Genomic DNA, 106,695 nt, shown 5'->3' on the forward strand with positions numbered 1-106,695 from the left:
AATAGCATGGTGCAAAGATTGTTTTTTCCCATCTCAGTTCCTGTAATTAAAATAAGGCTTGTTCTCAGGCTGAGGCACTGAGTCTTTGGCTGTATGTACTCACAGCAAAGTCAGAGGGAATGAACAGGATTTAGGGGTGGTTCAAAAGGGCCTTTCAGTTTGTGTGCAAGTTTACTTGAAGGGATGTGTGTGAAATTTCTTCTTCTCTTCATCTTTTCCCCCTTGTCTCCAGAGTTTAAAATGGAAGCTGGATGGGCAACCTGAGTTCAAACAGGGTGCTGTTTGGAGAGGCTGACTAACTAGGTGCTGGCAAAAAAAATAGCTTAAATTGTGAACGCTAACAGGTGGCATATAATTGGCTGTATTTGTATGTGTGAGTGAATGTCTGAACTCCTGAATGCTAAAGCAGAAGCCTGCCACTTGCTAGCTGCAACCTGTATGGGCTGGTTGTTAATTTGGCAACATGTAGACTAAGTCCTGAACCCTTTAAATAATGAAGGGCCATGAGACAAACACATGGATGAGGAGGTTGCTCACCCCTTGTGCTTCTGCACACAGACTTTTTAAAGCAAGAAAACTGGGGGCTTGGTGTTCCAGAAAGAGGCATTGCTGCCAAAAAGAAGGGTTTTTGGTTGGGGGGGGGGGGGGAGAAGTGATCTGGGAAAGAAGAAAGTGAAGATCTCAGCTGGAGAAAAGATCCTAGAAGTGGGGGAAGAGCCTGGAGATGGGTGAGCTGCATGGAGACAGGCACTGGGGGTGCCCAGGGACCTTGGCTGGTGAAGCCAGAGACTGGTAACTGCAGCAGCGGTGCTTCAGGGTCTGACACGAATTTATGCCCAGCTTTCCTGGACCAGCAGTGATCTCCCCACTGGGAAGAGAAGGCAAGACCTTGTGAACAAATTTGCCAGCCCAGCACATAAATATTGCTGACTGGGTAAGGTTTAACATGGTAAAGAAGTTCCATCTCCTGGTCCTCAATGTTCCTGAAGCCTTTTTGGTGGGAAACTGGAGCCTGGGGCTTCTCCTTTTAGTTTGCTCGCAAGTTACAACAAGAGTTATTAGTAATACTGCCATGGGCTTATTAATAAGCAGTTTGATGTCCCAGAGGAAGACAAAACCAAAAACATTTGACACATACAGGTGAGAGAACTGAATAATTTTACTTACTGTCACTGGTGGAAAAGAGTCTGGGTTTTTCAATTTTTTTAAAATTTTTTATTTTTTAGAAAAGGAAAAAACCCTCTGCATGGTAGAGTGTATAGTATATAATCTCAAAACATAACAAGTGATCTGGAATGGATTATTTTCCAAACTATTTAAAGTTGAACCTAAAATCATTTGTAAATCAACACTCATTACCATGTAAGACAAAGGCAAACAATCAACGCTTTTTTTTTTGTTTGTTTGGTACAGATTTCCTTGATCACTTCAGCCTGAATTTTCCCAGGGTTGGGGAGAAAAGGGGGCAAATACTGCCTGTTGTCCGAACCTTAATTGTACTGACCAAGCTTTGTGCTTTGACATTTAGCATCATATGGCTTTATATATATTCCTAAGTGAACAGTGCAACATCATCACCATCGTGTTTATTCCACATTCAAACTGTAACTGAACATGACTCCAAAACCCTTTCCCGCCCCCAAAACAACAACAACAAAAAGCAGAAAGTCTCCAGCAATCAGATTTCATCCCAGAAATCTGTGTAAACTGTAGATGAGGGTTGGGTAGCAGCACAGAAGACAAAGATGTGACAGCACGATTCAACAGCATCTCTAAAGACTACTGTAGGGCTGTCATTCTTTAGTCTGTATCTTGCAATCACAATTTGCTTTTTCCCTGCAATACTAATAAAGCAACATTAAAAAATCAGACTCAAAAGCAAAATGTAGAAGCCTTTACGGAAAAGTAAAGCTTCCATTTAGCTCTATGTATGTGGTCACTATTAGGAACAGAACTCTGTAATTAGAAGCAAATTTTGAAAGTATATACATGATTTTGGTGAAAAAGGATGCAGCTGAAGATGGAGGGCCTCCTGTCGCACCTGCAAAATGTTTTGGTTTGGAGGCCAAGCTGCTATGCTGCCGTTTGGGGCTGAGCAAACAGGCCCGAGAGGAGCTGTACACATTAAGCGCTCTGCAGGCTCTCAGCTTTTCCATTTCTCGGCTGCTTCTGGGCCCCTGGCCCCTCTCTGCTGCCAGATGTGTGATGCGTCCAATGCAGCGGTGGGGGGACTTTTCTCTTTGCCCCTTCTTCCCCCAGTCCTGGTGGAATGTATCTAATTAATAATTAGCTAAGTAGGAATAATAACTGTAAGCTAGCATAGTGAACCTCCCCCTTAAAATGGAGGGAGAGCAATAGCATCAAACAAACTCCCATTTGTCCTGACATGTTTTATGTAACCTTTCCAGCACCTATAGAGCAATCATACGCAGGCATTTTTCATACTAGAATTTAAAGGCGTCAAAGCTGGTAAAGAAACTGGATGTTTCCTGGCCTAACTGAAGGAAATAATAAAACCGATTAAAATAAAAGTGAATGAAAGAAAGTAAGTGTTAGTGTGTTCGCATCCTCTGCTATGTCCCACTTCTCTACCTTCTGCTCACAAGCCCTTTCCATGCTCTGAGCAAGCACTCCCAAACCGAGAGGTGTAAGGCTGCAGCTGAAACCTCATGGCTGAGATTTTTTTATTTTTATTTTTTAATACCATGAATGTAAGTGTTTGACTTTAGTGGATCTGTGTGGGGCATGTTCAGGGCAAGGCTTGTTCAGTGAATCAGCATAGGAGAAGACTGGACAGGGGTGTAAGCTCACAGAATAAAAACAATTTAATAGTGTCCTCAAGCACAGCACTAGCATAGGGTATACAGCATCAGAGAGTTTGGATGAAAGTCTCCAGCCTTTTGGGGTGTCCAGTCAGAACCATGGAAGCTGCAGGAAGTTTACTGTAGAACTCCAGTATTGAAATGTCTAAAGGAACTGGACCTTTAACTTAAATGGTCACTGATTTTAAGTTTTGCACAGTCAATTCTAGTTTAAAAACAAAACAAAATAACAATAGCTGATGTCCCTGCTGTTGGAGCCTTAAGACACCTGTTATACTGCTGAGCCCTACTCTTTTTTTTTTTAAATAAAACACTGTTTTAAGATACAGCACAATAAATGTGCTTATTACGCACTCTAACATAGAGCACAGAAATACAACACTACAGAGTGCAAGTCTAACCATCTCCACAGTGGGAAAAGTGCGAAGGTTAAAAATATGCATGTGGCTTAACACAAGACGTTTTTAAAAAACATGACATGGAAATCTTGTACTAATGCTTTCATCTTTATCACAAACGTGAGTGAAAACTTATGGTCAGTTGCTGATTCTTCTCTTGTAGTAGTAGTGTAACCCTTTCAAAGGTAAAATGTTGGAAAGATCAGAGAATAAAAAAAAAAAGTGTCCAAAAATGTTCCCATTTACCACTTTTCCAGTAGTTATGTTTTTCAAGAAGTAAACATGTAAGGTCACCTTGATCTTCACCATCAGTAAGTAAGTGATATACTCTGAAACTGCGAAGCCAGCCACCCGGCCCGAGATCAGTTCAGCGTCACACACGCGTGCACACACACACACACACACACATACGCACACAAACACCCGACAGGAAAAAGTGCACTTTCAATTGCTGATACAAAAATAGATTGGCACATTCTTTTTGACACAGTGAAGATATCCTCTTTAAAAGCTTTTTCACAACGTTAAGAAGTCCTTGTGTAAGTTGCAGCAGGTCGGTAGAAAAAACACTAGGAGAATGCACTCACGTGGGCTCTTGGGGTTTGTGTGATGGAGAGAGAGGTGGTAATGGAGGCTGCCCTTTACATTTTTGTATGTCTGATTCAGGTAACTGACTTTTACATGCGTAGTCCCCACAAGTAGGGTCAGTTGCCACCCAGTTTCAGCAAACGTTAACCATTAACCAACATCTCAGACTTCACCTGCTTTGAGAAAAATAACAATATGTAAATCTGTCAAAGCTGAGAGTCTTAAGTCAACACAGTGTTTCCTATATGTTGCTGGAAAAACTGTTTTGGGGAGAGAGCGAGAGCGAGCGAGTTAAGTGTTACAAGTCTGCTTTTGCATTTCCAGTAGTAACTGCAGCTCCCCAGAGCTAAGTGGAAACAGTCTGGAGCCCCTTCCCGGAAGGGCAGCCAGTGCTAGGAGTTCTGGAGCAAGCGTCTGTAGTGCGGCATCACCTCGTGCTCCGGCAGGTGGAGCGCAAACTCCAAGGCCACCAGCACCGGGAATTCGAAGGCGATCAGCTCACGCCTGTTCAGTCGGAACTTCTCTTCCAGTTTCTGTAACAACAGCCATGTAAAAAAGCCTCCGTGAATGACTTTCTAGTATATTCTTGCAGAGGACGTTATTCAAGACATTTAAAAGTGCACGCTGCTCTCACTAAAAATCTCTGCCTGGCTGAATTTGCATGGCTCCAGTTTTAGAAAATTAGGGTTATGGCTTTCTCCTCCTATCTCTGACTGAGACAGTGCTGGCATACTCTGCTGCTTATTCAGAACTGATGATCTTTCCTTACTACCACTTTACTCAGCAAGACGCTTCTTTTTAACTGACCTGAATGTGCAAAGTGGCAGCTTATGACTGCATAATGTTATGATGCTTAATATTCCCCCTTCCCTTTACTGGTCAGTAGCTGATAAACTACTGGGATGAATCAGATGATAGACTGATTTCTTATTGGAAAGGCAGTTTACAAAGTTCAGCTGGACCTGCCATTTCTGATATTTTACTCATTCCATTTCTAGTAGATATATCTTTTAATGATCATAGCGATTATCAATGCAGGAAGAGGAAATATCTAGCTTCATGCATACTCAAAATCACTTGTATAGTGGAATACATGCATCTTGCAAGTGCCCACAAAATTCATGCTCCATCTGTAATCATGAATTTTCTTTTCAGCATTAGAACGTGTTAGATCCTCCTATTGGGGAAATTAGTCCCACTACAATTAGATCTATTTGATCTTATTGATACCTCAGAGGCAAAAGGTGTCATCTGCTACAATCCTAAGAACAATAAGTAAAAGAAGCTCTGCTATCCCCAAAGGAAAAGAGATGGGTTTCATAGTTGGCTTTCTGCTGTAATGTACTAAACCTCCCATCTGTTCTGCTGTTTTCACTGGTTTTGGATACTAGAAGGCAGCCAGCTCTATGGGGATTTCTTCCCCCCCTTGTCTTCTTACGGCCTCCCTGGCTTGCTGCTTCTCTCCCCACTAGATCTAATGAAAAGCTCAGGATGTCTTAAGGATGGACCAATATTTCAGGGTAGCAAGAGAGGCCAGATCTTCAACTCCCACTCTTTTTTTTTTCTGGTTATCTGGAGGCCATTCTAACAAACTGACTGTCAACCATTTCTGTGACTGTGGCATAAGGGTATGAATCCGCTTCTGCTCCCCAACCAAGCTGTCGTGGCTCTTGAACTAAGAGTTTGGTTGTAGCCAAGCACCCAGCTGCCTGTCCAGTTTTCTGTAGAGATATATCAGATTGACATTTTAGTGCTTGCAACTGGACTAGGGAATTACATTCCCTTCCCTCTGTGAACCCTTTAACATGGTGAGGGTAGAAGACCAAACACCTTACTCCACAGAAAGCAAGTCAGGGTGAAGTGTTCTCATGGAAGCAATGTCCTATGCCCAAAAGCTTAGCTTGAGGAGTGAAATCCAAACCTGGTAGCCTATTACACTCCATCCCAAATTAATATCTGCATTTACCTTCAAAGGAGAGTCCTTAATGGTTCTTGAAAATATAATTAAAGGAAAATGAATGCCCTGAAGGTTAACTTTTGACTTGTATCAGGTAAGACAGTATCTGACACCATGCTGTTCAATCTCATCAAACAAGCTTCTCACTCCTCTGCAGAGATATTGGTCACTAATACTTCTACATAAATGTATAATAAAGGAAGGTAGTTAGCTGGCTGAACAGCTGGAAACCTAGAGGAGAGCCAAGACCACTGATAAGCAGGCTTGTGTGAGCCACACGCTGGCACGTCATGTGGAAGAAACACTGGAAGCCTAGGTATACGTACATCTATAAGATGCTTGACTTCATGTTTTCTGAGGTCACTGCCAATTTTGGCCGCTAAGAGAACACAGGCTCCAGCACAAAGCTTTCTGTTTTGCTTGTTTAGTTTGCCCTTGAGCGCGAGCTTCTCGAAGTACACAAAGGCCATGGCCACGGTGGGCTCTTCAAAACCGCATTCTTCTTGAGCAAGCTTGCGCATTTCTCTTTTCAAGCTGCGTAAAGAGACCAGACAAGTATGCTGTGAGTTGCATTTTAAAGCATTTCTTGTTTCATCACTAGAGTCGTTCTTTCAGAGATTTCTGCTTAGTCAAATGGAGGGGTAAAGAAAGATGTAATTTACTGGGCAAATGTCCTTATACTCCATTTTGGGAATTACATTTTGACCTCACCCTCATCCCCAATAAATAGCTGTAACAAACTAGAGAAGCAACTAAAAAGCTTTGACATGTTCAATAAAAATACTTCTTCAGAAGTCTTAAGCTACATACAATTTATTTAGTAATAACAACTTCATTGCTTGTGATCTATATGCAGCTTTACTGTTGGTTATGTTTGGTCAAATTCAAATTAACAGTCCCTCAATGTACTGCAGAATTCTCTAGTTACCAAACATGGATCAGTATCCTTCTGGACACCTCTGTCTGAGGAGTCAAATGAAGTCATCATTACTTCAGCAAAGTGGTATGTCTAGCCTGCTACAATGGAAACAGCAATGAAATATTACAACCTCACTGTGGAGGTGACCACTTGTCTTGCTTCTGGCCATGTTCTCTGGACAAGGCAAAAAAATCCACCATTTCTCTTTCTTCATCTCTTTTTAAGCTAAGTACCATGAGCTATGAGACTTTTTTTGTGTTTTTTTTTTCTAAGTCTTACAGCATAGTCCATACCCAGTTTGCATCCTCACCCCTTCAGATATGTTTTACACCTGACTAGTACATGGTTGAACACATTCCCCTATTTTGTTTACTCAGGCCACTAATCAGAGCAATCATCTGACTTATTCAGCACCTCCACAGATGACTGTTCTCGGAAAATTGATCCATACTCCGCTTCTCTTCACATACAACAACTGCACTGAAATGTGAGGTAGCTGCATCATTCTGCAGCCGTATCAGGCTTTGCAATGTACCTTCGTATTTTACTGAGGGTTAACTTGATGTGAGGGAACTTCTCCTTAAAGGTCTCATTCATGTCCTTCTTGAGATCTGATGGCTTCACATAGTCAATGACTGTGGTCTGTAACAGATCAGCCAAGAGAAAATGATTCTTGCAGTTTGTAACCAACACGACCACTCAATACCATGCTCCCCGCTGCTGAAAAGTAAGGAATACCAAAAACGTGTTGGTCCTAACATTTTCAGTTAGGGGAAAGTTAAGTCTGAATTAGAGTAAGTTTCCTTGTGACGGCTCTGTCAGAACAAGTGACCTGAAATCTGTAAAAAACATTCAACGCAAGCCCCAAACAACATGTGCCTTATGAGGAGCCTTCCAAATACGAATGAGTTTAAGCTAAGTGTGGGTGGATAAAACCTAGCTGACGATTCTTGTTAAACCAAAACAAGTCACTACAGTAATTGATTTGATGACCAGATTTTGGGTGTTTTTCTCTAGGCGCTTCTGAAACATATTGCCAGTTTCTTTCAAACTGATTAAGGGAACCTCTGGTACAAATTCTTGAGTACTAATATCATACGTTTGTAATAAAATAGGCACTGAGCCTAAATGGCAGGTATTTCAATATAATGCAAGATATGAATGCTGTCATAAGTTACATAAGTGGCTAGAAATATCGAGTTAGGACCACATTCTGTGTGTATCTATCTATCTTATTTTGAGATTCCTACTCCTTTCTGTCACAACTTGAAAAAATTTCCCAAAGTATAAGACAGTTCTCCTGACCAATATTGCAATACTAGCACTAGCACCTGTGTGTGTGTGCATGCGCGCGCGCGTGTGTAGCACTATTCTTATTCCTTCAGCCTTCATTCAGGAAGCACTTTGCCAAAATCCTGTCACCACTCAGCTGGTAAAACCTATCAGCCGAACAACAAATAAACCCTCATTCTGGGAATGTGCCAATTCTCCTCCTGCGGCTGTTTTGCCGCTTGGAAAGAAGCAGAAAAGACCCCTGACTTCTGCAGCCTGGAGACAACCTGGTCCCCAGGCACCCAGGTCCTGGCCAGCTTCAAGTGGGGATGGGGGGAGAGCAGGCTGAAGTGTGGTGGGCATCCACCTCCCCGTACTATAGGCACATCCCCTGGTGCCAAATCCTACCAAGCAGCCGGTGGGTGTCTACCATATGGATTATATATCCTGCACTCTCCTTCCAGTAAAACAACGTTTTCCTTTCTAATTTCTGTTTATGATTAACTTGCATTATGGTAAAGGGTTGTTACTCTAAAGAACAAGAGCTGGAAAGAGATGTGCAAAACACTTGTGACATGTTATGCCTTTTCAGGAGATTGAGCCTCGCTGTGTTATATCCTCATGGGAATCTAAAACCGCCCAAAGGACTGAGTGCATACTCTTGCAGTTTTGGGATAATTAAGATAGTATACGGAAGGGTTTGGGGAGGAGAGAATGGAATGGCTTTGGACAACTGTTGTCAACCAGTCACGCTCTTGGCTGGATCAGAAATGAGCAAGGAGGGGAGCAAAACACAATGAATTTTTCCTGCACTTTGTTTAGAAGCTGTGATACTGAAGCAAGGGATAATTACAGGAATTTAAAAGAAAGCAGAGTATGCCTCCCCCCCTAATAGCGCACAGCAGTATTTGAGGTAAATGGATGCTGTAACGAAGAAAAAAAGCAGCTTCTTGCTGCAGGGCATGGTTTTGGTCATATGCACATTTTAAATGCGGGCTATTCGGCTATCTGCCGTGCAACGCGAGAACCATCATCTGTGCAGACAAGCTGCTCCTGCCGCGTCCTGGCAGGTAGCTCGCACGGCACGTCCAGCCCCACAGTCGCCTGCCATTGTCTCAAGTAAGACGGATGAACGCTTGCAGACTCCCGCCAACACAGCTCCACGCAGAGCACCAGGCCAAGTTTTACTCAGGAAAGGGGACAACTTACTAAGGAAACTCTGCCTTATTGAGGAAAAGCTGCCAGACCAGCTGGCAGATCCCTGCAATTCGCTATAAGAAATCATCAAAAAGGAGAAACCCACACCAACCCTCTCTGGCCATCCCTGCTGCCCTGTACGTGTATGTACGAGTTAGAGCACAGCTCCAGGCTGACACTGCACTGCCATTAATACTGTAAATCCACATACTGTCTTGACTTTGAGGCGGGCAACTTGCTACCGTGCCCGAACCAAAGGAAGAGAGGGAAAGGAAGAGAGGAGAAATCTTGCCCCACCCAGAGCAGGAGGAAAAGGCTTCAACTGAGTGCGTGGGTCTGTCTGTTTTTAATTTTGTTAAAGCTGGGAGGAAGTGAGTATTTGACTCTACCTACGCCGAAGACTTAGCCTGAGAGTTCAGACCTCTCAGAAGGGCACCTGCTCATTGCAGGCATCTTCACAGCCTGCCACTAGGCCAGCGTAGGAACAACTTAAAGACAACACAACACTCACTTACAGCTGTGGCTCTTTAAAGCAGAGACTTATTTGCTCATGAGCTTCATCTCATCTGACAGGGTTTGGCCCTCAAAAGCCCACTAACAAAAATCTTAATTATTCCTCTGATTTCTTCCCCTGGGTCTTTGCTGCTTGCCTGCTTCATGGCCTTTTTCCATAGGATCACCAACAAGTTGGGTGCCTCCAACACATACATGGATATGCTACTACATGTTATTAAAAGGGTTCCTCTTAGTACTGCTATAAGAGGACTACTGGAAAAGCCACATAGCATAATTTAAACCAGTGCTACCTGCTACTACACAAACATCAGCCCGCGCTGCGCTCACTTACAGAGTCACGAGACACTGAGCGCGTAAAGGTCACCTGCTGTTAAGTCTGAACATGAGTTTATTTACTACCAGTATTTTCCCAATGTCTTGGGCAATCCTAGAAAGAGTGAGCTTGGTGCTACTCCACAGAGCTACACGGTACCTTATTCCAGGCTTCGCTGCACACTTAATTGCCTGTTGTTTGCTCTCCATTACCGCAGAGCTCCTCAGCTTTATCCTAATTATCTCCCTCCAAGCGATCACGAGTTTTGCTGGCAGACTGGCGTTCGGCTCTTTGCGAGGCAACCCTTCCTCCTCGCGCAGGGCAGAGGGCAAGCGGGGACGAGCCTAGCGTCCGCGAGGTAAAACGCCTCGCCGCAGAAAGGGCCGGGTAGGGCCGGCGGCGGCGGCGGAGCGGGGCCAGCCCGTCCTCCGGAGCCAGCCGAAGGGCGGCGCTGAGTTACGCCGGTCCGAGTCGCTCCCGAGCAGGGCTATTTTTAACTGCGGAGATTTGTTGATTTTGCCCTGTTGATAAGAATCTCCCCCCTCAACCGCTGCTTCCTGCTAGTCAACCGTCTTTGCCATATAAATCACGATAACGAAATTCAGATGAAAGCTAGTGTGTGCTGGTTTTGATTCATGTAACAGGATAACAACAGCGTGCTTGAACACCCTGGCTCCCAGGCAGCTGTCTCATCTTGTCAGTGCCATGCCGGATTACCCAACTAACTGCCCTTATTCTCCACAAAAGGAATTGTGCAACTCCTTTTTTTTTTCCCCGTCCTGACTTTTCTGGTAGCTGCTGCAGCACCCTGGCTTGCCTCTACGTGGTGGGACGTCGTTTGCCTCGCCTGCGCTTGCAGCAACAACTGCGCCTGTGCTGCTGCCTGTGGAGAGGCAGATGGTGGAAAAAAAAGAGAAAAAAAGAAACAGGATCAACTCAGTTACCTCTTCTAGCTGTTTCAGACAAGGCTACCAGCACCTCGCTTGCTCTAACACTGGGACTAAAGCAGGAAACATAGGAGCCTACATAGAAAAGCAGGGTCCAAGGGTCCCCGTCCATCTGTCTGTCCATCCGTCCAGCCTCCTGCCACGCTTCCCTGGCACGGGGCAGCGCAGGAGCCTCCGCACCCTGCGTGTGGCTCAGTGCAGAGCACGCACCCGCTGCTTCCCATGAGGAAGAAAAGCAGACAGACCAGAGGAAAACTTTTGCACGCCTGAGAAACCCGCAAGGGCCAGGCGGGACCTCACTGCCGACATGGGAGCACCATGACCTAATCTAAACCTTCACCGCTGTCTCGCTGCTCAGCATCTGCTTCTCTTTTCCCTTCTCTGTTTTAGACCATTTCTTACTGCTCTTGAGCTGCCTGTGAGTCATAAATGAAGCTGCCGTGTGGAGGAGAAGACACCACTGTAAGCAGCAGGGATTTTTTTTCTGCCTAGAATAATTCTGGTAGCATCTGTATCAGAGCGCTGCTCAGCACTGATGCTCCAGATTTTATAAAGAGTTTGCAAATATTTCCCTAAAAGGAGCATGGCATGTTTCTATGCCAAACACGCATTACTTTATCATATATAATGCTGTTCTCCAACAGGCCGGCATTCTGCACCTCCGGAGCAGCCGGACCCACAAGGAAGGTGCTGGGAACTACCGGCCGACAGCTCTAACGCACCAATCTCCAATGTTTGTGACTGCTGTCATCCAGAAGGGTCTGTCTTGTTTCTCACAGCTTATTTGCACAGAGCACATTTCACTTTAGTATTCAGAAATACTCCTTGGGGAGCTCTGTGCGTGTTCTCTGTATACAAAGCTGTATATATATATATTTTAGTTTGGCGATGGAAGCTGCAAGACAAATGAACGCCTTGATATATGGTAACGGACAGACGCTGGGACGGCGTGATGCATGCTGGGGCTGAAGTCTGTACTCTGCACACTTTTTGCAGGGCTGGCAGTTTTGAACTTGGAGGTTAGCTTGTGTGTTATTCATAAGCATTTTCAAGCAGCTGCTTTCTCATAGGAAAGCTGTATATATAGTTTCATAAGTGGGGGAGGAGGGAGGATGCCTGAAATGACTGGAAAGACTGGCAAGATGAAATATTGTTGAAAATAAATCCTGCTTTGGCATGCTACCAGTAAAAGAGGATCTAGCCTTGGATGCCTCTATCTCCCTCCTAAGAAGGATGAATAAAATCAGAATAAAATAAGTGAATAAAATCAAAGTTCTGCAATAGGGTCTCTTTGGGTGTCATTACTCCATACCGAACAGACAGAAGATTCGTGTGTTTAACAGAAGCACAACGGTAAGTCATTAACTGTGTAAGAGATGAAAAGAGGTCCATGGAGTCTCCACTGGTCTGTGCAACACTGCCTGCCTGCACTAATGTGACGGCCTGTGCAGCTGGAAACTGTCAGCAGCCTAACGCATATGCTTATGTCTGAGGATGCTTATGTACGGGAAATTCTCTTAGGGCAGAGGCTTAAAGTAATAAAGCAAAATGGGAGTGAATCCCTCTTTAAAATAAAAAAAAAAAAGGGAAAAGGAAAAGGAAGACTAAAAGATGATGTTTCCATTGTTTAAAAATTATTAACATCCAAGGACCAGAAAGTGAAATATTTAGAATTTCACAAGCAAAAGAGTCTCAAAACTGCTTCTCTGAATTAAAGTACATGGAAGGATACCAGTTTACTTTCTAGAGTTAACACGCTGAAATCCTTCTCAGTTAATGCATATGAGTCACTGTTACAAAATAGGTTTATTGGCGTCTCAGCCAGATATGGCATCAAACGCACACCGCTGTGATCCTCTGCTCTCTGCGACTCTTGGCCTCGAGGTCAGCAGCAGATAAAGGAGCAGCCTGGGGACACTTCATTTACCGCTGGAGAAGCCGCGCTAGGAAGGCAGTGACGGCATCGGACAGTGTCCGCTGCAGCGGCGGCCTCCCGACCTCGACGCACCTTGTGAAAGGCCGTAAGGCGGAGCGAGAGACCAAAGGCACTGTATCATCATGCAGGGTTTTGTTAGACTGGGCAGCAAGCACTTCCGATTTTCAAACCGCCCTGCAATACCAGTATTTACTAATGCGGCCGGCTGTGCTAACACTGGCGCTGCACTTGGCAAATGCGGCCCACTCTAAGGACACTGCAGACTTTTGCAACATGCTTTTTTGCAAGTGGTGTGTAGATGTCAGGTTTTTTTGACATAATTAAATGAATACACTGAAATTATCATTAAGTACCAAAGCCAATTTTCAAGTGCATCTCTTGGGCACGGCTAGATGGATAGTGCAGGGATGTTATTACAGAAGAGGCCCTCAGATCCAAGATGCTACTGAACTGGGCTTTTCCCCCTTCTTCTGCCAGTTTTGGCAGTACGTACGAGCCAGCTGAACATGCTCCTGTATTTTTATGTTACCGACAGAACCAGAACCGTGTGGGTCACTCACCCCAGTGTGTGCTGCAGAGTGAGTTTTCTCCTTCTGTACAGAACGGATTTGTTGCTGTTCACACGAGCGCAAGCAGACCCGCGAGACACCGAAGAGTTTGCACATACACAAGTTGACATGAGAGTCTTGCAAAGAAGCTACTGTTCTGTCTGATATATAGTGGGAGTTCCTATTCTAGAGAGATTTCAGAATCTGCAAGAACTCCTATTTTAGCGCTATCAGCCAGGAAGACATCTGTTAAGCATGACATGATGTTTCCCTCCCCTCCCTCCAGCACAAATTCTTCTACCTCTTATTGTTTATATTGTGGCAGAGATTGTAGACTCTCCTACAAAGACAACATAAAGTGAAATAATTTCTCTGGGATAGACCAGAATTTAAATATGACTAATACAATTAACAAATGCTGGAGGGTTTGTGTTGGAAAATTATTTGAGTTGCCTTTTCAGAATCGTTCCCTCTCAGGCTGTTTGTATCACTTTTAGAAATGCTACAGGGAAGTATCCTTTTTACAGCTAGAAACTTCACCACAGAAAGAGGACAAACTGAAAGCAATTCTCTTTCCCCACAGCCATCTTCGGGGAGGAAGCTCAGCAATTCCTCACAAACACCTGAGGACTTGCAGTAAAAAACTTCTGCAAGTCCGGACTAATTCAGCTATGTAAAACTATAAGAACATAAAGCCAATGCAAGCAATAATAAACTTGGCTCCACAAGAAGGGAGGAAGCTGCATGTCACACAGGTTGGAGTGCAAACTGCACGTATTTCAGAGTAAAAACAAAGAAAGACCAGAAATGTTGTGCGTCTTACACCTTGAGATAAAGCCTGCAGTATTTACTGATGCAAAATTCAGCCGGACCTCAGCAGAGTTTTACTTTAGCCCAAGTGAGGCTCCCTGGGGTGACGTTGGTGCATTTATCTCTATCCCCCAGGCAGCAGGGCCACGCGGGCTCGCTGCAGCTGCAGATCGCGCCTCATGCATGTCCAGCACGGTGTGTGCAAATTCTTGTCCCCATTAATTGCTCTCTGCATCCATAAGGAGTGGGGAAAAGAAAAGAAAAAAAAAATCTACGCGCTTGTAGCTGCCAAGCGCTAATGCGAAATGCTGGCCAAGTAACGAAACTTTAATTACAAACTGCAGCTCTCCACTCACAACAAAATGTTCAGTGCTGACATCAGAGCCACTCTCAGCTGCTCCAGCACTGGCAAGAAGTAGTAATTAAAGCTATATTCCGCTCAGGACCACAGATTGGTCTCAGTCTGCATCCGGTAGGTCTACAAGTCTGCGGTCATTTTGCAGAGGTCTGTTAATACGAAGATGGCTGTGTGCACTCGGGAAAAAAAACCCACAGGTTTCTCGCTGACCTCGGACTGCAATTTGCCTTAATTGCAGCATATGCCCATTTTTGTCTTTCAGAAAGAAAATGGCTTGAAATTGCAGCCTACTACACTGCTGTTCACACTGATGTGAACTGCTGGGGGGGGGGGGGGACACCAGTTGAGTCAGGAAAGGATAAAATTGATGCAAGTAAAGTCTCCTGTGTAGCCAATGTGGCCTGCTATTAACCAGCTCAGTGCTTAAACTTGCCTTACTTGCGGCCCAAGTCTCAAAGTCCTATTTAAACCCGTGAGCTCGCTCCGGGGGCACTACAACACTGCTTTTTTCCCTTCTCTCATCTAAAGGGAGCATTGGTGCCTAGTGAAATTTCTCAGCAAGGAGGTGAAGGACAAATACCCATTCTTTAGTTTCTTGTAAAGCTGCGTAACTCCTATGTTGCACCATAGCTAGACTGCTTCACCCAGGGGCAGGCCAAATCCTTGAACCCTGCAACAAGAGAGCTCTTGGCACACACCAGTTATTCCCATCAATAAAAGAAACACTGCACTTAATTTCCGTGAGCCCTTTCTGAGATTAGTGCCTTCAGAGAGAGAGAACAGAGCGCTGCAGACCCTAAGGCAGTGCTGAAGTATGACGGCTGGAAGTCAAACCCAGGCAAAAAAACAAAATGCGAAATAAGGCATTTTTCCAGACACAACAGCAGTTGACCTAGAGAAAATGAAAAAGCGGGAAGACCTCTCTCAGTGCTTTTCTGCAAGATGTATCCTAGACAAACAATGACATTGATTTTAGTAATTACTCTTGAAGTCTGTTTGCCCCCTTAAAAATACCTGGTCATATCTCTACCACAGTGGAAACCCCCAGCCAGCTCCTTACCGCAATGAAAGTCCAAACATGGACCTCACAGTCCTGTAGTTAACTGAAGCTAGCCAAAGCAGGCAAAAGATGGGCATCAACCACCTGCTCCCAGGAGGAGATCTCCCCTGCAGAAAGCTGTCCTGGCTGCCTTATTTTGGCTCGCCCCACTGCGTCCACCTCAATGCCAACTTGCAAAGGGATCAAAGACTTCAGGTGATCTTAGAGGACTCAGATTTGCAGTCTGAGGAAGGCTGGGAACACAACAACAACCGCTAAAACTATGTTTGCTTTGAAGGCCAGTTAAGTTTAACAGCTCTTTTTTTTGTTTGAAGGAAGACAGTTCCATGTCCATAGCAATAACCGTATCAAGAGCTAACAAATATTCTCCCCACCAGATGTATCTGCCATAAAGGGCAGGCACTTTGTCGGTTGCCAGCCAAAAATAACTTGCCAATCCTAAAAGTAAAACTGGCTGAAAGTAAACAGAAGGGATTCTCAATTTGTCACTTGAACATTTAACTCCCATGTAGCCTCAGAGCTCAGTGAAGCCTTTTTGTGCAACACACACATTCATCCTGCTGGCAGGAATTTTGTGACTCCACATGAAGCACATAAAATATATTCTTTTGAAGAAGGAGCACTTGAGAATACTGTTATCAAATAAAGACCAGGGTGGGGGGCAGAAGAGAACCTACAAGGACTATCTTTACGTGCATCAGTAGTTCCTTAACTAGCATCTTCATGGCCTGTTCCAACTTAAAAGAAGCCAGGAATAACATTTTGGACCATTTATTTTATCAGTATTTCAAATCCTATCCTATTTGTATATAGATAAAAGTACTGAGTCATCACTTTGAAAAAAGAATTAGCTTTTCCCCAACTACCTTACCACTACTTCGGATATATAATTCAGATAGATGTGTGCTAACATGCTTACGATTGTACTACATCTTGCAATATTTCTGCCAGAAAAGTATGCTGAATTCTAAAGACTTGGTGCAACTAAAAAAAGGCTACAGACTCCTCACCACACAAAATATTGAGTCAGAGCTCAGATAAAGGCACAGTCCTGAGTCTGTACTGTACAGTTATGAGCATTGGATATGGTGAAAAATATATAGGCTTTGCCAGTAATTGCTGCAATTAAAGGAAGGACTGTCCCATGGCAAAATAAATATCTGGGAAACAAAGACTCTACCACACACTGAAGTTCTGTTCTGATGAATGAATGATAAGCATCAAAACACAATGCAGTTTCAGGACTTTAGAAAAACCCTAATGGGTATCCTCCCATGTTGCAAGAGATGCCAATTAGAGGAAGGAAAAATTTTCCTCTGAATGAAAGAGAATGAATGCATTGTTTGAACAAGCCTTTCATCTAAAACATTTATGAAATGAAGCAGTAATAAAAGCATTTACTTTTATAATACCTCCATGAGTTTGTTTTTACATGTCCCAGTAAGTAACTGTCATTTAGAACAAAGCATTCCAACAGCTGTTATTAGTAGATTAAAAAAAGTAATAATCTTCTTAAAATAGGGCCAAATGCAACTCAACATTCTAAACATTGTTAGCAAAATTAATCTATGGTAACCTAGGTTTGCATATCACTTACCATATATGAAGGGAATATTAAAACCCGCTTATGTTTGCCACATGGCCATTGGGGATCATCTAGAAGATTTGGGTCATATTCAACATAGTCTCCCAGGTCACTACCTATAAAATAATTGTATATATAAGAAAGGAATTAATTGCATCAAGAAATCTCTAGACTTAACATAATGGCAAAAAAGTTCACAGATAGTGCACAAAATGATCTTCATGCAGGATTTTTGAAAAAGTCTAAAGATTTTGAATATCCCAACTCTTACTCTTTCAATAATAATATAATTTGCAAAGATATAGAGAACCCACAGCTTGTGAATTATCTGGTAACTGTGAACTTGGGGCTTAGAGAACTGCAAAACTGTACGCCTAGAAAACTGCAAAATTATCTGTAACTCCATAATCAAGCCACAGGCTATAAGTCTGCCAAATTAATGTGATTCCATATACCCTGCCATGTCCAGATGAGAGGAAAGTGAGTGGGAAAATATTTCTGCCTTTTAAGCCCAGCAACAAGTTTTCATCTGTTTATGCAAATGTTTTCACTTTTTTCAATTAACATGCCAAGATATCCTAAGCATATAGGGCTTTGGCTAATGTTTTGTGCCCAGTTCTGTAAACACAGCTCTTCCCACTCTGATAAAGGTCACAAGTATGATTTACACTTTTAGCTTATGACTGCCATGTTGCCACTGTACATTTTCCACAGCAAACCAAGGCAACGATGAGCCATAGGTCGGAGGAAGAAACGACGCCAGTTACACAAGGAGGCACGCCGACCATCACCGGGGGCTGGCAAGATGACAACGCACCAGCAGTCTTGTTTCCTTAACTTTCCACGAGCCCTAAGCCAACTTGGCTAAACAAGCACAGGACAAAAGTGCCAAAGGCACTGCAAGATTTGCATGATGTACGACATCAGCTAGAGACTACATTCTGCTTAATCTAAGCAAAAGAGGGGTTAAAACGTGGCGTAGCTCCACCAAAAATCCTTCCCAATAATTGCCTATCACGAGGGTATGCAAGGATATTAAAACAAGCTGCTTAATAAGCTACCTGCATCAATGCTCCCTTGGGTGCTGTTAGCTCTTGCCAAAGAAAGGCTACGATGGCTTGCATTGCGAAACTGGGAGAAGGACGAGGTGGAGTCTATCGTGTTCCTCCGCGCTCCCAGAGCATTCGTTGGAAATAAGAACTGCGTGTAAGAAACAGTCTAAAAAGAAATTCAAAACGGACAGACAGTTATTCTCAGCCCAGCTCAGCCACAACAGGATTCATTCGGTGCATCCCAATTTGAAGCAAGGGAAGCCACATTAGTGAAGGATTTTTTTGATTTGATATTTAGGAACAGATGAACACCAGTCTCCTACATTTGCTGCAGTGTAGTCAGCTCATCCATGCATGAAAGCTTTTGCAAATGCATTCATATCTTAAACAAAATAAAACAGCAAACACACACACAAACTCTGATATACTGGATTTACAAAATCCTACTTAAGGAGCACAGTTAAAATATACCGATTTGGTCATTTTTTTTCATTGGGCCTTCTCTGTAGCAGATTTCAGCTGCTTCATTATTGAAACAGCGCTCTCCTATATATGTCACTCAGCACAGATCAGCCAAAGGCAAATCAGCTTCAACACTACTTGAACTTGAGCACTTTCTCTGGTATTTTTCTCCATTAGGACTTGACAAAGTCTTTTTGGTGTCATATGCGAGATACTAGTCTACAGCAAGGGTTGCTGGAGACCATCTGCTACTTACCAACGTGGACTATGTTTGAATGAATAACTTGTGACAAAAATATTTTTAAAGGATGTACCAATTTTCTACTTGCATACTTGGACAAAAGTAGACTATGCCTTGCTTCTTATAGGTTTATCTTCCAAAAATACCATAATACTGAAGAAAAAAATTAGTCTCAGACCCTAGACTGATTTATGAGCAGGTCAGAACAGGTATCAAATAAAAGATGTGAGCTTTAACTTATATATAAGTGGGCAGATTGTCCTCAGGAATTTACAGCCTGTGCTCTGGCCTGTCACTTGGTTAGGTGAGCATGCAATGTGTAGCAGCATTGACCCAGGACCTTAAATAAATGACAGGAGACTGGATGAACAAACTGTAAAAAATGAATCAGGGTTTCAGCCAAAAGGTTTTCATTTATGAATAAAATTGTCTCTTTTCTATATATTTGCTTAAAACGAATCACTTTGCCTGAAGATTCATAATTACGTTTTCCATTCAAATGAATACACTCACAGATTTTGAAATACTCATCAGGTTTGTACTAGCATGTTCCTGCTCTTTTGGACAAATACACTGTTAAGTAAAATTTATTTTATTAAATAAAATTGAAAGCAAACAAAATTACAGCTTATAACTATTACCAGAAATTATTTTCAAGCTGCTGTCAATATGCTCTGCAGTGATATGCCAGAGCCAGGGGAATACTGTGTGATTCAGTAATGCTTTACAGACTCAGATGTTGTTAGAGGCGGATTTCTTCAAGGAAAGAGAGTGGTTTGCATTGACAGCTTGGACAGTCCTCTTGCATTTCTGCTAATTTTATTTGCAGTTTTTACATATTGTGCTTTAACTATTGTGTTGCACTACCCATTGTAATTGATTTTCAGATTTCTATCTGTCATCAGTTACATCATGTTTTTTCGTTATTACATAAAATCTGCAGACAAGGAACTGAAGCATTCCCACCTTCCCATCCGCTCCCAGCTCCACACCTTCAAGACCAATTATTTCTTTCAGACACACTCCTGCAGAATGGCATTGACGTCCACCGTCCAACTTCACATCCCTGGAGAACAAAAACCAGAGGTCAGTACCTTTTTCTTATGAGAAGCAGAAACACCTCTTAATACACACACCTTAATTACCTTCCACCACACAAAGCTGAAATAAGGTAACAGCAATAATTCAAACATATCAATGCAAAGTACCGACCAGACAACTTTTCCTACAGGCAGCGCTGTGCTGTTTAAAATACTTCATAGCTGTAAGTTATACAAAAATCCCACTTTCTGCCAGGTTGCACCCCATCTTCAACTCATGGTGCAAAAATCAGTTCCTAATAATTGGGTGCATCGAACAGAATTTAGAAGTAGGAGGGAATTGGGAATCATATAGACTTCAGGTGAGACCCAGTGACCTAGCTTAAACACCTTAAATCCATCTATCTGATAAACCTACCCTTCTACAGTAAATGTCTAGGTTTCCCTACATTGCTGGTACTGAAAAATAGCTGCCTTGGAAAGCCATTGGCGGGCATTCCTGCTCGTCTAAGCACAGAAGGGTGTTTAAAGATGAGAGAAGAGGCTCCCCTCCTTGAGGCCATCAAGAGGAATCCAGCTTTCCTTCCATCACCTCCGGATGGAAACTTGGGTATTTATTTTTGGAGGACTGATCCATCTGGCATTTTACACTTAAAGTTAAATGACATGCCTAAGAGAATCAAGCTGTAGCCCATGCTTTAGCCTCATAATCGAGATGACAGTGAAGATAAAAAAGACTATAAATGAATTTGAGCTCCACAAATGATGACTCTGTACAGCTCCAGAAAATTTATCTTGTGATATTTTGCTGGCTGATTTCCACTTAGGTCCAAGAGTGTGCTTAAACTCTGTGCCTGCAATTTAAATTAAGCATATACTTAGTCATCTCTAGTTGAACAAGGTTTTGTTTAGCCTCATTCCAGTATCGTTTCTAGGTGTGTGTGATCCAACTGATTTCAATGGGAACAACAGCTTCAATTTGCTCAGATTACTGAAGTTAAAAAGGTGCTCAAGTGCTTCACTGGATCACGGCCTGCAAGGTTTTAGCTAAAGTCCACTGTCGTCACATGAGAGATGCTGACACTAAACCCTACGCAGAGAAGTCCTGCAGACTCTTCCCTTGATTACTGGACTGGGCTGTTCTGCATTTTCTCTTTGCATATTCTATTTCCCTTTCTTCAGTTTGCAACTTGTCATTCATTTTATTTCTCTGAAAAATGGAAATAAAGGAGTTCCCAAGAAATCACATATCTTATGTCTAAAAAAAAAAATCCAACACATCTATCTGCTGGAAAACATATTCCTGTGACAAAGGAAAACACTGTATCAATTATTTAATCCAAACAAAGCCCTCTTAATTTCTCGACTGGGATTCACTTAGCACAGCGTCACATTATCGTTCTGTTTCCTGATACCATATTACTGAGAAGTTGGAAAAATAATCATGTAAAAACAACCATCTACGAGAAGCATCAGGTTAGCCTCTTCGTTCCTGTGCAGAACATGCTTAAAGTAACTATTTCTCATAGAGAAAAATGCTAAATAATAATCATTTCAGTAGGCCTTAACTAAGAAACAAAACATACAACTTGAAAAAGCGCCCAACCCCCCAAATCAAAACAAAAATCTGAATTATCTTAAATAATATCAGAACAGTTCAGTTTCCTTTGCCTCAAAATCCTACAGACACAGACTAAGAAATAATGTCATTATGCCTACGAAAACAAGTCGGGGAGAAGACTCTCCCTGCAGTTAATAGTCAAGGAGAAAGAACTTGGTTAACACCTCAAAGGCAAAGCTGGCACCCCACAAGGAGTCAGCACGGCAGCTTTTCAGAAAACACTGGCTCTGGGGACTTAAAAGAAATGAGCTCTTTGGGAGCAGAGCCCAGGGTCATCTGGCAAGGGCAAGCCTGCACTGGAAGGAGTCCTCGACATGAGCTAAGATCGATGAAGAACAGTGCCTCCAGTTTTCCTCTCTTCCTGATGTTTCTGAAAGAAGCCCCCACCTTCAGGGCCCTGAAACGCCGCTGCAGTTTTTCCCCCTCAGCCTAAGGGTTTTGCAAGGGCTGCTTACTCTTCCCCTCCTTTGCACAGGTCCTGTATTTGTAGGTAGTCCATGATTGCTCGGGTTGTAAAACAGAGTAATGAAGTATTACTGTGTGGAAAGAAACTTGTTGCCCTCAAAGCCGAGAGAATTTAACTCACTTCCCTGAGAAAAACCAATACAAAACAGTCTGCTGTTTCTCATCTGTGCATAAATGAGAAAGATCATGCTAGTTTACACAGAACCTCCTCTCACCACTAAAAGATCTTGGCAAACATATAACATGCAATTCCTAAGCTACTTCACTTCATTGTTTTCGTGTTGCCTATTACTAAGATCAACAGCAAGCCAAGTTTTTGCAAGGCAAACCTTGATTTTTTTCCCCCCTCCTATTACAGACAAGTTCATGAATTTTGCCTCAGCAAATCTGTTTTGGGGTATCTGCTGACCGAGCCAGCTAAATAAAATAATAATAATAATAACCCCTTTTTGGAATGTAAACTAAGTCAGGTTATAGTTGCTCTTGCGGGGAACTGTCATTAATGGCAAACTAAAAAAGAGCATAGCACGGGTGTTTGGGGAGCTCCTCCACCTGGGAGAGCAAGGCCAGGGGCTGCAATCCTGCTGCTGCGGGAACCCCAAAACAGCCGCTTCCTCATGCAGCTCTGGAGACCCCAAAGGGCTTCTTAGCCAACTAGGCAGGAGTGGGGATATGCCTCCGCTTTGCTATCTGCAAAATGGGTAAGTCGTGCCCGGGAAACAGTTGGGATGGTTGTTGGGGTACAGCAAGTGCAGAAAGGGCTGGCTACGCCAGGGCGCAAACCACCGCCGCCAAGTTCTCCAACACTCAACCACGGTCAATGGGCCCCACGGAGGAGGGACCATACAGAGGATAGGCACTTCAAAAAAAATCGAACTCTATGTTTAAGTTATTCAGATTATCCATAGCACCGAGGAGCCACGTAAACCAATATCCAGTAGTAAAAGGTGTTTAAAAACACAGAATAGAAAAGATAGTCCTTGCCAAAGAGACCTTTAAGCAAAGAAAACTTACTTCTTTTCCTCACTTTTTATTTTCCTGGGCTTTATATTCCAAAAGCATTTTTTTTAAAAACAAAATTTTCAAGGGATTTGAGCAGACACCAAAAAGTTAAAATAAATCATGGGAACTTAATTTTGCAACCTTCACTGTATTTGAGCAGGGAAAGCTTAAGGAAACGACAAGATCAGGATGACATTTCCTTAGGAGACAAAAAAACAGATCCCATTTTCCTACGGAGTTCAGGGAGTTGCCTTGGTTTACATGCATGTCAAACTCTTAAATACTGTATTCTATTTGCGCATCTCATTTCCAAAAAGCGTGTTGCTGAGAGGTGTTATAAACCACGCTCAAAACTAAGCATATCATTTTGGTTATCTGAGACTGAAGAAAACAAAAAAGAAGAAAGTTTCTCCTGCTAATACATTTTAGAGTTTTTCTGGAACAGTACTGCATAACTTGAGAATGCAAATTTATTGTTGAATGATGACAATTTTTCCCGAATTTTACCTTTACCTAGAGTATTGAATAAACAAGAATAAAAACAGGAAATCTCACCCTGTGCATTTTATTAGTCAAGCATGGATTAACAGACTATAAATTGGATATTATCAGCTTTGGAAGTGTAACATTTCTTTAATGAATCAAACGTATGCTTTGACGTGATATATAAAGCCCCATGCAAGATTCCTGCCGGGCACTTGCTCTTTAAATGACAGCAACAGTTGAACACTTTAACTTGTGAATAATTTAGGAGTCAATTAAATATTAAATGGATTTCTAGATACATAAAAAGCCCTTCTACTTTTTGCAAAAGTAATCTGATAATTGTTATTTAGAGATGTGATCTTTTGTGTCTGTATTTTACACTTAGTGATTCCTAACTATTAAGATTTACTCCAAAAGCAAAGGCAGTTCATGAGACATCAAGACAAAATTCTGTTCTTATTCTTCGCTGTAAATAATTTCTACTCACTGTCTCTGTTTACATGGACGAGGGAAATGACAGCTTTGGAAGGGATGTGCTGCCAGCCAGTCCAACAGCGTTTCTCCCACTGGCAACGCTGATTAAAACTGCCTGCTTTAGTTGATCTTTGTTTTCAGATCCTAATTGCCATTAGGATTGCTAGAACAACAACTCTATCTGCAATTTACAGGGAAAGGAGGTGGAGAAACTGGTGGAAAGACTCCTCTAATGGGCCAGTATCCTTTTCTTTTCTCTCTGTTCAGGTGTCAACATGTCAGCTCTTGTCTTGATGTTTTGCTCAACATGGAGAAAAAGCTCAAAATTTAAACCTATTGCCTTTTGGGAATTCATGAACCTCACAAAAAAATGAGCAATGGTGGCTTTATAAAATTCACACATGAGATTATTTAGTTTGAAATGCCCTGTTGTATGGGAACAACCCAGATTTATCTATCTTTCTGTAAAGTGAATATGCACTTGTTAATGTTTCTTGTTCTGTTTGGGAGAGAAGAGGGTACTGGGTAGAAGCAAGGAATGTGGGCAATGGTAAAGAAAAGCAGGGACATTTCAGTCTCCCTGTTATATGCTAAAAATAGATAGTTATTCTTCCCAAAGTCTATGGAATGATAAATGCTCAGGAAATGTGCCTGAGATTGATGACTTCATCAGAAGTGCCTCTCACATAGAAATCTGTTGGGGAAGAAGAAGAGCGAGGAACTTGGTAACAAGTCTGACGGACATAACAGTATCCTGCTTTGCTGTGTGCTTACTTCTACTATCCAAAGGGCAATTTTGATGCTCTCATTTCTCCTTTAAATGTTTCCCCTGTTTTCTACATTCACTGTAATGCCTGTTACCTGACCTGCCAAACCAACTGACGGCGTGTGGGACAAACTCACCTAATTGTTTCTTTATGCCTCATTTTGCACAACACTGAAGATGAACGAAGATTGCTTCCGAATGCAGAAATGGCAGCCTATGCCAGTGCCTGGCCTACGGATTCACTGAGCATTGCAGCTACGTGTTATCTGGGATGATAGCACTGAAAATGTCGTCTTCTCGGCATCACTGAACTCACTGGTGCTCCCACCAAGCACTTCAATGAATAAAGTTTATTTCAATGCTGATTTAGCTGTAAAAACTGGAAGAAACTCATTTGCAGTATTTCGGAGAAGAACACAAATTCTTTTTATCTAACTACTTAATGCTTTGCTTCAGAAGAATGATCGATTTCCCATGCTTCAATCCATTCAATTACTTGCATTATTTACTTCAACTAATGGCAAGTTTAGTCAGATAAATTTCTATATCCATGTCAGAGAGCAATACTCAGCAGCTACACTTACTGCTGGCAAGTTTCTAACCTCTTAATGAATTCAGTGCCATGAGGAATAAAACATAAGGTGAGCTGGCCAGTTTTATAAGAACATGCACTATTTGATGCTCTGGATTTTCCTATACTTTCGCACACCGCCTCCAGCCCCAGTGACACTCATCCACTTCTGCTCCAATGACTGACAGTTGAATCTGAAACTAGCCGCGTTCCAGTGTCAAATCTGTGTGACAGCATCAGCTCTGCTCTTTCCTCTCGTCTTTTAGATTAATCTCCTTTACAGAAACTTGGAAGCCCTTAACAGTTTCATAGAACATCACAAAATAATATAAAATCATAATAGTTATGATTTCAATCTGTGAATGAGAATAAATGCTTAATATTTGTTATTAATAAAAAACAAACCTAGAAAAACCCCTTTTCAAAAACATGCTTTTCAATTAAGAAGCATAATAATGTCTGCCAAAGAAAAAAATTAACACAACAGAACTATACAACCAACCAACTTCCCTACCTTTTTTCCTGGGGGTAAAGACAACACGATAACCTTTTCCTCCCTTTTAACACTGCTAAAAATGGCAGATCTACATTATCATCTCCTTTTTAGGAAACTTTTAGGCACTTTAAAATACTAATGGAAACTAGTTTATTCTCGGTTTTATACATGCATATGCAGGACCTCTGTGCAGGCTACTGTGTCCTGCGGGCCACTTGGGGCTACTTAACCAGTGCCCGCAGTTAGGCTTGCCAGCGCTGTACCGTCTCCTTGGAAGCTCAAGGAAAAATGGTGCCTAAAACAACTGAATTCCCATGCCAAGTGCATATAGGCAGTGCAGAATAGGCCAGAAGCCTCTTATGACCTATTATCGAGGAAATACAGCTCGGCTTTATTAGGTTACACTTGAAAATGGCTAATATCCCCTATGCTTGTCTGATCCCCAACTCCTGTTTCCAAGGGCTTAAATCCAATCCACCTCAAGTCAATCTCCAACTAAATAATTCCTTTAAATCCTGTTTCACCCATCCAAAAGTGGCTGGGCTTGAGTAGGCTGCCCCAACACAGATCCCTTTTGAGGGCCTAGTGGAGGGCCACGTGCACGCGCGCGTGGTGAGTGGGTGCGTGGTGGGGTGGCTCTGTGCCAGAGACCCGGGGCGTTTCCCACTGCTCTGGAAGAGAAACAGTTCCAAGGTTCAGCTCCATTTACTGCCAGCTTTGCCCCCCACAACCCGCCGTGGGGCAAAGGAGGTGTGTGCCACAGCGACTCAGGAGAGATGCAAGGTGCACCTCTGATAACAGTAATCACCGTCCTTGCTCTGCCAATCCGCAGAACTAGACAGGAATTACTCCTCATCTGCTGCTAGGAAGAATAAAGCGGATGCTGAACCAGAAATCCAGTTCCAATACCCGTTACAAAGTAGCTCTTCTAGCCCTTGGAAGACTACATTTAAATAATAAAGAGGAACTCAAAAGAATAGTATTAGCATAATATTATGTGTGATGCTTATAATTTGTAAGTATTATGAAAGAATACTGCAGAGTCAACATGCATGTATAGCATATTATCAGTGAATGGTGAGAAAGGAGTGGAGAAACAATTTTTATAAAGCACAAGCATCTCTTCACCATGGTAAAAAAGGCGAAGTAGTCATGGCTGCATTTCCCATTGCATGTGTTACATTTGTAAATGTTACTGCAAAATCTCTGTCTTGTAACAGTACGAGCGTTTTACAGGTAAGATTTTGTTTAGCGGAAAAATCTAGACCATGAATACCTTGTAGCCACTAAGAACATTTCTAGTAAATTAAAAGAAGAGTTAACAGGTGCTCAACTGATTCTGCAGTACCCATGACAGTCCTTGAATTGCCTGAGCACTAAACTGTGCATCACACAATGACTTTATATTTAAACCAAACCAAAGCCATAGATCCCAAGCAGTTTGCCAATATGATCGATGTAGCTGGATCCTGTAGGTGCTATAGGTGACCTTGCAGTACAATCTTCCTTACATTGCTGGACACCTCTGCTCTTACAGCCACTCTGGTGGTCTAGACATGGGGGGAAAAGGAAGTTCTGGTCCTGCCCATCACCCTACTCTTGGCCACAGAGACAGGGGAAGCTGCGCCTGCCGTCACGCCATGAGCAAAGATGTAGGCAATCTTAACGTACCCAGTCCTAGAGAGCAGAAATTTTGGCTCAGATCCACAGAAGTGCCTTCCTTGCAGTGATTTCAGCCAGAGATAATGCATCTCAAAACTTTCGTGAATCTAAATTTTAATTCTCCCCTTCTCCCTTGCACAAAAGTGTTATAAGCTAAAACATTAGCTTTCCATCAGACATAAAGTCAGGGCAAAATTGTGAGGACAAAAAATTGTAGTGATTATTTCTGTTCATGACTTTTTTTCTCCCCAGGATATTACTGTTTGGTTTAACTTTTCACTTCTCTTCAGCAAAACAGAGAGAACTAGAGAAAATAATTTCCCTGGTGCATGGTATCCTTCTTAGCCCCAGCATGTACAACCAGGTGGGCCTTCTGAAACAGTAGGTAACAAAGACTATCATTTATCACTGGCAACTTTGGCACTGCTCTGGAGTACGTTTCCCTTCAAAATCCTTCTATGTGCCACTCTGGTGAGCCTGTAGCTGCCCAACTGCAAGCAGCAAGGGAGGGGGATACGGGAAAGACAGGCCAAGGGACACCTCAGATTTCATTCTCTCGTACTTCAACGGCTCTCCTCTCTGCAGCCCCCAGATACACATTTGCATGGGTACAACCACGTAATAACACAGTTTGGGGAGGATTCTTGCTATTATGGCTTGAACTCGGCACAGGAGCTGGGTAGGAAAGGGCCACAGCCTTGAGCATGGGTCTTGAACACAGTTAGTAAGTGGGCGATGCTGCCCCATCAACCCCGGCCAAGCAGGCAGAGCTTCGCTGCGCTTGCACGAACGGCTTTTCAGGCAGGTTTTAGAAATGGATCTGCTAGCACAGTTTAGCTGCCAGCACTGATACAGTAGAGCTCTTCTGTGCCGTCTACAATGTAATGGGGACTGGCAGCCACCCCAAAACACAGCTGTGCTTGGAGGTTTCCTCGCGGGCCTCAGAGTCTGTGAGTCTGAGCAGAGGTGGGGAAGCAGCAGCAGCTCTGCTGCGTGCTTGTCACACCGAGTATTTCTCCTCTGCGTGCACAAACAGCCCCCCTCCTCTGCTTTGATTGTGGACATAGACAAAGTTCCCTGGACGATTTGTTTCTTTTCCTAAAATGTTCAGAAATGTTAACAGAACGTAAACTGGCCAGGACATCCTCCCCACGGACAGATGAATTAGAAACCCAGGGATTAACAGAGAGCAAAGCTAAAGGATGCTGCCATTACAGACTTTCAAAAGTGTCTCTGCCCCCTCCTGCTGCACATCCAAAATGTGTAATGAAGTAAGCAAACGCTGTGCAGCCTGAACAGAGTGACTACAGTTTGTGCTATACTGCCTCAACTGTTCTTTGCACCAGCTGTTCCTGGAAGGAGATGCCATTTAACTGTTTCTCTCTTCCTCTGATGCTCTAGAAGACAGACAGAGGGCATTTTTTTAAATCTTGGCTTTTTAACAAAGGGAACTGGGCTGCATTGCTGTGCACTGGCATTTTCTACCTTCTCATCCCATGCCCTTCTTGCGATGCAAGCACAGTACAAGACATTACATGTTGAAATAATATTTAGGTTTGCAGCTGGGCTCATTACTGCTGTAATTTAGAAGATATAACCAGCCATCAGCCTTTCCAAATACATTCAATTTTCAATAAAGTGGCAATTTCCTGAGGGCAGTGACCATAAATGAATGACAATGCACCAAAGAAGAAAGAACAAAGCTGACAGTCTGTCAAGAATTTGCCTCGTGTCCTCCCCATTTAGTTAAGGGAAAAATTCTACTGTAGGAGCCAGGAGAGCAAGTCAACTTTCCCACGAGATATCTCCTTCCTTTGTACATTGAAAATAATCTCTCTTTGCTTTGAATTACTGATGCATGAGCAGCTTGTGGCAAATAATTCTCCAGAATTAAATAAATGGCTGAAAACAGTGAGCCAAATTCATCCTTTACGTGCTGGATCAGTTTGTCTTGAGATGATTCATGGGTCTTACTCAAACCCACCCCATTCTACCAGCTGAACATTTCCCCTAAATTTTGCAAACACAGCTGCCTCCAGACTCTGTTTTGCTGCCTTTCCCTGCAGGCGCTCAGCCAACACCAACCAAAGGCAACTCACAGCTCCTTGGCAAGTGGGCAAGCTCGTGGGCAGCCAAGGTGGCCACCGACTCCCCTGCCCCAGTGGCCCTGGGCTGCGGCGGCACTGCCCTGCCTTCTCTTGACTTACACCTCTGAAATTGTCTGCAGCAAGTCGGGCCCCGAGACGACGCTTCCTAGCTGAATGTCTTTCACTTCTGTGGTCCCACTGTGACAGCAAAAAGCTTTCCCAGTCTTTGGAAAACTGCTTCAGTGCAAATAAAGCCCTCTGCCAGAGGTCCAGCGCCTCAGCGCTTTGAGTGACACAAGTCAGCACAGCTCCATGAAAGGTGCTTACACCAACTAAGACTGCGCATGGCATTATTTCCAAAGTAACCGGTCAGCATTGAAAACTGTTTTCAGTAACTCAATGATCTGAGCGATTGCTAAAAGTACAATAATAGTTATATAAATACCTATAAATAAAGTACAATAAAAAGGTATGATGTTTAGATTCAATCATTTCTCTATAGTAGTGAAAAACAGATACAGTAGCACTATCAGTGTGGGAGATCAGAAAGCTAAGACTGTTTATAAAATAAAAGTTACACGGTCTAGAATACTTGCTTCGTCAACAATGAGTGAAGTCAGAAGGAACAATAAAAACAGCGCATTTTTCAAGAACATTGATGGGGGAGGTTCTCCTATTTAATAACCAAAGATACGAGAACACAAATAAATAAATTGGGAACTCAAAACTGTAGTTTTAACCTGGTAATGTCCCACAAAGCAAATATTTCTAAGTGCATTTATCTTTTCTCAGAGCAGATATTTAAAAGCATTAGCCTCTGTCATACCGTTGCCCATACTCAGTTCTATGTGCATACCCAGAATGACTATGTAGTAGGTGTATAAATATACATACCCGACTTGGGTACAGTCTCGATATGGCAGCACTGAAAATATGCTACAGAAGGATCTTCTGCTGCTGATAAGGACTATTCTAAAATATAAAAGAAAATAAGAAAATCAAGGACTAAAATTTAAAAATCCCACCACAATATGCAAAGCAACAGATGTTATCATTGAGGAATTTATAATCAACAGCTTCTACGATTGACAGTTTCTCTCTCCTCTTTTTAACATGTGATCATTTCCATCTCAAAAATAAGGTACTGTGCAACTGAATCTTTACAGAAATGCTGAAGGCTGTGCCTTACATTACACAGCTAACAAATCGTGGAGTCCCATCCCCTGTATGGGCTTGCTAAGAATATATTGAATACATTTTTACTCGTAATCCAGACTGAATGTTTTTCTAAAAGTGCTAGTGAAAGAGAATCCATCAGGAGAGCCAAGAGGTTGTTCTGACAGCTGACCACTATGCCTAAAACAAAAAAAAAAAACAGCTGCAACCCAGCTGATCCACCCCAACAACCAGCTGCGATACACACCACAGCTGTGTGGCTGACACTGAGTCTGCATTTATTGGACTCCAAATGCCAGCTACTGATCATGACCTTTCTCTGCTAAACCAAAAGACACCCTTGATTTTCAGCTTTCTGTTCCTGAAGTAGATGGATTCCTGGATCAAGTCAAAGTTTGCTATTATCATAAGCTTTCAGATCCTTTCACTGTTTTCCTGGTCCTTCCTTGAGTTTTCTCCAATTTTTCCCATCATCCTTCATGGCCTATGGGCATTATCACTGGACTCAGCAGTTGCACAGATGGCAGATATAAACATCATGTAAGCTTTGGTCTCACCTTTAGGGTCAGTGTGTAGCCCTGACAGCACAGAGCTTATCTCAGAACCCAGGCTACTCCTACAGCAAATGTCCTGTGTTTTTCAACCAGTCTCCGAATCTCAGCGTCATCTGCAAAGTCACTGTGTGGCATTTAATCAAGTACCTTAGAGCAGCCTATCCATTTTACATCCACACGATTACCTTTGGCCACCAAGCTCTGACATATCATTAAACAACATCAAAACTACCTTGAGGTAAAGACTCACTTTCCATAAACCTGCGTGAACTGCCATTAGCAGTTTTTAATTTTTTTATTAAAGTTTTGGGAGAAGCAGATGGGCAAGATGCCAAGAGAAACTTGATCGAGATGCACGGATATATAATACCGATAAATAATTTTTTATTTATAAATACAGCCTCTTTCCTCACTAGCTTCAGGACACTGACAGTTGTGTAATTGTACAATGAAAAGCCCCTTCTTCTACCTAAAACTGGCCAACAGGCTGTACCCCATCATATTCCCCTAAGACATGATGATGGCAGTCTGTGCACTTCTAACCTGACTAGCATTAGAATTTACTTATGCTGATACTAAAAAGCTCCACTTATGGTCCAGAATACTAGTACTATTGCTTGGTTGTTTTTCCACAGTTATTCCATTTCCTTGGTCTGCTCTCCAACACTGATTCTTCTGATGTTGTTTGCCACAGATCAGCATGGGGCCAGGATTTCACCCCAATTTTTTGTCCTTTGTCCTACACTGGTCAAAGTTGGATGACAAACCCTAGCAAGCTATTTTATTCCGCACTGTCTGAAAAATCACCAGATACACCTCTAAGTCTTGTGCCCATTATGCTGTTTTTAAAGCACTGTTTCCTTATGGGACCAACTTAGTCATAATTCTTGGAAATCAAATAAAAGGTTCGTGTCACCAAGAAAGTTGTTGCATGTAACTACCAGCTATTTGGAAAAATGCAGAATGATCAATTTTCCTTCTCCTGGATTGTTGTACTACAGCAATTCTATTTTCTTCTTTAAAAGCATATTTAAAAGCAAAGTGCCATTCACCCTGTAATAAAGGAAGGCTTCTAATAATAAACAAATACACAGCATTAGAAAGTTTTCCTACAGCAGAAACAGTAGGATCCCACCATTTGTTTGAATGTTGTAACACCCGTTACCTATGGTAAGCATCTCATAAGCTATAAGATGCTGTCATGGTGCAGTAGTAAGTTATAAAGTAGTATGGAATCATTTTTCATATTTGGGCAAGGCAGTCAACAAGCAAGAAAACCTGGCATAGGACTAATTTTGTGCTTGCCATTGCTTATTGCTGAATGGTTATTACTCACAACAGCTTTCTTGTTCACTGAAAGCCTTGTTTGCTAATGTATGAAACTTGGCACAGATTTTCAGGCTGACATCAGAAAGCATCTTTGAATTCGGAAAACCACAGTTCCCACCAGGCATATTCCCCCCATTCCCTCTAGCTACTTCTGGAAATACAGCTTTTCCACCAATGCCCTCCTCCTCCCTCAAAAAAACCCCTCTTAATATTTATAAAAACAAACTGGTGCCTTCCACATCCACAAACAGGGGCAACACTGGGAATCTGCCATGGAAAAGTTGCTGTATCAGAAGGACTCAGATCAGCAGGGAAATAAAAAGCATCAGCTTTGAATCCTTTTCATTAAGACCCAAGCACTGTCTCTGTGTTTCCATAAACTGTGGGACCCTCAGTAAATAAAGATCTTCCAAACAGAGTGGGAAAGGAGTGTCCTACCTCTCCTTGCCTCTCTGGCTAGGACACCATAAAATCTCCATTAGCAGAGTATTTGCAGGTTGGCACAAAACAGATTTAGGAGCTGGGCTGGAACAGACGCAGGGAAGGCAGCCTGGAAGCGTGAGAAAAGCTGTGAAATCACAGAGCGGCGACATCTCACAGCTCCCCGGAAAGCTCGTCTCAGTGGCCACTTCTCAAGGAGGCAGCACCGACACCTCCAGGACCAGTATAAAAAGCAGCCAAAGACAGGCAGACCTTTTATGAGGCCAATGACATCTTCAATCTCATTCATCTGATCCAAAAAAAGAAATGACCAACTTCAGACCCCAAAGAAAAGAGAAGACCAGAGCTGGTCCATGGTGATTGGTCAGAAGCTGAGCACAGAAGTATAAACAGCATTTTGTTTAGAAGTTCAAGGATATGAGTGGAAAATGAAAAATTTGCAGGCTGATAGTGGTCTGTTGGTCCAGAAAGTCCAGAAATTTGTTTTAACTATGCTTTGGGAAGGAAGGTGTGGTGGAAGCTGGCTGTTGTTTCTGAGAGAAAAACACTTTACTGGATTTCAACTCTTCAACAAAGAGCATCTAAGATACTGCACTGCTCTGAATCAGCTATCTCAACAGAAGTAGTCCAAGTTGAAGTGGGTTTACATGCCCTCATTGCCATTGTGCCATCTAGACATGTTTAAAATCACTGCATAAAAAGGTTGCATTCTCTCATTCTCACATTTTACCAAAAAGTTGTATTAATTACTATGGTTCGCAGCAACCATTACTTTGCAAGAAAGCTCTGACAATGTGCAACTGTCTGAGAGCATAAAAGCTAATCTTCCAATTTCTTTAATGAAATGTATGCTTTAAAACTACAGAAACTTGCTGAACACAAGGCTCTCAACAAAATCAGTATCTCCTGACTAAGAGAACTAATATCTGTTTTCTTTAGCACTTGCCCTGGTTTTATTGTGTAGCACCAAAGGACTGCAACCATGCAATGTAACATACACTATCCACACTCCATACACTCTGAATATTGTAACCCCTTTTCTCATACCCGATTCATTAAATTTGACTACCAGGGCTTTGCTCCTCACATGCAAAGAACAAACACATGAACCATGTACGCCATCTCGGTAGAAGACATCCTGTTGGAGTCTCCCAAGTTGAAAGTGGCTAGGAGAAATCAAGAACAGTGAGGACACTGCAAATATCCAGCCTCTGTGCATGCATGTGTGTATGCCTATCCCCAAGATTAAAAGGGCAGCAAATAGCTCAGGGGTCTGCTTTTACAACACGCCCTTCTGCAGCCTATGGGTTCTGTCTGGTTTTGGCCAAAGAGTGAGTAGTAGAACTACATACTAATAAGAACTTGGAGAAGCAATAGCATGGGGGTGGGAGAGGACTACTGTTTTACTGTTTTTATACCTGCTATATGGGACAATTCTGGAAATGATCTTGTCACATTCTCACTCTGAATTGTTTGTCCAGCTGGCTCGTCTTGCTATTTTGGTGGCCCTTTCCCCTAGACAGGAAATCTGCTTCATAGTTTATGAAAGACACCACCAATAAACTTGCTGAGTAAAGGGGCTAGGTTTCACTGGGTGAAACCACACACCGGTGGCTACATTTGCTGATTTGTCTGTTAGGGTTGGCATCATTTTGTCTTTTAACGGGCAAATTACTTAGCCCTGTTTTACAAGACTGCTTTGATAACACAGTCCAGGAAACCTAATCTTCCCTAATAAGCTACATCCCACAAATCCAAAGAAACTGGTTTAACCAGTGCACAAAACTATCAACAGGAAGCTTACAAGGAATCACTGATACACTGTGGTCTGCAGAAGTGGTTTCTCCCAGTGCTGAGCTATTCCTAGCCAAATTATTATTTTGACCGCGGCTTATCCTACGTTTCCGCTGCTTGGGCTGAGATCCCCAATGTGGGAAAGGTGCCCGGGAAGATTTTTCTATCCACTGCAATACCTGTGCTCCCCTGCATTACAGGGAACTGGGGAGGGCACGAGCAGTGAAGGCATCAAAGCACTCAAAAATTCTGCTGATTTTAGGTTGAATACCTAAAACAGCTTCACCTGAATTTCCAGAGGCCCTTTTCATCTAGAATGGCCATTAACTGCAAAGGTGTTCAGACCCCTTGGAAAACCAGGGTATGTACTTCAGTTACTTACTGCTAGATTTAGCTGGCCTTAAGGGGACACAAAGTGTTGACTTTACATTTTATTTTTAGCTAACATCTCTGCGACTCTTTGTTGATACGATGAAAAGCATTTCAAAAACAATGCATCTTATTCTTATTGTATCTGTGTTCTAGATAAATGGATCTTTATTATGATTATGGAAACAACCTGCAAAACTGTGCGTGCTGATAAAGATAAGAAGCCAGTTGAATAATAGAAACTTACTCACTGCTTTCTTAACAAGAAAAATATTCTGTTTTCTTATCAAACATAATTACTGATATATAAACCCAGATAAAATGCTGTGTGTATTTTACAGACACATTTTTGCAACAGATGGAGAAAAAAAGTCTTATTTTGTAGACTGTTTATGAACCATTTATTCATTTTTATAGGTAATATTTTAATCACATTTATGCATATATTTTAATGTGTATCTCAGAAATTAGCAGTTCTTTGTGGAATTTGCATAATACTTTATGAATATTTTCCAGTGTAAGAAATTCCCAGAGCATATGTATATTTGTTATGCGCAAAACAGACTAAAATTAGGGGGCTGCTTTTTAGAGTTTGATTCCACAAAAATTTGTTAAGAAAATAATCAGCCATTAGTCAGACAACAGTTAAGTCAATGGTTTCGCATGCATCTGTCTGCAACAAAAGTGGTGTCTAAAAAGCTACCACCTCTCAGAGCCACATTCTGAAATATTTATGTTGATTAGTACTGTTCACTACATTTAATTGTAGATGTGAGAATAACCATGGGGAAAACTTTACTCTAGCCAAGTGCCACCTGCCAGAATTCAATTCATAAAAACTGTTGTTTAGTACTATATTAGAATTTCTACTGAAATGATTTCACATTTGTTGAAGGCCACAGGACTACGTGCACACATCGCTGCACGGGTGTGTATGCGGTTCTGGTCCACTGCAGCTGAATGAACAGATGTGTGCAAGGGTTAGCTCTCAGTGCACAGTTTGGTCTGTTTGCTCTCCTGATGATCAGGTTTGGAAGGATCAGAGTAAAATCACAAAGCACATGGAGAGACCATCTTGGAAAAAACACAGAGGGTAGGTGTCGTCTTTCTTGGCAGGGAAAAGCTGGTTTCACTCCCGAGCTGGGTGGCACTGGAATAAAGACCCCATCTTGTTGATGGGGACACCAGGAAAGACCATGCCTTCGCGGCGCGGAAAGTCCCCGCTGTCTGCTGCTACACAGGTCCACCGGCGCCTATGGCTGCAGCCTGGGTAGCGCCCGTCCTAGCTGGGCGCTGTGTGTGAAAGGTGCGGCTGCGGCCACGCATCTCCTGCGTCCCGGAGAGCCCTCTGCCTGCACCCACCCCGAACGCATGGATCACACTCACCACCTTCACATAGCCATTCCCAGCCGTGCGTATACCAACGAGCTCCTCACACGCCCTGAGATTGTGCAGCCAGAACCTGGCGTATTTGTAATTTCTCTTGAAAGACTTGGTATAATCTTCATGCTTTTCCCTGCAGCTGTTGACTCAAATAACTTGCCTGGTAAACCTCCTCCTCTGGACAGCCCTGGCAAACCAGTTCACTTTACGCTTCCCCTTACACCCACTAACAGGTGCTGAAGTATCATTTGGCTGTTGCTGAACTTGTTCCAGGCAGGTTCAGCCATGCGCCCCCTCTTACACTTACCATCTGGCACTGTCCTCAAAGAAACGCAAGCAGATCATGCCTAGCCTACCCTGACGGCACCACTGATTTTCCTTTTACACAGTTATTTGTGTTACGGAGACACAGACCTTAAAGACCTATCGGAGAGCAATTCCATTGATTAATAATTTATTGAGCAAGGAGTGCGCATTACAGCCTCCATTCTCCGAGACTCTTTTAATGGCTGTTATTGACTGGGTATTAGGTCATTTGCAACGGGTCACTTTGTTGTTTCATACGGATATTGAACCTTCCCTTTCTCCCCTGCCCCACGAACCGCCTTCGGAGCAGCAGCCTATGCATGCACAGTACCTGCCATTTCTGGTATCGTGTTGCCGCATGTTCTTGATAAAATGAACCTTCTTAAAGTTCTTTGGTCTGGGTGATCCTGAGAGAGTTCGACATCTGAAAAATAAATCAGTTGGGGGGGGGGGGGGAGAGAAGAGTACTCAGTTCCCTGCTGTACAGCAGAGAAGTCTACACAAAGGCAGGAAGGAAAGACCAGACAAATGATTCAAGTCACCCTGTTTTAGGAATCAGCAACAACAATGAAGACAGTAAGTCTGGAAAGGCAACAGCTCAAATAAAAAAAAATTAATAAGAGAAAGCACCACCACCCTCCCTTCATGCCAAAAAAAAAAAAAAATGTTGAAAAATCTCGGCAAAATAAAACTTCCTGTAATCTGCTGTGATAGCTTAGATTTAGCTTTCAGAGGAAAAAAATGAAATGAAACCTGGTAAATCTTCATGCGATTCTGCCTTGCCACACGAACACACACACTTTTGTGACCTCCTCAGCTTTTGCTAAGGGAGTTATTGAGGAAAGTTCTTGTTTTAATTTTAGAAACACTAAAATCTCTCATTTACAAGGGTGATCCCTATTTGCTTTTAGCTCTAAATATCAGTTTTCATGTTCCTGACAGCATATAAAACAACTGAAAATAAATTACCCCGGGAAAAATATCTCTTCAAAACATTAATCCTTAAATCTATTTTACATCTGAACACGCTTTTTAAAACTGCAACTAGAGAAAGATATTGCCCCAGGAAGGAGCGACGAGACAAACACACACCCGCATCCTGCCTGGCACTTTTTATCCAACCAAAACCGTGCCATGCTGTGAAAGCTTTCTCCGTTTCACCTCATCGCTGCTTTTTGCTCCACTGCCTCCCGGAGCACAGGCACCAAGGTAGCTCCTGAGCTTGGTGGGCAGCCGGGGATTTCAGCACGGCTTTTTGGAGAGAGGAGTTAGCAGCCACGGCTATCTTGGTCTCCACTAGCTACCAGAGCTGAGGGCAAACTGCTGCCATGTGCTATGTTTTTGAGAAATCATTCCCCTTTGCAAACTGGGGGAGGAAGCTGGAAGGGGTGGAGGAGGACGGGGTTGGCAGCATTTCCCTCACCCCTGTCTGGAGAAGAAAATGTTGCCCCACCTCCACACTATGAAGACCCCACTCCTGAAATCACCCCTTCACTTTGCTGCCTTCTTCCTGTCAGCAAAACCCTTGCGATTCCCTCACTCTATGGTTGCAATTACTCGTTTCCTTCTTCAGGTGAAAATACCACCATGAGAGTGATACTACCAACAACTCCCTGAATTAGCAAGTAAAATTACTGCCTCACTAACCATACTTTGTTTATATCTTTTGCCAACTCTATGTGTTTGAATCATTTGTGAGAACGCTTCATAACACGCTGGTACGCGTTCAGCAGTAGGCTCTGTACGAATAATCAAGCCTTGGTAATAGGCCAGTTGGTAGAGCCTCTGCTATTACGTCTGTGCTTCCAGGTGGGGAGAGACAGCCAAACTGTGTGCAGATAAACAAGGCTATAGGCTAAATACCAATATAAACCAGCTGAATTACAGGTCCCAAGAAAAAGGGACATTGAAAATGAAGCCGCCGCCTGGCTGAACAGCTGAGCTGGAAGCGTACCACACGCGGATCAGTCCATTTTGGAGCTGTTAAACAGTTGCTCCGTTTTCCCTCGCTCCAGAGGATGCCTAGGGACTAATTCCTGCAGTCCCCAGAGAAGCTGTTGCCTCTTGGATGTAGGAGCAAAACTGTGATAAAGCTGCTGCTATAACATGGATGGGAGCAGATTTATTACTGAGGTAGTCATCAAAACCCAACCAGCAACACACAGAGACAGTAATGCTGGTTACTGAAATAAGTTTGTATATACTGAGAGAAGCAAACACTATAAAAATCCATAGAAAAGGGGAAAGTGCTAGCCTTAAAAAGCTTACTTTACTAAATATATTTTTAAATATATTCTGTTCAGGACTAATCATTCCTGTTAGTGACAACTAAACTTTCTTCTCTATTCATCAAATTTAAATAGTCCCTTTTTATTTAATAATCTAAAGCCAGATAATGTCTAATTCACGTCATCTACCATCTTGCAGGGTGTGTGAGGTTTCAATACCTTTACCCACTATGAAGAACATCTAACATACATATTCAGCTGCTTTTCAACATGGGCAAGGATAGCAAGTCTGTCCATGCATGTGCCCTACAGACAAGTAACCAGACAGAGTAAATAAAATTACCTCCGCAGTGGGGCATTTTCTTCAATGTCCTCCAGGGTCTCCAGAGAAGATCGCTGGGAGATCAGCCGACGCCTGCAGAGAAAACAAAACACAAAACAGCACTGTTGGTTAGAGCGTTTAAGAATGTAGTCAGAGCTGTTATTTAGTAAAGCTCACAAACTGCAGAGATAACTGATCTGAGCCGTACGTTCGGGTATTAATCAAGGTTTGGGGGTTTTTTTGGTGTTGCTTATCTTAAAAATTCAATTTGATTCCAACCAGAAACAAACTATTTCATTAAAGCTTCTATATCAAAACAGAAATTGAAATTTTCCACTCTCAGCTGTTCCTCCTCCTTAGTTTTCTCCATTTTCAAATTTTCCTTTCTTTAAAGGGGTTTAACACCCACCTAACACCAGTTCCTCCTTTGCAGTGTCACAGCTTGCAATACTGTAATTACAGCTCTACAACAAATAATGAGGACAGATGCATCCAGACCGACTTTGCCATTCACGCTGTTCCAGGGGATGCTTTGTGTTATAACTATTTCTCTTTGCTCCCTGCCCACAGCTTTTACCAAAAAATGCCACTCGTTCCTCAGTAATGCCTGTTCTGTTACTACCTCATCCCCCTTGTGAGGGGTGACTAAATAGAGGGAAAAAGATCACAGAGCACCTAGTACTGGGTACAAAACAGCAGTATAAAAAGGCACTCTATCACTCTGAGCAGCACAGATTAGCTTGCTCATGTTTTAAATCAATTTTCTTCGTTTGCGTCAGATCCCTCCCCACTCTGTGCTGAAATAAAGTTGTAAAGGAAGTTTCATCCTTTCTTTCCAAGCCTTCTCACTGTTGTAGTGGGCAGGGAAGAAGCTCTGGCACAGGGTTGCCTTTAACTGTAAGTGCCGCTGCACAGCCTCCAAACACCCGAAAAGCAGCACAGAACTAAGAGCTGCACTCAGGCTTCCAAAAAACTCTGGGGTGGGGAAACACAAACCATCAGACAGACCCCCCTCCCAGTGATTTTATATCCAGTGATAAAGGTCCTCATATACACCTGCATTTTTCTCCAATTACCTTAATATTCTTCCCACCAAGCTGCCTGACTCCCTCGATCTGCATATAAAGAGTTTCCAGAATCAGAAAATGTTATGAGCACCCCCGTGCCTGGGAGGGCGTGGATTAATTTATTCCTGGGCTGTAGTTTCACAATAAATTGTTTTCACTGATGATGCCGGTGTAAGCAGTTTCTAATCCCTCCTGCAATTTGGTAGCCCCTCCAGTTGCACTGCTGCAACTGTTCCTGGAGCCATGCTAGAAATCAGATTACTGAAAAGTTTTCTATTCAAAACAACCCTGAGGTTCGGTGATTCAGTTTACTACTAGTTCAGACACCAGACTTGTATCGCTAACCCCCAGACAACACATTTCAAGAAAGTTTGAATGCGTATGTGGGTTTTCAAGTACTGAGAAAATCATAAAAAATATCCTCAAACAATTTATAGAACAACTAAGTGTGAAGCATAATCCTCCTAGGAAAATATGTAAACCTAAATCCCCTCAGGCTTCGTCTAAATTAGAATTTTAGATCTGGTACAAGATAGCATGCACTTTCAAAATGCTGCTAAAGATGAGGAAATCTGCATTTTAGGATGTGCTCAACTTGCTCACATAGACAAAGAAGATGACACTAGACATCTGTCTCCTGTGCCCACGGGTGCTCCCTTGGCTCCACCCATAGTCAGTGGGCAGAGACATTTTTCTAGGGAGAAATTCAAAGCAAGAGAAGTTCCCTTCCATTTTCAATTCCATTAGTCCATAAACAAAGGTGGGAGGCTTCAACTACCAGCACCGCTTGATGTGGCAAACGACAACTGTTGCTTTTTAATAGCTCTTTATATGTTATTAGCTTAATAGCGCACTTAGACAATGATACCCTCCCATCTTGTGGTGATACACTGCAAAAAGCATACTAAAACTTTGCATGCTCATTAGTCAAAGAGAGATTAACGACACTACAATCTTACTACCTTAATCCTATTAAATGTATCAAACTAATAACGTAATATTTCACCTAGATTGCAGGCTAGAAGCCTTAAGGCGCTGTACAACACCAGGTGCATATTCCAACCACCATCATAACTCTCCTCCAAGTCTTCCCTCAGCCAAAGTTACACATCACCCTCAACTTCATTGCTGATGGTTGGGTGGAGATGGGTTTGAAGATTGTATATCTTAGGTTTGCATCTGTGACTAAAGCAGATGCATTCATTGGTTGGCAGAAATACGTATGGTCACTTTTCATCAACTCTAGGGCAGCTTTACACACTGGTCATCTGGCTGTCCGCTGACCGTCCAAATCCCTTTGGCACCCCTTGCTGTTCTTAACTGTGCTGTTACACCCAGCACAGTGAATGCACGCTGCCTCCTGTGTTTTGGCTGCAAACCGGGAACGCGACACAAGCTGGATAGGAATCACTGCCACCACTTTGGGCACGAAAGAACTCGCACCGACGTTCACCGGTAGTGTTTTTGTAGTATTTGGGGGGATCTAAATATGGCAAGTAAGTTCCCAGAGGTTCTGAAAGAAGTGGGGAAAGCTGCTGTGCTCATCCAAGCTTGGAAGAGGGGCACTGATAGCTGAATGCAAACTGAACTCTGGACAAATCCATCGAGGAAGGAAGAAAGGAACAAAGAAAAGATGAAGTCCCCAAAACTGGAGTATGGGTCCCACCAAAGCCTAAAAATGATCTAAACTGGGGCTGCCCCAGCCCACCTTCTTCCCTGTGCTGGCCTTGGGACTACTGAGAGTAGGCATATCCGGTACTGCAGTCAACCCAGCTGAAAACTGCCCCATCCTTCACCTCACCAGAATCATTAGTTTTAATCAGCTCGGCTCCCCGCAGGCTCCCAGGAGCGCCGGTGAGGCAGGCTTGCAGCAGCTCTGCTTCAATGAGTTTATGCTGCCCAGGAACTGCACCCTCTTTTCACTGAAGAGCCTCAGCCACAATGAAGTATGTGCAATTATTCCATTTTATCTTAAATCTTTATTTTGAGGCCTAATTAAGATGACCTAAATACCAATATGTATAAGCCTTCCACAGCTGGATATTATAGCACAAATGCCAACCAGTGAACTTACCTACTGTGAGCTAACTCACATCCTGTGCCACATGCACATGAAAAGAAAAAAAACTACTTTTGAAAAAGTAAAGCTTTTGAAAGGGTCAGGGAATACAAGCAAAGCCAGTTTTTCATTGTCTCTATTAAAAATTAATCACTTCAACTTGTGCTTAATATTTAAATCAATTTATCATATTCCTCTCTGTAGGCAAGCGGTCAAGGCTTGTCCATACAACTTTTAAAGGCGTTATTCTTCAAAAACTTATTAACTTATTTTACCAGCTCATATACATAGACTTCAACTGAAATAACCAAAACTGTTTTATACCACAGATCACCACCATTCTGATGCAAAGCTGTGTTGATACCTGTTTTATAGTAAGTGTCTTGCTTCAAAAATAAGTAGGAGAAAATCCTTCTAGTGTTAGATAAGAGTATCTATAAACAGACCCAAACAAAATAGCATTATATGACTCATACAAGATTCATGCTTCTGGGATAAGTCCATAGGCACATGAGTCTTGAATATATGAACATTTTAAAAACTTGTATAGGGTATATCTTAGCTAGTTAACACACACTAAAATACAACTGGCTTTTATACTAAAATTAAAGATGTTTTAGTAAAAACGTTTTCTCCTAGTCCAGGCAAAGCCTCAAAAAAATTGTTCCTCTAGTTTATCTACCTCATCCTAGGTAAACCCAACTCACCCCTCTCTCCCCTCACTTCCATGCATATACAAGAGAACATTTTTAGCTCCTAAAGACGGTGACCTCCTAGTTCTAAGGACCAGCCCTTGTAGCACGCTGTTGATCACAGCCTCATGCAACTTATTGACTTTTCTATTTTAAAATCATGTAAATCACTTTTCCTTAGAGATCTATCTAAAATAAACTTTTCTGTTTCTTCCCTGTTCACTGTGCACTTTTTACATGAGCCTAGAAACAACTAATATCCTAAGATCAAATTCCAAACCAAATCCAAAGAAAGAGACCAGAGGTATTTAGTGCACTGGTATTTTAAAATGTTGCTTTCTAAGACATTCATGATCCTGTCTGCATACTGGATTTATCAATGACCAGATGTCTGAATTTCTGTGTAAGGGTCTTAAAATCTAAAATGTCTATTTTCCCTCTCCAAAGTCAGATTAATATGTGTCTCAGTTGCAAAAATAAAATAAAGCACAAAAACGAATGAAATAAAGCAGGTCTGTAACCAAAAGAGCAAAAAGCCAAAATGAGTACTCTACAAAAAGATTCACTGTAACCAACCCCCTAATCTCTGAAAAATTAATTTCATCATCAATTGCTGCAAAATACTCATCTCAATTACGTTAAACACACAAAATCTTAAGCCACATAGAAAGAAGGTGATAAAAATAAGGAGCTGCAATCAGAACTCTGGATAAATCCATTCAGGAAGGAAGGAAGCAGATGATAATCCAAGAGATAAGGAAAAATAAATCCATGTGTAATGACTTTCTGGCACAGCTACAAAACCAGGAGGAAACAGCTACACTTTAAATATACTTAATTTTTGTAAAAGTTGTGGGTGTGTTGGTCCCCCTTGCTTCTGTTAAGGTTATGAACCTGCAACTTCTGCAGCCAATAGCGCAGGTATTGCTGGCTCCCAGATCACAGTCATCCATTAGGACAACCTTCCCCTGTTTGTTTGGGACAAATCAGTTTTTCAGGGCATTTACAGAGACACCTGTCAAGTGGGTATTATGCAAGCCCACAAGCAACTCACCCAGAACCCAGGAGTTAAAGCTCTTGAAGAAACTGAGCTAGATCTGTAGCTCTGTCTCCATCTAAAGAAATGCTCTACTTCAGATGAGCAAATATGGATACAGTTCATTATTACTCAGAAAGTTACATGTGCCTGGGTTCATCACTGCTATGCAAATCCCCTTAGAGATACAATTACCATGGGACACACTAGTGCTAATCACTTGGACATTTTCTGAGTTAGCAAAGATAGAAGAACTTCAGGGAGTAAAGGCATCTCAGCAATTGAAGGCTGTTGGTAGTTCACGTGTCCATATGGTCGCCTCTTCCCTTCAGCTGGCCAGCTTAGGTATGAGAAAAATGAACATGCATGAGCAAGAGCCACTGGGTAGAAATGCAAGGGCTGTTATCTTCCGGTTATAACTGCATTTCTAATACTGTGATTTAGGAGCATCAGAAAAGCACCAGACTGTCTGGTATTCTGAAAATTTTGAAATGCTCATTTTGACTGTGCCTTCGTCACAAAAGATGTGTCCTGCATTCAGAAAGACTATCCTAAATATGGATATAAGGGGAATGAAAAGAAAGCCATTGTAAAACTTGCAATGATGGGGAATAAAATCAGGATACCTGTAATGATGCTTCAGGGCCTGTCAACTGATGTAAGCGGAGGGTTTCCCTTTGCCATCTGCCCTTTTTAAAGGTGCTAGTTCGGGATGCTGGGAGGAGCTGGTGCCCAAAAGCCAACTGACTGTAGTCCTTTGCAAACACGCCCTGGGCAGTTTCCAAAACGCATTCCGGGCTTGCAGCTCCCTTGAGACAACTTAGGCAGAGCACTATCTCAATCCTACCTCTATGGGAGCAGCACACCCTAAGACTGTTTTTTCATCATGCTTTACATTGCTTCCCCAATACCAAGAAGGCTTGACTAGTAAAAGGAAAACAAGAAGAGTATTCAGCAAGATCTAAGGTGAGGCTTCTAGGTGCTAGATTGGAAGCAAAAAAGGCTAAAACTAATATATATATACACACACACACACACACACATTTTAGTCTATAGTTCATAACAAATTCTGCTGCTTCAGTATTTCACAGTCCCTTCAGCGCATGCTGGCCACAAGCGTATCTTCCAGGTAACTCTGATCTCCAAAAAGGTACGTTTTGATTTACCATTCTCCTCCCACTCCTTTGGGGTTAGGATTTGGGTATAAATGGCAATGTGTTTGCTGGCTCTTTCCTGAGCCAGGGGAATTAGCAAAGGGTTTCCAGGCCCAGGCAGTGCCCTGTCCTGCGCAGCCACAGGCATGCACGCTGCACGCGCCATCCTGACGCCTTCCCCAGCTCCTCACCGTGGGCACCTGAATGCCACCCCCCTCCAATTCCTAGTTGGCCTGCTGGCTACATACCTCCACCCAAACTCCCAGGCTAAACTGGCTATTTCATCCTTCTGAAATATGAAACAGGATGTCAGTTGTATATTTATCACCATTCACTTCATGACCTCTAACTCCGTGACCCAATGTTAACCCAGAGGAAAGCCCTGCTAATGAGTCACCTCTCACCCTCTGTCTGCAGTTTTTACTGGAATTCCTATGTCCCAGCTAGTTTTCAGCCTGCTTTTTTGCCAATATCGGAAAAAGACAAACACAGGAAAAACAAATCCTGAGACTATTAAATATTACTAAGGAAAACAGAGTTTCCAGGAGCTGCCCAAACTGATATAAAGCAGTGTTTAATTATGTGCCATAATTATGTAGCAAAGCCTTTCTCCGTAAAGAACATCAAATCCAATTTAGAACTTTTAAACTGTGTAGTGTATTGGCAAGGCTACCCAGGCCAGGAGTTAAAACATCTGGTATATGTTGAAAATGGGTTAATTAGTTTGTCAATTCAGTAGCTCAATCCACCAGACACACACACACACACGATATACCAAGAGAAATGCATTTACAAGTCACCTGCTTCCAGGCAGGATGTAAATATGGTTTATGACCAGAGCCTTTTGCAGTGTGGTGTGAATGAAGGTCTCTCTGACACACAAATTTGGAGCCAACGGTACTGTCAACAACCTGGTTCTGTTGGGAAACATATTACAAGGAGAGAGAAGCCTTCAAACCTTAGGCTAGAGATAATTAGGAGAATAATACTACGCCAAGAGCCTGTTCAGTCTCCATCAACTCTTTGGGGATAAGCAGAAAGACGGGCGGAAAACAAGGAGTGAAGGAGCTATGACACGAACATGTCTCATTGCCAAACTCCTCCCAAAGCAGACATCCTCCCTGCACTTACTATCCTACCCGTATTGCCATCTGAAACCTTCTCCAAGCCTCATCCTTTCACAATTCACAGGGCAGGAGCTTGGAAAAACACAGTAAACTGCTGCCTACTGACTTGTCCGCATATAACATGTGAGTGTACCAGGTACATATACTGCCATCCTGAAGATAGGATTTTCGTAGACATATCAAGAGATTGCATACAAATTATTCCTGTGTCAGATACAGAGTACAAAAAGAAATAAACAATAAATTGAATTAATAATGACAATACTAAAGTATTCTACTGACATTTCACAATGTGCCAATGCAACACAGTATTTTGTTCATGAACTTTTATACAGTTTTATGCACTTATTTTTGTAAATGGCTGACATTTCTATCATGACTCTGTCCCAGTATTCCACAGTCATCAGCTGGACCTGGTGGACTTCTATCAAATATAAAATCAGGACTAACAGCACTGTGAAGAGATAGTGGAGTTATACGAGTATTGCTGAGAAGCAAACTGTTTATTAACAAAACATTTGAATAGCATGTGTGTGCACCACACGTGTGCAGGAACACAGGAAATATGGTGGAACTGGTTTTTTTTTTTTTTTCAGCATCTTGCACAATTCCACTTAATACATGCATTACCAATCTTGCTAGAAGATGTGGTTCTGGGAGGAAATACATTCAAAATTAGGGACTGATATGAAGTCTCTGGAGGAGGAAAAAGGGGGGGTTGAGAGTTTAGCAAGAATGGAGGAGCAATCCCCAAATGTCATCGATTCGAGAGTCCCCTTCATTTCTACCTTCCTCAGCTGGATTCCCAGTTCATTCCCAGAAGATGGATCCTGCTTGAAACCACCTTCTCTGTAGGTGGCTGCCTCTGCACCCAATCCTCCTGCTACTGGCCATAAGCAAGCCATAACAAGGAGCTACACTGCACTCGGTAAGATCCGTTTAAAGACAGCAGAGCTCTCAAAGTTCCTGAAACACCCCAAACCTACATCCGTGATATGTAACCAAGGATTTACAGATTAACTGTCTTCTATTAACTTTACTGACTCTGCAGCAATGAGATAACTTTGAGAAAGCTTGTGTGCAGTGATTTATTTTGAATACGCCAGAACACTGCCATAGCTCTCTTCTTCAGAAACCATTACCTCACAGCCTAACACATCTTATCATGGTAAGGTATCATTGGGCACCAGCTTTATTAAAGACGCTCAAACCTAGCAAAGGAGCAAAACAAGATTAATCATTTATTCTATGACAACGAGGGTGCTTGCCAAGGCAGACACAACAGCACTGTAAAGAACATACAAGTTCTTCATCTTTATGTCCTTTTTCTACAGTAAAACCTGGAGCATAATAGCTTTTGTCTGATAAACGTTAATCTAACGGATTCTTCATGTGTTGTTTCTGCCTGACAAACTCAACTCTGTGCATTGTAAAATAATGAACATTTATGTCTATCCACAAGCAATGTTGCTACTGAAGAGTCAGATTCTAAGGACACCTATTCCTAAGAACAGAAATAAAGAATAAATACTGAAATCAAGAGCAATGTTTGAATAAGCCACACTACAAGACCAGCTTTTAAAGTATCAAATCCACTAATGTCATATTTCAGAATAGGAAAAGTTCTGAAATTAGCGAAGAAATACTCTTGAAAGTTGAGGTTAAACTACAGCCTTTTCCTGTTTGTTTTGCTTTATTTAATTCTTGATATTTCTTAGATTACCTCCAACCCTATCTCCTGTCTGTCTTGCCTCAAGACACACATGTACTATTTGGGAAAATAAATTCTGTATTGTCACAGCTTCAGATCAGAAGAGATATCAACAGGCGTTAATAAATCTCCCCACTGAAAATGTATCTTAGACATAGCGAATTGCTTGGATAAAATTCTTCTGATAAAAAAAAAAAGTTTCCTCTGTGAGCAGAGCATAAAGACCAAAAGAAAGAAGTGAAAGCTAACATGAGGTGTTTCATGCATGAGATATGAACTCGGGCGCAGATGGTGACTATCAGGGTGTGTTCAGCAGTGCAGACTTTGGAGTTAGTTCTGAGCACAGTTGCTACAAATTCCCTCCGGATCAGGTGCTCTTTCCCAGCATCCTGTTACATACCGAGAAGTTAACACTGGCCATGCCTTCCTCTCCTGGTCCATGTATTGCTAAAGCCCAAGCCAATTCATATGGTTCAGAGATGGCAAATATCAGATATTCAGTATCGAATACTGGATATACTTCTGGATATCTGAGATAACACTAGGTCCTGGAAGACAGTCCAGTGCCCGAATTTTAAATATTACCACACCCATAATGCCCTCTTGTTTATTAGTTCACGCAGAGTCAGTTTTAATGCCAAAGACATTTAAGCATAAAATGATCTGTTTACTTTAAAAACATACTGCAACAACAGAATCACGATTCAAAATGGTAAAACCATATGCATTATTAGGGTAAAGAAAGATCCTTATTGTCAGGAATAACTGCTTTGACATGCTAGCTTGAGAGTCCAGGGCTTGCAAGAGAGCGCTTTCCCGCTCTTTTCATTAAAGATAAATCCTGGAGCCAACCAGCATAATCGCCCTGGCTAGACCAAACTATCTCCTCTTTTCCTGTGTCCCTGCCACTGGGACTGTCGTTCTGCTGGCAGAACTTCTCCTGCCACTGCCAGTGATTTCTTGTTACTGGGTGCTGGGTTGATAAGTGGTAGCAGAAGATTAGACCATTTTCTTCTTTCACTGTTGAGGTCTCTTGCTTAGCACAGCATACCCAATTAGCACACTCCCAGTTTGAGGTTGCCTTCTTCTGGTACAGATTGCTATTAAAAATTAAAATATTTCAGCAACTGGTTTATTCCATTTAGTGCACACAATCCTCACAGTGAAAGAACAGCTATGAACTGAACACGACTGCACATCCTACTGCAGTTAAACACGCAAAGGCTAACCACGATAAGAGGGTGACATCTCAGGGAGAGGTTCTCTGTGAAGAACCTCACTCCTCCCTACCCCCAGTACGCATGATGGGGACTCCTCACAATATTGGTAATGTTTCACTGTTTAACCGTACCATTTGCCCACTGTTAAGTTACGGTGGTAATGTCAAATACTTAGAGAAGTTTGTCAGAAACCCTTCCCTCCTCTTTTCACAGAGCACCCAGCAGTCATGCCGAACAAACTTTTAATTGACTTGCCAAATGCAGCTATGAAACCACACCGAGACCTCCCGATGAGCAGCTGGCGACATTAAAAAATAAAGAGAACTGCTTTCCCAGCATCAATACTTCCCCAAAAGCACGCACAGAGATCGGCACGGGCTGGAGGCTCAGAAAGCATCCAGCCCATTCCCTATAGCAAACAGTCTCCTACCAAGGTTAGATCCCCACTCACCAGCTCTGGGAATATACTGTACTCTGCAACCCCAGATAAAGCCGGACCTGAAAGGAACCCAAATTTATGGATTTTTGTATTCTCATATTCCCCACTTATTGTCAAAGTTCTGAATTATCAGAGGTATGGGAGTAGTGGTAATTCTGTTATCTGTTAGTTAATTAATTCTGAGCAGTCTCCTACTTATTAGATGGAGTGAATTTTTTTGGGTGCCAACTAGTTCACAGGCCAGGAATTATCCCGAGATACAACTTTTCAAACAGTTAAAAAAAAAAAAAAAAAGCAGATTCATCAAAATGCCAAAAGTGACAAAAGCTGCCAGGACACAGGCAGCCTGGGTCTACTGATATTTTATATTATCAGAGCAATAAGAAGCACCTCATTATGACAAATCCAGACACCAGATTGCTATTTAGAGGGCTGTTTTAAGACCAGTGATACTAGAAGGGAGAGTGAACACAACACCCAGATTTCACATGTATGTCCTTGGTGAGCTTCCCTGTCTTGGGTCACCCATGACAGTACCATGTTCACTATCTTCACGTACAGTCAAGCTGCAGCAGAAGAAACAGAGGCAGCAGCTCAGGTACTGATGGTTTGCAGAGGAGAAAGCGTGCAGCTCTTTAAGCACCCTGATTGTTGTGCCAAATAATGCCAGTGATGATTCCTGACGTGTTCAGGCTCTTCAGCACACCCAAAAGATACACTGCATTCACATTATGCAATGAAGAAGGTACGAATTTAGCTGAGCTACCACTAATGTCACAGTGACCCACTTCTAATGTGTCTTGAGCTCTTGACCTGATCTATCTATAGTTCATATGCAAAAAAAAAAAAAAAAAAGTAGGCAAAGTAATCATTAAGAGTACAGTTGCAACCCATGTTCTTCTGGTAGAGATAATGAATTGAGAACTGGTTCACAGGTTAACCATTAAAGAAAGTCTAACCAATCTGAGTTACCCAGCTGTTAAAATCACAAGCAAATTCTTAATACAAGTGTTATGTTACCTGTGGACAGGAGCTACTGGGAGAACTTAAAGTAAATGTGCACTACTTCAAATGGGGGCCTACAATCACGGTAGGTGGGGGAAATGTCCAAAAATGACTAAAGTTTTCGGAGGGGCAGTTTATTAGAGAATCTCCATCCTATGCCTCCTAGGCTCAGGAAAGGCAGGTTAGGATCCTGCACTGGGAAACAGAGACTTCTCCCTTGCTAAAAGCCATTGTGATAAGCTTTACTAACAAAATATTCAGATGGACATGAGACACGGCCAATAATTCAAATTCTCCAAGCAGAACTGAAGCCAGCTGCAGGAGGTGCCTGTCTTCCAATGTTTGGGAAAGTCCAGGAGCAACACGGAGCCAGGTGATGTGAAAAAACTTGGTATGGAAATCCAAGCATATGCAGTGATGCAGCGTTTCTGTTTTTGTGTGCTCCTACCAGTGTGGGTACTAAGGTAGCTGTGCTAAGTACAGCCTTAGCTAGAGTCATAGATCTTTGGAATAGGAATTTCTTAAAGGTCCTCTACCATCATCACATCTCCTTAAAGTAAGTGAGGGAAAAAATTATCTAGCCCTTCTTTAGCTGAGAACCTATTTTTTTGTATTTTTCTCTGTTGGTATTTGTTTATATACACATGCTTTTTAGACAGTTTTAGGAGGAAAAACCTCTAAGCCAATGCAGAAATGGACATATTTGATACCTAATGCTTTGCCTGTTTGCCTGGAACAAATCGATGACATAACCACTTCCCTCACATGACGAAGGTTAAGGATAAAACCTATACGGATGCAAGCTAACAAAGATTTTCTGTCTGTTTGTCCTTCCCCCTCCTTTCCCTTCTCCAAATCTCTACTGTCAGCAGCATCCTTTAGAGACAAGGGGGCCAAGATTTCTTTCAGAGGCTGCGTTACTGCCTGGTTCTCCATCATTTGGAGGTTTTTTTCTTGATATCAGAAAACGAGGCGCTTTGACATCTGACTCAGTGGCAACTTTGCAGCTCATTAGCAACGACCGAAGCTGACAAAAGGTTACAAGGAACCAAGGACAAGTTTCTCAGAGCATCTCCAGTCATTTCCTCTAGGCCAGCAGCTCCTGGCGGCCGCCCGACGAACATGGTTTGCATTCTTCAGAAAGTCAGCTCTGTTTCCCCACAACGCCCCCCAAAGCGTAGCCTCATGAAGCACACAAAGAGCCCTTCTCATGCTAAGGGAGCACACTGCAGGATTCTGCTCACGTGCCTTACGCAGGGATGCTTTGCTCTAACAGCACAGGAGAGAAATTTGAAAGGATTTACAGATTAATCAGGCAGGGAAAGGATGTGGGTTAGGACTGCTAGAAGTGTACTCCTCTGGGATACTCTCTGCAGCTCGGCATACCACAGATGAAATGAAACACGCTTTGGGAATGCAAATGAATTAGGATGTCACAAGAAGTAATTCAATTTGGACCGGCAGGGATTTAAATTTGCTTAGTTACCTACAAGATCTTTACTTAACTGTAATCCTGGAACAATATCTAGTATGAACACTGATTTGCACTTCATTTTACTGCTGTTTTAAATGATGCTTGATACCTTTCTCTTCGAACAGTTTTTTAGGTCATGTTTATATTATATATATATATAATACATATATGTGTGTATATGTATGCACACATGCACTTGCACACTCATGCATACTCTGTAACAACTTAGATTTGCAGAATAGTGGGATTTTTAAAACATGTAAGAACATGGGTAAAGTTATCATTCATATCAGCAGTGTGGAAGAGATAAGTGGAACAAGACAGCTAATTAGACATTCTTCATTTCAGTCCTCAATAACCACAAAGAGAGTCTGGTTTTTTTTACTGCAGGCCTTGTCTTACATCAAATAATTTGTAGATAACAAAAATAAGTTCTCTTCCTGAAGGCACATAAGCAAATATTTTGATATAAAAGATGAAACAGCATTAGAAATTAACTGTAACACTTCTTCCCTTCCCCAACCACTAGAGTATGTCCATGAGGATGCATCGCTAATCTATAACTATATTATTCATGCTGACAAATTTTGCGCAGTCTGCTGTTTCAGTACTCCAGAGCACAAGCCATTAATAGCCGACTGCCTCATCCAAATGAAACAAGACAATTATCAGATGTAACTTACACAATTAATGCCACTGCTGCCAGCATTTTCAACAGAAATTTGGTTCTTCTATAGCTCATTTGAAGTCTTTAGGGGATATGTTATTAGTACATCTGTCCTGCCGTAAACATAATTATCATTCAAAATTTTATTTCTCATGCTGATCAGGAAGCACTTTAGGTCAGCCTTTCACTGGAGAACACACATAAACAGGCAAGGGAATTTAACTGCTCCTGCTAGCCAAGGTCGTATTAATTGGCAGGAGCATTTCTATTGCTTTCCAGTCAAACCTACAGCGATTTTCTGAACAGACACAAGGCTAATACTAACCTTAGATATTGGAGTCTGTCATATTTATGCAGCTTGTTTGGCTCGTGAGACAGTTTTACGTGCTCCATAATTCTCCCCTGCTCGCTCCTACCCAGGCTTGTGCAAATCCCTTGCACAAGCCCAGCCTAATGGCGCTGCACCACAGGGAGCAAGCGGCCACCTGACTCACCATCATCATGACGATTTATGAGTACCAAAAATCACGTCCATGCCCTAGAAACTAGGGAACACCTAGGGTAATGCAACATCACTTTTAAGATATAAAAATAAGCTTCGGCCAGATGTAAACAGGCATTAGTTAAACTGATGCCAACCAACACAATGTTTAATTTTGTCCAAGATGAACAGGAGTTTTTAAAAAGCAAACACTGTTGAGATTATCTAAACTCCGGTACTTTACGTGCAGAATAGCCCACAGCTAGACTTGATATACAGGGAAGCTATCTTCACAGACAACTCTGTATGTTAACCTTCCCATTAGAAACAGAGACCTACAGAACATCCTGACACCAAAATAAGATTAAATGAAGTAAAGGTCAGCCCCTGCATAGACCTCCTGCAAGCTACAGCTTCATAATTTGTTTAAGCCAGCCATAGTTTATGCTAATAAACTATGCTGTGACCAAAAGGGGCCATCCTGCCTTAACCATGTATCCACCCTGTTCATCACGAAAGCAGAAGGGCTTGCGCAGCTGGGAAGGCAGGGAATCAATCCTGCTAACAAGCAGAAAAGCAAAAAAACCCGAACAGTGATCAAATGGATCGAATTCTGTGAGGGAGGAAAAGACCTGCCTGCTCAGTTGCAGTCCTCAACTAGACCAGCCTAAAACGATCCTCAAATCACAGCAACAGACCTGGTGTTACTGCTTCCCGCCCGGTGCTCCCTTAGTTCCACCCTGTCCCTGAGTTTCTCTCAACTGCAACTACAAGTTTCACCTTAAACTCAGCCACTCAGTGGGAATCTAAAACAGTCACAGGTTTAGGCTGGACTCCTTCAGGTTCAACGGATACAGATACCACATAGGCTTTTGCACAATACCGATCAGATTGAGCACTTGGGTATGCAAAAACATAACTCCAGTGTAGTTGATGCTTTTCTGCTTCATGCAAAGGAAGGAGGACAACATAATGGTATGAAAATGAGAATCCAATAATTTTTCTTCATAAATCAAGCATTCATTTTTTTCTGGTATTTAAAAACTGTCCACCAAGACATAAGGGACTTGCAGGACACCCCAAGGTTGATGGGATCTTGCTGCTGTACTAAAGGGCTGGGAAGGAAACCAACTCCTCATGATATCAGAAAAAAAAAAGTTTCAAAGAGACATTATTTTGCTGCTGATAAATGGGTGATAAAGTGCATGAAATATTTTTAAAACATGGGAGAAATTCATAAATCCCAACCAAGACAATTGCTACTGTAGGCTGCCATTTGCATATGTAGAACAACCACATGTCCATAGAAACTACTAAATTCACTATGTTAATATATCGACCAATTACGGATTATATTCAAGGCAATTTATTCCTAGATCGTTCTGATGTTTCCTTTAATTTTGTTAAGACAAGGTGGCTGTGAGAAATGTGCTAGCACAGTGGTTCAATCAATTATTCTCTTTAAATTCAAGAACCGTGCATATCCAGACTGCTTAATTTCTCCCATACATCTGCATTTTCACATCTTTCTTCTCTGAAGAGCTTTCAGAAGCTGAAGTTTTAATTAGAGCACTATTTTTGATCCTAATTTTCCAAGCCGCAGTAAGCTGCCTCATGATCTAATCTGATGGCAAATGTACCATCATTATACAGTGGTTTTGAACCAGTTGCACACTAACTAGTGTCTTATTTTTAATCAGTGATATACCAGGTGCCTTGTGTCCAATTAGAGCTAACAGTCTGCAGACATCACTCTTACTGAGGTCAGCAGATGACTTGCTGAAGCAAGTGCCGCTTGGTGTGAACAAAATGCATCGCAGAACGGTACCTGAACAGTAACACCGCGGCCGTGCCCCTGTGCACAACCACTGTGAGCAAAGGCAAACTTGCTTTTACTGACACCAGCCGCAGCTTCTGTTAATAGAACAGAGTTCTGGAATAGAGTAGCTCACAGAACAGGACTGAGCAGACCAAAGGGCCGTGCTAAGGTTTGTAATACTAAAATAAATAAATAAAGTTTAAAAAGCGCACAACAGAGCTGTAAGGGCAAAATCTTTAGGCTGCAAACGCTAAGCAGCTACAGCAATCAGGAACATGGGCTACATCAAAGGAGGGCACCTAGGAGGGCACCTCCTAGTCACTGGGTACAAGGTTTTGACTAAATTGTGTCGTTCCCCCCCCCCCAAAAAATCTGTTTTCATTTTAGCCAGTATTTTCAGCAGCATCAGCAAACGTCAGGTTTGTGGGGAATGAAGCATTTTGATTTGCTTGAAGTCAACATTTCCCTTTGAAATTAATTTATTTCTTATACTATATATTCATCTATATATATAAGATTTAAAAGACTCATCTTCAGAAAGAAATGGTTCACATTGTTGGAACATGCCACCCTTCTAAAGAATTTTGCTTCCTGAAAAAATGCTCACAGAATTTCCTCTGGTTTGGTTTAACAGAATTAATGGTTGCATTTCCAGGCAAACGGAAAACCTGGCTTACACACAGCTTCCTCCTCTTCTCCATATTTAACAGTTTGCTGTTACGACCGCAAGAAAGATGGCAACTGCAACTAAAACTTTAATCTCCCCCAAAGTCATAATCTTCATATAGCAAATATAATGAGCTTTCTTAGTGACATACTGCAACAATGTTTAACAGGATTGCATAAGCAAAGTTATATTTAAATCCAACAAAAATGTAACCCCCTTCTCCCAGAGAATGCTCCAGCTATAATTAATAACAGATTTCATTAATATTCACTTATCCAATTTTTGCTTTTAGACTTGTATCTAACAAAAGGCAGCGGAGAAGAAATCTCTTCCATTAAAGAAGTTCTGTTAGACATTTGAGATAACATATGGAGCGTGGCCATACTGTTCTCCATCCTCTATTACCCCTCAATTTTATTACATTGAGGTTCTTTCAGCTGCCAGCCACAGACTGCAGCTGCTGGAGGAAGAGCTCCGCAGGGAGCAGGAGGTATCCTGTCACTTCCATCAGCTGAGCTAGCGGGGGCAGAAAGGAGAAAAAGGAATTTTGAGGCATTTTGCAAAGTGGTTGGAAACTCTTGGGGGTGGAGAGGTCTCTCTCCTCCAGGTCCTCTGTCTGCAGCGCGACACTGAGCGTGCAGCCCCTTGGCATTTAAGGGGGGCTTCCCCGCAGCACCCCTGGGACGGCCCCGTGCCGCACCAGAGGAAACGGCGAGGTTTCCCAAATACTGGCACCGGTCCCCCTCACCTCGAACAGGGCAGAGAAGGGCTGTGACTGAAATGGGATTCGGATCCCGGTTTCGGTGCATCAGGCAGCCCCTAAGCACACTCGGTGATTTCTAGCAAATTATCCGGGGAGGGGGCAGGGGAGAGAAAAGCCAGTGCTCTGGAAAGGAGGGATTAATTGGCTGAGGAACGGTACACCAAGCCATCACTAAAACTATGTATTTATCCAGCCTATTGCAGCGTATTTCCTGAACCATCCTATTCCACTTGTGAGGGGTTGCTTTGAATTCAGTTCTCGCGGTTATTTTCCACAGGCATCTGAAAGAAGAGCGAGCAGACCAACCTGACGTTTGTTTGTACAACCTGCTTCATTTAATTTGCAGGCAAACAGCATGCAAGTCACTTCACACACACCAAAAATTCTTGTTTTCATGCTAAAGGGTGGTGATTTTCTGAGCAAACCAGAGCACCAATTCTCTGAAACAGGGAATACCAGGCTGTCTATCCTGTTCTCATGACAACCGTCGAGAAACACTTTTTAATGTCAATAAAGTTACAGGTTTCCCTGGGCAACACAAAGGCTAACATCCCCAAAAGACCAGCTCTTTAGGGCAGTCCTGCTGATAGGTTAGCATTAAGTACATAGTTGAAAGCAGCTAAGAACCACAATGCAAACTCGTACGCCCCAGTCAGGCTCCTGATTCACATCACACTGACCTCTGCACCTAGAGTTTTCCATACTTGGTATCTACTTAGTATCTACCCAAAGTCAAAAAAAAACCCAAACCCCAAACCCTCCAAACCCACCCAAACCTTCTTGAGCACAAATCTCTCCAACATTTTGAGCATGTAGTAATAACAGGGGAGGGAAGGGGAAGCTGGGAGGAAAATGGGAGGAAGAAGGAAACTATTGCTGTCCCTTCCCAAGCATTTATTTTGTTTGAAAAGTTTGCAGATAGCAAAAGCAGGACCTACTTTTCTTTTCTTTCCTTCCTGAAAAAAAGAGATCAAAAAGAAAAAACCACTACCCTACTTTAAGATTATAAATATCACATCCTGTCCCCCTCATGTTTGTGAGGGAACTAGAGAACTGGAGAAAGAGCTTTCATCTGGACTGTAGAGTCCTCAACAGAGAAATCATTCATCTAAGCGTTTGTTATTTTTAACTCCCATTTGAAGCCCAGTGAACTACTCCAGAGAATAGCTAAATGCTCATTAAGCTTTTGACAGAATCAAGCCTTTAATTTTAAAAATATTTATCTTGATCTCTGAAATACACTCATTTTGAGCTCCGGCTGCATGGGCAAATAATTTGACAAACCATGCACATATATTTAAAGAAAAATGAAATGAAATTCAGTATTACAAATCTCCCAAGCTATTACAGCCAATAACCCTTTCCAGTTCTACCAGGCCTGGAGAGCTGAGGTCTGATAGAAATCCTTACTTGAGGATACCACTGGCTAATTTCAAGGGGAAGGTGTGAATGAGTGTATGGGAGGAGACATGACCTTATTTCAAGTCACAGACTACAGCAACAATTGGAGAGAAATTCTTAAAAATAAGGGTCACAAATATAAAAGACAAAAAAAAAAGGGGGGGGCAGTTCTGTGCCCCATCCCAACATCATCTGCTGTGACCATTTTGCAGTCCTGATTCTTGTTTTTTAATGTATTTTTATTATTGCCAATAATTCTATTATTGTCAAAAATTCTAAGCCATCCAAACCCAGATATTCTAATCAGAAACTTCATGACTAACTTCATACCTTAAGACAGGATTAAAGACATAAACATACGGCAACCTATGAGACTGGTTAGTGCTGTGACTAGTTTCAAAAAACGGCCAGAAATGAGGTACTTGTGGGTACCCCCTGCAATGTGACTACACAAAACAACTACAAAACTCGCATTCATACAAACCAGGTAATTTTGAAAAAGCTTCGAGATGGGATTTGAACATCTCTCAGCACAGCAGATGATGACACCCGGACTCACGAGAGAAAGAGAAAAGAAGAAAGAAAATCGAAAGTCCTGCCTGATCAAGTCCAGCATTACAAATTTTGTGGGACTTCACTAGGAAAAGAGTTGTAGGATGAAAAGAGGGCTGGGGGCCCCACATCCAGACCCACTCCCTACCTTACCCTGGGCCTGTTACGGGAGATTTCAGATCACAGGCAATTCACCCAGATGCTCCTAGTTGCTGGGGGCGCCCGACACATAGCAGGGAGCTACGCAAGCCGCCCCAGCCCATCCGGCCTTTGCCGACGTGTCTCTCGGGAGAAGCGTCTTCCCGCGACCAGTGGTCACAAGGCAGACACTACGAGCAACAGAGTCACGGAGAGAGCTCCTACCACTCCCACAGATTCGCACGGTGATATTCGGTGTTTTTTGGAAAGCCTTCTCTACTGGAACTCCTCTGCCAAAAAATATATAAATGCAAGGACTTTAAATGTGCATGCATACATCCCTTCTTTCTCTAGTACTCATTGCCGATTCCCAGAAACCAGAAGGCACAAGACACCTTTGACTTTGTGTTATTTGTTTAAATAACATATACAAAGCTAAAATATATGAAAAATGTATGAATGTGTGTGAATCTTCGAAGAGTCTTATTTTTGCCTTCTGGTATGCAGGCTGCATCTTTTTAAACCTTTTTTCCTTGATCTTGAAGGTTAGAAACTTTGTCCAAAAGACGTAACACAAGAAGATTAGACTGAGAATCTCCACCTAATCCCAGTAGCCCTGGAACTCTAAAAGCCTATAACGCATATTGCAAGACTTTGAAGTTGGCAATATTGGAATTAGTTCCTCTACAGCAAAAATGCTTAATCAGACCATGCGATTTGGAAATGTGGCTAGTGCTTCCAAGTGTCATGAAAAAAAACGCACTAAAATCTTAAAAAACACTAGGCCACTGCTTATAGTATCTTTTAGTTTCCTCCTCCATTTTCCCCAGGCAGGAACATGATGTGCCTGCCCATGCCACATTTCCAAAATGATTAGCGAATTTTGCTGAAGGCACTTGCATATGCAGAAAGAAAAGAAAAGAAGAAAAACCAAAACAACTGAGTCCCTCAAAACAGATGCAGTGGATACGGCTCTTCTACTTCGTTCATTCTCGAAAGATGAACATTTCCGAAAGCTGAAACCTAATCCTAAGAGGCCAGAGTCCCTGACCTCTGTGCTACCTTGAACCAGCAGCTATTTCAGTCTTCGGGTTGTGAAAGAAACTGCTGTAATTGTGGGCACGTTGGCTTCTGCCAGCCTCTGCTTTGGGGCCCATGACCCCTTCAATTGCCCCAGATCACCTCAAGGCACCTTGAGGCATCAAAGTCTTTGCTCTATACGCAGCATTAGACAGAGAACAAAAAACTTGAACAGAAAACCATCCGTAAAAAATTTTGACAGCGGCTCCTCATGCATCTTTAACATACTAAGTATATAAAGGAGAATATAAAGTGTTATATAAAGAATATAAATGCCTTGGAAAAATCTAATTCTGATACCACTTTGGTCATAAGCCAGCTTTTGTCACAAACTTCAATGAGTTAGTGTCCAATATTTCTCTAAGCTGTAATACATTCAGTTTTTAATATTAAAGAAGCTAGATACACATTTCTTTACAGAAAGATCTCAAAGGTGACCATTAGGAGTCACTGTCTCTAAGATTTACAATATACGAGCAGTAACTGAAAAAAGTTAATACCAATAATTTGATCTGATCCTGCAAAAACTCCTTCACTTAAATATTCTTAGCAAAGGTACCATCCGCATGACTAATGATGTACTTCTGCTTAAGCCTCAGCTGATGGGGCTATTGCTCAAATCTAACCATGAAAGTGCCAATTTTAACTGTGTTAGGAAATAAAGCTCAAGGCAGCAAGTCACCTGTTAGAGTAAGATTGAGCATATCTGCAAGTGTTTGCAGGGTCACACTCTGTTTTTATAAAGCCATTTTTCAATGAGAACAGCTTATTTAATAATATTTATTTTGTTTCAAACTAATAATCTCTTTCAAAAAAAATGTGACCAAATATAACACTCAGTATAGCATAAATAACCCGAGAGAGGATATTGCTTTAGAACAGGCTTGGGGAGGTGGATGGGAGAAAACACACACAAAAGTCTGTCTTTTAAAAAAAAGTATTTAAATGTCATAGATATTAAATGCAGAAGTAACAATTCTGATACAGATTTTAAATTATTTCCATGTGAAACAGCTAACTTTATAACATCACACATCTCAGATCATCTGACTTGTGTGTCTGTCCACATATGTGGCATCACAGCCCCAAGCTGAATAAACACAGAGAGGGAAGAAAGAGATTCTTGTTTCCTGGTAAAGCTTATTGCATCAAAGAACTGAAAGCAGGGCAAAAGGCCCATTCAAAAATGTGTCACAAAACGCTTCATCACAGACCTAGGAACTTTGTCGTGAGGGGGGAAAAAAAGAGATTTGAACAACAACATTGCCTAATGCGATTATGTATACACAACGTAATTTCCCATTTACAATACTGTATCAGCGAGTTCAACACCAGCTGAAGTTCTTCTGCCTGTGCTTGTACCAGCTACATCATTTTGGGACAGACCATAAAACTGTTATTGCAAATGCTTACTCTTCCAAGGAGGGTATCAGACAGGCAATTAAACAACATTCCTTCCAAAAAGATAGTTTTATTATCTGTAAATATACATCTCTTTCTTCTGTCTCCAAGTAGGAACCCAGGAAGCACACACTTTTCTAGCATACGTATTTGAAGACTTAAAGTTTTCAAATTATGTATAAAGTAGCATCTGGATAGCTAAGTAATACATGGAAAATAGTATTCTGACAGCAGTTCTGGAGCATACAATGATGAACTACACTTAGCAACCTCCTGAACTTGTCTGCATATAAAAATTACTTCTGATTTATACTAGCCAGAGAAGGGGCAGGTTGTGGAGAAAGAGGCCCTAAAACCGAGTAGGTGTTTGCCTTTCTAAATTCCTTCCTTTGGTTTTTCTATCAAGTGTTTTCTACCCGAAGCAATTTTGTACCTAGCCACAACAAGCATATCGCGCTTTGCAGGATTTTAAGAAAAAAAAATTTTTTTGAAAACCAAACTTGGGAGCAAAACCACTGCAGTTCTAGACAGGAAAAAAAAAAAGGTGTTTTAGCAACTGGAAAACTTATCAACTGCACCTAATACCGAATAAATACAGCTAGTAATACAGAATAAACCACTCTTGCTTGTGCAAATATGGGCAAATATAGTGTGAACATACAGCACTGTTTGAAGTAAAGTGTATTTAAAGCCTTCATAGTAACAGCTCCAGTCACTCTACAACACTCCAACAGACTCTGCAGAGCCTTTCAGGCTACAGTAATAGACAATGTCAAGAAGAAAAAAGGAAGGGAAAGTAATCTGTGTGCCTGCAGTTAAGCTTGATTTTTGAGAGCAAGAACTTATTAAAAGGATGAAGAGAGACTTGGGGGGCAAGGGAAGAGGAGCAGGGGTTTGGGCTGCCCCTCAGCAGTACCTTCTGCAGTACCTGCTGTCCTCATGCCAAACACGCTCACACGGCAACTGGCTGCACCTCCAGCACGGGCAACCCGGCTCCTTGAACCCAGCGCGGTGAAACGATCAGCACAATTCAACAAGTAGAAGGGGAGATGCAAGCACTAACAGACCATCATCTCAACTACCTTTGACAGGGTTGTAACGAGAAAGTGGGGGCTTTCCTCTCTTGGGTGTGATCTGCTAACTGCTATTTGGAAAACGGAAGATTTATATGACTTTATCTTTCCTTTAGAAACAGCAGCATCTCACAAAGAATCAGTCCAGCTAAGAAACCAGAAATATACTTCCTCCACTGTATGTCTGACCATCCATCTATCCGTACGTAACATTTTCTTTTCTCACTGCAAGTCTTTGCAAAGAAGGAAGTTTAAACTAAATGCTGCTATATTAGGGCTGAGGCCCCATACAGTAGTGAAAAAGACAGTGCAAGTATTTGCTTTTTTTTTTTTATTATTATTTTGCTTCTGTCTTCCTTCACCTCCTCAAACCTGAGCAATAGTGAACTCCTCTAACTTGGAGGGGAGAGGGAAATAGTTTTGCAGCTGGATCAGTGCTAGCAGATACATATATATGTACTTGCCAAACTCTGCCCGCATCTGGCTGGAGGAAAGGGGAGAGACAAACTTGCACTCTAAGAAGGGCAGCAGGCAGAAAGGTTACAGCACAACTGCCAAACTATATGCAAGAAACTGGTATGTTGCCCCCTTGCAAGTCTGGTATGTGACTAAACATGAAGACTAATGCCATATTTACCTACATAAAGGTTGGAGACAAAATTTTGCCTGATCGCTTCCACTGAAAGTGAAATTAGCTATACTTTTTTTTTTTTTTTTTTTTTTAAAAACAAACCTTCCTCTCCAGACCTCAAGCTCTGAAACTTCTATTTCCTCACACACTACATGTTCTCTTCTAAAGATGATAAGGAACAAGAGCAGAGCTGTGTTCGCTATGGCAATAGACCTCCGTATTGATCAAACCTACATCCTGTCATCAACATGCAACGCAGAATTCTGCAATTTTGCTTTTTCTGTTTTACCTTCTCCAACAAACAGACAGGAATGACCTCTGTTAATGCAAATAACTATATAAAAAGACAAAAAGTAAATTAACCCAAACGGGTTATCACCTGTGCCGGTGCATGAGCTTGGATCAGAAGCATGCTTTTGAAGCAAGTCTTCCCAAGACACCACACACTTTTTTTGCATCGCAGAGCAGTGTGCAAACAAGGGATTTCTTTCAGATGGCACTAAGGCAGATGACACACTGCAAGAGCACAACTCTGGTGCCCCATCACTACTGGACGTTCAGCCCACAGGTCCAGCCTAGATCTGGCCACACCGTGCACAGAGTGGACATCTGGGTCATGGCAACAAGCTTTTTGCTTTGCAGATCGGCTCCTGTTGGGCCATGCTGCATGTTAAGGCAGACACGGCCTTTCTCAATTCAGAAGGCCCGAGCCTCTTGCAAAGGCTGCAGGTTTAAATAATTTATATCTCCGATGGTTCTTGTTTAGCTTAGTTTCAGCGCATTGTATATTTAAACAGCTTGTGCAACGCAAGAAAGTGCAGCCCAGTGGGACTGACGCTGTCACCTCACAGCAAGGCACAAGCCCATCACATGGGGAGTTGAGCTAGTCTTTCAGATGTGTTTTCATTTCAGTTTTGCTCTCATTTGGAATGTGTGGAAATAACAACTTGAAAAGCAAACAACGGAGAATTTCGGCTGCATTTGTTTAGAGAAGCACAATCTACACCTCCATTTCCTGCTTCTTAGGGCCCACATACCTCCACAGTCTAAGATGTAAAGGACTAGTAGTTTGGTGGCCTCAAAAGTCACATGTCAAGTTTTATGAACAGCATTTCTGTCCATTTCTATTGATGTGACAGCACAACACGCTCTTGTACCCACTGATTTAACCAGAAGTGCTGTTAGCTTCAGTAAAAACAGGATCATAATTATAGTACTCAACAACACCAACTACTCCCCCACAAAATGACAGGGAGGACAAGTATATAAACAGGAGCAGGTCTGGAGAATGCTATAAGCAAAATTATAATAAGCAAAAGCAAATAAGTAAATCTGTGAAAAACCTGAAAGGAAAAGCATGTGCTGTTTTTTCAAGGTGAGATTTTCAAAGGCGCTGAAGAGCATTCCTCAAATTCAGGGTTCACAGGCTCCTTCAAAAATCCCAGCTTAAATTGCTCTACTGCTCTGCTATCTTTAGCCTGAATAACACGAGTTAGATGTCTAATTCAGAAAAAAAACACTGCAGAAGTGAAGTCAAGTCTTCATTACCATAACCTCGCATCTTGGAAAAGTGGATGTGAGGGTCAAGAGCCTCTCAAAAGCTGCACTTCTTCTAGCATATGGAAGTGAAATGAGAAACAAAACAAGACCACGCTGAAACGTTCCTGGGGATTGTACAAAGCAGAGAACTGCAACAATTGCAAGACAACTGGCTGTTGTATGAAGGACCATGCCATCCTCACGCACTGATACCACGTTCATTTATCCTCTCAGATAGTCAAGATATGTGACTGCTTGCGAGGTCAGAAATATTACCTGTGCAACTTAAAATAGAAAAGACAGGCCTAATTATGTTCCCATTTGTACCTGAGCAATCCTGTAATTCAGAGCCTGTTCATTTTTGGGTGTCTTCACCTTTGCAATCACACAATGGCTCATGAGCCCTCCTTCACTCCAGCCCCGTCTCTTCCATTCCTCCTCACCCCCCTTCCCAAAGTAGTAAATTCCAATTATAATCCCCATCTTTGTGAGGTCCTGCTGCACAAGGCAGTTTGTGGGGTTGGGGCTGAGCTCGTAAGCGATATGGAAGAGCAACAGCGTTTTGTACAGCCCTGAGCACGGCATCAGTACCGCACTGTAACAGTTCATCACTGTTGCTGCAAGGCTACTTCCTTCTAGGAGAAAAAGCGTGTGCTCACAAACTCACTGGGAGAAAACACCTGTTTCCATCATGCATTCAACCTTTATGCAAAGCATAACGCTAGCAGCAAAAACTACTGCTGTACTTCAAAGTACCTATTTAAGGGTGCAGCCAAATTTATACAAAATTTGTATTTTTTACTTTCAAATGCATTTGCTCAAACTCTTCGCCCTGCTACACCCTAGGAGTATCTTTGATTTGAAAAGTCTTATATCAATAAGGAAACTACTGAGTAAACAAGAAACCAATATTTATAATAATCTCTTTAAAACAAACAGAAGCAAAAACCATTTGACAATGAAATATGTTCCTTAAAACAAATGTGCATAGACACTTGCTATTCGTGAGGCTACTCAGGAGTTCTGCAGTACCTGGAGTGGCTTCTAAAATATAAAAGCATTTAATCTTGAGGCAAGTCATGCACACAGAAAAATACGGATTTTGCAAATCTCAGAGAAAGGTCATTACGGAGGTACTTAACAGTACTACTTTGTGCTCTTTTATAAACAATTCTGTGTTTTTAAGCAACGAACTCCTAGCTGTGGCTTCTTCTCTATTAGGTTATTGTTAAAAGATAGCATTCTACGAAATGGTAACTGATACCACTTAAAAATCAAACCCAGTTTTGCTTTAATTAAGAAAATAGCTTCAGAAAACTAAGGAGGTGCCTAAGATATATAAAGAATTGAAGACAAGAGGTTATGTGAAGTGCCTTTCAGAAAACGTAATTACACCTTTGTATTTTAAAGAACATTCTTACAAGACTATTAATAGCAGACTGAGATTCATACGCCTTTTTACGTAACACGCCGCAGCACCTGCTCTAGACTTATCTACCCAGCCAATTAAGCTGCACTTTGCACTGTAACATCTGAAAGCTGTTTTTTTTCCCTCTTCAGCTTATCTGAAAAACACCTCAGTATTTTACTGTGCTTAATTAAGAAACTGTACCATTCGCTTATAGAAATTCAGAGAACTATGTCGTTTGCTTGTAACACCCAGGTCTGCACAATTCAGTCTAAGCCCAAGGCATCAAAATGGAGCGCTCCTCTTCACCTAGCACTCTGTCACCTAACCAGGACCTGACTTCCCGCCATGTGAGCCCCACACACCCCTTCTTTTGTCACCCTGCATTTGTCGGGCTGTAACTGACTGAAAACTAAACTGAAAAATGAGGAAGTGAATCTCCACTTTTGTTGGATCTGCAGGGACTAACTCAAGTGCAGAAGCAACATGAAAAGGAAAAAAAAAAGACACCTTTTGCCTGTAGATGTATATGACCAACAAGACACAGGGAATAAAGCCAGTGAGTAAAAAAAAAAAAAAAAAAAAAAAAAAAGATGTTTTCAAGACATGTTTCAGACCAAGAACGAACATAAAGTAGAAGCTAGATGTCATGCTATACTCTTTAGATAGCCTGTGTAAAGTGGGGTGTGAAGAGCAGATTCCTAGCCCATGTGAGCATGAATGAAGAATAATGATATATCCTTGAACTGTAGATATTTGTGTATGTACGCAGAAAGCATTAGACCTGCTCTCTCCATACACGTGTTTGTACGTCGCCCAAGCAGGCCTAAAGACAGAGGGACTTATGCGAGATGCATCTCTCGGCTCCCCCTTCTCCGTGCCCAACTGTGCTGGGGGTATTGGGCAAAACCAGAGGACCCTGCAGGTGGCTGTCGCAGAACGGTCCTTTCCGAGTGCCGAACTTCTCCCAGGGTCCTTGGGATGGTGAGGCTCTGCTCTTCCCTGCTCCAGCACCATGGACCTGTGAAACTAAAAGTCAGCAGATCCACCTCTGAAGTAGGCCTGCAAAGCTGTGCTGCTCGCATCCTTCAAAGAGCACACCACCACACCGGGGTTACAATCCATCTCTTTGCTAACAGCCAGAGTGGGAACAGGCTGCTCAGGTGTTATGAGCTGTCTCCATAGAAAAGTGATGGTAATAACAGCTTACTCTTTCACCACTCTGAAATTAAAATCCACGTCACAATACCAGCATGTATCCCTCCTGCCGGACATGGGGACCGCTCAGCCTGGGGAGACAGGTCTCTCACTTCCCTCTCTTCCTTTGTGGTTTTAGTCACCACCTGATCCAGTCTTGTCGGAGGGCTGGGACCTACCCTCGGACTTGCACCTCAGTTGACCCTTCAGACGCAGACGGTGCTGGGAACACTGGAACCTCCGGCACGTTTCCCCACCCATTCTCCTTACTGGGATTTGCTGACCTGTACCCACAGCGGCTCTTTCTCCATTCGGAAAAGAGCAAGCAACAGTGCCGCATGGAGGGGAGAGGACAGAGAAAGGCCTATTGCCAGTCTCTCCTTGCTGCAGGAGGAAAAGGCAAGGAAGGTCCTAGCCCTGCAGCGCCGCTGAGACGCACAAAGCTGGGCCACCCGGCGCAGCCCCGAGCAGGCTGCAAACAAGGCACAAGCTCAACACCCGGGGACGCAGCAACAGCGCCTACGGGTTGGTATTCCTTGATGCAGTACTCATATTTACCAAGAACTGCAGTTCTACAGACCTGTATGAGCACCAAAAATGCAATCAATTTTTGTTTGAACATTTGTTATCAATAAAGCTATCTAGCTTTCTATTTTTTATCCTACTGATATTATACAATAAAATCCCTGGTATCACAAAAATTTACTTACAAGCATAACTTTATACATTGACTCTGATTCAACTGAGTAATTTCATGTATATGTAAATGCATACTTTGGGCTTTGCAGGATCCTGAGTCAGAAAGGATGTATCTTCTTTTGCCATCCAAGACAAGCAAAGGGAAACACATTTATATTGTGGTGAATGAATCATTTTTTCCCACAAATCTCAATTTCACAAAATTACTAGCCTAATTTGTAACAATGTGGAAGATTGCTAAGAACATGTGCTTGTCCTTTATGTCCATGCATAGGGTGGAAGGGTTTGGGGTTTTTGTTGTTTTTTGTTTTTTAAAGAAACTTCTTACAGAAGGGTAACTAGCCTCTGTTTAATTTTTCATTCACTTCTCAATTCTCCACAATAGAAAATCTTCCTCAGGCAAAAACTCTGAAATGTAACTGCTCCAAGCAATGTTGATTCTGAAGCACATCATTAGAACAGAAAATACATTTACCATTCATGACAGGAAAGCAGCTGCTACAAATATAACACAGTAGCCACTGTAAATGAACCTCACAGTTCCTTAAATATGTACTCTTCTAAATCTGCATATTGCAGCCTGAAAAGCAAACCCAAAGACATGTGCCAGCGCAATTCCTAAAAGTCTTCTTTCCACTAGCACATCATGTTTTCTCTAAATAGCAGTGAAATTTTCTTCTCTTAACTGATTTGCCGAGTTCTTTACCCTACTATTGCACAAATAAAACTTCTGCTAAGCTCCTCTTAGGAAATCAAAGATCATTCTTCAAATTTCTCACTGTGTTATTTGTAAACTGCAGGCAGGCAGATACACACTTTCCATATGCCAAATACATGTAATTTGCATTTTTCGAGGAATAACACTTCCTATGGCAAATTGGCCAGTTTTTTTTTTTTTTTCCAGTTGGATTGTTAAAACAGCCAGCTCTCTGCATCCGACTGCACCTGCTGCATTGCTAAGCCTGATATCTTGTGGCAGTCCCACAGTAATCAACGGCAAATCTGCACGTACAGCAGCATTTGTGAGAAAGGACCAATTCTGTCCTTGGAAGTCTTAGCATATGTCCAGGGGTGAGTCCCATGGATATTTGCACTGCTGAAACAGAATCCGATTTCTCATGGGATCGCTTGGTGTCTGGAGAAGTGTCAATGTACAGAAGAAGTTGTAATACCAAAAACTAAGCTTCTATATTTTCAGGTTAAATTCTGAAGAGAAGCATTTATGTACATGCAGTGTAAAATTTTCCTGTGAGTCTACCAACAGCTGAAATAGAGAAAAATAAATTGAGATTTGTTGCTGAATCACTATTCATGCTTCTTGTCTTTCCCTCGCATCGAACTTCCCACTGGCAGGACCTCAAGATAGCCCACCTAGTACTGATTTCCTTAAAACAAGGTAGCCATAAAAGTACTGGAGATTTTCTTTTTTTCTTTTAGAGAGAACACTTGGGAATTTCATTTATATTTTAGCTGTTTTGAACTGTTTTAAGCTAAAGCTATATCCCCAATCACTGATTAAAGCATACTTGCTATCCAGCAGTTATCATCAAACTACAATCTATCATAACATATCATATCTATCTATCACCAAACTATGTTTTTGCAATGGTCTGGAGGGCTGGCTAGTCACGTGGTTGCTAACAGTCTTCATCATTTCAAGACACTTGCAGAAGTACTGTGCAGCAGAAAAGTCGTGCAGCTCATAACAAGAAGGGCCAGGTTGACCACCTGTCCAAGAGCTTTGCTAGTAGGAGGAGGATAAAAAAGATCTACTAATGGGAATGGAAGTACCAGGCAGCAGCTACACAAGCAAACCTGCCGAAATGTCTCATTCCTCCATTCTCCCGATATCTAATGAGTATACTGTATGCAGTCCAAGCAGCTGCACAGTATATGCCCGTAGAGTTTCCAGAGTTGGGGTTGGAGCCAAAATGCTTTTAACTGGCAGACAGTGAAGGGATCCAACACAAATACAACTCTTCACATGTTACCAGGTCAGGTTTTCTCACAGAAGTTAACGAATACCCACAGAGGCAGAGCCGCCTTCTCCATCTGCCTTCAGGGCAGTCTGATTTAGAAATCTGCCAAGTTCTCAGGCTTCCATATAGCTGGCTCCATCTTAGTGTGTGTCGGTCTATAGAGATGTCTAATTAATTCTGTAATAGTTGTGTACACTACACTGTCCCAGATCATCTTCAAAATTGACAGCAAGCAACCATTTTAAGTTTTTTTTCTCTTGTCAGAAGATTATCATTTTTATCTGACAATGATGCTTGGTAAGTAATATAATGAAGCCCTGGAATTTGCCAGAGCAAACTTCTGTAGGGTTTCTTTTTTTAAGCTTTGTTTATTAAGGAAACAAGGCTGATGGGACTGTGCTGTCTATCTGTTTGTGCAACGTCTTAGCACTCTACTCCAGTAACCTCTGAACCGTTGGTCAACTTCAGCTAACATCTGAAAAATGACTATGTTTCTACCACTTTAACGGAACTGAGAGGCTCAAATTTGCGCCCTGAACAAGAAAAAAGGAAGGCAGAGATCAATGGTGATGGATGCCAGTCAGCGTGGACATAGAGCTGCCATGCTCAGCACATGCACAGCTCAAAAAGCAGACACAGCCTCAGGCCATCATCTCCTGACTGGCATCTCTGGCTGCTGTAAGAGATGCAGAACTACCCACGAGGTAGGGGAATGGGGCAAAGGGGCTCAGATGGCAATCACTAGGATCCAGGTTTCACTGCTGCTGAAGTTTAGGTGATGGGGTTAATGTGTCTCGTTTGAGGAACCTATCTGAACAATACCAAAAGAATGGTTCATTTTGTCTTCCTCCTACCTACAACCCGTCAGCCAAAGGCTACCAAAGCCCTTTGCAGATGTAATTTAACCAAGTGACCAAGCTGCAAGGTATACAGGAGAGGCTTTACAGGGGAGGGAGGGAAGGGGAGACCTGACCTCTCCTAAGCCCACTGTCAGTCAGTGACTGCACTGCTCTCAGCAACCACAAGGTCCCAGCCTTTCAGGGTGGGCCACAGGATATGCTAAAAAGAGTAGGGTCCGGTGTCCTTCCTAGGACTCCTGAATGCAAGCTTGTGTGCGCAGGGACAGCAAGTCCTCTCCTGAGGTAGCCCTCTGGGAACAGCAGGCTACAGGACCTATGAAGGCCTTGTATCACTGAAACTCAGCTGTGACCTACCCAAAGAGAGGCCCCAGGACACTGGTGCATCCACCTACACCACCCTAGCTATTTGAGTCTTAATCTTGTTCTTGAACATCCCTTCTTCAGGGTGGGTACAGGAAGGCCATTTAGCTTTCCAAAATGATGACAGAAGTCACCAGAGCATCCTCTTTAGAGGCAGCAATGATCAGTGGTGGACAGGGTCACACATCTATGAAAAGGCCTAGTTCAGCATGTGCACTTTCCATTCACTTCTCAGACCATTAAATCGCTGTTTTCACACTACTCTCGTATACATAATTCTAAAACTCTGCCTGCCTGAAGAGCTTTAGGTCCAGTGAATAATAAACCCTCAGACACAAAAGGTCTAATGCATTTCCAGCAGCTATCAAGCAAACTCCTGATGTTGGAATGACCCTAAAGGGAGGACAGTGCCCTTTTTTTTGGTTTTGCTCCTCTTTCGGGACTCTGCCTGTAACATGCTCGTTTCTGAGAGACTCTTCTTTTGTCTCTGAAGTGTTAAGTTTGGAGGAATTTTTTGTGGTGTGCAGGGATTGTGCGCTAAGCCTGCGCTCTCTGCCTGCCTGAGGCTGCTGAGGACTGGGCTCTGACCTTTCAGCCCTGTCACACCAAACTAAACTGCCGGATTCGGCTCTTCAACAACATCCTGGAGGCTTCCTGCAGCATTAACAACAGATCACACTTTGTGAGCTGACCACTCAAAAGCTGTGCAAGTCTAAAATTCCAGTATCCCTCTTCACTCTATCTCTAGAAGATGAATACTTAGGCCAAAATGTAGTTCTGTCTGTGCACAACAAATAGTATTAGCCATTTAAAACATCAAAATGCTTTCATATTTCCAATAACAGTTTGGGTACTTACACACCAAAGCACTGTGGCAGTGAATGGAAACCTGAATGAGGAAGCTGCTTCCCCTCTGCATTATCAAAACTGAATGGGATGGAAGGCAAATAGCACAAAGAATTTCTAATGGGTACAAATCAATTGAATCTTTACAAGTGTTAGTAATCATAAATTAATTTTAAAATTACTTAGGAAATGAGATTTGTTCTGTAGATCAATAAGTTTTTCATATAAATCCACTTGAACCATAATAACTTAAAAAGTCCTTTAAATGGGAACATTCCCCCCCAGTAATTACTCAGCATATATTCCTTTCTACCACCTTCCCCAAAACAGCTGCTCCGAGAAGGAATTTTCCTTCACATCTGCCCTTAAGCCTGACAGTGACATGAACAAACACAACTGGAAGTGATGTCTAAGCGCCAAATCAAATTCAGTCAACGCTACCAGCAATTAATTTATTTCTTTAATAAAAGCCAAAAAAGCCTGTGCTTGCTTTGGACAGCCTGGGCCACTGGAAAAGATTTTACATAGAATAGGAAACTTCATGCATGGAAGCAGCAATATTTTTCTCAGAAGACCATGGCAAAAAAAAAGAAAAACACTAGGCATAAATAAAAACAAGTACATGGGATCATTACCTCCCTAAGTCCAGGCTCTGTAATGATTTTAAAGCTGTTCAGCTATACCTGTATGCCATGGAGGTCCTTGCTAATTTAGATGGAGCTATCAAAGTGAGGTACAATTTGGCATGAAGAAAAGCATAGCAGAATCCGGCCGTAGTTCCCAGCAGTCTAGTGTCCTTAGCCACCCACTCACCATACAACCAAAGTGAACATCTTCAGCACTAGACTAAGATGCCTTTGGCATCAACAAGCCAGCTTTTGAACAAGCTTTTTTTTCCATATACATATAATTACATACCAGCCTCCAAACAGCTAGAAGCTCCATGTTCTTTTTTGTACCGTTTATTTCTCATGAATACCAATACAGCACAAACCCAAACCACATTAATGATAACCTTGTTAAATATAAACTAGTATGCAATTATACAAACTGCTAACACAAACAAAAAAGGCAGGAAGCTCTGATTACATGTTCACAATAGGCTCTGAAAACTAAATAAAAACAACAGTATAATGCAGCCTGTCCTGTGTGATACTGTAATAGAAAATGGTTTCATGTTACAACATAACTTACGTGTCTAAGCACAGAAGACTAGTCTTTCAAACAACACAAACTCAGTTTCAAACCTGCTGCAGGGAGAGTGAAAGGGTGGGAGGAGAGACAGCAGATGTACAGTTTTTTAAAGTCAAAAAAAAAAAATCTGATTTTCCTCTCTGCTTCTGTGCATCCTCCTTCAGGTGAGCTAATGTCTGTCTCAGGGCAATTGCCGTGATTGCTGGGCTCTGCTCCCCGCACTGCGCTGGTAAGGGCAGGCTGCGTGCAGGGCATTTGGCTCCTTCCTCTCCATTAAGAGAGCAGCAGCAGCAGGTCTGCTTGAACTCTCCGTTCTTGGGCTCATGCCAGCAATGTGCATGTCTATGATTTATCTTTTGTGCAGGGAAGAGCGAACCTAGCAAACAGAGTTTGTATGATGCCTTTTCATCGAGATGAGCCGCAAATGCTCCAATACCACCTCTGTGTGTCAGCTGCCTCCCCGGGTCCCTCCTGCCCCTTCAGCTGTTGCCCATTTTTGATGTTCAAAAATATATATACATTTTCCAGACTAGAAACAAATCTACTGAGCAGGAGCCAAACTCTGCCCTAGACTGCACATTTGCAGCGTCACAGTAGTCAGCAAAGCTATGGGCATACCTGAAATCTCTCCTTCAAAAGCACAAACCGGAACCTGGATGCTACAACAGAGACTATCTCAGCACTCCAGGAAGGTTTAGTCAGGTGATTCCCCTTGTCATTGACTTCTGCTACCAATTCAGTCTATTTGCACACCAGCAGAGTGGAACCTGTGCAGTGCTGGATTTCTGGGCTGTAAACAAGAACGATAATCATCTTTCTCTCTTAAGCTTCGCATAGTTCTCTTTAAAAAAGAAAAAAAGTGGAGATTGTGGAAGGAAAAGCTGAGAGAGATGCAAACAGGGGCAAGGGAAAACAATGACAGCAAGAGGAAAGATCCACTTAAGCAGTGACAGAGATGAGAACTCAGCATCCCTTCCAGAACAGACCTAAGATGATACAGTAGCGCAGGATCAAAGACTGCAGGTAAGGAAAAACACGGAGGATCCTTGGGAATCTGGAAAGATAACACAGGACTCCTAAACAGATTGATAAACTTGCTCAGTAAGGAGAAGGCTAGGGAGAATCCAGCCTCTTGAACACTAAGCGGGTACAGCTGAGTGCATTACCACCAGCGATTAAAAAGCTGAGGAGCAAAACTGCAGTCCCCAGATCATGGTCTGTGGGTCACTCCTGGCTCACACGGCCACAGGCAACAGTTTGCAGAAACATGCCTCTGAGTCAAGTGTACAAGCGTATCTGTTTCACATTGCTGTGCTGGTGATCCACAGCGCAATTAGAGGGTTGTCACTGTACTAAAAGTTTTGGGAGCTACAGGACCGGGAGAAGATTAGTGGTAAACCACCAGCAGGCATTTTAACAGGCAAGGTGGGACTCCCTTACACAGCACAAAAGGGGCTCAAAAAGCCACAGATCCAATCCAGGTGCAAGGAAACAGTAGGACACACAGCTAAGACAACTTTCTCTTGGAATATCTCCAGTTTCTCCAAGCTAGTTAGTTTTGGGAGGGATTTTTCTACAGCAGTCTATGCTCAATTACCCTTATAAACCCTTGCAATAACACGTGACTCGAAGTCTACCTATTTCTCCAAGGGAGAAACAAGAAAGGAGTGTGGCGAATGGGGAATGTGGGAGTGGCAAATGATGTGGGCTTGGAAAGCGCAGACATTTCCTCCGCTTTCTTCTCTGCTTTTCTCCACCCCACTTGCCCCCCAGCTTTTGATATGCCGTTGGAAAAGTGAAGGAAGATTGTTACTTTGTATCCATGGAGCAATTAATCCACCTGCATTTGCGCATTTTTACATGATTGCACATTCTTAGCTCAAAGTCTTAGCTATTTATGCAGGTGAAGTTATTCTTTGGGGATGAGTTTATTAAAAGGCAAAAGAATACCCAGCGGCAAGGAACAACCCATGAAACAAGAAGTGCCTCCAGATAAAGCGCTTACTTAAGGAGCTAGCAAAACACTGCTGGCACCATGTGTCTGCTGCACCTTGTGCCTTGGGTCTGATCCACAATCCATAGGCATCAATGGAAAGACTTCCATTTACTTCACAGGCTGTGGATCTGGCTCTCTGAACAGTTTACTTTTTGTTTCCAGCATGCTGCCTAGAAAATAGGCAGAATGATGGACCAAATCCCGCATCGGAAGAGGGAAAACGGTGGCACGTATTCCAGACAAGTACTACTACTAAAAAAAAAGAATAGAGGTTGCAATAAGAAAAAGGAGGCTCTGAGGCGGGAACAGACGCGTGTGCGCATTTCCAGCGGGAGCGAAACTTTGAGCTCCCTGCGCCCCGCCGCGAACGGCTGCTGCGGGCGCGGAGGCTGCGGTTCGCACAGCGGGGTCACCGCCAGGCGCGCACCGTTTCGGGACCCCCCGCCCCCCAGCAGCGCGTCGCCTCCCCGCGGCAGCCCCGCTCGGCGGGACGAGGCTTCCCCGGCGGCGCGGCCCCGGCGGCGCAGCGGTCTTACCGGGATCGCTGCAGCTCGAAGGCGGCGGCGGCGCCGGGCGGCCCCGGCTCGCCGCCGCCGGCGCCCTGGGGGCTGGCGCGGCCGAAGGGCGCCGGCAGCGCCCCCGCCGTGAAGGAGTTGAGGCGGCCGCGGCTCCCCGCCGCCGCCGCCGCGGCGCCCAGGAAGGCGGCGGCCGGCACCTGCACCGAGGCGAAGGCGTCCTCCTCCTCCTCCTCCTCCTCCTCGTCGGCCGCCGCCGGCCGCGGGGGCTCGGCGGGCGCCGCCGGGGGGCTGCCCAGCCGCGGCGGCGGCGGGGCCTGGCGGGGCCTGGCGGCGGGGCCGTCGGCGCCCGGCGGCGGGGGCCGCCCGTCGAGGGAGATGCTGGTGAGGAAGGAGAGCGCGGCCTGCCTGCGCCGGGGGTCGCCCCGCAGCGGCGGCGGCGGCGGCTTCCTGGGGCCGGGCTCGGGCGGCGGCAGGGGGCCGGCGGCGGCGGCGGGGCTGCCGGCGGCCGCCGCCATTGCGGGCCGGCTCCCCCTGCTTGGGCTGCCGGGCTCGCCCTGCCCCTCACCGCAGCACGCTGGCGGCGGCGGGGTGCATGGGCGCCGTCGTGCTGCCGCGGCGCCCCCCGCCCGGCCGTCGCGCCCGGCCGCGGTGCCCCGCGCCGCCCGGGTTTATAGGTGCCCCCGCGCCGCGCTGCGCCCCGCACAATAACACGGCAATCACGTGTGGAAAACAGCGAGCGGGGAGGAAAACAAAAGCCCGGCCAGCAGCCCGGAGGAGGAGGAGGAGGGTGGGTCTCGGCGAGCTCCCTCCTTTCAGCCCTTTTTTTTTTCCCTCCCTTCCCCTTCCCCTTCCTCCTCCTCCTCCTCCTTCTCCTCCTCCTCTCCTTTTTTTCCCTTCCTGTATGCGTGGGGGCGGGCGGGAGCCGGGGAAGGTGGAGTCTGTGCCCGGAGTGCGCGGCACATGGCCCCGCGCTGCCGCCGCGGGTGCGGGTGCGGCGCGATCGCCCCTGCCCGGCGTCGGGGCGGCCCCGGCCCCGGCCCCGGCTCGGCCCCCTGCGGCCGCCGCGCCGGGGGGCGGCAGCCCCGCGTGGGGCGACTCTTGCGCCTGCCTCAGCTTGCGCGGACCGTCTCCCGCGGAATAAGGAGTCAGCCTGTGTGTATGTGACATTTCGCAAGTTCCCCAAGCCATTAAAGCACCCCCCAGCCCCTCGGGAGAAAGCGCGTTTATTTTATGCCCCCTCGTAGCTTTTCCAAGCCCCAGGACATGTGTTTTCCCCGAGGATCCGCACCTGCAGCTGCCCCCGACGAGCCCGTCCCACTGCAGTGCAGCGCCGGGCTCCTTCCCGGACTCGCTTCATTGCCGCTGGCTCGACCTTACTACAACTGCTTTTGTCCTGTGGTGATAATTTCATCAACAGCTTGTGTAAGGACTGGATAACGTATACACACCGACACCAGAGCATACGGTTATCGAAAGATAGCAGCATGCCTTCAGAAGGCATTGCAATGGCTTGTATTATTTTGCTGTTGTATTTTTATAGTTTTGTATCTCACAGTTATATATTGCTGATGATTAACAGCTTTTCCAAACTGTTACAAATTTTGTAATGTTTATGCATCCCTATCAAACACTTCTGTTTTACAATTTTATGAGAATTCGCTAATTTGATAAGCAAAATAGCTTGTGTGGTCAGAGAGGGAAACTGAATGCTGTTGTTGGAGGAAGCTGGTTTTACATTCCTCTCAAAACTGAGCTTTGAAGCGTTCAGCTTCAGAATCAGGCTCTATGATTATTTGTGGATTATTTGTGAAAGTCTGGCCTTTGCTGACACTGGGTGCTACAAACCCCTAACTTCAAGGAGCCTGGTACTGGGGAGGATCTCAGCAGCCCTGAGGTAGGTAACTCAGCTCATTATGTAATGAAGACACCAAGCGGCCAGCCGGCTGGCCGAGCAGGAAATGCTGAGCAAGTGAATGGGAAATGATGTGAAAAAGGACTGTTTGTCAAATCTCAAACCCTTCTTTCCTAACGGCTGGCACTGATGTGCCTGTCTCTGGTGCGTCAGGGATGGATCATTTAGGGTGGAAGTGGGTAGACCTGAGTGCCAGACCCGCCTCACCAGAGAAGGGTCAGACTGGCATCTCCCACCTGCTAGGAGGGTGCTCAATACTCCAGTGGTAGCAACATGTCCTTTGAACAGCCGCATGATCAGCTGTGGACGGTGCGCTGAGCCACCATCATGACGATGGATAAGCAGGTAGCCGGTTTCTGTTTTGGAGAGGAAGATTGAGAAATTGCGGGCCTGCCACCTTCCTTGGCAGCAGTGCCCATTTCTGATGTGAGGCCCCGTCGCTGCAGCAAGAAGCAGCGAGCCGCCTGGCGTTGGGGAAATGAGGCACTCAGGTCCCACAGGGGTGCTCAGCGCTCCTTTCGAGATAGTTCCACTTAGGAGCCGATTCAGGACTCTTTGGAGGAGGCCTCCTGGGCCACAGAGAAGTGTCACAGCTCTGTAGCTTGAGGATTCGAGCTTTCCCTGGATGCTCACCTCTCATCCAAGGATGCTCCCACATGGTAGATAGGTGGTGAAACTCAGGTCTCCCCCATTACAGGTGAGTAGGGTATACAGTGCAATTTTTTTCTTCTTGTTTTTCCATTTTTCTTCTTTTGTTTCTGAAGGGAAGCAGCCACACTGTGTATTTTTCTCTGGAGCTCACAAGCTTGCTATGGCAACTGAGTCCTGGGGCATATTTTCCAAGCCCAGCCTCTCACAGGAGATAGGCATAAGAAAGAGCACCTTCACCAAAACTCAAGGTGGGGGTTCCAGAGGTTAGTCTAATTTGGGGTCATTTTTATGACTGCAAAAGTGTACACACCTTTCACAAAACTACCCTTGTGATGGGATATATCGCACTGTTGTGAGCATTATCTTATATCAGAGCCTTAACCTCTGTTAGGCATTTGTATCAGGTTGTGGCAGATGCTCTTTTTCAGAAAGAGCTGTTCTAGAGGAAAGTGTTAGCCCCCTTGTCCACATACAGCCCAGATGCTTTTTAAAAAGCAGCTGATTTTATAATACTGAGATAGAGAATGCTCACATGAGTGACTGGGCTTATTGAACCCCCTTGCATCAAAATGAGGGGGATTGGTTTAAATTGCAGGGTTTTGCTAAGCTGGCTCATTCAGCTTAGCTCACCAGGACCCTGCTTGCCCAAAGCAACCTTCGCAGAATGCAGGTCCATCCACCCATCAGCGCAACTACTGCAGCGGACTTAAACTAACATATACAGTGCTAACATACACAAGGCACCTTTGGGGGTGTTATGTCTGTGTGGACTGCTGCCTTTTCCATCTACCGCTGTGAAGGTGGGTTAAAAACATTCCTTCCACTGCACACAAGAATAAGTCCATTTGAGAAAGCAACATAAAGCAAGAGAAGACCTTTTCAGATTAAAATGAAGCTATTTTTAATAATCAGTGGGACACCACAGTGCTAAGAGAATTGGCATGATAGGAATACCAGGTTCTTTGGGCTTATTTATGCATTTAGTAGCAAATTTAAATGCATGTGTGCAACCTGAGATGCCTAACATTGCTTTGTTAAATTTTAAATAAGTACAGAATTGTAGAGCTGGCTACTAAGTTGAATGTTTTTCTCCCGTTACTTACATCCTTTTGATCTGTGCTTAGCAAAACTATAGACAATTACATGAGCTATGGTAGTCCTGTTTGTTGGAGACTATGTGGAAATGTTAAACAAAATGACTTTGCTGTTTGAAACTTTTTCTTTGATGGGGAGCTGGTGGTTGACTAGAGGAAATAGCAAAGTTGAAAGGAAACCCAAAAAGACATATTCTGGAAATTTGCTTCTCTGTCTGCTTTTTAAATCATTTTCCTCTCCAATTCCCCTTCCAACCAACCAGCTCTACCCAACTGCAAGCAAATGTTTTTATTTCAGAGGTCACAGGCTTATGTAAGCAGTTAGATGACAAGTGGTAGTAGGAGTGGTAGAGCATGACAGCTTTTCTACCCAGTGCACAAAGAGCTGGGAGAGAGACTAATCAGTTGTGAGTGTTTGGTGACAGCATGAAATTTGGGGGACAGTTAACACAGGTGAGTGGAGAGGCTGGATTTGAAGAGATTGAGGAGGGTGGAGGGAGTCTGGATGAAAATGAAAGCTCAGCAATTTATCATTTTAGGTCTCTTCTGAGAAATGAGATTGTAGAAACAGTGCCTCGGTGTACCTGTCTTCATAGGAAAATTAACCAAGCTTGGAAGTCTTATAGTATCTTGGGTTTAATGTGACTAGTGTGAGGGCAGTGCTGTTGTAGTGCAAGTCTGCAGCCAGCAGAACTTGAGGAGCAAATCCGAACAGCTGCAGCAGCTTGAGCTGTAGGTGTGCTCCCGAGCAGCTTGCCACCTCACGTCTAAAATTATCCATGCGGGTGAATTGAAAAGTTTACCTGGAGCTTGAGTTAGGCGCAAGATTTGAATTTTCCTGGGAGTTAACTCTGCAGGAATAACCAGTCCTGAATCACCCACATGAGTCAACAGGCCAGTCCTCGAGCGTACTCAGCATAGCGTCTGTGCGCGTTCGTGACAAAAACAAGCTTCTTAGTGTCATTGACACTTGTTAGACCTGCAGAACCAAGGCAGCTAGTGGAATAAAAAAGTAAATGCAATTCTCTTTTGTAATTTCAACAGGATTGTTTTCTAAATGTTAGGATCAATCAGGTAATGATGCTATGCAAAGCTCGCAAAAAGGTAATCTGGAGATAACACTTCTGCACTCCTGTAGTTGAGAACAGGCATAATTATTACTGATGCTCTTGGCTATCACTATCAGACCCCAACAGCTAGGCAGATTTTCTGTAGCTTGTGAGCATACTTCCAGCAAGGTGCAAGGTTTTGGAGAAATGACACATGTACAATCTCATAATGCTTTTTCTTTCCTTCCCAGAGTCCCTTTTCAGAACAGAATTGCACTTCAAAAGAGGAAAGTGGTTGTAACATTGAAGAAAGACTTGGAATATGAATTTAATAATCTTTCTGCTTAGAAGTGTCTGGCAGAAAAAAAAGTAGAAAGAATTTAAACACATTTCACTATGTAGCCATAGTTAGGAATGGAAACTGGATAAAGACAGTACACATTCTTTACAAAAGACTAATGCTGCATCTGGATATTAAGGTCCATTTTGGTGCCAGGCCCTAACCTTAAGTCTGTTGTAAATTTTGTGTAAAACAACCCGATTCTCAGAAATGCTAAGTACTTGCTTCCCACTGGTAACTTTTCAGGAGCCTGAGTGTTTTACTTTTTGAGGGCCTTCTTTGATAGTTGGAATGTAAAAACTTGACACTAACATATCTGTCACCTTGTTTGGAAAACAGAGTTCCTTGGATATGAGTAGATACACACTTGCCTCTATGAAAAACTTTTTCTTGCATTGTTCTAGGAGGAATTTAACAGTAGCTCTACAAGTCGACTGACACATGGATGGTAAGGGCACCAAACCTCCTAATTATTTTGGAAGTCAGAGTTGTGGCAAGTGTAGTATATGAGTGTATGTGGTACTATGTCTTGAAAGGTTCATGAGATCTTCAGTAGGCTAGTAGTACATATATGGGCGATAGGGCCAAATTGATAGGTGTTTGCCTCTTAGAGAAACTAGGGCAGTCTTTTTAAGTGGCTAAAACTAGTATCGATATCATTAGTCAAACTTACAGTACCGTTAGGTGGGGCTGGTGGCAACAGCCTGTTATTAAGATTGCTTAACATTTTTCATCATAAGATCCTGGCATTTTCCATGGTAGATCCTCCTCAGGCCCAAAGTTTTTGGCAAAATTTGGTCAAAATGTTATGCCAACTCCAAGAGTAAGTCAAACATGCTTCTTTGCCCCCATTAGAAATTCTTGTGACCTTTCCTTTGAAATACCTTAGCACCCCCTCACTGAAACAAGAATTTAGGAGGTGGGCTTCTGTGTCGGGGATGGGGCTGGGGGAAGAGGCAGGGGTGCCCTCTCTGTCAAAATCCACCCACCTCTGTCCAGTTTTAAGCCTTTGAATCACAGCTTGCATATGCTAGCTAGAGACTTACTCCTGCCCAGTAGCTAAAACTGCCAGTGATGAGAGATATCTTAATTGAGCAAACTTTGGCCAGCTGCATTTTTTGAACTGGCTGAGTACGTGCAGTCCCCAGACCCACAGGAGCACCAGATGGGATGTTCCCACCTGCTCTGGGTCAGGATGGGGCCAGCTGCCAAACGCAAGGAGAAAGCCTGTTCCCAGGGCCCCCTCCGGACCAGGGTGTGGAGCGGAGGAGGGAGCCCCATGTTCGGATACAGGGAAGGGAAGAGGAGCATGAGGAAAAGCTATCATCCTTAATTCTGATTTAATTCAGAGGGGGGTGGGTGGGAAGGTTGTGCATTCAACCCCAATTCTCCAGCCTCACCTGCTTCCTTCTCCTCTTTCCTCTGTCTTGCCTTCTTGATTTTTCAACTTTTAAACTCAGTTGACCTAAGTTTGGTTTGAGGGGGTCATTTGATTTTTTTTTTATTTGTTTGTTTACTTGTTGTAGATACTAGTGGATCCCTGAAGGGCCCACACTAAAATGGGAGCTCTTTTTCACTAGATGCTGCAAAAATGCGGTTTCATGCTGCAGTGAGCTTGTCAGATCAGTAGGCAAAACAAGGAAGGTGGCCATGTCAGAGCTGTAACTGGAATGAGCAGTTTCTGGCTCTTATTTGAGTGATTAAATGGGAACAGGGCCACATAGCTCCTCTCCCCCTTGGAAAACAAAAACTATGGACACTTGTACAGAAAACAGCCTCTGCCTCTGAGATGTTCATCATTGTCTTGCTGCAGTTTTCCTCTGTGAAGTCAGATTTCTTTCTGTAGTATCTTAATAAGTTAATGTAAGTGTGAGGTTCAAAATGGAGTAGTTTTTACTCAGATGAGGAATGGGCAAATGCCCTGCCTTCTTGGAAATCCCCTTAAGCAATGGCATAAATAAAAAAGCAACTTGTAGCTGCAGTAGAACAGAACCACTGCACAGATCTCTAAAAAGAGTTCTTAAGATTTTCATGAAAGGACAGCTATGATTTATCCTGTTCTTTACCATTTTGAGATAATTTGGAATCAAGTATAGAATCACTTGGATATTAAGATTTCAGAAAAAAGCCTGGAAAAACATCCATCATTGTCATGGCATGTATTAATTTTTAATAATCTCGGGATAATTTTAAAATATACTGCAGGCTTCTGAAACATTCATATGAGCAAGTCTTTAAGTATGTTGGCTGACTAGGGAAGGAAAATCGTCCGGTTCACAGGACAGTCATACTGAGGAGCTGTGTTAGACTGAAAATGCTGTTGACACCTCCTGTGACACGGTCTTCAATGAGAGTAAAAACATTAAATAAATAGAATCTGAAGTTCCCAGAGGGACTTGCTGGTGGAGTGTTTCACTTCAGAGACTCTCATCTGAGCTCTGCTTGACTGGAAGTGCTTAATATCCAAGAAAAAAAAGTTCAAAGGATTTTTTTCTCCTTTTGAAAATATTAAATTCAGGGAGTGTGACTCCAACGGGAATGAAGAAGGCAAATGGAAAACTTTTGGCGGAGTGAATTGAGGTTTCACATTCAGCTCAATGGCATTTTTCTGTCTGTATGTAATGTGATATCTTATGAACACTGTGCTCAGTACATTCCAAAATTTTGGGAAAACTTTTAGAGCCCTTTTAATTTCAGGAGCTTGTCAGTGGCTAGAACTCATTATAGATTGATGGAAATCAGACAGCTAGAAAGAAGAAATAAAATATCCTCCTGCCTATGAGATGCAATAGCTTCAACCCTTGTTGTACTTAGGACGATCGTTGTGGACCAGTGCCAGCTTGCAGCACTTCTGTCCCACCTTTACTAGTGACACCCACCAAAGGCAGTGTCTGGGGGGTTTGTAGCAACTTTTTGTTATCGACATAAAGGGACAGAGACTCTGCCTGGATCCTCGGAGCTACACTCTCATATAAGTATTTGCCATCAGCAAATTTCCAGCATAATAATACCCGACAAGGTCAGCTTTGCCTCTTCCCCAGGGTGGTCAGAAAAACTGACACTGAGCTGCTAAAGAGGAGGATGAAGTCACGGCGAGCCTTGGCATGGGGGGTGGAGGAGACGGGGCCGGGGGACGGAGGCTGCTCGTCCCCGCGGGTGGCCTGAGCAGCCAACGCGCCCCCACGCTGGCGCGCACCTGGCCCCAGTAGCATCCCCGGGACCCTGCTCCCCTCCTGGAGGGGCTGCTGGGGGGCCTCCAATCCGCAGGCACGGGTGGGATCCTGGAGGGATGGGGATCCCCCAAGAAGGGACCTCCGGAGGTGCAGAGGTCCCTCGCGGGGCTTCCCCACCTGCCAGGGAGCTCTGGGGCAATGTCCTACGCCGTCTCCTGGTTCGGGGCCAGATGAAGTGAATCCAGGCTGGAGAGGGAAGTAGGCGAGTGGCATGTTGGAAACTGGTGGCAGAGGCGAATGGAAGAACTGAGGTGGTTCCCTTTTTGTAGGAGGAAGAAGACGTGCAGCCTGCCAGCTTGTCGCAGCGATTCCCACCACTGCCCTGCAGAGATTTTCGATAGCTCCCTGCAAAATGTAGCGCAGCCCCGGAAGTCCACTGTGATACTGGTGGGCCTCAAACATGGCCAGCTCTGCAAGGCTGCTGCACACAATTTCTAATTCTTCCTACTCACCTTCAGGTAAGGAAGGGAGGGAATCCAGTCCCCAGCACAAATGAGGTTAAATTCATCCTCAGAAGAATGGCCACAGGTGTCCTGGTTCTGCAGCGAAGTCCATCCGGACAGGAGACTGCCTACTGCCATCAGGAGGGGAAAAACAAAACCACCATCCTACCCTAAACAACTGTAACTAACTTGCCATATGCACATATTTTTATAAACTGATAAAAAATAAAGCTGCTAAAAAGAATGGTTTAAATTGGATGCCTTTCTCCTCAGAGCATTTTGGCAAAAAAAGATTCGAATTGCTTCAGACTGTAATGGAAATGAAATAAATGGAGATAGTTCCCCAACAGGACAGATCCAAAGCATTCTGCTGTCTTTACTCAAATTGTATAGTACTTCGGTGTAATAATGTTCTTATTGAGATCAATGAGATTGTTTAAATAAATGAAGTGTAGAAGAAAGTAGAAGAAGATAGACTGCATTCAAATCAAAAGGCAAAAATTCAAGCCCCCTGCAGCCCCAAGGAAAGGAGAAATCCATTAAGTTGTGACGAAATAAATGCTGGAAAAGGTCCATCAAATCCATTTTAAAGGTTATTGCAAAATAAAACTTAGTTAAGGGCCAGAAAACAAACTGAATAAGCCAAAGAAATGCTAATGTGACAAAAGAGAAAAGCTCTCCTAACACCCTGTTTTGTACATAATTTGGTGCATTTGCAGGTTTTTGTGGTTGGAAGCTTGACTGATAATTCCTTCTTCCAGTGTAGAAATAAATCCTCTAGTTCTAGTCTACTGTAATGTCTTTGGAGGTGGCTGTTCTTTGTGCCGGCCCCTCAGGAGAAAAGGAAACATTTAGATATACCTTGTAAGGGATTAACGAGATTTTGACCATATGTATACTTATATATATTCCTGTGGGGGCATAATTCCAACTAGATATATTAGGATATAATACATACCCTCAAACTAAAGCAGTAGAAGGAAAATTTAACAGAATTATTCTGCTGGCTGTTTTTGGCAACGTTTTAGCCATCCCCATTATGCCAGCGTGACTGTGTTCCTATGGGAACAAGCTTCCTCATAGCAAGAGGCTTCTGTAGCAAGAGCAGGTGAATCCTGGCTAAAATCTTAGGCTTTAGCACAAAACTAAATTTTTTGATATTCTGCAACTATCAAATATTCTGCAATATTCTGATTAAATTCACCCATTTTCAAAACCAGTTAAGACAGTTATGTCAAATGTGTCTGCTTTATTTTTAACTCCAAACTGTTAAAATTGCCAGCAAAGTGACTGGTTATGCACATAAATGATATGAAGGAAACAGAACTTTGCCAGTGGATAGTGAAAGTATTGGAAGTTATGGGAGGCTGGAGCTCAAATTTCAAGGCAAGCTTATAAGTTGGGTTAAGGACACAGTTGTATGGAGTCAGACATGCTGTACTCAAGGGTACAAATGTGAAGAAGACCTCAAGTGTGGTCCTATCATGTGAAGGACACATGATTGCCATCACTTGATGCATTTCCAAGAATTACAGATAAAATATATATGTGCCACCTATGCTCAGCACTTTTTAACTCATCCTGCACACTTTGTGTTCAGGTGCATCACAGTTCTGCCTAGGGAAGATCACTGTGTCTCTCCGTCAGCCAGATGATCAAGGAATAATCAGTGGTCTTTAATTTTGTTTCCTGCCTTCCTGGTACAATGAGTCCAGAAACACCATTTTTCTATGGAAATAAATAAAACAAGAATGTCAGATATTTTGAATTGTGTCCCTCCATCTCCACTTGTAACTTGCTTGAGGGGCAGGGGGTGGCCAGGGCTAGATGCCTGTCTGCTGAAGGCATAGGGATCTCGTGTGACCTCCAAGAACAGGGTTGGAGCAATGGACTTGATGGTCATTTTGCATGATCAGGGAACCTGAAGCACATTTTGTGAGAACTGCTGCCTGCACTGGTTTACATGATACTGGAGCTGTGGGCCACCACTGCAGTTTGCAAGGGAGCACAAGGTCCCATCTTCACCTGAGTGATTTTTTTTTTTTTTTGGATAGGAAGTGTGCTTGTGAGAAAAAGAAGCGAAGAGCAACAGGATGTAAAAAAGGCTTCAAAATAGCAGAACAGGCTATAAAAAAGGCTTAAAAATAGCAGAACTTCAAATTAGTGTTGAAATTCTTCTATCCGCTCTCAAGAAGCTTCCTGGTTTGTATTTCCTACAGCTCTAAAAGGCACTGATCTGTCGTCACCTCCCCATATTTTTGTTCTTAAGAAGGTACAGTGTTTTTAAATTGACTAATTACAATGCCTAGTCAGCATTTCAGTGGAAATATTTACTGTTCTGATAGTGTATCATGGAGCATACTGTACCCTTGGAAACAACCATTCACAGTTTCTGTCTTTAGAACAATCCTTACAGCCCACAGGAGAATTACACAAAGTAAAAACATGGGTGTGTTAATCCTTTGCATGCTTGATAAGATGTGAATTTGTTTGGATAGCCATCTGCTAGTCTTGAGACTTTAGTATCTGCTTGCCAACTAGAAGGCGGCAGGTGAGGGATATGTGGCCTTTATTGCTCTATATGAAAGATATCTGGACTGCAGAGAGCAATGGGATGATGATGGCCTATAAAATCTGAGAATGACAAATGCACGTAGGAGCGTTGCTTGTCCCAGTACTTCAAACTCTCAATTCAGAAAGCACTTGTTTCTGAAGTGACTATTTTTAAAGGGCATCAAGCCACGTAATTTTAGGCCCAATGTGTGGATATTTAAGGAAATACACTATAGAGCATTAAGAGTGACTCCCAAGAAACATCATTTTAATTCTGCCTAAGTCTTTGCAGTTTTGCCCCAATTCAAAGCCAGAGGTCACGAGGAGGTGAGGTAGGATGTAACACTTGGTGCCAAACAGGCCAAGGGCAGAAATGCTGAAAGGGGAAAATCACGTTCAGAGAGGTTTTTGGTTTTTTTTCATCTCCACTTTGAGTATTCCCTTGCAAATGTTACGAAATGTAAATGCAATAGCACTGTGTGGGTGAAACCTAGAAAGCAAAACTCTCCTAGAAGCAGCCTAGCAGAGTGTACCAGCCTTGCGCACCATTCCCAGGGTAAATGCTGTTTTGAACAGCATGCCAGGATGCCCTGCTTTGTGTGGGGAGCGTCCTCTGCCCAAATGACGGTGGGACAGGTCAGCTTTGCCCTCAACGTAAATGTCTTTACAGGGGATGAGGTACACGCGTGGAACAGAAGTGGTTTGCAAAAGAGACAGGGCTGCTTTCCACTGTGAATGCACCGGGGTGGGCTACACCAATCCCCTGGGTGTGGGGTTTGCTGGTCTTCCCGCCTGCTGTGCTAGCGGCGAGCCTTTCCCCCGGAAGAGGGACACACGGCTTCAGACCTGAGAAGTGCTCTGAGCTGATCCCTTTGCCCTCCTGCAGGTTTTTCGCTGAAAGTAATGTGGCCCTGCGTGCACAGCAGCTGATTTCAGCAGGCTGTTTGAAGTCCATCCAAGTGATCTTTAACGCAGTGTGATCGACTTTAAAGGCTTCTTTCTTTTTCATTAGCAGTGTGAGGAATAAAGCAAATCTGATGCTCGACATGGCAATGCTTTGCCCCACTCTGGAGCACAGGTGCATTGGCAGGACAGACTGCCAGAGGTACGTCATCGCCACCCTGGCTGTTCCTGGACAGGATTGATGGAGCTGTCTCGGCTGAAACCCGTTTTTCCAGTGAATTTCCAGCTAGGCTATGAAAACAAACGTCCTCATGAATGCTTCTGACTTAAAGCAGTCACCCTGGCTCTGTATTTGTCTTCTTTCTGTAGCTTTCTGTGCTGTTCAATTGGGCTGTCCTCTCCAGGGCTTTCCCCCCTGCAGCTGAAATTTCCCCTGTACGCAATCTGAGAACACTAATACTTCACTTCAGTCCCAGAAAAGCTCTGTTTTAAGGACTTAGAGATGTCCTGTCCTTGTGATAGTTATGTGTGTGTGCTATAACAACCTAAAGTGAACTGGATGTGGTGTTGTTCCTTGGGTGTACTTGGTTATGAAGTCTCTCACTAGGCAAAAGGGTTGGGGTTTTTTGTCTGTTTTTATATTGTTTTGTTTGTGTTTTAATCATCATTTTTGGAGCCAAATTCTAAAGTCCATGCTTAGGGCCCCACATGGTCAAATTTTCATTAACACTTGATAGGGGGGAAAAAATCTCATCGGGACCTTAAGATCTGAACATAAGCAAACAATCTGTTATGGAGAAGTGGCAGGGGGAAAAGAAAATTGTGATGATTCAAGGCAACAATAGTTGCAACCTGAGATCATCATTTTCGCTAAGGCAGGGGGTAACAGCTGTCTGGTGATCAGAGGATTATATCTTCCTGCTGTTACTGGAGTGACCCTAAATAAAACCTTTAACGCCAGTGGGGCGGAGTGGCCAAGGAACACAGCAGTGACTGGAGCAAATCCCCCTGCCACCCTTCGCGATGTTCCTGGAAGCTCCAACCCGTTTGGGGAGGCTTATGCCCTGCTGTCCTGCCTGTGCCCTCCCTCCCTGCTTGGGGGTTTCTGGTGACAAGATTGGCTTTCCGGAGCCTTAATTAATCATCTACATTTATGCTATCATAGACAGTCCTGTATTTTGGTCAAAAAGCCATTGGATTCTGAAGCTTATGTTGTATTTATTAGATTTAAAAACACATGTTCTTCCACGAACACAGCATGAATGAATATTGGATTAACCTGACCTTTCAATTATAAATTTTCCGTAGTATATGATTCCCTGACAACTCCCGGTTGAATAATCTGTGTGTGTGTGTGTGTGAAGTGTGGCCTGACACCTGACACGACCTCCTTGCTCTGTGCCTCGTCACCAGAGAGGGCTTGAAGCTTCCCTTTGCATCGAGCCCTTGTTTCATAACCGCGCTCCCCTGCTCTTTGGAACCTGGGTTTCTCTGTTTGCTTAGTGCGCTGAATCCTGTTGAGATATTTCTCTATTTGATTTTGCTGTTAGCTTTGTCAGTGACTGAAATGGCCCAGGGTTGGTTTGTTCAAGGCTATTTTTCTGGAAGAGTCCGGGGACGGGTTTGTTATCCAAAAGTTGGGCTGTATTGCTGCGGGTGATTTTTGCCTCACTGTGCATTGCTCTTCAGCCGGGGCAGGCGGGACATTGTGTTTCTGTACAAGCTTAGTTCCGTTTCTCTGCCTGAATATCTGCTTCTTAGTCTGGCAAAATATTTTCCTAGTGGAAGATTTTTTTTCATTGAATTTTCATATCTGCAATTCCTAAACACAAATTATGTATTTTTTGAGGTCAGGGGAAATCAATTTAAAAAATGATCCTACAGTTATGTTGTGAATTAAGAACATCATTTAGCCCTTGCTCCAACTACTCTCAGTTTTCAGAGCAGAAACAAGGACATAGAGTCCTGTTGCAGTGTAGCAGGTGACTCCCGTTCTTCCAGCAAAGATGAACTTGGTTTCCCCAACAAGCAATTTCCAGCTGTGCAACCTGCCTATGGGGGAGAGTCAGCCCAAAGGCTGGGTGCCCACCCTTGTGCTCCCCCTTAGTTCTTGAACCCCCCCGTAGTTCTTAGTTTTTTATATACATATAAAATAAACACACACACTATACATATGTGTGTGTGTATATATATAATATATACAAAATATATTAAAAAAGTATATACACATGTATATAGCCCCTTCCCCCCTCTCTCTTTCCTTCTACTCCCACAGTCCAAGCAGTTCCAGTGAGAGGATGACAACTTTCCGTTACAAATGCTTTTCCTGTGACTGTTTTTGTTTTTTAAGCCCGCCACATGAAAACAGACATAATATTTTCATTTTGTTTTTCTATAAATAAATAGAAATTTGACTTCCAGAATGTATTTTACTAGAGCAAGTAAAGTTGTTATAGGATTACTACCTTTTTAAAAAATACACTTTCCACCGCAAATTATGATTATGTGCAGATAAACTCATGCTTTAAAAAAAGACTGATTATGAAGTGAAAGGTCTATTACACAGTATTCACTTACAGCAGCTTTCATTTCTCTCTTCCTTACCAGGGTTGGTATTTGCTCCTTTAGATATTTGTACCTCAAATCAATATTTTAGCATCTTTTTGTTATGTTCTTTTAAAGGCGTTATTAAAGATTGATCTTAATTTTCATAGATCCAAACCTATGGCTAAAGCTGTGTTAGTGTGAAGTGCAGAACCAGGGAGACGAAAAAGAGCTCTTCCTCCCCTACCCTGCCCAATCCAGTTAGTGAAAACTGATGCACAGACATGTGCTGGCAGCAGAGCTGCTCGGGGGATTTGATCTTCCTCAGAGGCATAATGGCAGAAGATTGCATTCCCTGGGGATTTCTCACGGAGAGAGTCTATGCACTTAATGCTAGCTCAGCTGGCGGAAAGCAGCAGTGCTCAGAGCTTTGCGTCGGCAGCATATTCTGTAGGGAGGAAATCACCTCTCTCCTCTACTGCTGACCCTCGTCCTGCCTCCTGAGGTCACACTGGGACATCCAGGGAGTTCACAAGCAAGTACTGATGCCATTAATTTAAAATACAATAGCAAGGCCTGGTTCTGCTGCCCTGCGCCTTTTCTTTGGCTTGAAGTTGCTGCTGGATGTATAATTCATTCCCATGCAGGCAAACCTGCCTGAAGGAGATGGGACCTGGGTGGGACTTAATATTGCCCAAGACTTCACTTGCCGGGAGTAAGCATTGCTCAGGCAGCCCTGCAATAAACAGAAGGACAATCTCAACAGAGTCTAAAAGGAAAATGTCAATATATTTCCTTTAATGCCCAGCACAGAAAGCTCATTACCAAGTCGGAGCTTTAGGCGGCTCTGAGCCACAAGCCTCCGGCAGGGCGCAGGATGCTCCTGGCCCTCGCCATTGGGTGTACAGGATGGCCATGTCTCAAGGATGGGCCCACCAGGAATAGAGATATTTTGCTCACTGGTACTTCCAGGGTGGTACCTGCTTATTGCACAGAGGAATAAGCCTTCCTCTGCAGCAGGAGGAGACCTCTCTTGGGTTTCTCCTGGGCCTTCCCTCACGCTACATCTGCACCTGGTCCACACAAACTGGAAACAAACAGATTAAATGGGCACCATTTACCACAGCTTGTCTCATCTGAACCTGGCAGGAGAACAGATGATATGATGTTCCTAGAGCGTCTTGTGGAAATTGGTAGTGGGGAGCACAGCTAGCCAAGGCAGCTGACTCGCACGGCGGTTTCTGGGCTCCACTTCGAGATCTTCTGGGGCTTCTTCTGGGCTCATCGGAGGGTTTCTGGGGATGCCTTGTGGGACACCAGGGTGCCTGCTGCGGCAGCTTGAACTCATTACGTTAGCTCTTCTGCTCAAATAAGGTGATTTTTGATTTTTTTCACAGTCTAATGGGCAACATTAATGTTTCCAGTTAAGCTGCCTTGCCTTGGTCACCTGGTTATTTCAGCCATCTGATTTTAATTTCCCCAAATATTTACAAGCGAATACTAGACTAACTAAGGAGAGGTTTTGGTTCAGTGCTGCCTCATAAAAGTAGTTCTCCAGTGCCCATTATTAGCATGAGTTACTTTAAATAGCACTCCAGTGCTATTAAAAGTCTGTTTCTATTTGTTGTGTGTGAAGATAAAATGATGATGAACTCTGTGTTTTTTGCAGAACTTCCATTAGGACATCCAGGAGGTCAAGACAAGGTCAGGACTGCCCAGTTGCAGATCAAGTCCATGTTCAATAGAGGAAATTAAATCAGACCATGATAAAATTGTTAGACAACTAAACCTGTTTCCTTTTGTGAAGCTTTTGTTGTATGCTTGCTGTGGTTATGGCTCCCTAAAGACTGCAACATGTTGGCCATATAAACTCATCATAGTAAGGCTCACTGATATCAATGGGTAATTTTCTTTCCTCTTCTGAATTAAGCTTATAGCGAGTGTTCCCAAGCTCCTATGGTACATTCATAGAAAAGATAATTTTGTTCAACCATGCTCAGAAATATGTCCATACTCCATGTCTCTGTTAAATTTGCTTCTGCCCCAGCTTTTTCATTTTTGCTGAGAAAGATAAGTGGCACACTTAGGGCTGCAGCTCCAGTAACTGAGCTCTATGGTGAATCTTTCTAAAACAGTACATCCCATGTCCCACCAAAAGCACCAGACCTCCTGAATGTGCCTGGATAAGCTGTGTAGTCTTTCAAATATTTCAAACCTGAACTATTCTGTCATTCTGTGATTCTTCCATAAAGTGTGGCCAGATAATACTTTCTGAATTTTCTGAGCTTAAGCTAGGCTTAATCTGTTGATCTTTGTGAGGCCCTGAGAGACTGCTGTAGTAACTTCCATAGAAATGCCAATTATTAATGTTTTTAACTAACACTTGAGCTGAAAGGTTTTCCAAACAATGGTCCCGGTCACCAGGAAGAGACTTTTCAATAGGAACGTAGGCTGTTTTCTACAGCTATGGTGGATATCTATTGAGTGGAAAGTTGTGGCATAAATAAGTTAAAAACACAATATACTGTTACATGCCCTTCTGTGCCCTGAAAAGGATATGCAGCGCTATAAACTGCTGCATCCCTCTCGCATTCTGCACCAGCCCTTTTCTCTCCTGAAACAGCATCTGGAAAACAAATAAATCAGAGAATGCTTAGACAAATTCATGGATGATAGAGCCATCAGTGGCTATCAAACACAATGGTCCGGACACAACCTCTGATGCGTGAAAGCTCTGAACTGTTGGAAGCTGGGAGGATATGCTATGGGAAGAATTGCTTGCTATACTTTCTCCTCGTCTTTTTTATACTCTTTCTTTAAGTCGCTGCTCTGATTTGGGGGGCCTCTACTCTGCCCTGAGTAGATGTGCTAGTCTTCTCATGGCTACCTTTTAAGACATATGGACCAAGTCTTGAAGCTACTGCTCAATTTAAAATTCCAGTACTGGGGAAAGGGAAGCTTCTTCAGGATTTGGCCCTGAATGAAGATGATTTTCCATGTACCATGCAAGAATGCTCAGTGTCCTGATGTGGAATTGGCTTGGGGTCAGATGGTGCCTGCTCCTCCTCAAGCACTGACCATTTTGCATACGGGTCACTGTATTGGTCACTCACTTTGAAATGAATTGTTTATTTCCTTGGTATATGCTTCAGAGATCCCTGCTCCAGAAATGTCTATAACAGTGAGCAAGCAGGGCAAATATTAGGTGGAGGCTAGAGAGAGATCCTTGCTCCTCTTCTTAAGCCATGCACAGTTAGAGTCTTGCAGCTCAAGCACAGAGGACACTATACACACCTGATTTCACCCAGATCTTTCCACCACCTTAGTGTCTTTTCTACACTTGAGTAGTCATTGGCACTGGAGCAGGACTGAGTCCTATAGAAATGCCTCTGGGTCCCAGCTCTGCAACGTGCAAAGCAGATGGGAGTCTGTGTTTGGTCCCTTCTTGCTGAGACGGATCTCCGCACCTTGACCCCACACGGGGAACAGAGCCTGGGCTCACCTCATACACACAGCCAAGGGAGCCAGCAGCGACAGCTTAATCTAGCAGAAGTTTGCAGTGCAGTAGAAGCCTAATCAGGGCAGTGCAGTACATGTGTGATTTTCTGATTTGCGTGCTTGCCCTTACTGCGACAACTGATGCTCATTTTCACATGCTGTCAAACGTTCAGTGCTGTTAAACTTTGGGAAGAGGAATCAGTGGTTTAGGGCATGGATTTCTTCTTTGTTACCTCCCATTTCCCAGCTGATCTAATCCTTTGGGCTCTGCAACTTTACCCTATGGAGGAGGGGTAACATTGGAGGTGTCCCAGGAGTCCAGGCTACTTTCTCCTCTTTGGTCACCTTGGAAGCTGTATGTGCCTGCCTATCTCTGTACAGCACCTTTTTTCCTTCCCTCCCTGGTCTCCTGTGAGCCACAGACCCCATGTTCATGGTGGCTCTGCTGTGTTAGGGAACTTATCTGAGGAGTGCGAATTGCAAGCCTCGTTGGGGGGAGAAATGAGGGACCATGAGACTTTTCCTTTCCTCATTCCTAGTGAAGAGAAACCATGCAAGGTAAAAGTGCTCTGGCTTCAGGGACGGGACCAGGGATGTGGGCACAAGCCAGAGCTCTGGGGAGATGGGCATCTTGGAAAAAGGCAGCAGTGGGCTGAGTTGTGTATAGCACTGCAGAAGGGGGCAAAAGACTTATAACACGGTGGGACTGGCATCTGACAGTGTTGTTCTCGGCTGTGAGTGTTTCTATATTGTACTACCTTGGAACTGGTGTATTACCCAATCTTACTGCATTACGACATTCAGATTGCTATGTTCCTTCAAGATTTAATCGTTTGCTCATCATGAGGCTTTTGGGTGCAATTAAATCCTACCTCACATCCTTCTGGGAGCAGGAAATATCAGTGGGGCTGAAAAGTGGTCTCTGCTTAGGGACAGTCAAGTTGAGATGTGCTCTATGGTCCTACTTGTACAGGTCTCAGATGCAGAAGGTGTTCCTGCTTTGCAGTAGCGATGGCCACACTTGCGTGTGGGCAGATAGATGTTAGTGCAATGTGATGCAAACAGAGATGGATGCCTGGCCCCCATCCCACGAGCAGGGATCTGACTGAGGGAGCTTTCTGCCTGCGGAAACACCTGCAGGAGCAGGAGCAAACAGGAGATGACAATACAGAGAAAGAGGAGGCCCAGTGATGTTGGCTGCTCAGCTTGAAACATCACCAGGTAAACCCCAAGCTTGTCAGCAAGCACACCTCCAAAGTGGCCTACCAGAAGTGAATTGTTTATTACCTCCTTTTTTTTTTTAATTTTGCCATCCCCTAATTTTCTCTCATGGAATGCATTAGAAATCAGGATACCATACCCTTCTTCTCCCCTAGGGCTGCAGCTGAACTGCTCAGTACAGGAGTATGTCACAGCCACAGCTGTGAGTGCATCTCCCAGTGACAGCACTGCCAATGCATAGCATAAAAAAAGGTTCGGAAAGTTAATTTACAGGGGATGTGGAGAGTGTGGCTAGCTCTTCACACTTACTGGTGCTTGCAGAATGAAAATGGCTCATCTGGGACCAAAAGGCAGACAAATGAATTAGGCTGAACTAGTTGCATGGTGTAATTTGTTTTCCTGGTGAAAGGATATGAGCATCACCTGTAATGTTTGCCATCTCTGCTCACTCAGTCAGTGGATCGGTTGCCTACCCTGACAGTCATCCTAGGGTGTGCTGAGATGATGTTTCCACTTGATATGACGTCTCAGGCATTTTAAAGGATCTGAGGAATTTTAAAGGGTTTGCATGCTTTCCATCTCTCTGCTTTCCCAGGAAGATTTTTCCTGCGCTTGTTTATGGCCTTGATACTCAGAGCAAACAGATGCTTGTTTAGAAACAGGTCAAAGTTCCCGGACTTGTAGGAAATACAGTCGTCTGCCCTATTTTCCACTGTTTAGTACCCAAAGCTAAGCATGTAAGCTGTCCCCGTGAATAACCTGAGCAGCTCCCCCATTCAGGGCACAGCCTCGTTGCTCATGCTGAGAAATCTCTCGCATGGCATAAGCAGTAGGAGACCATCTGTGCAAGAGCTGTAGAAGCTTATGTAAATATTGCTGCTTTGGAGCTGTCATTTAGAAGGTGCTGGGCTAAATGATTTATTAGTATGCTCAGCACTGAAGCTGAGAGGGTTCTTCTCAGGTTGGCTTTTATCACTGACACCTCCTTATGGGGTCTCACTTACTGGAAAATTCCTAGTAAGTGGATAGTGGCAGGGATCTGCAGCCCCAGGTCACGTAACTGATGAACTGGTGCAGAAGTTGTGTAACCCTTGCAGCATGAGCAAACGAAACCCACAGGCATGGTCATCCTGGAGGCCTGGCCCGAGCTAAATCTGATGGGAAAAGTTCCAGCGTTCACACTCACTGCAACTCAAAGTTTCTCGCTCCATAATTTCTTTCTATTATTTCTGCATAGGAGCTGTTAGAGGTTGTCAGCATAGCAATCAGGAGTGACTTCCCCCTTTCCAGCTCTCTGAAGAGCACGGCTACGGCAGGAGCCAGGCCGGGGGCTCATGTCTCTGACGGGGTTACTGGGATGTCCCTGCCACCGTTGTGCCTCTGTGCTCCTCTGCATGTGTGGAGATGAGCCTCGTAGCACATAGCCTAACAATATTAGATCTGCAGTGTGGAAACCTTCTTGACCTCCCAGGTCATTGTGAGGTCTTTGCATGCTTTTGCTTAAATAGAAGCAGGATTTTACACCACCTTTTGATTGTAGGGGCTAAAGCTTTAGCAATGCAACAACTGTGGGCTTGGTGATGAGATCATGACCCTTGAAAGAACTACAGCAGTGAAAATGGGAAAGTGGATTGGTTTGAAAATTCAAATATCTAAATGCACAAACAAAAGTAGAAAGAGAAAGAGCTTGAAAGAGCTGTCAGTAGGGCAGGAAAGTCTTGAAGAAATTTCATACATGTAAATTTATCAAACCTCCTTGATACAGTTATACACAGACCACTTCTGAGCAATAAATGAGTCTCTACAACCTCAAAGCTTTAAAAAATTAAATAGGCTAGTGAGTGGGCTCATCTACTAGAACAGCTCACAAATCCTCCCTGGAAAACTCTTCCCTGTGGCATCAGTCATAATAAAAGAACTTTAGATCTTTTATGATGTATCTTTTTTCCCTTTCATAAGTATGACAGATCTGAAGAACTGCAGATAGTCTGTGCGAGGTCTGCAGGGACAACAACCACTGAAATAATCACAATATTTTATTTTTTTACCTTTTGTTCCTGTTATTTTTCTACTTGTGTGATTTATTCTTGATTAGTATGTAGCATAAATATATTTAAAAAATGTAGCTCCCTCAGCCTAACTAGTAAAAAAATACAGAAGAAGAGGCAACTAAGGTTTAAAATATAGCAAGACAATTTGAAACATTTGATTCAACAGTCACCAAACCTTTATTGTGTGGTGGCTCAAGGGACACCACTATAGTTGGGGTTAATCCAGATTAGTCAGTTTTGAAATTGGCTATAGAACAGGACAGGATCTTACAAGAGAATTTTGCCCATCCTTATATTAATGTGCTCCTAAAATTCTGGGGAACTGGTGAATATTTTCCCAAAAGATGCCCTCAGTATTGCTTGCCCTCTGCCAGTGACCCAACCTAGAGCCCAGCTTTTTGAAATGAGATGGGAATTACAGCGCCTTGCTTTTTAATTGCTCGGCTTCATCATCTTTCAGAGCACCTTGAGTCTTGTACCCTTTGAAACAAAATCCCCTTTTGGAAGCATTTCAAGTTATCTACCAAAAGCCTGAATCCGGAATTGTGAGATATGGGGAATTGTTGAGGAAAATATTTTACCAAGGAGAAAGCAGCCAATGGCCTTGGACAGGCAATCCCATGCAGTAACACAGGCTACAGATATTAGTTTTGTTCCTGAAAAGGTCTGTAAGTGCAGGACTTGGGAGAGTTGACTAGATTTGGAAGAAGCGTGCAAGCTTCAGGGGATGTGAAAGATATTAAACTATGATGGTTTATTTATAAATTACCTGACTCTTCGTAGATCGTGAATATGCCACAGAAGTATTTGCGAGTCCGGGGATCAATTCTAGTAGGTTCAGCTGACAAAATCCAGTGCGGCAGGCAGCGCGGCGGGCAGAAATGAGGGAACAGACGCCCTAAAACATGGCCCTCCTGGGAGACTGTTACTTCGCAAGTGCCAACAGCACTGCTGGCTTCATGTTGTCCTTTCACTTTCGGGAAGTTTTGGGTCCCCGATGTCCCCAGCTGTGCCCGGGAGCAGCTTGGGTCAGTGTGGGTGAGCATCAATGGGACTGGGCTGGTTTGTCTCCTTGCAGGTTTCCCTTCTGGGCTCCTTGAATTTGGGAGTAGACAGTGATGAAGGGACTTAGTTAACATGCTCTTTAAGGAAAACAGGGTGGTAACTCTGGGCAGCAAATTAAAACAATAGAAAAAAAAGACCATTTGATTTTGGGAGACTAGAGCAAATCATGTAACTGTACATTGAAGGGAGTTTCCCCTAACAGAATGATTCAGTGCTTATTGCAGCTCGTGGGTCTCTTTGCCCAGTGCAAAAATGGTGATTGTGGATTATGGGGACATGGGTGAGAGCCCCTAGAGTAGGTCAAGTCAAGCTTACACAACCATTTGGAAAATTCATTTGCAATCTCTTGGTAATAAATGGCTTAATTCCTAGTGTTCATTTTCTCATGTCCTTCCTAATTCAATCTCAGGGTAAACAGATTCTTCAGAAGTTTTCTTCTGAGCAAGCCCATGAAATCCTTTTTTATATATACTGAATTGGAAACAGTTTTCTTCACAAGGGGAAATATATTTTTAAACACTTTCAGTGCTAGTTCATATTTGCTTTAAGGAATATAAATACCATTATAAATGAATCCCTTTCTGTGGGGAAATATATATATATGCAGTAATTTTAAACAGCTGGCACAGCCTGGAGACCATCAATATTGTATACAGAAAAATCTTTTGAAAAGTATTGATCACTTCAGTCAATCAATTATGACATCTCAGTTTACATAATGCTACAGCAGAACTGTATGGTCACTTAACAGCTTGACAAAATTTTCACAGAAGTCTTCCTTATTTTTTCTGTAGAGAGAAAGAGCCACAACAAAGTCATGATGAATGCAGTCGTGGTGCGTCTTGTCAGCAAGCACCACTAAGCCAAGGCTCCCCCTCAATGATGCTCTCCGGTAACTAAGGAAGGAAATGTAGGAGATCAGACGTACAGGCAATTCTTTTCTCTGGGATGGATAACACCTTTCAAGAGTCACTAAGAAAATACTCTGTGTCAATACTCAGCGGTTGAGAAATGAAAGATTTTTTTGTTTAAACTCCCCTTTAACAGTTAACTCTTTCAACACAGGTTTGAGAAGAAGAGAATTATATTTCTGACAATTTCATGTGATTTTCCTCTGTAGACTGAGAGAGAAGTGGCAGGAAGTATGGTTAAAACCTTTTTATATTTCTTTTTTTCCTGCTTAAGTGTCAAATTATTAGGACTAGATGTCAAAAGTTCCATTGGTTTGTCTGAATGATCTGCCAATCATTTAATAATTTATTAACTATTATTAGAGTGCATTGGCAGGCTAGCAAACTGAAAAGTATTCAGTTGATAACCAGTAAGCAACACACCCAAGAAATGCCTATAGAGAGCACAGTGATTTGAGAGAGGATGTCAGGATGAGTTTGAGTTTCTTGTCTGCTTCTATTAATTTGTCAGTAATGATATAAACTGAATTGCGTTAGGACAGACTGAAATCCTTCAGCAAATTTAATATTTCAAAAATTATCTTTTAGATGTAATTTTGTGGAAAATTTTGACTTTTTATTCCAAAGTGGAATGCTAATATAATTAGAGCGACTGGATGTTCCCATGGAATAGAACTAGTAAAGTGACATTTCTGATTTGCTTCTGATTAGGACCAGTGTCTTGGTTCTTATTATATTCATCGTTACATGTGTGTGATAGAGTACCTGTGATTTTGCAAACTGACTTAAGTGAAAGTAAACTTGAATTAAAATATTTATCTCTTCTAAGACATCTGTTCAAAATTAAAAGAGTTTCAGCTCATTATCTGATACATGTTATCCAAGATACTGCTAGCATTTTTTTCATTTTATGCTTCTTTTCAATTGCAACTTAAATTCCCATGCTCTCTGAAATAGTTAGTCATTAGGAATGTCATTACAAAGACTGTATTTAATCTCTCTATCTTTTCCCACAACTGATTTACCCAAGGGTACAAGTAAAGCACATGTAACAGATTCCCAAAGGTCCGAAAATTATCATTTATTCCCCATCTAGCTTTTTTTCAATCTCACTTCATTTAACACCATTCTAAAAAGACTCATTGGATTGGCAATTTTGACTGTGAGGTACTGGGTAGCCTCTACCACCCCATGGATTTAAGCTGAAAAATGGAACTGGATTTTGTCTCCTCTGCTTCGTGTTTCAAGTGTGCCTGATCCACACTGTAGTTTCCTGTCTGTGTCTACAGCCTTTGGAGTACACACATATAATGTTCTTTTCTCTTCTATTAGTATGCTATTTTCTAGAGCCATTTCCATAGGAAAACACTGGCTAAATATAAACAATGTGAGCTAAGGTATTAAGTCAGTGAAAATGAATTTATTCAAAACAGTAATTACCTAACTGTAAATAATTTGGGCTGAATTTGAAATAGGTAAAAAAATCAAAGACTCAACTGATTTCTATTCCAAAATTTAAAGTCCTATGGTAAGAACATCAAGGATGTCCTATGTAGACTACTGAGAAATAAGGAGATGAAAAAAGGGAGTTCTCCTGCATTTACAAATCTTGGTTAAAATGATATTCATTCTCATAAAGTAGTTGAAATGTATTGATATCTTTCATCACCACATCAAAGTGAGAAGAAGGGTGGTGGAATAGAGGTAGACCCAGCACTCTTCCCATCATTACTTTTGGAGATATTTTGCTCATTTTTTTTATGTGAATGTCTCTTATGTACCACCTGATTGTATTTAAGTCTTATATCGTACATTGTCTGGCTCCAAACATAGCCACTTATTAGTGTAGAAAGCATTTACAAAATGAGAGTGTTCTGTTCTGGTAGGATATTCTATTTTAAGGACATGTCTTTATGGTAAATACATGCTTTTAGCTTAAATCAGCTTTCCCTTCTGTAATGAAAAACTTCTCTCCCATGACTCCCTCGAGCTCCAAATAATTTGCATAACTGGATGTTAAAAAGGAGCCTGGCCTGTAAATTAAACTCTGATAGCCTTGTTCACCCTGCAGCAGGAATGCAGAAAAAAACCACCCATGGCCAAATGGTCCTCAAATGTCCTTCTCAAAATTCCTATTTGGCAGGGGTGTCTCCCACAATAGTCACTGCTGGGGGAGACCTTTCTGTCCTTCAGCAGAGAATTGCAGAGCCTCTCTTCACAGCGAATGTCATGGAGTACGTCCCAGCCATCTGGGAGCCCATGTGGTACTGCTGTGATGATGTTTGTACCTAAAGCAGGTACCCCGGATGCCAAATATCTAGCCATAAGAGTATCTTAGAGATATGCTAAAGAGGAGAGGTAGACCTCTCCTCTATTAAGTTACCTTTTAAATGGACCTCTTAAATAGGCCTCTCCTCTATATTAAAAAGGGTGGGAGAAGGAAGACACATTGCAACCCAAGAAAAATCTCATATTTATATGATCATCAAGGGGAAAAGAGATTTATCTGTATTTATAGCAGCTGTAATTTCAAACTTCATGGTCAAAAAGCATTGTGTATTTTTATATTACATCCTTGTTCTAAAACATAGTGCTCACACAACCGTGAAGTTCAACCCAAGCTATGCTGACACACCACTTCGTAATCTGTATAACAATTCACAGAAGACAACACTGTTTATATTGTCTACAGCACATCATTTTTCCATGTGCTGGACACACAGGAAGACAAATTGTCCTCCAAGACTGCACGCAAAGTGCAGACGAGAAACAAGAGGAATTCTGGCGCTTTGCATTTCTTTTTATCCCATGAAACTGTTCTAAAGGGGCATCAAGCAGCTCCAGTCCATCTTCCCTCAAGCTGAACTTTGGGCTTATTTCTGCACTGTCTTGCTGCCTCCCTTGGGTAGTCAGCTGTTCATATGTGTACACAGAGACTGCTTATGTTAATTTTATACTCATTCTGTGCAGGAGCAAGGCAAAGAGTGAATCTGTTCAGACCGAGCAGTCTGTCTGTACTAGTACCTGCAAAAGAAAGGTATCATGGTTCCTTCTTCCAAATTTTCCATAACTGATTTGTTCAAATACAACATAAACCCTTTCTTTGAGGACTGGGGCTGAGGAGGTCAGGCTGATTTTATTACTGATTATTTCTAAGAAGAAGAGTCCACTGATACCCCATGATGTATCTACGGCTAGCACCTCACCACCATCTTCTCTCTCTGCTCTTCTCATTTTACAAAAAAAATAATTTTGTTCTCTTGTACCCTGTTTTTTGACAGAAGTTTCCATTAATCAGCAGGCAGACATTGTCTTTCTGCTTTATTAAGGACATGCCATGAATTCTTCCTGCTTGAGAAAGGCAAAGCTCAAAACACAACTAATTAAAAGTCAAGATGGCCTTGTGGGCAGTAAAGGAAATGTGGCCTGCCTATGGACTTTTGAATAATAATCCATCTAACTCGTGCTCCAAGCAGCCCAAGAAACACCGCTTATGAAGAAGAGCTTGCTTTTGGGGCTGAGACCTGTTCGTGGGTAGGACAGATAGTGCCCTGCACATGCTTAAGTTGTCAGTTGCCATCTTTATGTTCTTGGGAACGACCAGCTTCAGATCTGTACCATCCTCGGGCCCATACCAGTATCTTAATGTCACAAACTTGAATATATGCTAAGAATAACTAATAACACAGAGGCGACACTCTCTGTACTCCAGAAGAAGCTTTGGTGAAACTGCAGATCCAAGTTAAGAAAAGATGACTTCCAGAAACCACTTCAACCCATTCCAATGGGTGCAGTTTTTTATGACGTCAAACAGATCGTTTTTTTAGATATTATTGTCTCTTTGGGGATCATTACTATGACAGATTCTAGTAAACAGAGGTGGGATGAGGCTATTATGTGAAGGTCAAGTCTTTAAATCCCAGTCATTGCTAATGTGGTAGCATTATATACCTATATATAATTCATATTCAAATTAATATATAATTCATTTAATTGGGTTTTAAAAAGATGCACAGATCCTAGCATTAATTACCCAAAGTTTTTCCTTAATTCATAAAGGCAACAGACAGACACATCTGAATCCGAATTCATTGTCACAGGCAACAACAGGAAACTAAAGGATAGTTGCAGCTGTCCTGGTTGGAGACACAGAGAGACAGACAGACACGTGGCAGGTATGACTCAACAGGTACTGCTATTCAAAGATTTCCATTTGCATGCTTCTACCATCCTAATACACTTGAAGAAATGTTTCCCCCTCTCTCAACTTATGAGTATTTAAACAATTAGCTCATAAACACTGTCCCAGTCTCCTCCAGATATACGTTAACCCACTTTAGCTTGCAGTTTATACCTGGAATTCCCTTTCTTGTGTTCACTGCTTACAGCTCACCATGAGGAACATGGTTCACCCCTCCAACCGTGGAGCTGACTGGGATGACAAAGTGCTGCCATTGAATAAAGAGGGCCAGGATGGCCAATGCTCCTTCTGACAGTAACAGTCTTTAAGTTAACCTTTAGCGGACTTTCTTTACTTGGGTTTGACTGGCTCTCTTTCTTCCTCCTTTTCATCTGGGCAAAAAATATACATTATTGCAAGGATATGATAAAAATATAGGCAAGCTGCAGTTAGAAATTGCAATTAGAAATCATTGCAATCAGAAATTTGTAACTGAATTTCTAAAATCTATTAATTTCAGCTTTATTTTTGTACATAAAAAGTTTCTCGGACTTCTAGTATTTCTTTAGGAATTTCTCTTTAAAAAGGAAATCATAGTCTATCTCATCTATTCTCTTTCTGTTCTTGTTTCTGTATGATTTTTTAAATTGTCTGATCTTTTACGTGTCAAGATGAAATCTGGTTCTGAGTAGTGAAATATTTTTTGTGGCAGTAGAACAAGATCTTAGAAAAAGATCTAAATTTTTAAAGGTCACTGAAGTCTTAAAAAATTGGCTAACTGAAGTGGAAATAGTTCTTATGCTGTATTACTTGTAAAAACAGTTACTTACTGCCCTCTAGTGGAGTAGTACTATCCTCACAGACACTAACTGCCTTTCAAAAATATGTGTATAGATAATTCATTTGACGGTAGGCTGTTCACATTTATGTACTGAGAACCTCTGCAGATTCTCTTTTGTATTTTTCATTTGAAACAGTAGCGAACACTGGAGTAAGTAGAAGTTACTATCAAATGGCAGAGCCTAAATAATGGTACATTTCAACAATTCAAGCGTTGCAGCAACACAGCTGGGGCACAGGCTACTTGCTGCCCATTTGGTGACAGAACTCTTAACCTATTTGTAGGCTGACAGATGCAGACCAAAAATTGGGGTGCATCACATGTCAAAAGTGAAATGATATCTCAAATAGTAAGATTCTCTAGCAAATGTACTGTGGAATTTTGGCAATATCAAGAACCTAATGAAGCTAAGTATGGCCACGCTGAGAGAGACATACTGAAACACAGATACTTCCTCCACGATACTCTCCCGGCTTCCAGTAAACTAAACTTTAGGCACTCCTGAGTCAGAGATAGTATCCTTAGCACATCCTTGATGACTTCTTTCTGCCATATATTTATATGTTTTTTAACTTGCCTAAGCTTTTGGTATCCATAATATCCTGCAGCAGTTCCGTGGTATAACCCATGGGTGGATTATGCAGGAAAAGGCTCTGTTTTGCTTCTAATTGAACCTGCTACCTGAAGTCCCTTAGTGAGCAATCCTTCCATTTACTGTTTCCACATTTCATGACTATCATCTATCATAACCCTCTCCTGTGCCTCCTTTTCAGACTGATTCTTACCTTCTGCTTTGCAAAACCTCCCCTCTGGCACTCTTTTCTATATTCTATATTTTAGTCCTATTGGTGTCTCTTTTACAGTGAATAATTTAGCCAACTTTCCTACTTTGTCCTCCAACCCTTCTCAAAACACTTATAAAACAGGTTGAATACAACAGGTCCTAGGAGAATTCCACTATAATTTCCTCCCACTGTGGCGATTTGACTGTACCTATTCCCCCTCCCTGCCCCCCCAGTCCTTTAAGTAGGCATAACCTATGAGAGGACCTTTCTTTTTATACCATGACATGCTGGCTCTACTACAAGCATCAGACAAACCACTCTTGGACACCTTTGAAGACTCCAAAAGTCTAGAGGCATGACTTGCCTTCAAAAAGTCATATTGACTCTTCCCCTTGTATTTATCCATATGTCTGCAAATCTTGTTTAATAAGAGTTAGCTCACCATTTCCAATGCTCCATAAAACTAATCAGGCTGAAGCTCCGCCAAGCTCCTTGGAGTCCTTTTTAAAAGCTGATGGAAGAATTGTCACTTTCTACTCCTTGAACATCAAGGCTGTTTTAAGCAACAAGGTCCAGGCTATAGTTAGGTTAGCAGTTTCCTTCTGACTTTTGAATCCCAGGGAATACCTTCCAGTACCAGCAGCTTTGCTGACACTCATCTCATTGACCTTTTCTGCCATTTCAGTTTGCAACAGCTCCCCTGACCCTCCCTGCAAAGAAAAGTTCTTAAGCACTTCTGTAATGAACATCAGTTTAAAAATTCCAACTTTTCTTGACGCCTTATCTTGAAATGTTCCCATTACATTTTGCTCATTTACTCTACCAACTCAATGTAAGGTTTGCTATTTCTGATACTTTTAAGAGGAGGATTTATAATTAATTCTAATTCTTTAGGAAACTCTTCCTCTCCCAGGTGTATACGTATAACCTACTTTATAATGGATTTTACATTTGATGTGTTCACAATGCATCTCTACTTTCCTTCTGTGGGCCTAAATGCTACTTTTTAAAGGCTTTCTTTACTTAAATGCAGCCTCCAGCCTATTTTATTTGTCACTTTACAGTCTTTTTTTGGTGGATATACATTTATTCAGAGCATCTCATTGTTGCTTTTTAGCAGTGTGCAAGATACCTGCAAGAATTTTACCTTTTTGGCAGCCAGGTTTCTAATTTTCAGGAAACCAGGATTACCTTTGCATTTGTTCTTTAATTAATTGCCCCGAGAAACAGACATTTACAGTGGCTAAACATTTAGTGTCAGCATGCTTCAGTATACATGGAAGCAACTGAAGATTTCTGTCATTATTTGGCTTTCTGCCTGTGCTATTCCTTAGGATACTCATATGAAATGCTAAAGGAAATCAATAGCCTAAGCAGAGAGGATGGTGGCAATGACTAGTGATATACCTTCTGTTTTTCTGCAAAGCCTATGATCCTAAGAGGATTTTGCATTACTTAGTGGTACAGTTAAATTAGCCTAAGGTTTTTTTTAAAGCATATGCAAAAACCTCTCCTCCAGCATAGCCTACTGTCACTTAAGTACATATTTTTTTAATATGTATGTGAAATGTGAAAATGTTTGTATACTTTATATTATTTTGGTTTAAGTCACTTA

General features: G+C 42.8%; 1 protein-coding gene across 1 annotated transcript; it reads right to left on the reverse strand.

Moving 5' to 3' along the window:
* Positions 1 to 697: 697 nt before the first annotated feature.
* CABLES1 (Cdk5 and Abl enzyme substrate 1) lies at positions 698 to 76,321 on the reverse strand. The gene is made up of 10 exons (XM_067290642.1): positions 75,825 to 76,321; positions 39,575 to 39,646; positions 37,335 to 37,427; positions 30,546 to 30,623; positions 19,948 to 20,047; positions 18,288 to 18,444; positions 17,239 to 17,342; positions 7,220 to 7,326; positions 6,092 to 6,299; positions 698 to 4,341 (listed from the first exon to the last, which is right to left on the reverse strand). The coding sequence occupies exons 1-10, from the start codon at positions 76,319 to 76,321 to the stop codon at positions 4,201 to 4,203; spliced, it is 1,557 nt and encodes a 518-aa protein (XP_067146743.1). The 3' UTR covers positions 698 to 4,200.
* Positions 76,322 to 106,695: the final 30,374 nt, after the last annotated feature.

Source organism: Apteryx mantelli, chromosome 2 (assembly GCF_036417845.1).
Source record: "Apteryx mantelli isolate bAptMan1 chromosome 2, bAptMan1.hap1, whole genome shotgun sequence".
NCBI lineage: Eukaryota > Metazoa > Chordata > Aves > Apterygiformes > Apterygidae > Apteryx > Apteryx mantelli.

Coding starts and splice junctions, on each gene's coding strand:
- CABLES1 (XM_067290642.1), bottom strand. CDS start 76,321: ATGGCGGCGGCCGCCGGCAGCCCCGCCGCCGCCGCCGGCCCCCTGCCG. Junction 18,445..19,947: donor AGCTGGGAGCGGATGGGAAG/GTGGGAATGCTT, acceptor ATTTCTTTTTAG/ACTGTTTCTTACACGCAGTT. Junction 6,300..7,219: donor ACCCTCAGTAAAATACGAAG/GTACATTGCAAA, acceptor CTCTTTACGCAG/CTTGAAAAGAGAAATGCGCA.